Source organism: Melanerpes formicivorus, unplaced genomic scaffold, assembly GCF_026170545.1.
Source record: "Melanerpes formicivorus ecotype bairdi unplaced genomic scaffold, bMelFor1.0.p_v2 SCAF_103, whole genome shotgun sequence".
NCBI lineage: Eukaryota > Metazoa > Chordata > Aves > Piciformes > Picidae > Melanerpes > Melanerpes formicivorus.
This window is the reverse complement of record NW_027142455.1, coordinates 918,764-1,057,450: the sequence shown is the minus strand read 5'-3', so window position 1 is coordinate 1,057,450 and position 138,687 is coordinate 918,764. Positions and strand designations below refer to the sequence as shown.

The 138,687-nt window shown below is 56.7% G+C and overlaps 1 protein-coding gene and 1 long non-coding RNA gene across 4 annotated transcripts; one reads left to right on the top strand and one right to left on the bottom strand.

Moving 5' to 3' along the window:
* Positions 1 to 7,974: 7,974 nt before the first annotated feature.
* LOC137455650 (uncharacterized) lies at positions 7,975 to 9,366 on the top strand. Its single transcript, XR_010990862.1, has 3 exons — positions 7,975 to 8,018; positions 8,620 to 8,713; positions 9,125 to 9,366. It is a non-coding gene; the product is annotated as an uncharacterized lncRNA (long non-coding RNA).
* A 19,696-nt stretch (positions 9,367 to 29,062) lies between these two features.
* Positions 29,063 to 78,113, bottom strand: KMT5B (lysine methyltransferase 5B). Of its 3 annotated transcripts, none has more exons than XM_068166664.1 (10): positions 77,973 to 78,113; positions 65,523 to 65,768; positions 64,627 to 64,774; positions 46,724 to 46,889; positions 44,807 to 44,916; positions 40,842 to 41,008; positions 40,213 to 40,232; positions 39,911 to 40,047; positions 35,860 to 36,056; positions 29,063 to 33,838 (listed from the first exon to the last, which is right to left on the bottom strand). In XM_068166664.1, exons 2-10 carry the CDS (start codon positions 65,680 to 65,682, stop codon positions 32,370 to 32,372), a joined length of 2,574 nt encoding a protein of 857 aa, XP_068022765.1. In that variant the 5' UTR covers positions 65,683 to 65,768; positions 77,973 to 78,113; the 3' UTR covers positions 29,063 to 32,369. The 3 variants fall into 3 exon arrangements, with proteins under 3 accessions (XP_068022765.1, XP_068022764.1, XP_068022766.1); XM_068166663.1 differs by lacking the exon at positions 77,973 to 78,113 and adding an exon at positions 77,219 to 77,891; XM_068166665.1 differs by lacking the exons at positions 64,627 to 64,774; positions 65,523 to 65,768; positions 77,973 to 78,113 and having other exon boundaries at positions 46,789 to 46,875.
* Between the last annotated feature and the right edge of the window lie 60,574 nt (positions 78,114 to 138,687).

Here is a 138,687-nt window from a genome sequence, read left to right as displayed (position 1 = left end):
GTATGTGTGTATGTCTATGTGCCTGAGTGTATGTGTGTGTATGTGTGTTTGGGGGTGTGTATGTGTCTCTGTGTGTATGGATGTGTGTGTGGATATGTATGTTTATGCTTTTGTGTGTGTTTGTATGTGAGTGCGTGTATGTGTGTATGTCTCTTTGTGTGTGTGTATCTGTGTATGTGTGTGTGCATGTGTGTGTATGTGTGTGTGTGTGTGTATGTGTGTTGTTTCCCTGTTATTCCTTCCCCATCTGCATCAGCTTGCAGCAATTAATGAGTATGTGTGTGTATATGTGTGTGTTTGTGTGTGTATCTCTGTGTGTGTGTGTGCATGTATATGTGTGTGTGTGTATATATGTGTGTGTATCTGTGTGTGCGTGTGTTGTTTCCTTGTTATTCCTTCCCTGCCCACATCAGCTTGCAGCAATGAGTATCTGTGTGTATTTATGTGTGTGTGTATCTGTGTGTGCGTGTGTGTTTATGGGTGTGTGGGTTTGTGTGTGTGTATCTGTGTGTATGTGTGAGTGTCTGTGTGTGTATTTGTGTTGTTTCCCTGTTATTACTTCCCCGCCTGCATCAGCTTGCAGCAATGAGTATCTGTGTCTGTATGTGTGTGTTTATGAGTGTTTGTGTATGTGAATATCTGTACGTGCGTGTGTGTGTGTATGTATGTTTGTGTGTGATTATGTGTGTATATGTGTGTGTATCTATGAGTGTGTATGTGTCTGTGTGCGTGTGTTGTTTCCTTGTTATTTCTTTCCCGCCTGCAGCAATGAGTGAGTATCTGTGTGTGTATATGTGTATGTGTGTGTATATGCGTGTGTATCTGTGTGTTTGTGTGTATGTGTGTGTGTGTTTGGATGTGTATGTGTGTGTGTGTGTGTGTGTGTGTTTGGATGTGTGTCACAGTCTCACAGTATAACTAAGGTTGGAAGAGACCTCAAGGATCATCGAGCCCAACCTATCAACACAGACCTCAGGACTAGATCATGGCACCAAGTGCCACATCAAATCCCCTCTTGAACACCTCCAGGGATGGGGACTCCACCACCTCCCCGGGCAGCACATTCCAATGACGAACAACTCACTCGGTGAAGAACTTCCTCCTCACCTTGAGTCTAAACCTCCCCTGGCACAGCTTGAGACTGTGTCCCCTTGTTCTGGTGCTGGTTGCCTGGGAGAACAGGCCAACCCCTTCCTGGCTACAACCACCCTTCAGGTAGTTGTAGAGGGCAATGAGGTACCCCCGGAGCCTCCTCTTCTCCAGGCTAAACAATCCCAGCTCCCTCAGCCTCTCCTCACAGGTCTGTGCTCAAGGCCTCTCCCCAGCCTTGTTGCCCTTCTCTGGACACGTTCAAGTGTCTCGATGTCTTTCTTAAACTGAGGGGCCCAGAACTGGACACAGGAGTCAAGGTGCAGCCTAACCAAAGCAGAGTACAGGGGCACTATGACCTCCCTGCTCCTGCTGGCCACACTATTCCTAATGCAGGCCAGGATGCCACTGGCCTTCTTGGCCAGCTGGGTGCACTGCTGGCTCATGTTTAGGCAGCTGTCGATCAGCACCCCCAGGTCCCTCTCTGTTTGGGAGCTCTCAGCCACTCCGACCCCAGCCTGTAGCTCTGCATGGGATTGCCGTAGCCAAAGTGCAGCACTCGGCACTTGGACTTGCTGAATGCCATCCTGTTGGACTCTGCCCATCTGTCCAGTTGGTCAAGGTCCCTCTGCAGAGCCTTTCTACCCTCTAACTGACTAACATCTGCCCCTAACTTGGTGTCATCTGCAAAATTGCTGATGACTGACTTGACCCCCTCATCCAGATCATCAATGAAGATTATCCTGGTGGCAATAACTGCACACCTGAAGGATGGCCAAGGGCTCAGGTCCAGCCAACATGAATTTAGGAAGGGCAGATCCTGCCTCTACAACCTGATCTCTTTCTATGATCAGGTGACCCGTCTGGTGGATGTGGGGAGGCCTGTGGATGTGGTCTACCTGGGCTTCAGCAAGGCCTTTGACACCGTCCCCCACAGCAAACTGCTGACTAAGCTGTCAGCCCGTGGATTGGACCACTACACTCTGTGCTGGGTTACGAACTGGCTGGAGGGCCGGGCCCAGAGAGTGGTCGTGAATGGTGCCACAGCCAGCTGGAGGCCAGGCACCAGTGGTGTCCCCCAGGGATCAATGCTGGGCCCTGTCCTCTTCAACATATTCATCGATGATCTGGATGAAGGGGTAGAGTCAGTCATCAGCAAGTTTGCAGATGACACCAAGTTAGGGGCAGATGTTAGTCAGTTAGAGGGTAGAAAGGCTCTGCAGAGGGACCTCGACCGACTGGACAGATGGGCAGAGTCCAGTGGGATGGCATTCAACAAGTCCAAGTGCCGAGTGCTGCACTTTGGCTACGGCAATCCCATGCAGAGCTACAGGCTGGGGTCAGAGTGGCTGGAGAGCTCCCAAACAGAGAGGGATCTGGGTGTGCTGATCGACAGCCACCTGAATATGAGCCAGCAGTGTGCCCAGGTGGCCAGGAAGGCCAATGGCATCCTGGCCTGCATCAGGAATAGTGTGGCCAGCAGGAGCAGGGAGGTCATAGTGCCCCTGTGCTCTGCTTTGGTTAGGCCACACCTTGAGTACTGTGTCCAGTTCTGGGCCCCTCAGTTTAAGAAGGACATTGAAACACTTGAGCGTGTCCAGAGAAGGGCAACAAGGCTGGGGAGAGGCCTTGAGCACAGCCCTGTGAGGAGAGGCTGAGGGAGCTGGGATTGTTTAGCCTGGAGAAGAGGAGGCTCAGGGGTGACCTCATTGCTCTCTACAACTACCTGAAGGGTGGTTGTAGCCAGGAAGGGGTTGGCCTCTTCTCCCAGGCAACCAGCACCAGAACAAGAGGACACAATCTCAAGCTGTGCCAGGGGAGGTTTAGACTCGAGGTGAGGAGGAAGTTCTTCACCGAGTGAGTCATTCGTCATTGGAATGTGCTGCCCAGGGAGGTGGTTGAGTCATCGACCCTGGAGGCGTTCAAGAGGGGATTGGACGTAGCACTTGGTGCCATGGTCTAGTCATGGGGTCTGTGTTGATGGGTTGGACTCGATGATCCTTGAGGTCCTTTCCAACCTAAGTTATACTGTGATACTGTGATATGTTAAAGAGGATGGGGCCCAGCACTGATCCCTGGGGGACGCCACTGGTGACTGGCTGCCAGCTGGCTGTGGCACCATTCACCACCACTCTCTGGGCACAGCCTCCAGCCAGTTCCTAACCCAGCACAGAGTGCTGCTGTCCAAGCCAGGGGCTGACAGCTTGGCCAGGAGTTTGCTGTGGGGGATGGTGTCAAAGACCTTGCTGAAGTGCAGGTAGACCACATCCACAGCCTGCCCCACATCCACCAGGCAGTCACCTGATAATAGAAGGAGATCAGGTTGGAGAGGCAGGACCTGCCCTTCCTAAATCCATGTTGGCTGGACCTGAGCCCTTGGCCATCCTTCAGGTGTGCAGTGATTGCCACCAGCATAATCTGCTCCATCACTTTCCCTGGCACTGAGGTCAGGCTGCCAGGCCTGGAGTTTCCAGGTTCCTCCATCCAACCCTTCTTGTGCATGGGGACCACATTGGCCAGTTTCCAGTCATCTGGGATCTCTCCAGTGAGCCAGGACTGGAGGAAAATGATGGAGAGTGGCTTGGCAGCTCACCTGCCAGCTCTCTCAGCACCCTAGGATGGATCCCATCCGGTCCCATGGACTTGTGAGTGTCCAAGTGGCTCAGCAGGTCCCCAACTAATTCCTCATGGATTTCTGGGGCACTACACTGCTCCCCGACCCCATGGCCCAGCTCAGGAGGCCACTCCTCCTGAACTCCTGCCTTGCTGTTAAACAGTGAGGCAAAGAAGGTGTTCAGGACCTCAGCCCTTTCCTCCTCTGCAGTCACCCTGTTCCCCTCCAGGTCCAGTAAGGAGTGCAGGTTCCTCCTGCCCTTCTTTTTAGTCTTGATGTATTTGTAACAATGCTGTTTGTTGTCTCTCACAGAGGTGTTCAGCTTCAGTTCCAGCTGGGCCTTGGCCTCTCTAATTTTATTCCTACATAATCTAACAACTTCCTTGCACATACCTGGAGAAGCCTTCCCCTCCTTCCAAAGGTGATACAGCCTCTTTTTTCCCCTTACATCCTCCAGGAGCTGCTTGCTCATCCAGGCCCAGAGCCTTCCCCTGGCCTCATCTTTGGGCACGTGGGAACTGCCAGTTCCTGTGCCTTCAAGAGCTCCTCTTTGAAGTAGCTCCAACCCTCCTGGACCCCTTGGCTCATGAGGGCTGCTACCCAGGGGACTTTACAAATAAGTTTCTTAAACAGGCTGCAGTTTGCCCTCCTGCAGCCCAAGGTGAAGGTTCTGTTGGTGCTCCTCCCTATCTCCCTGCATATTGAAACCTTCACTATCTTGTGGTCACTGCACCCTAGGCAGCCTCCCACCATCACCTCTCCCACCAGCCCTTCCCTACTGGAGAGCAGCAGGTCAAGCAGAAGAGAAGAGACCATCATCCGCCTCCGCGGTTGTACTCTCTACAACCTCCCTTCAGGGGGTTGGAGAGAGTAATAAGGTCACCCCTGAGCCTCCTCTTCTCCAGGCTAAGCAACCCCAGCTCCCTCAGTCTCTCCTCACAGGGCTGTGCTCCAGACTCCTCACCAACTTTGTTGCCCTTCTCTGGACTCGTTCCAGCAAGTCATCATCATTCCTAAACTGAGGAGCCCAGAACTGGACACAGCACTTGAGGTGTGGCCTAACCAGTGCAGTGTACAGGGGCAGAATGACCTCCCTGCTCCTGCTGGCCACACTGTTCCTGATGCAGGCCAGGATGCCATTGGCCCTCTTGGCTGCCTGGGCACATTGCAGGCTCATGTTCAGCCTACCATCAACCAGCACCCCCAGGTCCCTCTCTGCCTGGCTGCTCTCAGCCACTCTGACCCCAGCCTGTAGCACTGCCTGGGGTTGCTGTGGCCAATGTGCAGAACCTGGCACTTGGATGTGTTCAATCTCCTGCCCTTGGCCTCTGCCCATCTGTCCAGCCTGTCGAGGTCCCTCTGCAGAGCCTCTCCACCCTCTAGCAGATAAACTCCTGCCCCCAGCTTGGTGTTGTCAGCAAATTTACTGATGATCGACTCAATGCCCTCATCCAGATCATCAATGAAGATGTGAAAGGTTATTATTAATTCTCTCGAGCGCTTTGAACTAAAAAATCATGCACGAGAATAGAAATAAAAAAATAGGCATGCCAGAATTCAAATGCTCATTTTGACTCACTCCAGAAGGGAGATCAAGTGGAAAAGGCAATCTGGTGCTAGGCTTTTCCCTTTTGTTTTGATTAGTTTTGATTAATCTCAGAATGGAGCAGTTTGCAGGTGCACAGAGCAGCGTGTGCACATGGGCAAGAGGTAGCCCAGAAATTCTACAGGTGATTGTGAGTCTCTCCAGAAGACAGATCAAGTGGAAAAGGAATTTCATAGTTTCATAGTTTCATAGTTTCATTCAGGGTTGGAAGGGAGCACAAGGATCATCCAGTTCCAACCCCCCTGCCATGGGCAGGGACACCCCACACTAGATCAGCCTGGCCACAGCCTCAGCCAGCCTGGCCTTAAACACCTCCAGGGACAGGGCCTCAACCACCTCCTTGGACAACCCATTCCAGGGTCACACCACTCTCATGGGGAAGAACCTCCTCCTCACATCTAGCCTGAATCTCCCCACCTCCAGCTTCATTCCATTCCCCCTAGTCCTATCACTCCCTCAGATCCTGAGCAGTCCCTCCCCAGCCTTCCTGGAGCCCCCTTCAGATACTGGAAGGCCACAATGAGGTCACCTCGGAGCCTTCTCTTCTCCAGACTGAACAGCCCCAACTCCTTCAGTCTGTCCTCACAGGAGAGGTGCTCCAGCCCTTTGATCATCCTCCTGGCCCTGCTCTGGACACCTTCCAGCACCTCCACATCCCTCTTGTCATAGGGGCTCCAGAACTGGACACAGTACTCCAGGTGGGGTCTCACCAGGGCTGAGTAGAGGGGGAGAATCACCTCCCTTGACCTGCTGGCCACACTTCTCCTGATGCAGCCCAGGCTCTGCTTGGCTTTCTGGGCTGCAAGTGCACACTGAGAGCTCCTGGTGAGCTTTTTGTCCACCAGCACCCCCAAGGCTCTCTCCTCAGGGCTGCTTTCCAGCCAGTCCCTGCCCAGCCTGGATTTGTGCCTGGGATTGCCTCGACCCAGATGCAGGACCCTGCACTTGCTCTTATTGAACTTCATGAGGTTGGCTTGTGCCCACCTCTCCAGCCTGTCCAGGTCCCTCTGGATGGCCTCCCTTCCCTCCAGTGTGTCTGCTGCACCACACAGCTTGGTGCTAGGCTTTTCACTTTTTGTTTTACCTGACCAATGTTTTGATTCTTTTCAATTTGTTTTCAGTATCGAGCACTTTGCAACTGCATAGACCAGCGTGGATCTCAGCACAGGAGAGGGGCAGGCCAGAATTCAAATGCTCATTTGGACTCTCTCCAGAAGGGAGATCAAGTGGAAGAAGCAATCTGGTGCTAGGCTTTTCCCTTTTGTTTTGATTAGTTTTGATTAATCTCAGAATGGAGCAGTTTGCAGGTGCACAGAGCAGCGTGTGCACATGGGCAAGAGGTAGCCCAGGAATTCTACAGGTGATTGTGAGTCTCTCCAGAAGAGAGATCAAATGGAAGAATCAATCTGGTGCTAAGCTTTTCCCCCAACAACATTTTGATCAGCTTCCATTCGTCGCACAACCGAGCAGTGTGGAACTGCAGAGAACAGCATGGATCCCAACACAGGAAAGAGGGAGGGCAGGATTTTGAGGCTCATTTTGAGTCTCTAGATAAAGGAGATCAAATGGAAGAAACAATCTGGTGCTAAGCTTTTCCCCCAACAACATTTTGATCAGCTTCCATTCGTCGCACAATCGAGCAGTGTGGAACTGCAGAGAACAGCATGGATCCCAACACAGGAAAGAGGTAGAGCAGGATTTTGAGGCTCATTTTGAGTCTCTAGATAAAGGAGATCAAATGGAAGAAGCAATCTGGTGCTAAGCTTTTCCCCCAACAACATTTTGATCAGCTTCCATTCGTCGCACAATTGAGCAGTGTGGACCTGCGGAGGACAGCATGGATCCCAACACAGGAAAGAGGGAGGGCAGGATTTTGAGGCTCGTTTTGAGTCTCTCCATAAAGGAGATCAAATGGAAGAAGCAATTTGGTGCTAAAAGCTTTTTCCCTTTAGGTTTTACCCCAGCAATGTTTTCCTTAGTTTTGATTTGCCTCAGGAGGCAGCGGCTTGCAGCTGCATGGAACAGCCTGTGTCTGCTGGGAGGGTCTCGGTAGGGTCCTGAAGCTGCTGGGGGTGCTGGGGGGGTTAGGGGGCTCTGTGGAGTTCCAGCTTCTGAGGTCTCACAGGATTTAGGGAGGTCTCCCTCTGGTTTTCAGTGTCCGTGCAGCCCCCTGCCCCCCCGGCCATGTCTCTCCTGGCATGCAAGGGAGAGCTGGGGGCACCTAAAGGGCTTCATAAGGTGACAAAGGGGCCGGGGGACATGTAAACGGGTCTCGGGGCACCAGGGTGGCACCGCCCTCCCCGCTGCGGCGCCGACCTCTCCAAGATGGTGCCACCCTCCCCGCGACGGCACCCGCCTTCACCAAAATGGCGCCGACCTCTCCAAGATGGCACCACCCTCCCGCGACGGCACCCGCCCTCACCAAAATGGCGCCGACCTCTCCAAGATGGCACCACCCTCCCGCGACGGCACCCGCCCTCACCAAAATGGCGCCGACCTCTCCAAGATGGCGTCACCCTCCCCGCGACGGCACCCGCCCTCACCAAAATGGCGCCGACCTCTCCAAGATGGTGCCACCCCCCCCCGCGACGGCACCCGCCCTCACCAAGTTGGCTCCACCCTCGCCCCGTCGGCTCCGCCCTCAGCAGCACGGCGCCTGCCGGCTGCGGGCGGCAGTTGTTCTGTGGCAGCTGCAGGACTCTGCCGTGGGTCCGTGAGTGGGGGGCAGCGGGCGGGGGGCACCGGTGAATCAGCGGGGGGCGGTGAGGGGCGATCGGGAAGCGGCCGAGGGGGAGCAAACAAGCAGCAGGGGGCGGCGGGGTCCGGCGGCAGCGGCTGGGGTGGGGGTGGTTGTGCAGCGCGCGGCAGGGCTCTGCTCCCAGCCTCACAAAGTGTTCTCCCAATCCCTCCCAGGGCTCCCAGGAACAGTGAGAGACCTCTAACCCCAACCCTCCCACGCCCCCTGCCTTCTCCCTCTCCCTCCTACTGCCTCTCAGTCCGACCCAGCTCCTCCCAGGGTCCCTCCCAATTCCTTCCGATCCCCTCCAGGCTGGGCTGGTGGGCGTGGTCTGTTGGACCGGTGGGCGTGGTCTGTTGGACCGGTGGGCGTGGTTTATGGGCCAACAGTGACCCCGCTAGGGACTGGGCTTGGTGGTTTGGGGGGGGCGGAGGTCGGGGGGGATGGGGGGTGGAGGGGTGGGGTTGGGGGGTGGATGCGGGGGAGGTTCCCCCATCCTCTAAAGGACACTATGGGGACTCCCACCCCAAAATTAACCCCCCCCCCTGCATCACCCCTCCCGACCGTCCCCAGCTGATGTGTGAGCTGGGGAGCTGCAGCCTCAGTGGCGTCTACAGGGCCATGCTGGAGGAGATGGGGAGCAAGAGACCGGCCCCAATTGCTCCCGGTGAGAGACCCACCCCCAAATTAACACCCCCTCCCATGAGTCCCCTTCCCCCCCCCCAAAAAAAACCCTCCTAAATTAAACCCCTAAGAACCAACCCCCCCTCCCAAGAACCTCCTCCAAGCTCCTCAGGACCCCTGCCACCTCTAGACCCCTCCCCAGATTAAAGCCCCCCAAAATTACACCCCCCCAAGACCTCCTCCAAGCCACCCAGGATTCACCCCCAGGACCCCACAAGACCCCCTAGGATCTCCCCAAATTAACCCCTGCCCAAGACCCGTCCAAGATCTCTCAGGACACCTCCCAGTCCCTTCCAATCCTTCCCAGTCCCCTCCCAATACCCTCCCTGTCCCTCTCAATCCCTTCCCAATCCCTTCCCAGTTCCTCTCGGTACCCTCCATGTCCCCCCCCGAGGTGCTGTGTGCTGCAGGCTGACTTCAGTGACCAGCAGAGGGCGTGGCTGAGCACCCTCCAGTCCTGCATCACTTCAGCCTTCACCCAGGGACACCCCCCCGGCCTGGAGGATACCACAAATATTGAACCCCCCTGCTCTGGGCCCCCCAAAACTAGCCCAGGAAGGTGTTTGGAACCCCCGAAATCATCTTGGGGGACCTTTAAATCACCTCGGGGGGAGTGGGAACACCAAAAATCATCTTAGGGACCTCAGGACCATCCTGGAGGGGGTGGGGACCCCCAAATCATCCCGGGGGTGGGGATTTCATCTTTGGGGGGGTGGGGCTTCAAAGAGCCCTTCCTTGCCCCCTTTAAAACCTTCTCTTCCCTGCAGCTCCCTAAACGTCCTTGGTCAGTTTTGGGGTGCAGAGGGTTCTGGGGGGGTGCCTCAGAACTGGAAGTGCTGGAGGTGGTTCTGGGGGTCCCCGGGAACAGGAACTGCTGCGACTGTGCAGCTGCTGCCCCTGCCTGGGCCAGCATCAACCTGGGCATCACTCCGTATCCAGTGCTCTGGTATCTATCGGTGAGGGGAAGGGGGAGGGACCCCAAAAATCCTTGGGGGGGACCCCAAATATTTATTAGAGCACCCCACGCACCCTAACCCTTCAGTATTCTAATGACATCAGAAGGAGCAGAGCTCACTGAGGTTCATGGTTCATGGATCCTGTAGCAGCACCAGGGCTCAGTCCCCTCAGGCAGCAGTTACGGTTCCTTGTTCTGAAGCAGTGATCATGGACGGTGCAACCATCCATCTCACTTGGCAGGTGTAGATGGTTGGTGCCAGATTGGCCTCTTCCCACAGAACTGGCCCCTGGAAAATCCACTGGGGCTGCAGTGAGGCCTCTGCCCCCCAGCTGCGCAGCAGGCACAGAGCTGATGCAGGCAGTAGGTCAGGCAGAGCAATCTATGGCTCAGGCTGGGGGTTAGTGTGAGGATGGGGACTAGGTGCATGCATTAGAGCAAGTATTAGCAGGTCATATCTGCATGGCAGGATACAAGAGAACCTGACCCTGCAGCTGTCTGGTTAACTAGTGTGAGAAATGAACTCACTGCTGAAATTTATAACGAGTTTATCATAAAATAAAGGCAACACAGCGCTGGGCGCAGAGGGAGCTTGCTAGAGGCACCCCAACAACACGAGGTGAACTTATAGTGATGGCAAACAGACATAGTCATATTCAAACAGACATATTCCCCAGCACGCTCCCAGCCCTCTCCATCAGGACAGACAAAACCTGCACTTTTGACCTGGCCAGTCTTTATTCCTGTTGGCGCCTCACCTTTCTCTCCCAATACACAGGAATGAACCCCACACAATACAGACCATACCCAACCAATCAGCCCAAGGATCGAGCCCCACGCTCCCCAGTAATTCCCCTTGCGAAAGCCAAATATTAAAAACAACTTCTCACACTACTGCAACTATTTCATCATGAGCAGCAGCAGCAACCTGGGAAAGGAGCTCCGTGTCAGGATGGGGCTTGGCTAAGCAGCTGATTGTCAGCTGCCCTCTAAAGGAAAGACTCTGTTCAGGATAGGGACTGTGCCAGCTGGCAGGAGGGGAGCTGCGTTTGCTGCTTGTGCCCAGCGCTGCCTCCTGCCCTTCTCTCCTCTTTCTGCAGCCCCACAGCATCCTTCAGGCCCTCTGAGCAGCAGTGCAGCAAGAGGAGCCCCAGAATGCTCCGTGCCCTGGGTCAGAGAGCAGAGCCCTTGAGGATGTGTGGGCAGCCCTGGGGCCAGTGCTGGGGCAGGGGACCCCTTGCAGGCGCTGAGGGGTGCCCGGGGCTGGCTTCTCAGTGCAAAGATGGTGGCCAGGCCCTGGCAGCCTACAGCTCCCATGGTGCACTGCGTGGAGCGGCCGTGGCTGTCTCGCAGAGCAGCCGGCAGCGATCGCGCCTCGTGGGCGGGAGTGGGCGGGGCTCGTATTGCTGAAAAGCCAATGGGAGGCTCTGCTCGACGATTGGCCAATGAGCGCAGGGGGCGTGGTCAGCGGGATTGTTTGAGCCCCTGCCTTGGAAGCAGCGGTGAGCGGCGCTCCAGTGCCCAAAGGGCAAAGACAGAGGGATGGGGACGGCTGCGGGGACAGCGTGCGGGAGCTGCGCGACTGAGGCAGCATGCCGGAGGTGGCGGTGGAAGCGCCCTGGGCAATGTTGGGTTCGGGTCCCGGGGAGCATTATGGGGCTGGGGATCAGGGGTCAGGTTGTAGAGGGGCTCTGGGGACCCGCGGTGGGGGTCGGAGCGTTTGGGTGGTTGTGAGGACCCACAGGGGATGTAGGATCTTTCCGGATGGGGAGAACACATAGGGCTGGGGGGGATTCTAACGGCAGCTCTGGCGGCACTGGCAGCAGTTAGGGCAGGCAGTGCTTGGGAGCAGGCTCCGGGCTCGAGAGGTAAAGAATTACATAGAATTAGAATAAACCAGGTTGGAAGAGACCTTCAAGATCATCACATCCAACCCATCAACCAATCCAACCCACCCAAACAGCTAACCCATGGCACCAAGCACCCCAACAAGTCTCCTCCTGAATACCTCCAATGACGGCGACTCCACCACCTCCCCAGGCAGCCCATTCCAATGGGCAATCACTCTCTCTGTATAGAACTTCTTCCTAACATCCAACCTAAACCTCCCCTGGCACAGCCTGAGACTGTGTCCTCTTGTTCTGGTGCTGGCTGCCTGGGAGAAGAGACCAACCTCTGCCTGGCTACAACCTCCCTTCAGGTAGTTGTAGAGAGTAATAAGGTCACCCCTGAGCCTCCTCTTCTCCAGGCTAAGCAACCCCAGCTCCCTCAGCCTCTCCTCACAGGGCTGTGCTCCAGACCCCTCACCAACTTTGTTGCCCTTCTCTGGACTCGTTCCAGCAAGTCAACCTCCTTCCAAAACTGAGGGGCCCAGAACTGGACACAGGACTCGAGGTGTGGCCTAACCAGTGCAGTGTACAGGGGCAGAATGACCTCCCTGCTCCTGCTGGCCACACTGTTCCTGATGCAGGCCAGGATGCCATTGGCCCTCTTGGCTGCCTGGGCACACTGCAGACTCATGTTCAGCCTGCCATCGACCAGTACCCCCAGGTCCCTCTCTGCCTGGCTGCTCTCAGCCACTCTGCCCCCAGCCTGTAGCACTGCCTGGGGTTGTTGTGGCCAATGTGCAGAACCTGGCACTTGGATGTGTTCAATCTCCTGCCCTTGGCCTCTGCCCATCTGTCCAGCCTGTCGAGGTCCCTCTGCAGAGCCTCTCTACCCTCCAGCAGATCAACTCCTGCCCCCAGCTTGGTGTCGTCAGCAAATTTCCTGATGATGGACTCAGTGCCTTCATCCAGATCATCAATAAAGATGTTAAAGAGCATGGGGCCCAGCACTGATCCCTGGGGCACACCACTGGTGCCTGGCTGCCAGCTGGCTGTGGCACCATTCACCACCACTCTCTGGGCTCAGCCTCCAGCCAGTTCCTAACCCATCGCAGTGTGCTCCCGTCCAAGCCATGGACTGACAGCTTGGCCAGCAGTTTGCTATAGGGGACGGTTTCAAAGGCCTTGCTGAGGTCCAGGTAGACCACATCCACAGCCTGCCCCACATCCACCAGGCAGTCACCTGATCATAGAAGGAGATCAGGTTGGTCAGGCAGGACCTGCCCTTCCTAAATCCATGCTGGCTGGGCCTGATCCCTTGGCCATCCTGTAAGTGCTGTGTGATTGCACTCAGTATGACCTGTTCCATGATCTTGCCTGGCACTGAGGTCAGGCTGACAGGCCTGTAATTCCCTGGCTCATCCAACCGGCCCTTCTTGTGGATGGGCACCACGTTAGCAGCTTCCAGTCCTCTGGGACCTCTCCAGTGAGCTAGGACTGCTGAAAAATGATGGATAGTGGCTTAGCCAGCTCATCTGCCAGCTCTCTCAGCACCCCAGGACGGATCCCATCTGGTCCCATGGACTTGTGGGGATCCAAGCTGCTGAGGAGAGTTCCAACCACCTGCACATGGAACACAGGGAAACTGTGCAGCTCCCTGGCTCCTTCTGCCAGCTCTGCAGGCCAGCTGCCAGGAAGACATTCTGTCCTGCTAGTAAAAATTGAGGCAAAGAAGGTGTTAAGTACCTCTGCCTTTTCCTCATCCTTTGATACAACATTTCCCTCCATGTCAACCAAGGAGTGGAGGTTGTCCTTGCCCTTCCTCTTGCTATTAATGTATTTATAGAAGGACTTTTTGTTGTCCTTCACAGCAGAGACCAGGCTAAGCTCCAAGTGTGCTTTTGCCTCCCTAATTTTCTTCCTGCATGATTTGGCAACATCCTTAAACATTCCCTGGGTTGCCTCCCCTTTCTTCCAAAGATGATACACCCTCTTTTTTTCCCTTAGTTCTATTAAGAGTTCATTGCCCATCCAGGCTGGCCGTCCGCCCCGGCGGCTCATCTCCTGGCACATTGGCACAGCCTGTCCCTGAGCCTTCAACAATTCTTCCTTGAAGCAGGTCCAGCTCTCCTGGACCCCTTTGTTTTTAAGGGCTGTTTCCCAAGGAACCTTCTGAGTTAGTTCCTTGAGTAACCTGAAGTCCACCCTCCAGCAGTCCAGAGTGGAGGTCTTCTTGCTGCCCCTCTTAGCTTGGCTGCATATTGAACACTCAGTTATGTCCTGGTCACTGGCCCCTAAACACCTCTGACCACCACATCCCCACCAGCCCTTCCCTGTTGGTGAAGAGGAGGTCAAGCATAGCCTTGCCCCTGGTAGGCTCTCGCAGCACCTGGGATAAGAAGCTGTCCTCCATGCACTCTAAGAGCCTCCTAGGCTGCCTCCTCTCTGCTGTGTTGAGATCCCAGCAGATGTCAGGCAGGTTGAAGTCGCCCATGAGAACAAGGTCAGGCAATCCTGAGACAGCCTTAAGCTGCCTATAGAAAGCTTCATCAACATCTTCCTCCTGGTTGGGTGGTCTATAACAGACTCTAACCAGGGTGTCTGCCCTGCTGGTCTTCCCTCTAATTCTCACCCACAAGCACTCAACCCAATCATCCCTAATCTCTGTCTCAATGGCATCTAGTGCCTCCCTGATGTACAGGGCCACCCCTCCACCCCTTTTTCCTTGCCTGTCTCTCCTGAAGAGCCTGTAGCCATCAATTGCAGCACTCCAGTCATGTGAGTCGTCCCACCATGTCTCTGTAATGGCAACTACATCATAACTTTCCTGCTGCAGCAAGGCTTCCAGCTCCTCTTGTTTGTTGCCCATGCTTCGTGCATTAGTGTACATGCACTGCAGCTGGGCTGCTGGTTTCACCTCTGACTCTAGTTTATCACCCCCAGACTCCTGCCTGGGGGGACTGGTTCCAGCCCCTTCCCCTTTCTAGACTAGTTTAAAGCCCTGTCGATGAGACCTGCCAATTCCCTTCCCAGGATCTTTTTCTCTTTGGGGGACAGGCCATTCTGGTACACTCTGATCTTACCCTTCCTCTGGGACAGATGTGCTCCAGCTGTTGCCAGCTGGCCTGGTGCAGTAGAAAGCTTTTTAGAAAGGCTTTCTCCAGCCTCAGGCTCCCCCTCCACCACTCCCCCTCCCTGCCTAACCCTTGTTTTCCTTCTCAGAGTGCACTCTCAGGACTTTCGAGCCCAGAGCTGTGTTCTTCGGTGTTCTTCAGCCGGTGCTTTCCTTGGAGCGGTGCTTTCCTTGTTGCGGTGCTGTGCGGACCCTAAGGGCAGTGCCCTTAGCCTTGTGTCATCTTCGTCATCGCCACCATGGCGGTGGTCCCTCCCCCCCAGGAGGGCACCGTGGCCGTCATGGTGCAAGTGCGACCCCCAGCCCCTGGTGAGGGAGCCGCGCAGCACCCGGTGCTGAGGGTGGTTGACCATCACACCCTCGTGTTCGACCCTGGGGAGCCTGCTGGTGCCTCCGGCGGTGTGCTGCCTGCTGGCCATGGCAAGAACCCAGGGAAACATCAGAAGTTCCTCTTCAACCAGGTTTTTGCTGAGCAGGCCACCCAGGAGGAGGTGTTCCAGCACACCACCCGTCTGATGGTCGACACTGTCCTCAACAGCTACAAGTGCTCTGGTTGAACCCTAGCTGCCTGCTCTGGTCCTTGCAGGAGCTCCTGCCCCATCTGCCCCTGCTCTGGGTGGGCTCAGCAGAGCTGTGGATTGGTTCCAGAAGCCCTGAGCGGCTGTGGCAGCAGTGGGGACGCAGCGGCTCTGCAGAAAGAGAAAGCCTTGAACTTGTTCTTGGCACCAAGCTGGGGCCGTGACAAGTGAGGTCAGGACAGGGCCAGTGCTAACCTGGAGATGGCATCTGAGGGCTCTGGGAGCAGGCAGGGACCAGGCCAGCAAGAGGAGAACAGAGACAGCCCCAGACGAGTGTGGAGTCCTGCAGACTCTATAATACCTTATGGAGCCTCTAGAGAGCCACTATAGAGCCCTAAGGAGCCACTATAGAATCCCATGTATCCCTATGGAGCCTCTACTGTGTCCTAAAGAGCCCTGCAGAACCTCTATAGATCCCTAAGGATCCACTTTAGAGCCTCTATAGAGCACTATGGAGCTTCTATAGAGCCCTAAGTAGCCCTGTGGAGCCTGTATAGTGCCCTAAGGAGCCTCTATAGAGCCAGTATAGAGCCCAATGGAGCCTCCATACAGATTCTATAGACCCCTATGGAGCCTCTATAGAGCATCCAGCCCAGAGGGCGGACACAGGAACCAGGTATTTCCTACCATAACTCCCTGCACCACTGTGAGATCCAGCACAGGGTCTGGCACTTCCTCTTTTCTTCCCTCTCCACCACCTGGTAACTTGGGGGAGATGTCTCCCAGCCAGGCCCAAGGCTGGGGGGATAGCAGTCTCAGATCTGGCCAGCTGAGACTAGCCTAGCAGTGGAGAGGGGCGGTGGGGAGGGGAAGAATGAGCCCTGGGGGATCTGGGGTGTACCCTCAGGTGGGGCTGGGATGTTTCTGGGTCTGCTTTGGGCTCTCTTTTGTCGCCGTGCTGCTGGCTCTCTGTACACACTCGCCGCTTTCCATCCCTTTGGCAATCCGTTTGTCAGAGTCGTCGTTTCTGCCCGTGGTGGGGAGGGGGCCTGCCCCAACCCCTCACAGTGTTCCACAAAGTATCAGGACCGCTGAGGAATGAGAACATCTGATTTTGATGAGCATCTATTGCAGGTCTGCTGCCCCAGGGCGCTCTGGGGTTCCCTGCCCCGCTGTGGGCAGTTGCCGGCGTCGGCGCCCAGGCTCCCTTGGGTCAGTGTCAAAGGCTGGTTGTTGTTTCTGGAGTTGTGTACATACTGTTTCAGTTGTTACTCGTTCCTGCTGGGGAGGGATCTGTGCCACCACCCAACATCCCCAACCTGGAAATAGGTTTTACTTAAGATTTTTTGCCCTTTTTTTAATGATTAATACAAATATTGATTTTTTATCAATAGCTCTGCTTATTGAATGTTAAAACAGCCTTTTTGTTGACTCTATCAGAAGGCTGCAGAGAGACTGTGCCCAAAGGCCTGCACGGACAGGCCCAGGGGCAATGGCTTCAAAGCAGAGCAGAGCAGATTGAGATTGGATGTGAGGAACAAGTTCTGCCCCAGGAGGCTGCTGGAACACTGCAGCAGGCTGCCCAGGGAGGTGGCTGAGGCTCCATCCCTGGAGCTGTTCCAGGGGAGGCTGGAGAGGGCTCTGGGCAGCCTGCTCCAGGGGAGGATGTCCCTGCTGGGTGCAGGGCTTGGGCTGGCTGAGCTCTGGAGCTCCCTTCCAGCCCAGAGCACTGTGATTCTGAGGCACCACCAAGAGACCCAGGATGGGTTTGCAAAATCTGATCAGCCTGAGCAGAGCCTCACTGCCTGCCAGCACAAAAGGGCTGCAGGTCTCACTCTTACAGATGGGGCATGGGGTGGGGGAGGACCTGTCCCAACAGATATAAAGGGATGGAGGAAAGTTACTGCTGCCCTACATCTTCTGCAAGCTAGAACAGGAATGAGGTCTTCTAATTATTGTGATGCTCTAACTATAGGAGCTGTGGCCACTGACTAAAGCCTCCAGTGCACCATCAGCATTTGCATAACTGAGAGATGTCCTTGTCCTGAGGAGCTGTCACAGCTTGGATAGGCTGACAGGACCAGCCCTGTCTTGCAGACAGGACCCAGAGCAGGAGCCAGGCCTCAAAAGCCTCAGTGCTGTGTAAGGTGAGTCTGGCTGAGGCAGGTGTGAAGGACACACAGCAGCAAAAGTGATCTCTAGGGTGGGCAAGGCTGAGACTGTAGAAATTCACACCCTCAGCCTGCCCTGAGCCAGGCACTCAGGCTGCTCTTTCGTGGAGCCACAGAATGCTCTGGGCTGGGAGGGAGCTCCAGAGCTCAGCCAGCCCAAGCCCTGCACCCAGCAGGGACAGCCTCCCCTGGAGCAGGCTGCCCAGAGCCCTCTCCAGCCTCCCCTGGAACAGCTCCAGGGATGGAGCCTCAGCCACCTCCCTGGGCAGCCTGCTGCAGTGTTCCAGCAGCCTCCTGGGGCACAACTTGTTCCTCACATCCAATCTCCATCTGCTCTGCTCTGCTCTGAAGCCATTGCCCCTGGGCCTGTCCCTGCAGGCCTTTGGGAGCAGTCTCTCTGCAGCCTTCCCACCTGTGACTGTCCCCTCTGCTGCTGGGGCTGTGGCATGGGATGGCAGCCAGTGCCCTGTGCACAGCCCTGTCCCTCAGCTCTGCTGAGACCATGGCTGCCAGCTGGGTGGCTGAGGTGGGCTGCAGGCTCTCTGCTTGGTCTCCTCCTCCTGGCAGAGGCATTTCTCCTACTAAGTTCTCCCCCAGCTCAGCTCTCAGGGCCCTTACCCAGTGGTATCTGTGGCTACCTCTGCACTGATGAAGAGCATCTACACATGCTTTGGGTTTGGCAGAGTCTCCTCTGCCCTCACCTCCTTTCCTGAGGCTCCATCTGACTTTGTGGAACCTCCAACCCAAGCCAGACACCCAGCACAGAGCAGGTTTGGGAAGTGCTTTACTCTCTCTTGCTGCAGAAGGAAAATGTGGATGCTGGGGCCCAGCTCAAGGGCACACAGACAGCGTTGCACAGCCAGCCAAGCCTTGCTGCAGCTCTGACCACTGTGGCCCCACTGGACAAGCCACTCAGAGCTAGGGAATGCTGGAGGCTGCACAGGCAGCTCAGGGAGGCTTTGCATGAAGGCTTTGCTGTGCCCTCTGAGCAGTGGAGAGCAGACCAGAGCCAATTCCGAGCTCCTCTGCAGCAGCCAGGTCACATTTCTGTGCCCCAGCTCTTTACCACTGTAATCCTGAACTCCTTCCCAGGTCACTGTGAGAGGAGGCAGCTTACTGCTGCATTGTTCCTGGCAGCTCTGGCTCCAAACAAGGCATGGGCAGCAATGGGAGGCCTGAAACTTGAGACCTAAGCTCTGTGGGAGAGCAGCAGGCCAGGGCTGCAGAGCAGAGAGTCACAGAATGGGAGGGCATGGAAGGGATCTCTGGAGTCATCCAGTCCAAGCCCCTGCCAGAGCAGGGCACCCAGGGCAGGGCACACAGAACACATCCAGGCAGGGTTGGAAAGGCTCCAGAGCAGGAGACTCCACAACCTCTCTGGGCAGCCTGCTCCAGGCTCCAGCAGCCTCACAGCGCAGAATTTTCTCCTCATGTTGAGGTGGAACCTCCTGGGTTCCAGTTTGTGTCCACTGCCTCCTGTCCTGTCCCTGGGCACCACTGAGCAGAGCCTGGCCCCTCCCTGCCCCCCACCCCTCAGGGATTTACAGACATTGCTCAGATCCCTCTCAGCCTTCTCCTCTGCAGGCTCTCAGCCCCAGGGCTCAGCCTTCCCTCCTCACACAGCTGCTCCAGGCCCTTCAGCATCCTCACAGCCTCCCTTGGCCTCTCTCCAGCAGTTCCCTGTCCCTCCTGAGCTGCAGAGGCTGGAACTGGACCCAGTGCTCCAGCTGTGGCTTCAGCAGGGCAGAGCAGAGGGAGGGAGGAGCAGGAAGCTCAGGCAGTATTCAGCTGCATCTTTCACTCTCTATTTCTCACAGATTCCATTAAGAATTCCCAGGAATCAACCCCCTGGACCAGCTCAGACACCAAGTGCTTTGCAGTGTGGGGAAGAGCTTGAAGTAAACCAAGCAGGAGAGGTCAGTACTGCAGAGGGAGATAGTGAGTCGGTGGCCAGGACCTTCCTCCTGCTGACAGCGCACAGCAGGGAGCTGCAGGCTCCGAGCAAGCCCTGGTCTGAAAGCCTTGCACAGCCCTGGAGCTGGCAGCAGCCAGCAGCCCTGGAGTGGCTTTTGGGAGCTGTGCGCCCAGCCAGCACCCCCTGCCCCCAGCAGCACAGGCAGCATTCCTCAGGCCACTGCTAATGCTGGATCCTCACCAGGGAAGGATTCCTGCAGGCTCAATGGGATGCTGCCCTGCTTGCCTCCTTCCACTTTTCCCCCTAGCCCCACTCCTCCTGCATGGCTCCAGCTCCCAGCACCTTCCACACGGTGCCAGCAGCACGCAGGCCCTGCCTGCACTTGCGGGGCTGTGCTGGCTGGTGGGCAGAGCAGAAGCACAAGACCCAGGAGGGAATCACTGAGGTTGGAAATGACCTTTAAGGTCATCACTGAGTCCAGCTGTACCCCAGCTCCCATGACCACTCAACTCTATCCTGGAGCACCTACAGCTTCTTGAACACCTCCAGCCATGGGGACTCCACCACCTCCCTGGGCAGCCTCTGCCAGTCCCTGGCCACTCTGCAGCAAAGACATTTTTCTTCCTCTCCAACCTAAGCCTCCCCTGGCACAATTTCAGGCCAGTTCCTCTCATCCTATCACCTAAGACTGGGGAGTAGAGACCATGAGACAGCAGCAGGTCCATGGATAGGGCTGGGGAAGGGGAACCTGCTCCTGAGGCAACGCTAAAGGATAAGAAGGAGCCAGAGCAGGGCTGCATCCAGCACCCAGTTCTTCCCTGACTGCTGGGGCTGTTCCCTGCCTCCAGACCATGCTGGCTGGATTCTGCCCCCAGCTACCACTCAGGGGCACTCCTGGGAGGTCTCTCTGTGAAGAGCAGTAAGTGGCCAACAGCTCCTCAGAGAGCTGCAAGAGGCAGTGGAGAAAGAGCAGCTTGCATGGAGGAGCACAGGAAGGAGAAGATCCAGAAGCCATCTTTGGAGCCAAGCTGCATCAGTGCTGGCCTCTGGAGATCTTTCCTCCTGGCACTCAGCAGCAGCACTCTGTGTCCTGCTGGAGGGCAGATTCTGCCTTGGGAAGGGACAGGTGGGCTGCTGGGAGCAGCTCCTCTGAATCACAGAATTCCAAGTGCCGAGTGCTGCATTTCGGCTACGGCAATCCCAGGCAGAGCTACAGGCTGGGGTCGGAGTGGCTGAGAGCTCCCAAACAGAGAGGGACCTGGGGGTGCTGATCGACAGCCACCTGAATATGAGCCAGCAGTGTGCCCAGGTGGCCAGGAGGGCCAATGGCATCCTGGCCTGCATTAGGAATAGTGTGGCCAGCAGGAGCAGGGAGGTCATAGTGCCCCTGTACTCTGCTTTGGTTAGGCTGCACCTTGACTCCTGTGTCCAGTTCTGGGCCCCTCAGTTTCAGAAGGACATTGAAACACTTGAACATGTCCAGAGAAGGGCAACAAGGCTGGGGAGAGGCCTTGAGCTCAGCCCTGTGAGGAGAGGCTGAGGGAGCTGGGGTTGCTTAGCCTGGAGAAGAGGAGGCTCAGGGGAGACCTCATTGCCCTCTACAACTACCTGAAGGGTGGTGGTAGCCAGGAAGGGGTTGGCCTCTTCTCCCAGGCAACCAGCACCAGAACAAGAAGACACAGTCTCAAGCTGTGCCAGGGGAGGTTCAGACTCGAGGTGAGGAGGAGGTTCTTCACCGAGCGAGTCATTCGGCATTGGGATGTGCTGCCCAGGGAGGTGGTTGAGTCATCGACCCTGGAGGCGTTCAGGGGGAGATTGGATGTGGCACTTGGTGCCATGGTCTAGCCATGGGGTCTGTGTTGATAGGTTGGGCTCGATGATCCTCGAGGTCCTTTCCAACCTAAGTGATACTGTGAGACTGTGATTGTCTGGGTTGGAAACCCCCACTAAGATCATCAAGTCCAACCCTCAACCCACCCTGGCTGCCAAACCATGTCCCACAGTGCCATGGCCACAGGGGTCTTGAACATCTTTAAGGACAGCAGCTTCACCACCTCCCTGGGCAGCCTGTGCCAGGATCACAGCATGGGCTGGGCTGGAAAGGACCTCCAAAGCTCATCCAGCCAACCCCTCTGCACTCAGCAGGGACATCCTCCACTGGAGCAGGTTGCCCAGAGCCCTGTTCAGACCTGTCCAGAGTCTCCCTGGGAGCAAGGGAAGCAGCAGACCTGCATGGTGGAGCTTCTGAAGAAGCTGAAATGGAAGGAGGAAGTTCACAGTCCATGGAAGAAGGGCCTGACCACCTGGGGAGATCACAGGAATGCTGCTGGAGTGTGCAGGGGTGAAAGGAGGAAAGCCAAAGCCTCCTTGGAACTGAACCTGGCCAGGGGTGCCCAGGTCAACAGGAAAGGTTCCTTCAGGTACATTGGAGGCAGAAGGAAAACTGGAGGAGGTGTGAGGCTGCTGAGGAATGAGGAAGGCTCTGTGGGGTGGAGGATGCAGAGAAGGTGGAGTTCCTGAGTGCCTTCTTTATTTCAGGCTTTGCTGCTCAGGTCAGCCCCCAGGAGCTCTCTGGCTTTGGAGAGAGCAGCAACAGCCTGGAGGAAGGAAGATTTCCCCTTGAAGTCAGAGCAGCTCAATAAGCTGGACAGCCACAAGTCCAGGGGTCCTGATGGGGTGCACCCAGGAGTGCTGAGGGAGCTGCCAGGAGCCGTGGCTGGGCTGCTCTCCACAACCCTTGCAAGGTCCTGGAGAAGAGGAGAGCTGCCTGAGGGCTGGAGGAAGCCAATAGCCCTGCACTCTGCAAAGAGGGCAAGAAGGAGGACCCAGGGGCTCCAGAGCAGCCTCACCTCCAGCCCAGGAAGGATGTGGAGCAAGCTTGTCGTGGGTGTCACACCAGCACAGAGAGCAAGAGGTCATCAGAATCAGTCAGCAGGCACTGACCAAGGGGAAGTCAGGGCTGAGTCATCTGACAGCCTCCTGCCAGGGCACAGCTGGGTGGGTGGATGAGGGGAGGGCAGCGCCCTTGGCTTCAGCAGAGCTGGGGACAGCATCTCCCACAGCATCCCCATGGGCAGTGTGGGGACAGGAAGGGACAGGGGGGTTGGAAACCAGGGGGTGGGGAGAGAGAGGGCTCAGAGGATCGTGGTGAGTGGCACACAGTCTGGTTGGAGATCCACAGGAGGTGATGTGCCCCAGAGGTCAGGGCTGGGTACAGTCTGACCCAGCATCTTCATCAGTGGGGAGGAGGAAGGCACAGAGGGGACCCTCAGCAGCTTGCTGGTGGCAGAGCTGGGAGCAGTGGCTGACAGCCCCCAGGCTGTGCTGGCATCCAGCCAGAGCTGGGCAGGCTGAGCTGGGGGAGAGGAACATCCTGAGGTTCACCAAGGGCAAGTGGAGAGCCCTGCTCCTGGGCAGGAACAGCCTCCTGCAGCAGGGCTGGGGAGGGGAACCTGCTGGGGAGCAGCTCTGAGGAGCAGGAGCTGGGAGTGCTGGGGGACAACAGCTCCCCAGGAGCCAGCAGTGTGCTCTGGGGGGCAGGAAGGCCAAGGGGGTCCTGGGGTGCAGGAGGAAGAGTGTGGCCAGCAGGGCAAGGGAGGTTCTCCTCTCCCTCTACTCTGCCCTGGTCAGAGTACACCTCTGGAGCACTGGGTCCAGCTCTGGGCTCCCCAGTCCCAGAGGGACAGAGAACTGCTGGAGAGAGCCCAGGGGAGGCTGCAGAGCTGCTGAGGGGCCTGGAGCAGCTCTGGGAGCAGCAAAGGCTGAGAGCCCTGGGGCTGAGAGCCTGCAGCAGAGCAGCCCCAGAGGGCAGCTGAGCAATGCTCAGCAAGAGCTAAAGGAGCTGTGGGGGGCAAGAGGCTGGGGCCAGGCTCTGCTGAGTGGTGCCCAGGGACAGCACAAGGGACAGCAAGGGGCACAGAGTGGCAGCCAGGAGGTTGGAGCTGAGCAGGAGGAGAAAGTTGTTTGGTGTGAGGGTGCTGGAGGCCTGGAGCAGGCTGCCCAGAGAGGTTGTGGAGTCTCCTGGGGTGGAGAGCTTCCAACCCCCCCTGGGCACTGTGCTGCTGGGCAAGCTGCTGGGGGTGCCCTGCTGGGGCAGGGGCTGGGCTGGGTGAGCTCCAGGGGTCCCTTCCAGCCCCCCCCAGGCTGGGGCTCTGATGATTGGCACCATGGCTCTGAGCTCTCACGCTCCTTTGTCACAGCAGTGTTGCCACTGTGTCCTCACTGCTGACTGCAGCCCAGTGCTGCCAGCTCCCACAGCACCAAGCCCAGCAGTGCTCCACAGCTGTGGCAGAGCTGCACCAGTTGGGTATTGCAGAGCTAGGCATTAGTAGCACCTTTGGGGCACTTTATCTACAAATACCAAGAGCTGGAGCTCCAGGGAGTGAGCTTTTATTTCAGAGAAGCTTCACAGCTGGCACTGGGCTGGGAGGGAGCCTCCAGGGGCATCCTGCCCAAGCCCCTGCAGGCAGCTGGGACACCTCCAGCCACAGCAGGCTGCTCAGGAACACAGCTGAGGGCTTAACTTCAGTCTGTCTTTAGACATCAAAACTCTCCTCAGAACACTTCCAACATCCTTAACCTTTCCCTGTTCCTTCTCCCCCTCACTGCCAGCTGCCTTTTCTTCAGCTGCTGCTCAGTGCTGGTTGTGCCCCCCCCCAGAAGGCCTGAAGCAGACAGAGCTGTGCTCAGTGCCACCAGGAATCACATTTGTCACCCCCTGCTGTAAATGAAAAGCAGCTCAAGCAACAGCTTTGGGCCTTGGGCTGGGAATGTAATCAACCTGAGCAGATTTTCCTTTCCTGACACAACACATTCCCCCAGCTGCCACCCAGCCCCATCAGTCACTAACTGCAGACAGCTGAATCATCTCTGCTGCTCAGTGCAGCCTCAGAATCCAGTTCCTCCAGTTCCTCCAGGCTCCAGCCTTGTGTAATGCAGCACAGAGCAGCAGGGAGTCTCTTGGGGGGGGGGGGGGGTAGGGTGGTGAAACTCTTTCCCCACTTGATTTTACAGCTCTCCATTTCAACAGAGAATCACAGCCCCTGTAGGAGTGAGACCTGCAGCCCTTTTGTGCTGGCAGGCAGTGAGGCTCTGCTCAGGCTGATCAGATTTTGCAAACCCATCCTGGGTCTCCTGGTGGTGTCTCAGAACCACAGAGTGCTCTGGGCTGGAAGGGAGCTCCAGAGCTCAGCCAGCCCAAGCCCTGCACCCAGCAGGGACATCCTCCCCTGGAGCAGGCTGCCCAGAGCCCTCTCCAGCCTCCCCTGGAACAGCTCCAGGGATGGAGCCTCAGCCACCTCCCTGGGCAGCCTGCTGCAGTGTTCCAGCAGCCTCCTGGTGAACAAAAACAACAGAGTTTATCAAGGCAGCTGAGACAGGACAGCAAAGGTGGAAGTCTTCTCTGCCTCAAAGCAAATGTATTCTTCCCTCTCTCCTCCCCAGCAGAAGGCTGCAGATATAAATGGTCTGGACCCTAAGTGACTTCCCTGTGCCAGGACAAGAAGAAAGTTTCAGAAGCATTTAAATCACTGTTGCTGACAGTGGCTGTGGCTCTGGTCTCACTGCTGAAGGTCTCAGCATGGTTTTCCCTTTGCAAGGGTGTCTGCTGCGAGGTCCCACCCCAGGCTGGCTCTCAGAGCTTGCTGCTACCTCTGAGGCTGAGCAGTGCTGCTGGCTGAGGCACTGTGGCTGTGGGCAAGGGACTCCTTCAGGGAGTGCTGCTGTGGGACTGGATGAGCCATACCATGGAGTGCCAGGGGCTGGAAGGGGCCTCCAGAGCTCACCCAGCCCAACCCCTGCCAGAGCAGGGCAGGGCACCCAGAACACATCCAGGGGGGGTTGGAAAGGCTCCAGAGCAGGAGACTCCACAACCTCTCTGGGCAGCCTGCTCCAGGCTCTGGCAGCCTCACAGGGACAAAGGTTTCCCTTCTGTTCCCCTGGCAGCTCCTCTGCTCCAGCTTGCCCCCAGTGCCCCTTGTGCTGTCCTTGGCCATCCCTGAGCAGAGCCTGGCTCCAGCCCTGCACAGCTTTATCCCCAGCACTGAGGGCAGCCCTCAGGCTGCTCTGCTCCCAGCTCCCAGCCCCAGCTCCACAAACCTCAACTCATCTTTGGCTCTTACAACCTTTTGGGCAGGCCTTGCACTTGAGCTACAGGGAGGACTCCATGGCTGGATCTGGAAAGCCTTCCCCTGGCTCCTGGCATGCAGTGTGGGTAGCCCTGATGGTGAATCACCCAGCTGGTGACTGGGCCAGGCCAGTGCTGCCTACAGATGGATGATGCCAACAGGAACAGAGCCATGTCCTGCCCAGCACACCTGCCTGTGATTGTTACTGCCTCAAAACTACCTCTCTGCACCCAATCCTACTGCCAAAGGCTGCACAAAGAGACAGTAACTGGAGCAGAAAAGACCTTCAATGTAATTACCAACGAGAATTGACTTCTGATGAACCTCCTAAAGCAACAGTAGAAAAATCTATGCTCAGCTGCACCCATTGGGAGCTCCACACTTGACTGCAAGTCACTACTTAACCCATAAAACTTTGCTCACTAAGCTCAAGCAGGTCCTGAGCTCAGCCCATACCTGCCTCAGCACCAACAGTCTGTGCCTGCAGCAAGGAGACCTCCAAGGCCATCACCTGAGCTGCTGCTTCCCGGGCAGGAGCAGTGCTCAGCAGGTTCTGGGGAAGGATGAGGCTGAGAAAAATCACACTTAAAAATCATAGATCATGGAATGGCTTGGCTTGGAAGGGAGCTCAGAGCTCAGCCAGCTCCAGCCCCTGCCATGGGCAGGGACACCTCATACCACAGCAGCTTGCTCACAGCCACCTCCAGCCTGGCTGCAAAAACCTCCAGCCAGGAGGCTTCCACCACCTCCCTGGGCAGCCTGGGCCAGGCTCTCACCACCCTCCTGGGCAACAACTTCTTCCTCACAGCCAATCTCAAGCTCCCCACTTCTAGTTCTGCTCCATCCCCCCCAGTCCTATCCCTCCCTGACAGCCTCCAACGTCCCTCCCCAGCTTGCTTGCAGCCCCCTGCAGCTCCTGGAAGGCCACCAGAAGGTCTCCTGGGAGCCTTCTCCTCTCCAGCCTGCACAACCCCAACTCTCTCAGGCTGTCTCTATCAAAGTCTGCCAGTTGTTTCCCCTGGCAGGCCAGAAGGGCTGTGCAAGCCCTGCCTGCCACACCAACTTGGGTGACAGGAGGAGAGGAACTGGCCTGGAATTGTGCCAGGGGAGGCTTAGGTTGGAGAGGAGAAGAAATGTCTTTGGTGGCAGAGTGGTCAGGGCCTGGCAGAGGCTGCCCAGGGAGGTGGTGGAGTCCCCATGGCTGGAGGGGTTCCAGAAGGGTGCAGCCATGGTGGGGTTGGGTTGAAGGTTGGACTCAATCTCAGAGAGCTTTTGCAACCCAAACAACTCTGATCCTGTGAATCTGTGTTGAGAGTGTCTGTAAGCCCAGGAACTGTGCAGCAGGGCTCAGCTGTGGACTCATCTGCTCTGAGAGGACTACGAGGTTTGTTTCAAATCCTCCAAGACAAGAAGGTTGTTCAGTGAACAGAAGCAATGCTGAGTTCCTGCTGCCCATCCACACCAGAGAGAAAGCTCTTCTTAGGGGCTTGGCTGAACCATGGGGCACTACAAACATCAGCTCCAGGAACTCAGACTCTTCCTCCAAGGGCAGCATTCCCTTGCAATTTCTTCACCATCGGCTCCCTGGTCATAGAACCACAGAATGGTTTGGGTTCCACCACCTCCTACTGGACCAGGCTGCTCAAGGCCCCATTCCCCCTGGCCATGAACTCTTGGTGGAGGTTCCAACCCTGCAACCTCTCTGGGCAACCTGTTCCAGCGCCTCACCACCCTCACCTGCCTTCAGAGCATGGTGCTGAGCACGCTGGGCAGCAGGGGCTGCCTGCCCTGGCAAGGGTTGCTGGCTGCATCACCCCTGTGCTGCTCAACTCACACCATCCCAGAGTCCCAGCACAGTGCCAGGTGGAAGGGACCTCTGCAGATCAGCCAGTCCAAACCCCTGCCACAGCAGGGGGTCTGCAATCACATCACCCTTTACTGGACCCACCAAGCCTGCCAGAGGAGCATGCAGCAGGAGTCTGCAAGAGGGGCAGCAGGAGTCTGCAAGAGGGGCAGCAGGCAGAAGGGAGATTCAGCGTGGGAATGCAGTGCCAGGATGAGGGACAATGGCTGTGAGAGGGGAGATTGAGATTGGAGAGGAAGAAATTGTTGAGTGAGGCTAGGGAGACTCTGGCACAGGCTGCCCAGGGAGGCTGTGGCTGCCTCCTGCCTGGAGGCGTTCAGGGCCAGGCTATATGAGGCCCTGAGCAGCCTGTGCTGGTGGGAGGTGTCCCTGCCCATGGCAGGGGGCTGGAGCTGGCTGAGCTCTGAGCTCCCTTCCAGCCCAACCCATTCTGTGATCCCTGGTTTGCTGTGAGCTCCCTGCTGCAAAGCTGCCCTTGGCAGCACAGCCTGCTGCCCTGTGACTCAAGCTCCAGTGCCACAGTGTCATTTGCAGTGCCACCAGACACCCTCCCACAGCAGCCTACTTACCAGAGCTTTTGTGTTGCCTTCTGCCAAGGGGCAGCTCAGGCCTTCCAGGAGAGATAGTGTGTGACAGACAGGCTCCCCATGGGTCCTGCAGCCTGAAACCCAGCACTGTGTCTAACTCCACTCCATCCCCTGCCAAGCTCACAGAAGGAAGTGGAGATGAAGGCAGCTTCTGATCTGCAGTGGGTGCACCATGGAGGCATTTCTGAAGTCCTCGGTCTGTGTGGGGGTCAGAGATGGGCTGAGCCACAGCAGCCCCCAGGCTAACCCACTCCTGCTTCCACCAGCACTCTGCAGCTGGTGCTCAGCTAAACTAAAGCTCCTGCTCTTCTGGGCAGAGAATCACAAAACCACAGAATGCAGGGGCGGGAAGTGACCTCCAGAGATCATCCATCCAACCCCTGCCAGAGCAGGGCACCCAGGGCAGGGCACCCAGAACACATCCAGGTGGGGCTGGAAAGTCTCCAGAGCAGGAGACTCCACAACCTCTCTGGGCAGCCTGCTCCAGGGCTCCAGCAGCCTCACACAGCATCCTCAAGTTGAGGTGGAACCTCCTGGGTTCCAGTTTGTGTCCACTGCCTCTTGCCCTGTCCCTGGGCACCACTGAGCAGAGCCTGGCCCTTCCCTGCCCCCCATCCCTCAGGGATTTACAGACATTGCTCAGATCCCTCTCAGCCTTCTCCTCTGCAGGCTCTCAGCCCCAGGGCTCAGCCTTTCCTCCTCACACAGCTGCTCCAGGCCCTTCAGCATCCTCACAGCCTCCCCTGGGACTCTCCCACAGCTTCCTGTCTCTCTTGGTCTGGGTTCCAGTGCCCATGGTCCTACCACAGGGCACTACTAAGAGACCAGCTGAGCTTGCCATGGGAATGCTCTGCAGCCAGAGCAGATCCAACTCATCCAGCAACACAGCTTGGATGCTTAGACTTTGGTTCCTCCACCCTGCATCCACGAACTCCACCTGGTTGAGTGACCCCAGAGCAGAGGCTTCTGCTGAGGCTTTGGTTCCTACCCCTGCACCCACAGACTCCACCTGACCCCAGAGCAGAGGCTTGTGGCAGCCACGTGCCAGAGGAAGGAGCCGTGAAGGAGGTGACTGAGGGGTGTGAGCAAGTCCATCACGGCCACCAGCTTCCTAACAACCTTTGATTAAAAGCCAGAGAGCCCAGGCTGGCTCTGCCCTGCTCCTCCTGGGCAGAGAGCAGGCTCTGAGAGGCTGACCTGGGTATGAGCAAAGAACTCCAACCGCTGCAGCGCTGACAGCCGGGTTGACAAGTTTCCTGTTTTATTGGCATGGACGTGATTTCTAAACTTAAAAACCCTTCTGGCAAGTTCCCTCAAGTCCTTGTGACAAAAAACAAAAGCAAAACCAAACCCAAACCAAAAAGAAAAGAAGAGGAAAAGATTCTCTCACGACACACAAATATGTACAACATTTACAGGTTCTTTGTTTGCTCCTTTTCTTTTCAGTCTGTTACAACTGCTGCTCGAAAGACAAACAAGGTCTAGGTTACCACAGAACAAAAGCTGTGACTTTAAAGTTGTTTTGTTTGCTTCTTTAATTTCATAAAACTATCATAAGTTAAAGTGAATAGATTCTCTCTCTCTCTCTCTCTCTCTCTCTCTTTAAATTCCTTGTAGCATTTTACAAGTGCAACAGAAAACCAAACCCAAACCAAACCCAAAGCCCCAAACGGTGGCGGTCTGAGGAGCGCTGAAGTCGAGTGGATCGATGCTGCCCTGTGGGAACCACAATCATTTCACAGCAAAGTCTTGAAAAAATAAGCACCAATCATTCTTGCAAAGAACAATTTGTGGGTTTTGTTTTTTTTTTTCCTTTCTTTTGTTTTTTTTATCTAAAAGTATTGAAAAGTGTTAAATACAAGGGGGGGTCATTTACAGCACGAGCAATAAATACACCAGACCCAAAACTCCTCTGCTGCAGCCTGCGACCATCTGTACATACAATGTACCACAGGCAGCAAACTCTCAACACCTTTGCATTATTACTGCTGGGTTTCCGCCTTCTGCTTCATGAAGAAACAAAGTTGGCCTCCAGATGCCAAACCGAGCGGCCGGCCTCCAGAAGAAAAACCGAGCGGCCGGCCTCCAGAAGCCAAACCAAGTTGACTTCCAGAAACTCATCTGGCTTCCAGACACCAAGTTGGCCTCCAGATGCCAAACCGGCCGGCTGGCCTCCGCAAGGCCAAACCGATCAGCTGGCCTCCAGAAAGCCAAACTGCTCAGCCGGCCTCCGGAAAGCCAATCCGCTCGGCCGGCCTCTGGAAAGCTAAACCAAGTTGACTTCCAGAAACTAATCTGGCTTCCAGACACCAAGTTAGCCTCTGGGAAGCCAAACCGAGCAGCCGGCCTCCAGAAGCCAAACCAAGCGGCCGGCCTCCAGAAGCCAAACCGAGTTGACTTCCAGAAACTCATCTGGCTTCCAGACACCAAGTTGGCCTCCAGGAAGCCAAACCGAGCAGCTGGCCTCCGGAAGCCAAACCAAGCGGCCGGCCTCCAGAAGCCAAACCAAGTTGACTTCCAGCAACTAATCTGGCTTCCAGACACCAAGTTGGCCTCCAGAGGCCAAACCACTCAGCTGGCCTCTAGAAGCCAAACCGGCCGGCCTCCGGGAAGCCAATCCGCTCAGCCGGCCTCCGGGAAGCCAATCCGCTCAGCCGGCCTCCAGAAAGCCAAACCAAGTTGACTTCCAGAAACTCATCTGGCTTCCAGACACCAAGTTGGCCTCCGGGAAACCAAACTGATCAGCTGGTCTCCGGAAGCCAAGCCACTTGGCCGCCCTCCAGAAAGCCAAACCGAGCGGCTGGCCTCCAGGAAGCCAAACCAAGTCGGCTTCCAGAAACTAATCTGGCTTCCAGACACCAAGCTGGCCTCTGGAAGCCAAACCAAGCAGCTGGCCTCTGGAAGCCAAACCAAGCAGCTGGCCTCCAGGATGCCAAACCGAGCAGCCGGCCTCCGGAAGCCAAACCAAGTTGACTTCCAGAAACTAATCTGGCTTCCAGACACCAAGTTGGCCTCCAGAGGCCAAACCACTCAGCTGGCCTCTAGAAGCCAAACCGGCCGGCCTCCAGGAAGCCAATCCGATCAGCTGGCCTCTGGAAAGCCAATCCACTCGGCCGGCCTCCGGAAAGCCAAACCAAGTTGACTTCCAGAAACTCATCTGGCTTCCAGACACCAAGTTGGCCTCCGGGAAGCCAATCTGCACGGCCGGCCTCCGGGAAGCCAAACCAAGTTGACTTCCAGAAACTAATCTGGCTTCCAGATACCAAGTTGGCCTCCAGAAAGCCAAACCGAGTGGCTGGCCTCCAGGAAGCCAAACCAAGTCAGCTTCCAGAAACTAATCTGGCTTCCAGATACCAAGTTGGCCTCCAGGAAGCCAAACCGAGCAGCTGGCCTCCAGAGGCCAATCCGATCAGCTGGCCTCTGGAAGCCAAACCACTCAGCTGGCCTCCGGAAGCCAAACCAAGTCAGCTTCCAGAAACTAATCTGGCTTCCAGACATCAAGTTGGCCTCCGGGAAGCCAAACTGATCGGCTGGCCTCTGGAAGCCAAACCAAGTTGACTTCCAGAAACTAATCTGGCTTCCAGACACCAAGTTGGCCTCCGGGAAGCTAATCCGCTCGGCCAGCCTCCGGAAGCCAAACCAAGTTGACTTCCAGAAACTAATCTGGCTTCCAGACACCAAGTTGGCCTCCGGGAAGCCAAACCGCTCGGCCGGCCTCCGGAAGCCAAACCGCTCGGCCGGCCTCCGGAAGCCAATCCGACTTCCAACGAGCCAGCGGTTAGCTACTAGAACAAAGGCCACAAACAGTAGGTGTGGGACAGCTTTTACAGTGTTCAAACTGCCAAAACTCCAGGGAGAGAGGAGGGTGGGGGGGGGGGGATGAAAGAAAGCAAACCCTCTAGAAAAGAAGTGGGGAGGCTGTGGATCATTGCTGGTGATATTCACAGGGAGTAGAAAACCTCAATGCTGCTGCTGTGATCTAGTTGGAATCCCTTGGCCAGCCCTGGGAGGAGCACAGCCAATGCTCCTGGCTGAGCGGAGGAGCACAGGAGGATTCCGTAGCCACACTGCACTTAGTCACTGTCCTGCACGAAACAGATTTGCTGCAACTTCGTCTCTTTGCTCCAGCTTTGTTTTGCCTTTGTTTCCTTTGCAAGAGAGAAGGGGGGGGGGGGGGGGGGCATTTTTTTTTCCTTTTTTTTTTCTTTTTTACCTCTAAACTCCAGAATTGCACATTAGGAAGGGGCTATTAAAAAGTACAATAAAAATCTGCACAAATCAGACTTTTTTGTTTTCAGAAGAATGTCAGAATGCTGTACACTTTCTACAAGGTTACTCCCAAGGGGTGAATAAAACAAACACAACCAAGTGCTGCCAAGGAGGGACTCGGGGGAAGTTCTTGGGCCGAGAGGAATCATCCGACGGAGGTTCTGCAGGGGGGTTCTCTGCTGTGATTGTTTGTCTGCTTCGTTTCATTTCAACCTTTCATTCCTGTTGTTTGCTTTAAAACGACATCCAGGCCGGGGTAGAGGCCTCTGCAGAGGCCTACGCATTGAGCCTTAGAGACTGATCTTCTCTCCTCCTGGAGGAAATGTCGATGTCTATGGAATCCTTGCCGACGATAAGCCTTAGTCTCTTCGCTGGAGGAAGAGGGATAAAGTCATCAAATTCATCATCATAATCATCTTCCTCCTCATCATCCTCCTCTGACGAAGACTCATCTGCCGTTTCCTCTTCGTAGTGACCGTAATCATCCACCTCCATCCTGGACTCCAGAAGGGAGAGGGTTTCGCTGCAGCAGACTCCGTTCTCGTGGAGGTCCTCGGGGTAGGGCCCTCGGTTCTCCTCCTCCCTCTTGAGCTGGATTTTGAGTTTAGTTGAGCTGTTGCCTGATCCTGAGTTGAAGCCGTTGTTTAGCTTTGCTACATATAAATTGTTATCCTTCTCGTGGTCTTTGCTCAGCTTGATGCTTATTTTGGAGGAGCTCATGCCGTCGCCCTCCTGCTCGGTGGCCTTGCTGCTGCTGTCGTGGCGCCGGCGCAGCGTCAGCTTGGGGATGCCGGAGCTGTTCTCCAGGATGAGCTGTGCGTCATACCTGGTGATCCGCCTTTTCTTTTTGCTTTTGGCAGTTCTAAAGCTCTCCTTTGCTTTGAAGCTGTCGGATGTCACCAGGGAGCAGCCCCCGGGGGCAGGGACGCAGTCCTTGTAGCCTGCCACCGGCGCCTCCGCTGCCTGGGTCCTCTCTGCCGGCTCCACGCGGGAGCCGATCAGGTCTGGGACGTCGTCTTTCCCGGGGGGGTTGTGCATAGCGTCAGCCTGCTCTGCCTTTGCAGGGCCCTTCACCAGCTTGCCCGGCCGAGATTTCTTCCTGGACGCGCCTGCCTCGCTTTTCTGGCACCTGCCCTCCCCTTTCTGCGCTGGTCCACGGTCGCCGTCGCTGCTGACGCGAGCCTGCTGCTCCTCGCCGTCTGCCTGTGTCCTGCTCAAGTTGCTCTTGTAGCCATCCAAAGTATTTGGTTCAAGCTTTAGGTCAGAGGTCTCCTTCAAGCTCAGCCTGGTTCTCATTGACCTCCTGGTGATGTATGTGCAGGGAGGGATGTCCCCATGCTCGTGAGCACCTTTCAGAGAGTTCAGTTTGTGTTCTCTCGCCGCGTGCCTCGTCAGGCACCCGCCGGAGGCCGCAGCTCGGACTGGTCCCTCTGCCTCCTTTTCCTTCTTCAGGGGCAGGTTTTTGTACAAAACCACTTTAGGCTCTTTGAGAACCAAGTTTCCCATCTCCAGCTTTCTGGAAGCGCTCTTCTGCTCCGGCCTTTTGCACTGGTTTCTCAACTTGATCTTGGAAAGTAAAGGCTTTGCAGGCTTGCGCAGTCTCTTTGGTACCCTGGAATTGTTTAGGTGAGTTAGTTTAGCTGAGGTAGAATTGGCTGCTGCTGGAATTCTGGCTATCGACTGTCTCGTCGTCAGTGTCCTGCTTTTGCTGTTCTTTTTGATGCCAATTGAAGATTTTCTGTTAGCTGCAAAAGGAACAGGGGGGGTGGGAGGTTACCACACTGCTTTCTCTTCAGCTTCCTCCCCTCCCCAAGGCTGCAGGTACTGCATTTGTTTTAACCACTCCATTGCAACCTCTGCATCCTCTAGGACCTGTTTCTGGCTAACACAAACCTGTCTTGCTCCTGTTGTAAGCTGCTCCTGGGACACAAAAGGATCTGCCAAAGGGGTCAAACAGCACACCCAGTTCCAGGGGCACTTCATTGTCCACCAAAGCACTAACTCTAAAGGTTACTGAATGTCTTCTACAGAGTTCTTCACAGGCCCAGCCCACACCACCCCCAGTTCTCCCTGAGCATGATCCCAGGTGAAGAGCTGCATGCTCTAGAATTAACCCCAGATTTTTTTTTCCTCCTGAGGAATGAAAAAAACCTCTTTACTGCTGTAAACTCTTACCCCCAAACTCTTTATACTGTAAGGGTTTCACCTTTGGGTATCCAGTTTTCTGTCACCTCCTGTGGTAAACAAGGGAGTTTTGTCTGGCCAAGCAAAGCTGCCACTCTGGAGGCCTCCAATGAGAGATCTGCAAAGGGTTTTGAGAAGTGCTTTCCTTCTCTTTAAGCATCACAGCAGCCAGGAGCCAGATGGAGCCATCCTATTTTCCATGGCTCCAAACTCGTCTGCCGCTTAAGTCAAAGTGTTATTTATATTTGCCTTCACTGAGTCTGGCGGGGGTGGGAAGTAAATAAATGATCCTCCCTGCTCCATGAAGAGAAATCTCTCAGGAGCATTACAAAGAAAAAAATAAATCACTTTCAATTTCTTCTGAGATTACTAACTGTGCCCTCTCATCTCAGAGCAGGTACCTGACCAACCAGTCCTGCACGTGGAGAGGGAACAGCTGCCCAACCCAAAGGCTCTCGACAGGAAAGGACTATTTAATGACCTATGCCAAGGGTGTTTTTAAGGAGCTGTTTGCCACTGAATACAGCTGGCTCAGGCTACAGCAGTTTTCCTTCCTAAACCATTGTGGCAGTTTGAGGCTGGTTGCCTTTAAGAAAGCCACAAAGCTGCAGACCTCCAGGAGCTGGAGTGCCCAGGAGATGTACTGCAAAGTGGAATCTCTGTATTTCATTGCCATAAATCCTGCACCCCTATAAATCTGGCTGTAGATTCTTCCCTTTTCCCTCTCCTCACTCTTCCCAGGATGATGTCCAGGCTCCCATCTCTTGTGGAGGAGTGAGGCCTGGTTGTCTGCCTCAGCAATGCTGCCAGTGAGGCTGGGGTAGCTTAACTGGGGCCTGGAGCTGCCAAGCTGAATTTTGTGCTGTGTCACATTGCCTTTGTGGTATGGAGGGAGAGAGCCTTGGTAGGGAGGGGGCTGGAAAGCCTGGGTCGGTTTGTCCTGGTGCAAAGGGAGCTGTGTGTGCAGCTTTGGCTTGGTGAGCTCCTGCATTAAGCCCAGCCCCTGCATTTTTGTGTGCTTTGCTACGCTCACCACTACAGAGCTGCAGAACATGAATTGCTTTTCCATGTAAACTTTCCAATCCCATCCAACCCTTTGTGTGAGCATTATTCTTTTGCCCCTTGGGGAGCACTCATTAAGCCACCACAGCCACACTACTGCATGTGAGATCTTACTGCATTTTGAAATGGCCAGGCTGGGTGAGGCCTTGAGCAATCTGCTCTTGTGGAAGGTGCCCCTGCCCACAGCAGGGGGTTGGAACTGGATGAGCTTTAAGGTCCCATCCAACCCAACCCACCCTATGCAGCTGTGAAATACATAATCACAGAGAGAGCTTCAACTGTCAAGTTTAGAAACCAAACACTGCTTGCTTTTGAGGTGAGCAAAAGAAAAGCACAAGAGGATACCAACTACTGCTCTCTGAGAAAACTCGGCAGCTGCGCTGGAAATCACTTCCAGACCCCAAAGAATTCCAGCTGCTGAGATGCCCTCAGCAGGGCCAGAGGGACTCCTGCAGAGTGCAAGCCTGCCCTGCCTGGCCGAGGGCTCTGCTCCTGCAGCCCAGGCTCTGCCCTCACTTACTTGCATTAGCTTTTTCCTGAGCGGTGTCTGCGTCGGTGTTGGAGCTGACGGACTGGCTGTCCGAGTTCTTGCTGCTGTCACCCAGCTTTTTCAGCCTGTTCAATCTTTTATCTGTTTCTCTCAGTCCATATTTACTGTTAATCACAGGAGTAGGTGCTGGCAATCCCACTCTTGATTTAAAAGCACCAGTTCCACGTCTAGAAACAAAAGGAGGACCCAACAGGTGAGCAGCTCTTAACTCACAACTCTGTCGCCCCGAGAACAGTTTGGAGCCCAGGGAGATGTGGATAAGCAATACCAACAACCACACCATTCCTCAGCATCTGGGAGAGTTTTGTGAAGGTCTCTGCATACTTAGCTCAATCTGGTACTATGGGCAGAAAAGAAAATCTTCCTTTTATTTATTGCCAAAAGAAAAATTACAACACCAAGTCTCCCTGGCACTGAACCTACTTTAGTATCATTTCACAGTCAAATGGAACAGGTGAAAATGAACTAAACCAGCTCAAAGCACTCATGTTATTAGCCTGGAGAACTGACTTTTTTCACATCAGACCAGTAAAAAACAATGCCAATTTCTGTTACAATGTTTGTTACAGCACCAGCAAGAATTGGAATGTAGAGGAGGCCAAGCTGCAGCACTGCCTCCAGTTCTGGTGCCACCAGCACAAGAAGGACCTGGAGGCCACCAAGATGAGCAGAGGGATGGAGAACCTCCCCTGTGGGGCCAGGTTGGGAGAGTCAGGGCTGGGCAGCCTGGAGAAGAGAAGGCTCCAGGGAGACCTCAGAGCAGCCTTGCAGTACCTGAAGGGCTCCAGGAGAGCTGGGGAGGGACTCTGGACAAGGGCTGGGAGTGTCAGGCTGAGGAACAATGGCTTTGAGCTGGGAGAGAGGAGATTGAGAGTGGAGAGGAGGAAGAAATTGTTGAGAGTGAGGCTGGGGAGACTCTGGCACAGGCTGCCCAGGGAGGCTGTGGCTGCCTCCTGCCTGGAGGGGTTCAGGGCCAGGCTGGATGAGGCCTTGAGCAGCCTGTGCTGGTGGGAGGTGTCCCTGCCCATGGCAGGGGCTTGGAGCAGGCTGAGCTCTGAGCTCCCTTCCAAGCCAACCCTGCTGTGAATCTATGAATTTAACTGTGATTATGCTCAGACTCATCCTTCCATAAACATGATGAGAACAGCTCCTGCAGTGGAACCAGGCTGGGTGATGGCATTGGAAGGCTATGAAAATGAACTAACCTTGTCCCACAGCTCTGTGTCCCTGGGAGACCCCAGCATGGCTTCCCCAAGGCCATTCAGTGGCTGACTAAACCTACAATGTAATTTGTAAGCAAGCACAGAAAGGGCTGAAGAGTCAGAATTCCTGTACTTGTACTTCAACCTCCACTACCAGGATGACTTTGACACTCTTCCAACAGCCCTGGAATTGGGGAATTTCTAAGGAGAGCTCCAGTGGTCTCCAGTGTGTTGAGCCAGAAGAAACAGCAACACATCATACCCAAAAGTGCAGCAAGAAAGAGCAGAGCAGGGTGGTGAGGTCCACAGAGTTCATGACTCTGCAGACACAAGACTAATTACCAGGTTAAGCAGTATTCCTTCTGACAGGGAACCACCTTCCAGGAGTCTTTGGAATTCTGCAAATTACAGGCAGCTCCAGGGACTGGCCTGAGCTCAGCACAAGCAACAGAAAGCAACGGTGCTACAAGCAGCAACAAGCCTCCTGCTGTGCCCTCCTTGCTGCCCAGCTAGCTCACTTACCCAGCAGGCCCAGCCACAAAGAGGACAGGCACAGCTGCACAGATGTGCAGATTTCATTGGGGATTGGAAAGAAGAATTGTACAGTGCCAACTTCTCCACAGCTCCCAGCCTGCCTCAGCTCTCAGCATTTACATTTTACCAGCACAAATGAACCCCTTCACAGCATGGACACAACTGGGGCAGTCAGCAGATGCTGGAGCAGGTCCAGAGAGGGGCAAGGAAGCTGGGGAAGGGTCTTGAGGGCTGGGGAGGAGCAACTGAGGGACCTGGGGGTGTTCAGCCTAGAGAAGAGGAGGCTGAAGGAGACCTCATTGCTCCCTGAAAGGAGGCTGGAGCCAGATGGGGTTTGGTCTCTTCTCCACAGTCTCAGGTGTTAGGAGGAGAGGAGGTGGCCTGAAACTGTGCCAGGGGAGGGTTAGGTTGGACATGAAAAGAAACTTCATCACTGGAAGGATTCTGAAAGCCTGGCACAGGCTTCCCAGGGGGCAGGTTGAATGCCCATCCCTGGAGGTGTTTGCAAGAAGCAGAGCTGTGGTGCTGAGGGCCAGGGTTCAGCCCCAGCCCTGGCAGAGTTAGGGAATGGTTGGGCTGCATCCCCAAAGGTCTCTTACAACTGAAGCAACTCTGATTTTTTTGTAGTGTCCAAGCAGCAGCTGCCTCACCAGGCTGGTGAGGACTCATTTGTCCTGGCTCAGCTTCCTTACACATCTGCTTGCAGCCTTGCCATGGAAAAGCAAATCCCTGAAGTTAGGCTTACCCTGAAATGAGCTTTAAAATACAACAGTTTCATGGACTTCACAGACAAACACACCAAGTTACAGGAATGGTCAATGGGTTTGCCCTGAAGGTGTGTCCACATCACATGGAAATCAATGTTCAAAGGAACTTCAGCACAAAGAAACAGCACTGCAGGCAGCAAGGAAGGCAGAATCATCATGCCCAGCGCTGCAGCAGCTCCCAGGGCTGAAGCAGATTTTTCCTGGTGGCTCTCTGGGTGAAATCTGAGACTGCACCCTTCACTTGGAATCACCTACCAACATCAGGGGAGCTTGGAGGGCCACAGGAGGAGGATTGCCCTTGAACTGCCCAGAGCAGCTGGTAAAAGTCAAGGCAGGCATGCTGAAGTATTTCTGTGTAGGTGTACTAAGCTACTTCTCAGCAGGATTGTTTTGTCCTTGATGGGACTTTTCTTTCTACAGTTAGGTCAAAAAGGAGCAGAACTGTTAGAGGTTCTCTGTAGTTCCCCTGGGAACTAGGTGAGGCTCTCACAGGTGATGCTGAGCCTCCAAGCTCACAGTTAGCAGAAGTTTCAAGGTGGCAAGAAACACCTCTGAAACTCTTTCAACTGGCTGGGGCCACACAGGTGAAAAACAAATCCAGCAACCACCTGCCAGCACAGTCCACACCAGGAGAGCTGAACAAATACTCAACCCCCAAGTTCTAATGAGAGAGGGAAAACTATTTTGCCCATTGCCACTGAAGCAAACTTCAGGTCAACATATAAAACATGGCTGAAAATTGCTTTTTCTAGGGTTAAAAAAAGGAACAAAGTCGAGGGTCAGCTGCTAATAGCCTTGCAGAAGCAGAAGTGCTTTTCCTTCCAATCCTGCTGTAGGCTGGACAAATATTTTGAAGAACTGACACTTATAAAGTGTCCAAACCCCTGAGTGCTGGTTAGCAAGCATTCAGAGGAGTGTGGCCAGCAGAGCCAGGGAGGTTCTTCCCCTCTACTCTGCCCTGCTGAGACCTCCCCTGGAATATTGCATCCAGCTCTGGGCTCCCCAGGTCAGGAGGGACAGGGAGCTGCTGGAGAGAGTCCAAGGGAGGGCTGCAAGGATGTTGAAGGGACCTGGAGCCCTGCCTGGGGAGGAGAGGCTGAGAGCCCTGGGGGTGGTTAGTGTGGAGAGGAGAAGGCTGAGATGGATCTGATCAATGGCTATCAATAGCTGAGGGTCAGGAGGAAAGGGACAGGGCCAGGCTCTGCTCACTGTGCCCTGGGACAGGCCAAGGAGCAATGGATGGAAACTGCAGCACAGGAGGCTCCACCTCAGCATGAGGAGGAACTTCTGCACTGTGAGGCTCCCAGAGGCTCCTTCTCTGGAGCCTTCCCAGCCCTGTCTGGATGTGTTCTGTGACCTGCATTAGATTCTGTGCTCCTGCTCTGGCAGGGCTTCGACTGGAAGAGCTCCAGAGGTCCCTTCCAAGCCCTGACATCCTGTGAGCCTGTGGTCAAGTTTCACAATCCACCTCAGGAAGATGCCCAACATCATCTGAAGCCTCTTCCCACCAAGGCCTACCTTTCACAGGTGTAACACTCGCAGTATTCATTATTCTCTCCAAAGAACCCATCTCCATAGTAACAAGAGATCTCTTCTCCAGGCTCAATGTCCCTCAGAGCTTTCACACAGGCTGTGTCTCTGCCCGTCGATACAAACTGGGGAGGGAGGGGACAGGAGAGAACATGAACAAGAAAAATGGAATCATTAAGGTTGAAATTATCTGCCTGAGACAAAGGAAAGCTGGGGAGGAAAAGGTGCAGGGATAAAGGGAAGAAAACAGGAGGGGTGCTTTAGTGATTGAACTTTAATGTCTTGCTTACCTTACAGTTAGGTCTGCAATCTGAAAAAGGTCCAAAAGATAAAGTCAATTAACTGTTGATAAGACCTGAAACATGAATAGTTGTAGATATCTAAAGTAAGGATTCACTCTGACTTCAGCAGCTGTAGAATCTCATCTAAACACTGGGAGTTAGTTAGCACTGCACAGAGCTACGCATCCAAGGGCATCTACTGTGATACACTGAGCTCTTCCCTGTTCCATTGCCCTCCTCCTTAAGGTAACAGGATTCACCTCAAACCCTGCCTGCTTTTGCTTCAGCACAGACATGCAACAGAATCAGTTCAAGTTCTGTGCAAAAGGTGAAAGGAGGTGGAAGAAATTCACATTGCTCTTGACTAAGTTCAAACAATTCCAGGCAACCCACAGCATGCTCCAGCAATTTAGCTGCCAGTTCCACAGTCTCTCTGAAGGAAGCAGGAATCTCTTCCTAGAGCTTTAGGTGAATTTCCCAGCTCACAGCCCACCAACTGGTCTGGGAAAAGCCCAAGAGGATTTTTCCAGCCTGCCAGGTGCAGCCATTTGCTCTAAGCTGCTGTGCTGCTCAGCTCCCAAGGTTTCTGTGGAGAGCTCCCGAGGCCCTTTACCGAGGCTCCCACACCAACTACTCACCGTGATTGATAAAGGCAGCAGGACCAAGCCAGAGCTGGGCACAGTTTTTCCTGGTGGAATACATGACACTGAAGTCATTCTCCCCGTGCCTCAGCAGCATGTTCTCCTCCATTTCTGACAGCTCAGCAATGCAGCCCACCAGTAACTCGATTTTATCGTTCCGCTTCCTTCGGGAGCAGCAGAGAGCAGGACAGAGGCCAAAGAGAGAGAAGTTGTCAGTACCAGGAAGGGCTCTGTAAACCCTTTCTCCAGCCCTGCAAACCTCATCTTGTCACTCAGAGAGAGGGTTAGAGCCTAAACAGATTTGTTATCAGACATAGAATAAATATCTTCAAGCCACTGCACAGAATCCATCACATCAGTTCTGAGAGACATTCACAGCTTAGCTTGGCTTGGAAGGGAGCTCATAGCTCTGCCAGCTCCAAGGCCCTGCCCTGGGCAGGGACACCTCCCACCAGCACAGGCTGCTCAAGGCCTCATCCAGCCTGGCCTTCAACACCCCCAGGCAGGAGGCAGCCACAGCCTCCCTGGGCAGCCTGTGCCAGAGTCTCCCCAGCCTCACTCTCAGCAATTTCTTCCTCACCTCCGGTCTCAAGCTCCTCTCTCCCAGCTCAATGCCATTGTTCCTCATCCTGGCACTACATTGCCAGGCTACATGTCCCTTCTTCCTGTCTCCCTCCTGGCACTGCATTGTCACCATTGTTCCTGTAACTCCCTCTGACTTCAAGCAAGAAATTGCAAGAGCTGACGAGTTCAGCTTCTGCAGCTGTTCACATCAAAAGCAAGATTTCTTCACTTGTGCACACTCCCTTCCCATCTGCATTTCAGTCCCTGTGACTTCCTCCAGCAGGCCACAGAAACACAGCATGCCCAAGGGCTCAGCACTGCAGCCACTTCTGTTTATCATCTTCAGAAGGATCTGGGCACCCTCAGTCAGTTTGCAGAGCACACCAAGCTGGGAGGCAGTGTTGATCTGCTGGACAGTAGGCAGGCTCTGCAGAGGGCCCTGGCCAGGCTGGAGCCATGGCTGAGGCCAAAGGGATGAGGTTCAATAAGGCCAAGGGCTGGGACAAGCACTTGGGTCACAACAACCTCATGAAGGCTCCAGGCTGGGGGCAGAGTGGCTGCAAACTGCCCAGCAAGAAAGGCCCTGGGGGTGCTGGGTGCCAGCAGCTGAAGCTGAGCCAGCAGTGCCCAGGGGGGCAAGAAGGGCAGCAGCAGCCTGGCCTGGAGCAGCAATGCTGTGGGCAGCAGGAGCAGGACAGGGATGGTGCCCCTGGGCTGGGCACTGGGGAGGCACAGCTTGAGGGCTGGGTTCAGTTCTGGGCTCCTCACTCCCAGAAGGACATTGAGGGCTGGAGCAGGGCCAGAGAAGGGCAACCAAGCTGTGGAAGGGTCTGGAGAGCAGGGCTGAGGAGAAGTGGTAGATAAAAATCTAGCAGCTTGGATATTAGAAGCAGCTTCTTCACTGAAAGGGTTCTGAAAGACTGGACCAGGCTGCCCAGGGGGGTGGATAATCCCCACCCCGGAAGTGTTTCAGAGAGGCAGAGAGGTGGTGCTGAGAGACCTGGTTTGGCACCAGCCTTAGCAGGGTTAGAGAATGATCTGAAAGCTCCTCCCCAACCAAATCAATTCTATGGTTCTATGTGCTAGGTGCTCAGAACCCCATGGCTTGTGAGAAAAGGCCTAGTGGTAACTCTAAAGCAGGGCAGAACTCTTAGAAGATGTTTTCCTCTCTCATTCCACAACAGTTCAGAGTCTCTGTGGATTTCCAGATCCTGGTGGGGCTGAGCAGCAGCTCTCCTGTCTTGCTCTCTCTCTCAGGTCAGTCAAGATTTTGAGCATGACATCTGACAGCAAGAAGTCTGTCTGATTTGCATGACATCTGAATACAAAACTTCAGAGTCACAGCAGGGTTGGCTTGGAAGGGAGCTCAAAGCTCAGCCAGCTCCAGCCCCCTGCCATGGGCAGGGACACCTCCCACCAGCACAGGCTGCTCAGGGCCTCATCCAGCCTGGTCCTGAACACCTCCAGGCAGGAGGCAGCCACAGCCTCCCTGGGCAGCCTGTGCCAGAGTCTCCCCAACCCTCACTCTCCATAATTTCTTCCTCCTCTCCTCTCCACTCTCAGTCTCCTCTCTCCCAGCTCAAAGCCATTGTTCCTCAGCCTGGCCCTCCCAGCCTCTGTCCAAAGTCCCTCCCCAGGCTTCCTGCCCAGACACCCTTTCACTTCTCCAGATTTGAAAGGTAATTTTCATGGAATCACAGAATGCTTTAGCTTGGAAGGACCTTCAAGACCAGCCAGTTCCAGCCCTCTGCCACAGGCAGGGACACCTCCCACCAGCTCTGGGAGGAAAAGGAGCCTGTCTACAAGTTCATGATCCTCGTTTTGGACAAAGGGAAAAAACCACCAAACAATTCTGCCATGAACCTGCACTACAGAAAATACACATCCAGCAGAGTGTCAGCTGGAGGGAGAGTTTCTGTGCAAGGACAACACCTCAACAACTTCACTGGCAGCAGGTTTGTCTCCCTGATCTCCTGGATTTTATTGCCAGTGAATTCTGACCAAGTTGCTCTTTCAAAGGTTTGTCACCTACAAACAGTTAACCTCCCTCCCCTCAGCTTTCAGCACTGGGATTTAAGCTTCTGGGCACTTGCTGTGCAGTGCTGAATTCCCAGGCATTCACAGATGGGTTTCTGACAGATGCAGTGTGCTGGGAGGCACTGGGATGGAGGTACTGCACACCCTGGGTAGGAGCAATCATTAGCAGGCATTAGGAAGAAATGCAGGTCTGGCACTGACCTACACCATTCTTATGGTTATAAAAGCACTACTTTTCCTGTGTCCCACAAAGCCACTCACAACACCTCCAGCTCAGAGGGCCAGTAGCAAGTGGGGGTCACAAGGACAGCTGAACTCCTACAGCACACAGCTGCCCAGCAGAGCAGATGCTGGAGTTTGCCTGCAGCAGGAATCACTCCAAGGAAGCTCCTCCTGCTCTCACTCTGGCTGCCTCACAGGGAGCAGTCTGACACAGACCTACAGCATTGCTTTACAGCTGCACTGATGCACTAACAACTCAGTCCCTTGGTCTGCACTCACCCTTCTCCTTGCTGCTTCCACCTGAACAGACATCTTGTGCCTTGGCTTCCCCCTGGGATCTAAGCAGGTGCTGCTGCTCTGCTCCCAGCAGCTAACAGCATCTCCCAAGCCACACTACCCACAGGCTCCACAAGCAGGGCTTCTGGGGAAATGCTGCTTGTCAGCAGGTGGGACTAGGGCAAGACAGGAGTCTTCTTAGACACCTGCGTGGTCCAGCTGCTGACAGCTACAGAAACTCTGCTGGCAGCTGCTTAGCAACTAAGCTACAAAGTGCAGAGGAGGGAGGAAGTAGAAGAGTAGAGACAAGTGACTTACAAGGGCTTGTGGTGCTAGGATGAGAGAGAGTTAAACTGGAAGAGGGGAGACTGAGACTGGAGGTTGGGAAGAGATTCTTTCCAGTGTGTGTGGAGAGAGAGTGGAGCAGGCTGCCCAGGGAGGCTGTGGCTGCCTCCTGCCTGGGGGTGTTGAAGGCCAGGCTGGATGAGGCCTTGAGCAGCCTGTGCTGGTGGGAGGTGTCCCTGCCCATGGCAGGGGCTTGGAATTGGCTGAACTTTGAGGTCCAACCCAACCCATTGTGTGATTGTATGACTTCAGAGGTGGATTGCCTCAAACCTCTTCCTAAAACTGTCACCCAGAAGCTGGCAGGCTTTAGAAGCTCTACAGGCTGGCTCAGGACAGTAAAGGTATCCACAAGTGTACCAATCACCCTGAGGAGCAGCTGCCTTGAGCAGCCTGTGCTGGTGGGAGGTGTCCCTGCCCATGGCAGGGGCTTGGAATTGGATGAACTCTGAGGTCCCTTCCAACCCAACCCATTGTGTGATTCCATGCAGATAACTGCCAGCAGTGAGCTCCTTCCTTACCACTCCTTTGTTGCAACAATCTTGGCCCCGTTCTGCTCCGAGGAGTAGCGGTTGCAGGGCAGGATCTCGAAGCCGCTGTCGGTTGCAAACATCCGCAGGTAAATAAAGACCTGCAGGGGAAGAGAAGAGCACTGCTCTGTTACAGGCCAGACAAAAGCAGCCAGGAACCTCAGGGAAGATGGGAATCAGAGAACTGCACACAAAAAATCAAAATCCCACATCAAGATCACACATGACAGAATCACAGAACCCCAGCTGGGGGGGCTGGAAGGGATCTGGAGATCAGCCAGTCCAACCCCCCTGCTAAAGCAGGGCACTGCTGCAGCTTGCCCAGCAGCACAATTTCCAGGTGGATTCTTTACCATGAGGGTGGTGGAACACTAGGAGAGGTTGTCCAGGGAGGTAGTTGAGGCCCCATGTCTGGGGTCAGGTTTGATGAGGCCTCTAGTGGAGAATATCCCTGCTGATTGCAGGGGGGGGTCAGCCTAGATGATCTCCAGAGGTCCCTTCCAACCCGAACCAAAGTGACTATTGCAAAGGGATGGTGTTTGCTGAAATGCATTGCTGCTGGCCCTTGGAGCTACACACAGCAGATCTTCAGCTGATGTCTTCAGCCTGGCTTGCAGGGATTCTCAGGTGGGCCAGAGCTAAAAGCATTGGAGAGACTTCACCTTGTACAGAAGTGGCCAGCTCAGGAGAAGGAGAATTCCTCCTGAGAAGAGAAACCATCCAATTGCCTTCCAGGAGAAATTTCTCCTTAAAGGCAAAGGGACAGTTCCTCCTTGAAGGCACTGAGCAGTTGGCATTCAACAATTCTCAGCTCTTGAAGTCTCAGAGCTAACCTTCCACAGCACTGAGCTCCATCCCTTCCAGCTCTCACGCAGATGTTGCTGCCGTGACCAAGCCAGCTGCTGGGCAACTCTCTTCTGGTTGAGGTGTGGCTGTGTTACTCCAGACCCCCACACCCTGGGACAGCAGGGTCTGCTGCCTGCTTTATGGGCTTTTTCCTACACTGCTAGATTGGCTGCACTTTAAAGGAGGCCAAATTCCTTTTGGTGTCATCTGAAAACAATGCTCTCATGCCTGGGGTTCTGTTTCCCTGCAAAAACACCACCAGATCCTGGCCACAGCCTTCAGGCTGGATGCAAAATAGATTTAGGGTGTGAGGAGGGGAGGAGAAGGACTTAGCACTCCCACAGGAAGCCCCCAAAAAGGCATTTTGAGGTAGCAAGGCTCCTCCTCCCTTGCCTTTACCTTTCTTTGCCACACATCTGATTAACAATAGCTGTGAATAAAAAATAGTTTTCCAAGGGCACAAAATAAAAAGGAAGGGAAGGGAACTCCTTCCAAAGGATGAAAGAAGTTCTTGGACACAAGGAAGAAGTCCTTTGGACATCAGGAGGGAGTTGTGCCCAGGGAGGCTGGGGAGACACTGGCACAGGCTGCCCAGGGAGGTGGTTGAGGCTCCATCCCTGGAGCCATTCAGGCTCAGCCTGGCTGTGTCCCTGGGCAGCCTGCTCTGGGCTCTGGCTGGAGCTGTCCCTGCTGCCTGCAGGGGGTTGGACAGGATGCCCTTGGAGGCTCCCTCCCAGCCCAATGCAATCTGAATCCTCTCGACTCATCTCCCAGAAGGAGGAACTCTTCTGCTCACGACACAAGCTACCAGGACAAGGGGCAAACGTGTTTTTCTTCCTCCATGTCCTTCAAACAAAAGGCAACGGTAAGCTGCTTAAAAGGCACAGAAAAGGAGGAGGAGGAAGGGGAAGAAAGTTGGGATTTTCCAAAGCAGAGGCAGTTTGTGTAGCCAAGCAATCAACCAGCCCGGCGGAGAGCAGCGCTCCCCTCCTGAGGGGCGCTGACAGCCCTCAGCCTTTCAAGCATCTGAAAAAGAAGCACATTAATTACAAGTCCACCTACATGTTCCTTGAACAACCTTTCCTGCATTTTGTTCTTGTTAAGAAAATAGTGCCGGGCCCAGTCACCTGACGTCAAGGACTTGAAGGCTTTGTCTAAGTGCTCATCTTTCTTAAAGCGTTCGATCACCTCCTTGAGCTCTTCCTGCCGTCCTTTGATGGGCCGGAACCTGCAACACAGAACACAGCTGCTGCCACTCCGCCCCCGGGGCTGGCCGCCCCCGCTGCGAGCTCCCGGCAGGGCTCTGTTCCCAGCCGCCCTGGCCCCTCTGCAGCCAGACCCCGACTGACTCACACACGGCACACAACGCCAGGGGGCTGGAAGGGACCTCCAAAGCTCATCCGGCCCAAGCCCCTGCCAGAGCGGGGTCACCCAGGGCAGGGTCGCCAGGAACACATCCAGGTGGGTCTAGAAAGTCTCCAGAGAGGGAGACTCCACAAGCCCCCTGGGCAGCCTGCTCCAGGCTTCTGGCACCCTCACAGGGAAAAAAATCATCTTCCTGTTTCCATGGAGCTTCCTCTGCCTCAGCTTCCACCCCTGCCCCTTCTGAACACAGAATTGACCAGGATGGAAAAGAGCTTTGAGATCATCCAGTCCAACCCAGCACCATCTGATCAACTGAACCATGGCACCAAGGGCCTCAGCCAGTCCCCTCTTGAACACCTCCAGGGATGGGGACTCCACCACCTCCCTGGGCAGCACATCCCAAGGCCAATCTCTCTTGCTGGGAAGAACTTCTTCCTCACCTCCAGCCTAAACCTCCCCTGGCACAGCTGGAGACTGTGTCCTCTTGTTCTGGTGCTGGGGGCCTGGCAGAAGAGCCCAACCCCCACCTGGCTCCAACCTCCCTTCAGGGAGTTGTAGAGAGCAAGAAGGTCTCCCCTGAGCCTCCTCTTCTCCAGGCTAAGCAACCCCAGCTCCCTCAGCCTCTCCTCACAGGGCTGTGCTCCAGACCCCTCCCCAGCCTTGTTGCCCTTCTCTGGACACCTTCAAGTCTCTCAATGTCCTTCTTAAACTGAGGAGCCCAGAACTGGACACAGGACTCAAGGTGTGGCCTAACCAGTGCAGTGTACAGGCCCAGAATGACTTCCCTGCTCCTGCTGGCCACACTAGTTCTGATACAGGGAAGGATGTCATTGGCTGCCTGGGCACACTGCTGGCTCATGTTCAGGCAGCTGTCAACCAGTAACCCCAGGTGCCTTTCTGGGAACCTTGTGCTGTCCTTGGGCACCCCCCAGCAGAGCCTGGCCCCAGCCTCTGGGCACTCACCCTGCACAGCTTTCTCAACAGCAATGAGGTGACCCTCAGGCTGCTCCTCTCCAAGCTCCAGAGCCCTCAGCCCCCTCAGTCTATCCTCATAAGGAAGATCTTCCACTGCCTGAAGCATCTTTGTGGCTCTGTGCTGGAGTCTCTCTGGTTGCTCCCTGTCCCCTTGAACTGAGGGCACCCCCTGCTGTCCTGAGGGGAAGGGAGAGGTCAAGCCAAGCACTTGGACCATGAACATTCTCCATTTGTTTATAAACCAAAGCTCTGATACCAAAGATTAACCAGCACTGAATATTATTTCACTCTTCTCAACACCTCTCACTTGGAACAGAGCAGCCAGAGAGCTACCACAATATGAAGTGTTCCTGGCCTTCCCTTCCCAACCGATTCACTGTCATCACAAATGCCTGGGCAAACAAAGAATGCAGCCAACAGACCCTGGGGCTGGAAGCTTCCCCTGTGAGCACTGCTCTGGAGGGCTCGGTGGCTCTGCAGCTGGGCTGGGCAGGGTGATCAGAAGCCCTCTGCAATCTCACACACTACACTGCTGGGGAAACCAAATCCAGCTGGGCAACTGCAAAGCCTGGGTGAGGCATCTCAGACCAGAGGAAGCCTGCAACTGTCCTCAGGAGCTGATTCTGAGCCATCTTTTGCTCAACCCAAGCCCTTGCTCTCTTGCCAAATCCACTCTATGGGCTTGTGCAGGTTGCAAACCCAACACCTGCACTCCTGCTTGAGCAGCTCTTGCTGGCTGCTGCACAAGCAGCATGGAGGAATGGTGACACACACAGCACACACTGCATCTGGGGAGGATGGAAGTTCCTCAAGCTAGTGCAATCAGAAGGATTTCCCCCAGGATACTGGCTACAGGAAACAGGGAACTGAAAATCCAGAGTGGACAAAACATGAAATGAACTCCTGGCCCCAAGGAGACAATTTGGCCTCCCTCCCAGGGCTTGAGGCAAAACCACCCCTCCTATCTGCTTATGGAGAAGCTCTCCAGCCCTGCAAGGAGCAGGAGCTGCACTCTCAGCTGCAAACCTGAGCTGGAGATGATCCCAGATCTGTCACATGTCTTGCCCTGAGCACATCCCCCAGAGGCTCTGCTCCGGGGCAGGGCTGGGGGCTGTGCCCCTCCAGCTGTATGACACAGCCTGGGAACTCACAGGATGGGCTGGGCAGGACCTTTCCAGATCATCCACTTCCAACCCCCTGCAATGGACACCTCCCCCCAGCCCAGGCTGCTCAAGGCCTCATCCAAGCTGGCCTTGAGCAGCTCCAGGGAGAGGGCACTGCGGTGCTTCAGGCTGGGTGCCACTGCACAGAGCACAGCCGGGAGGTCCCACGGGGTGGGCCCAGCCCCGGGGTGGTCAGAGGGAAGCAGCCTTCCCTTCCCTTGCTGCCCTGCTCCCCTCCACACCAGCCCGGGGGCTTCGCTTCCCCTTGCCTCCCCTGGGCCTGCCCTGGCCCCAGGCTGGGCTGGGGGGGTCTGGGTGTACCCCCAGGTGGGGATGGGACACTCCTGGGTATGTTCTGGGCTCTCTCTTGTCAGGGTGCCTGTGGTTCTCTGTAGAACTTTCATTGGTGGCTTTTTGTTTCCCCATTAAACTTTCCACCATCCCTGCAGTCCCTTTGTCTGAGTCCTTCTTTCTGCCTGGGGGGGAGAACTGCCCTCCCAAACCACACCAGGCATCCATGACCTCCCTGGGCAGCCTGTGCCAGTCTCCCAACCCTCCTTGGAAAGAATTTCTTCCTCATCTCCAGGCTCAATCTCCACTCTTTCAGCTCAAAGCCACTGTCCCTTGGCCACTCACTACAGGTCTTTCACAGGCTCACAGGATATTAGGACTTGGAAGGGACCTCTGGAGAGCTTTGAGTGCACCCCCCCTGTCAGCAGGAGCACAGAATCCAGCCCAGGTCACACAGAACACATCCAGGGCTGGGAAGGCTCCAGAGCAGGAGACTCCACAACCTCTCTGGGCAGCCTGCTCCAGGGCTCTGGGAGCCTCACAGTGCAGAAGTTCCTCCTCATGCTGAGCTGGAGCCTCCTGTGCTGCAGTTTACATCCATTGCTCCTTGGCCTATCCCAGGGCACAGTGAGCAGAGCCTGGCCCTGTCCCTTCCCTCCTGACCCTCAGCTATTGATAGACATTGATCAGATCCCTCTCAGCCTTCTCCTCTCCAGACTGAACACCCCCAGGGCTCTCAGCCTCTCCTCCCCAGGCAGTGCTGCAGTCCCTTCAGCATCCTTGCAGCCTCCCTTGGACTCTCTCCCAGCAGATCTCTGTCCCTCCTGAGCTGGGCAGCCCAGAGCTGGATGCAGTATTCCAGGGGAGGTCTCAGCAGGGCAGAGCAGAGGGGGAGGAGAACCTCCCTGGCTCTGCTGGACACACTCTGCATGCCCCCCAGGACCCCCTTGGCCTTCTTGGCCCCCAGGGCACATTGCTGTCCCACGCAGACCTTGCTGCCCAGCAGCACTCCCAGGACCTTCCCCCCAGGGCTGCTCTGCAGCAGATCCCCTCCCAGCTGTGCTGCTGCAGTTGATTCTTCCCTCCCAGCTGCAGGACTCTGCTCTCCTCCTTGCTGAGCCTCAGCAGGTTCCTCTCTGCCAGCTCTCAGCCTGCCCAAGTCTCTGAATGGCCTCACAGCCTTCAGGGCTCTCAGCCAAGCCTGCAGTTTGGTATCCTCAGCAAACCTGCTGAGCAGCCTCTGTCTGTCTGTCTGTCCCCTCCTCAATGGCCTTGGTGAAGCTGCTGAGCAGGACTGGAGCCAGCACTGACCCCTGGGGGACTCCACTGGTCACAGCTCCCCAGCTGCACCTGGCACCACTGACCACCACTCTTTGGCCTCCGTTGTCTCAGCAGCTCCTGCTCCCTCTCACTGTCTGCTCTCCCATCCCACACCTCCTGAGCTTGCTCACAAGGATGTTATGGGAGGCAGTGTCCAAAGCCTTACTAAGGTCTGCTCTCCCATGCAGCTCCCCATTCAGTTAGGACATCACAGAAGGCTATCAGCTTAGCCCAGCAGGATCTCCCCTTGGTGAATCCATGCTGACTGCTCCTGATCATCCTCTTCTCTTCCCAGTGCCTAGAGATGAGCTCCAGAAGGAGCTGCTCCATCACTTGCCCAGGGATGGAGGTGAGGCTCACTGCTCTGTAGTGTCCTGGAACCTCTGTCTTGCCCTTTTTGAAGCCTGGAGTGACTTTGGCTTCCCTCCAGCCCTCAGCACCTCTCCTGTCTGCCACAACCTTGCAAAAGTGCTGGAGAGTGGCAGAGTGATGACATCAGGCAGCTCTCTCAGCACCCTTGGGTGCATCTCACCAGGGACCATGGACTCATGCATACTCAGGCTGTGGAACTGATCCTTAACCCAGGCTTCATTGAGTCGTGCAGAGTCTTCCCTCCTCCAGTCATCTTCTCCTTCATGCAGGGTCTGGGTTCACAGGGGAGTGCAGTCTGAAGCACAGAAGGCATTCAGCAGCTCTGCCTCCTCTGCATGCTCAGCTCAGGGCTGCCTCCTCTCTCAGCACTGGGCTCACACCTTCCCTAGCCTTCCCTTCCCTACTGAGAGATTTGAAGCAGCTCTTCTTGTTCTCTCTAACCTCCTTTGCCACTTTCAGTTCCAAGAGGGCTTTGGCCATCCTTGTTGCCTTCCTACATGCCCTGCAGCCCTCCCATGGGACAAGTCCCTTCTTCCATGCAATGCAAGTATCTTTCTTCCATGAGATTTCCTCCAGGAGCTCCTTGCTGATCCATGGAGGTGTCCTGGCACACCCAGCCCATTTTTCACCCAAGGGAACAAACCTATCTTGGGCTTGGAGGAAGTGGCAGTTAAAAGCTGACCAAGGTCCCTCCTCAGCAGCCTGCCAGCCAGCCTTGCCCTGCTCCAGACTTGAAATGTGATTTTCACAGCATGGGTTGGGCTGGAATGGTCCTCAAAGCTCAGCCAGCTCCAACCCACTGCTGTGGGCAGGGACACCTCCCACCAGCCCAGGCTGCTCAGGGCCTCATCCAGCCTGGCCTTCAACACCCCCATGAGGGCAGAACACTGAGTAACTTCTTTTGAGGTGACAATAAGATTTGCTGCTCCTATGCAACTTGTATGAGGGAAATTAAAGACCTGAAATGTTGCAGGCCCCAACTTGATTGCACCTTGCAGAACAGCAAGAGGTTAATCAGAAAGAACCAATGTTGAATCCTTGAGCCAAGGAGTCAGCCTCCTTCAGGGCAAGTAAAATGCTGTCTATACTCCTGCTGGAATCAAGACTCCTAGCAGCAGCACCACTTCCAGCAGCAGTGCAGGTTATCAGTGTTCCAAGCTGCTGCTTTTACACATCTCCACCTGAAAACCTTCTCTGAACCAGAGCAACTACAACCAACCTTTTAGATCCATGGCAAAACCAACCAGCACTAAGCTGTGAGCTTGCAGAAGGTACAGGGAGCCACTCTGAGAAGGTACAGAATGAGAGAGCTGCCAGGGCTGGGAGGGAGCTCAAGGCTCAGCCAGCTCCAACCCCCTGCCATGGGCAGGGACACCTCACACCACAGCAGGTTGCTCACAGCCACCTCCAGCCTGGCTGCAAACACCTCCAGGCAGGAGGCTTCCACCACCTCCCTGGGCAACCTGTGCCAGGCTCTCACCACCCTCCTGGGCAACAACTTCTTCCTCACAGCCAATCTCAAGCTCCCCACTTCTGGTTCTGCTCCATCCCCCCCAGTCCTATCCCTCCCTGACAGCCTCCAAAGTCCCTCCCCAGCTTGCTTGGAGCCCCCTGCAGCTCCTGGAAGGCCACCAGAAGGTCTCCTGGGAGCCTCCTCCTCTCCAGCCTGCACAACCCCAACTCTCTCAGGCTGTGCTCACAGCAGAGCAGCTCCAGCCCTCTGCGCCTCCTCCTGGCCCTGCTCTGGACACCTTCCAGCCCCTCCAGAGCCTTCCTGGCACAGAGGCTCCAGAACTGGCCCCAGAGCTGCAGCTGTGGTCTCAGCAGAGTGGAGCAGAGGGGCAGAATCCCCTCCCTGGCCCTGCTGGCCACACTTCTGCTGCTGCAGCCCAGGCTCTGCTTGGCTCTCTGGGCTGCAAGTGCTCCCTGCTGGCTCCTGCTGAGCTTCTCCTCCCCCAGCACCCCCAAGGCCTTTTCTCCAGGGCTGCTCTGCAGCCAGTCCCTGCCCAGCCTGTAGCAGTGCCTGGGGTTGCCCTGCCCCAGCTGCAGGACCTTGCCCTTGGCCTTGTTGAAGCTCCTGAGGTTGTCCTGGGCCCAGCTCTGCAGCCTGCCCAGGTCCCTCTGGATGGATCCTTCCCTCCAGCTGTCAGCAGCACCACACAGCTTGGTGCTGAGGGAGCCTCAGTGCCACTGCCCAGGGCACCAAAGATGTTCAACAAGCCTGGTCCCAGCACTGATCCCTGAGGGACTCCACTTGGCCATGGAGCACTGACAGCCACTCTTGGAGCTGCTGAGACCTCACCATGGAAGAGCAGAAAACTTCTTTGGCATTCTCACATGCTGGTTATTGGTTTTGTTCTGCAGCACAGCAGAGTCTCCTTCAGCTTGTCAGGCAGATACAAGAAGTACCTCCCTGTTCACCCCTGAACAGAGAGGGTTCTGCCAGAGCTGAGAGTCTAAAGTCACAGAACTTCCTCAGGCAGGAAGGGACATCAAAAGGTTCTGCCCCAGGAGGCTGCTGGAACACTGCAGCAGGCTGCCCAGGGAGGTGGCTGAGGCTCCATCCCTGGAGCTGTTCCAGGGGAGGCTGGAGAGGGCTCTGGGCAGCCTGCTCCAGGGGAGGATGTCCCTGCTGAGTGCAGGGCTTGGGCTGGAGGAGCTCTGGAGCTCCCTTCCAGCCCAGAGCACTCTGTGAATCTATGATCAGTGGTGAAAAACAAAGGTAGAGAAAGGCAGGGCAGATGCTGGGCTTGAAGAGCAGCTCTCAAAGCCTACAGAAGAAGCAGCTACACCCTGCATTTGCTAGCAGTCAGAAGCACATCTCACAGCCCCAGGTCTTCTCAGGGGCTGGCTCCCTGACTACCTTAGCTAGCTCAGAACCTGGCCCAAGCCTTTGGAAGTCATCTGCAGACCTCCACAGAAGACATCCAGCAGATGTTTCTCTGGGTTCTTGCCTTGGGCATTGCACACTGCTGGTGGGAGTCCTCTAAGTGTCCAGCAGTAGCTGATGTTGCATCAGTCCCGAGACACAGGAGAGGTTTAGTGTATGGCCAGCTCCTGAAAAGGGTAAGGAGAAAGCTGGGAGCAGGAAGAGGGTGAAGAGATCATGACAAGGGCAAAACACTGAGAGGTCAGATGAGTGCCACCCCCCTGACACCTCAACCAGGCTCTCCCAGGAACACAGCTCTCAGCACCTAAGGCTTCAAAAAGGAGTAGCAAGGACCTCCTGCAGCACCTCTGCCAAAGCTCTGCACTGACACTGCTGCCATGGTGACAGCACAGGGGCCACAAGACAAGAGGAACCCAACCAAGCAGGAAGTGTCCACAAGGGCATGGAAATCAGCATCACAGAACAGGAGGGGTTGGAAGGGACCTCTGGAGATCATCCAGACCAGGCCCCTGCCAGGGCAGGGCACCCAGCAACACAGGCAGGCTGGATTTGAAACTCTCCAGAGAAGACTCCACAGCCTCTCTGGCAGCCTGCTCCAGGCCTCCAGCACCTTCACACCAAAGAAGTTTCTCCTCATGCTGAGGTGGAGCCTCCTGGATTCCAGCTGCATCCTTTAGTTTTTGTCCTGTCAGCAGGTGCCACTGAACAGAGCCTGGCCCCTGCCTCCTGGCCCCCCAGCCCTCAGCTATTGATAGACACTGATCAGATCCCTCTCAGCCTTCTCCTCTCCAGACTGAACAGCCCCAGGGCTCTCAGCCTTTCTTCACAGGAGAGAGATTCAAATCCCTTGATCATCCTTGCAGCTCTTCACTGGACCCTCTCCAGCAGGTCTCTGTCCTTCTCAAGCTGGGGAGCCCCAAACTGGACAGATGCTGCTGGAAAGCATTTCACTGCAAGGGTCCCAAAGCAGTGAAACACAGGCAGTGAGCCCTTCACAGCTCAGCAGCACATAAGCTGCACTGAGAGCAGGAGAGACTCAGGAGCTAAGCCAGCACCAGAGCCCAGGCTCCCCAGGAAAGCTTCTGCACTTTCTCAGGGCTATCTCCATGTCTGCTCCAAGAGGAACCTCCTGCTCTGAGGCAGGGGAGGAGCCAATGGAGCTAATGTGCTAAGCAAGCCTGGAAGGGGTTAGGTTGGAAGGGACAGCAGAGATCATTTACACCAAGCCCCTGCCATGGGCAGGGACACCTCTCAACTAGAGCTGGTTGCCCAAGGCCTCCTCCAGCCTGGCCTTCAGCACCTCCAGGCAGGAGGCAGCCATGACCTGTGCCAGAGTCTCCCCAGCCTCACTCTGCAGAACTTCTTCCTCAGCCCCACTCTAACCCTGCTCTGCCTCAGCTCCAAACCACTCCCCCTTGGCCTGGCTCCAGACCCCCTCAGCAGAAGTCTCTCTGCAGCCTTCCTGCAGGATCCCTTCAGCTCCTGGCAGCAGCTCTGAGGTGCCCCTGGAGCCTTCTCCAGGCTGAACACCCCCAGCTCCCTCAGCCTGTGCTCATGGCAGAGCCGCCCCAGCCCTTGGATCATCCTTTTGACCCTCATCTGGACTCCAAACCTGTCCTTCTTATGATGGGGTACCAGAAGTGAGGCAGGCTCTCCCCAGACAGGAGCAGAATCACCTTCCTTGCCCTGCCAGCCACCCTCCCTGGGATGCAGCCCTGGACAGGAGTCTGCAGCTAGACACTTGGCTACTCCCAGCAGCATCACAAAGCAGCAGTTCCTTCCTTAGTCTTCTGCAGAACTACCTACCAAAGAGCCTTGAATGTTGCACTGCAAAGGGCCTGGAGCCCATAAATAGAATAGACCAGGCTGGAAGAGACCTTCAAGATCATCCAGTCCAACCCAGCACCCAACACCACCTCATCAACTAAACCAAGCACCCTATCAAGTCTCCTCCTGAACACCTCCAGGGATGGGGACTCCACCACCCCCCTGGGCAGCACATTCCCATAGCCAATCTCTCTTGTGGGAAGAACTTCTTCCTCACCTCCAGCCTAAACCTCCCCTGGCACAGCTTGAGACTGTGCCCTCTTGTTCTGCTGCTGGCTGCCTGGGAGAAGAGCCCAACCCCCACCTGGCTACAACCTCCCTGCAGGGAGTTGGAGAGAGCAAGAAGGTCTCCCCTGAGCCTCCTCTTCTCCAGGCTAAGCAACCCCAGCTCCCTCAGCCTCTCCTCACAGGGCTGTGCTCCAGACCCCTCCCCAGCTTTCTTGCCCTTCTCTGGACACCTTCCAGCAGCTCAACCTCTTTCCTAACCTGAGGAGCCCAGAACTGGACACAGGACTCAAGGTGTGGCCTCAGCAGTGCTGAGCACAGGGCACAATGACCTCCCTGCTCCTGCTGGCCACACTGTTCCTGATGCAGGCCAGGATGCCCTTGGCCTTCTTGGCCCCCTGGGCACACTGCTGGCTCATGTTCAGGCAGCTGTCAATCAGCACCCCCAGGTCCCTCTCTGTTTGGCAGCTCTCAGCCACTCTGACCCCAGCCTGCAGCACTGCCTGGGGGTGCTGTGGCCAAAGTGCAGCCCCTGGCACTTGGATGTGTTAGCCAAATGGGTTTGAGAAGCAACCTTAAGTATTATCACCTTGGGGTCAGAGGGCAACCTCCTGTGCACAGCATTGAAAAAGCTGAGCAAAAAAGCCAAGGTCCACATCTGCTGGAAGAGTCTCCTGAGTGGATCTGAGCACCACCATGAAGGGAGCCTGAAAAGACCCCCCAGCTCAGCTCTGCACCAGCTGAGCCAAAGACACTGGCTGCTGTCACTAAAAGAGGAGACCAGCTCAGACTCACAGCATGGGAGGGAGCTCCAGAGCTCACCCAGCCCAACCCCTGCCAGGGCAGGGCACCCAGGGCAGGGCACCCAGAGCACATCCAGGGGGGTTGGAAAGGCTCCAGAGCAGGAGACTCCACAACCTCTCTGGGCAGCCTGCTCCAGGCTCTGGCAGCCTCACAGGGACAAAGGTTTCCCTTCTGTTCCCCTGGCAGCTCCTCTGCTCCAGCTTGCCCCCAGTGCCCCTTGTGCTGTCCTTGGCCATCCCTGAGCAGAGCCTGGCTCCAGCCTTGCACAGCTTTATCCCCAGCACTGAGGGCAGCCCTCAGAAGAGCAACAGACAGAGCACAAGGAAGCCAACAAACCAAGGAGCCAGCCCAGCCTCTGCACAGAGAGGCAGTTCAAGTCTGGCCTGCTCCTATGAACAGAAGCTTTCTCAGACTGCATCCTGCAAACTGCACCAGACAGCCTGAGCGGGGGATCTGCTCACAGGCACAGACTCCTTCAGCCTCCCTGCCCACAGCTCCAGGGCCAGGCCTCACAGGGCACAGAGTCTGCCCCAAACAATGTCTTGCAGCAAGTTGGCTCAGAACAAAACACTGTGGTGGGACCTTCTCAGGAGTAACAACCACTCTGCTTCCTGACAACCTGCACACCAGGAGCTTGCACACTTGGCTAAGAAATCTTCCTTTGTCCTTAGGCCAGAAGAGCCAAAACAGCTACTGCCACTTCAAAAGGAGCTGGGAGATGACCCTGCCCCAGCCAGGGCGAACTGAGGTGCCCCAACTACAGAAGACAGGAGGGCAGGGCCTGGGCACCAAAGCTCTCTCTCTCTCTCTCAAATTTCTCTTACCTCAGGAACACTTAATCTTGAAACTCCAAGGTATAAAGCCAAAGGTCAGCTTGCCTATAAAGGAAGTTAAAGGAGAGTTTCTGGTAAGTTGAGGAGCACAGGACCTTGGCAGTCTCATCACTGAGAGCAGGGAGTTTGAACAAGAAGACACTGACACTACAGGAGCTCCAGCATGGAGCTCCAGCCAGGGCCCCAGCACGTGGGAAGGAGCCAAGGCTCAACCTATGCCTGACCAAAGGACATCAAGAGGAGAATCACCAAAGCACAGCATCCCAGCAGCCTCTCAGGAACTTGGGACAGTGTCTGTCCTGAAGGGGCAGGGAAAAGACAGCAAGCTGCTGTGGAGCTGACAGCAGAGACTCAGCACAGAAGCAAGGCTGTGGAGCACAGCAGGAGCTGAAAGCCATCTGCTTAGAGTGGAAACAATGGAGATGGGGAGCAGCAGCTTGGCTGCCCCCTGCCCAGCCCCAGAGCAGGAGAATCTCAATTCAAAGCTGCCTGGTACTGTGTTTCCCTGCACTGCTGTTAGCTGGAAGCCCCCAGGATCTTCAAGGGTCAAAGCTCAGCCCAGTGTGTGGAATGAAGGAAGCAATTCCTGCTGCTGGAGCTGAAGCTGCACACACAGCAGCATGGCCAACACTCCAGCCTGGGACTGAGCACAGCCCTGACAGCCACAGCACTGCCCCCCTCTCAGCATGGGCAGAGAATGAATGTTTGCATTAACTAGACAGGGGACTCACAAAGGTCCTCCTCAACACTGCCACTCAGGCCTGCTCTGGCACTCCCCACAGGAAACTCCATCTAGCAGGTACCAAAAGAATGCTCCAGAGAGCCAGCCCAGAGCCAGCTGAGTGCTGAGCTGCAGCCAGAGCAGGGAGAGCAGCAGCACAGGGAGGGGATTCTGCCCCTCTGCTCTGCCCTGCTCAGCCCCCACCTGCAGCACTGCCTCCAGCTCTGAGCCCCCAGCACAAGGAGGACCTGGAGCTGCTGGAGAGGCTCCAGAGGAGGCCACCAAGGTGAGCAGAGGCTGCAGAACCTCCCCTGTGGGGCCAGGCTGGGAGAGCTGGGGCTGTGCAGCCTGCAGAAGAGAAGGCTGCAGGGAGACCTCAGAGCAGCCTTGCAGTGCCTGAAGGGTTCCAGGAGAGCTGGGGAGGGACTCTGGACAAGGGCTGGGAGTGCCAGGCTGAGGAACAATGGCTTTGAGCTGGGAGAGAAGAGACTGAGAGTGGAGAGGAGGAAGAAATTGTTGAGAGTGAGGCTGGGGAGACTCTGGCACAGGCTGCCCAGGGAGGCTGTGGCTGCCTCCTGCCTGGAGGGGTTCAGGGCCAGGCTGGATGAGGCCCTGAGCAGCCTGGCTGGTAGGAGGGGTCCCTGCCATGGCAGGGGGCTGGAGCTGGCTGAGCTCTGAGCTCCCTTCCAAGCCAACCCTGCTGTGACTCTGAATTATCAGAAAAGAGGAAAAAGAAGGAGAAGCCAAAGCTGGAGCAATCAGCCTCCACAGAGAAGGCAAACACAGACCCTGAGGCATGAGGAAGCTTCATTCCTAACCACCATGCCACCAGGTGAGAGCTGCCTACCTCTAAGCCAGTATCTGCACAGTGCTGCAGCACTGCAGCTGAACTGAACAGCCACAGCCACACAACTCCAAAGCCCAACCAAGCTGCCTGTAATTATTCCACTGAAGTGAGCTCCAGAGCACAGAGAAGGCTCAGCACAGAGCCTTGAATGAAGGGATTCATAGCTTCATGGAATGGCTTGGAAGGGAGCTCAGAGCTCAGCCAGCTCCAAGCCCCTGCCATGGGCAGGGACACCTCCCACCAGCACAGGCTGCTCAAGACCTCATCCAGCCTGGTCCTGAACCCCTCCAGGCAGGAGGCAGCCACAGCCTCCCTGGGCAGCCTGTGCCAGAGTCTCCCCAGCCTCACTCTCAACAATTTCTTCCTCCTCTCCACTCTCAGTCTCCTCTCTCCCAGCTCAAAGCCATTGTTCCTCAGCCTGGCACTCCCAGCCCTTGTCCAGAGTCCCTCCCCAGCTCTCCTGGAGCCCTTCAGGCACTGCAAGGCTGTGCTCAGGTCTCCTCACAGCCTTCTCTTCACCAGGCTGACATGGAACTGCTTTGCCTTTTGTGTCCTTAGTGCACACCACAGTGACTCCAAGGGACAAGAGAGGACAACCCCTGTCACACACAGAGGAATGCTCTTGGTGCAGTGCTGACAGAAAGCAGCTCCCCAGACACCTGATGTTTGCTAAGGAAAACACTCTTCCAGCTTGGGCCTTCACTCTCACCTCAGCAGACAAGCCAGCAGTGCACAGCAGTTTGTACCTTCACTGGGAGCCAGGAGCCAGCCTGATTTGCCCAGGCACACTACACTGCATTTGACTTCCTGAAGCACTTGCAGACTTGGAAAGCCACTGAAGTGCTCTCAGAACTCCCTAGGATGCTGCTGGTGCTTTGGGAAGCAGGAAGCAGTGGTGAGTGCTAAAAGCAGCAGTGTGATCAGCAGCCTGGCTCCAGACACAAACCCAACACACTGGTGTGCAGGATGGTGAGGAGGGGCTCAGAGCCTCACCAGCCAGTGCTCAGCCAGGGAGCACCACAGAAACCTAGAGGCACAGAATTGTTAGGGCTGGAAGGGACCCCAAGGATCATCCAGTTCCAACCCCCTGCCATAGGCTGGGACACCTCCCACCAGCACAGCTTGCTCAAGGCCTTGAACACCTCCAGGCAGGAGGCTTCCACCACCTCCCTGGGCAACCTGTGCCAGGCTCTCACCACCCTCCTGGGGAACAACTTCCTCCTCACAGCCAATCTGATGCTACCCATTTCTAGCTTTGTTCCATCCCTCCCAGTCCCATCACTCCCTGACACCCTCAGAAGTCCCTCCCCAGCTTTCCTGTAGCCCCCTTCAGATGCTGGAAGGCCACCAGAAGGTCTCCTGGGAGCTGCAAGTAGGAGGGGAAGTGCTGTTGTACAGATGTCCCAAGCACAGCCTCCAGGACAGGAAGAGCAGCCAGAGCTCACCTGGCTCCTTACAGGGGTCACTGTGCAGCTCTGCTGCCAGGCAGCCTTCAGCCCAGGAAGCAACAGCCTGCAAAATCTGATTTCTTCTGACAAAAAGGCCAGGCATGTGAGACAGTGCATCTCCCAAGCAGAAAGCCTTTGCCACTGAACAAACAAAGGGCTGATAAAACAGGATTTGCACAAGGAGCACCAAAAGCTCTTGGAACTGCTGTGCTTGAGAAGATTGCACTTCCTGACACGAGCTTTGGCCTCTTTCTCAGCTGCCAAGCTGCTGTTCTGTCCAGAGCTATCAAGCAAATGAAGGAATGACCACAGGGCTTGCAGAGCAGGCCAGAAGCTCTGACAATGACTTGCTGCCTCCTGCAAAGCACAGAAGAGGCAAAAAAAAGACATTTCCATAGCTCCATTTCATGGCACCCATCAAAATCTTGGTGACAAGAAGGTACCTCAGAACACTGGGCAGAGACACTGGGGGATTCAGCTGGCATCTTCTGAGAAGCAGCCTTCAGCTCTGCCAGATGTTCCTGACAGGCCAGCTTACAGAGCCAACAGCCCAGCTCCCAAGGCAGAGGGCATTCACAGGCTGCAGGGATTTAGAGTTCTGCCTCCAGGGAAAAGGGAAAGACCAACCCTGTTCCTGTCACCACTCTGCTGCAGGCTCACTCACTCACTCACTCACTCAGAAGACAGCAAACAAGGCTGTTCCACCAAGAATGCAGGCACTTCACTGACTGCCATGAGGATTGGTTTCCTCTCACCAGTACATTCTGGCAACACAAGAGGGCTTTCCAAATCCTTCCCCCAAAGGAAGGAATGCTGCTCAGAAAGGCCTTACACAGAAGACACTCAGGAGAAACAAAACCAGAGACTTGGCCTCTGAAGTTAGGTGAAGCAAAACTGCTTCATCTGCTTGCAGTGGGCTACTGGCTGCAGAGATAAAAACCTCTCCTGTGCTTCCCCCAGCAAAGCAGGATGGGGGCACAGCCACAGCACATCTCCAACCAAACCAGAAGGAACCACAGAAGATACTTGCTTGCACCTCCATGCCCAAACAATGGGACTCTCATCACTTCATGAGGCTGAGGCAGATATGCCAGCACAGGCTGCCAAGCTTTCCCTCCACTCCAGCCATCCACCTGGCTGCTGGCAGCTGCCACTTGGAGTCTTTGCCCATTTGCTGCCCCTGCCCCTCCCCTGAAGGCCAGACAACAGTTACAGATCTCAGGAGCCCTAGAAAATCCACAGCTTAGTAGATGGGAGGAAGATGATCTAAGCATCACAGCCACAGTAAGCAGCAGGTGGCAGCCCTGCAGCCAAAAGGTCAACAAGGACTCTGCTGATGGCTTTGTTTTCATTCACTGCAAGAACAGAAACTCTCTCTCAACAGGATGCTGCTGAAGAGGCCAGGTGATGGTTCTGGTAGAGGCTGAAAGCCTCACCCTAAGTACTTCCCACAGTGCTCCAGGATTCCTAACCACTGAGCTTGAGGGCTGCCTGTAGCAGAGCCCAAGTCTGAGGAGTGCATTAGTCAAAGTGTGGCCAGCAGATCTAGGGAGGTTCTCCTCCCCTCTACTCTGCCCTGCTGAGACCACACCTGCAATACTGTGTCCAGTTTTGGGCTGCCCAGACAGGGAGCTGCTGGATAGAGTCCAAGAGAGGCTATGATGATTAAGGGACTGGAACATCTCTCCTATGAAGAAAGGCTGAGAGCCCTGGGGCTGTTGAGTCTGCAGAAGAGAAGGCTGAGAGGGAAAAAGTGATCAATGTCTATCAATAGCTGAGGACTTGGGGTCAGGAGGAAGGGGCCAGGCTCTTCTCAGTGGCATCCAGTAATAGGACAAGGAGCAGTGGAGGTAAGCTAGAACCCAGGAGGTTCCACTTCAACATGAGGAGAAACTTCTTTGGTGTGAGGCTGCTGGAGGCCTGGAGCAGGCTGCCAGAGAGGTTGTGGAGTCTCTTGCTCTGAAGGGTTTCAAATCCACCCTGGCTGTGTTCCTGGGTGCCCTGCCCTGGGTGCCCTTACTTTGGCAGGGGGTTGGACTGGCTGATCTCTGGAGGTCCCCTCCCACCCCTACTACTGTGGGTAGTATCACCATCGAGACAGAGTTTGTGCAGCCTGCTGGCTCAGCTTAGCAACGAGAAAGGGACTCTGGGTGTTGAAAAGCTATCAGCAGAAAACAACTTTGAAGAAGGTAGCTTCTCTAACCATTAGACAGTGACTCCTAGTTGAAGGCCTAACAACTGACCTGCAGACTCCCATCCATGCAACTCAGACAGCTCAGCATGGAGCTCCAGCTGCATGAACTGCTGGAAACACAAAGCCCAGGAGGGCATCAACCAAGCCACTGTCCTGGGCACAGCCTGATAGTGGAACCAAGGCAGGAGGGCACAGGAAGAACTCAGGCATTCCTCTTAAAGATGGATGTGGCACTCTCCAACAAAACCAACACTCTTTGGGGTGAGGCTTGCAGTTACCCTGCAGCACCTTCCCCTGCACCCCAGGCTGCCAGGTGGTAGCAGCAAGCACTTCTGCTCCACGACACCAGCAGCAGGCGCTGCTGCAGCTGTCACACCACCAGAAGCCTCCTTCACTGATGTGCTGCTCCTGTGCCCATGCTGCACAGGCAGACTCCTCTTCAAAGAGAGCCAGAACAACAGCCTGGAGGGCTGAGCAGCCTGTTTCCCTTGGTGCCCTGCCTGGAAACCCCAGCTCTTACTGCTGCACAGCAAGGTGACCTGCTCAGTGAGGGACAGGATGTGGATGGTGCTTACCTGTGCTTCAGCAAGGCATTCTACACAGCAGCCTCCTGGAACCCCTGGCTGCTCATGGCTTGGATGGGTGGAGGCTTTGCTGAGTTAAGAACTGGCTGATGGCCAGGCCCAGGGAGGGGTGGGGAAGGGAGTTAATTGCAGCTGGAGGCTGGTCACCAGTGGTGCTGCCCGGGGCTCAGGACTGGGCCAGTTCTCTTTAATAATTTGATCAGTGACCTGGATGAGGGGATGGAGGCACCCTCACAAAGTTTGTAGATGACACTAAATCAGGCAGGGTTGCTGATCTGCTGGAGGGTAGGAAGGCTCTGCAAAGGGATCTGGCCAGGCTGAGGTCAGCTGTATGAGGTTCAACAAGGCTAAGTGCTGGGTGCTGCATCTGGGTCACAGCAACCCCTTGAAGGCTGGGGGCAGAGTGGCTGGAAACTGCCTGGGGGTGCTGGTTGACAGCAGCTGAAAGTGAGCCAGGGTGTGCCCAGGTGGACAAGAAGGCCACCAGCAGCTTGGCCTGGAGCAGCAATGGTGTGGGCAGCAGGAGCAGGGCAGGGATGGCAGCCCTGTACCAGGCACTGGTGAGGCCACACCTGGAGTACTGCTTCAGTTTTGGGCTCTTCACTCCCACAAGGACATTGAGGGCTGGAGCAGGGCCGGGGAAAGGTAACAAAGCTGAGGGAGGGTTTGGAGAACAGGGCTGGGGAGGAGCAGCTGAGGGACCTGAGGTTGCTTAGTCTGGAGAACTACATCTTTCTTGTGCTGTCAGAAGGAAGTTAAAAACCAAAGCACCAAGCAGGTGAAAAATCAGCCAAGTCCCCAGCACTACCTTCTGTCTTTGAAGCACTTCAAATGGCTGATGGCTCCAAAGTGATGAGCAGCAGCTCTGGGCTAGGAATGGATCTCTCAACAGGTCTATTGACAACCTGTTCCACAGCACAAGCATGTGCTGGCACCGAGTTCCAGGCACCAGCCTCCTGTGCAGCACCACTCCCAGGCTGGAAGCTACTGACAAATTGCCACTGTCTCAGACTGCTTCCAGGAGGGGGCAGGACCCCCCCAGCCTGCCCTGCTTACATCAGCTCCCAAAGAGGCAGTTACTTTCCAGAAAAAGAAAACCAAGTTACCTAGTATTCATTTTGTGTGTCTGAAAACCTAAATAGGGATCAAGAACCAAGCTAGTTGCTAGGTCATCGTTCTCACAGAGCTCCTTGGCAGACATCCCCGAGGAAGGCACATAGCGACTCTGACCCTCGAAGCCCGAAGCACCGCTACCTGCGAACAAGAGAGCATGGATTAGAGACCCTGGGGGGAGAGCCACAAAGCCCAGCAGGGCTCAGGGGCAGCCAGCCAGCAGCTGGAGGGAAGACACATGCCATCATCTTCCTGATCCACCTGGAGGAGCGGGAGCCCAAGTGAGGCTTCCCTCTGCTGTTCGCTTACGGAGCGGCCAGTGGGGTTCAGAGCACAGTTTGGGGGGGCTCTGAGTGGTTTGGTTTCCTTCTTTCTTCTCCTCCCCAAGAATCTTTAGCACCTCTGCCTCTAAAATTTCTGACCTACAAACATAATGAAGCCAGGCAAATGTCAAACCTGCCTTTCCCAACATTTGCACAAAGGACTCTGGATTCAGTCCTTCATCCCAGGCCGGGAGAGAAGCCCAAGCTCCACCTCCCTTAAATCCATCCCATAGTGACTCCTGATGGATGTGACTCCATCCAGAGCAGGGTCTGCACTCACTACAAGCTGGCTGAGTAATTCTGGTCAGACCTCATCCATGGGCTCTCCTGGGGTACTAACCATGCACTTTCTGCTGGCACCAGCAGAGAACTCCTCTACCCCCAGGTACTCTCACTTTGCTCGTCAACTGATCCGGAGGGATCTGTGCTCCTGAAGTGAGCTCACACATGCAAGACCAACAAGCACACACTAATGCTCCTGCTGAGTGCAGACCTCCTCCTGCCTTGGGAGCAGCCAGCAGCCTGGCCTGCAGCCTGCCAGCTGAGCCACACCCCCCTGTACGTACATCTGCTTGATCTTCTCTCCACTCCGTTTTTGCCAGCCTTGGGGTTCTCCTTCCCCACGTGCTGCAGCTTGCTCTGACTCTGGCCATGGTCATTAGATGACTTGTTTCCACTTCTCCTGCCATTCACCACCATGTTCTTGGATTCTCCCAGCCACTTCATTCCCACAGACAGTCTGACTCAGTTGCATTTAGTCACTTTTCAGAAGGCTTGGAGAAGTGGATGAATAATTTTGGTTCCGATTCCTCCTGGAAGCAAAACAGAAAGGTGATTAGCCCTGACTGGGGAGCTGCTCCTGAGACAGATGAGAGCCACAAGGAGAGAGGAGGAAAGGTGGTGACCTGTAGTTGCCTTGGGAAGAAAGAAAAACAGCTGGTTAGCACTGGCACTGCTGCAAGTGGAGATACCCACAGGTGAAGGGCTGGCCTACAACTCCCAGCTGCATGGGGGAGACCCAGTTCCAAAGGAGACCAACTGCTGGGGAGAGCTCAGCTGTAAAAGCTTAACTGGACCCAGAGCTGCAGAGCCTGGACAGACAGCAGGCCAAACCCACACCCTGCTGTGTGACTCCAAACACACACAGGTAAGACTCTCTCCTCACAAATAAAAGCTGTAACCTATTTGGAACTCTGCAGCAAATACCCCAAACAGTTGGAAAGAGCAAGAAGGAACCACCAGGAAACTGTTGGTGTGGGATGGGGCTGGGGGAAAGATGCCAAATCCTTACTGGAAACTCAAGAGTTCCAAAAGCCCTCAGTGAGGACCCAAAGCACTACTTTTCCTGTGTCCCACAAAGCCACTCACAACACCTCCAGCTCAGAGGGCCAGTAGCAAGTGGGGGTCACAAGGACAGCTGAACTCCTACAGCACACAGCTGCCCAGCAGAGCAGATGCTGGAGTTTGCCTGCAGCAGGAATCACTCTAAGGAAGCTCCTCCTGCTCTCACTCTGGCTGCCTCACAGGGAGCAGTCTGACACTGACCTACAGCATTGCTTTACAGCTGCACTGATGCACTAACAACTCAGTCCCTTGGTCTGCATTCACCCTTCTCCTTGCTGCTTCCTCCTGAACAGACATCTTGTGCCTTGGCTTCCCCCTGGGATCTAAGCAGGTGCTGCTGCTCTGCTCCCAGCAGCTAACAGCATCTCCCAAGCCACACTACCCACAGGCTCCACAAGCAGGGCTTCTGGGGAAATGCTGCTTGTCAGCAGGTGGGACTAGGGCAAGACAGGAGTCTTCTTAGACACCTGTGTGGTCCAGCTGCTGACAGCTACAGAAACTCTGCTGGCAGCTGCTTAGCAACTAAGCTACAAAGTGCAGAGGAGGGAGGAAGTGGAAGAGTAGAGACAAGTGACTTACAAGGGCTTGTGGTGCTAGGATGAGAGAGAGTTAAACTGGAAGAGGGGAGACTGAGACTGGAGGTTGGGAAGAGATTCTTTCCAGTGTGTGTGGAGAGAGAGTGGAGCAGGCTGCCCAGGGAGGCTGTGGCTGCCTCCTGCCTGGAGGTGTTGAAGGCCAGGCTGGATGAGGCCTTGAGCAGCCTGTGCTGGTGGGAGGTGTCCCTGCCCATGGCAGGGGCTTGGAATTGGCTGAACTTTGAGGTCCCTTCCAACCCATTGTGTGATTGTATGACTTCAGAGGTGGATTGCCTCAAACCTCTTCCTAAAACTGTCACCCAGAAGCTGGCAGGCTTTAGAAGCTCTACAGGCTGGCTCAGGACAGTAAAGGTATCCACAAGTGTACCAATCACCCTGAGGAGCAGCTGCCTGAGCTCCTGCCTCACTATAAACAAAACAAATAGAGATCATTTCATTGGGCAAGGACTTTTCTTGCTGTCCATGACAGAAGGGACAGCTTGGACCTCAGGACCACAAAATCTGAAGGTTTAAATGACAATTGTGCTGCACCAGCAAGGGTGGACACAGCCCTCTGAGCTGCAGCCAAGCAGCTGACTGCAAAAGTTGCTCTCTGTGCTGAGTCCTTCAGCAAGTCACCAAACAGAGCATTCAGGGAACAAAGCTCACACTTCAAATTTGCTGGGGGAAACTCCATTTGTGGCCTTTAGCTACCCACAGCAGCAGATATTTTTACACAGTACCTCAAAACCCCCTTGGCAATCTTGCCCAGACAACTCAAGGCCTTTTTTCCCCCTGCCAGAGCTTATCTGCTAACACACATTTAAAAGGAAATGACCAAACAAAGAGCAAAACCCCCAAGGCTCTTTTGTTAAGCATCCCACCTCAACCTCCTTCCCAGCAGCCACCCATCCTACCTGCACTACCCTGCAGAACAGACTTGCTCTTAAACTTCCCTCTTTCAATTCACTTTACACCTCTACACACTCTAACTGACCCCACTCTCTAGTCTGATGACAGGTAACAGAGCATTAGAACCAAAAGCTACCTGAGAAGCCTGCCCTGAACTCAGCCTTTTGGTCTCTGTGAGGCAGGACTGAGCTGCACTTTGGGGTCTGCTGCAGTTCAGAGCAGTGCAGGTACAGGAAGCCCACCTTGAAGTCCAGCTGCTGATGAGCACTGGTCTGCCACAGCTGGAGGGAACTCATTCAATCCATGGGGTCTCTCCCATCTAGCAGGCATGGCAGCTGCACCCTCAGCTCTGCACAAAGGGCAGCTCTGCACAAAGGGAGCTGCTCTTCCCTGACAGCAGTCTGGGGAGGGTGAGGACTACCTGAGCTGACACACACACAGTGAGGGCAGGGGAAGCACAACAGCCAAGCACAGAGGGAATGTGGCCACAGAAGAGCCAAAGAACACCAAGCATTAGGAAAGCTGTTTGCTTCTGCTGCACAATAGATTGACACAGATGCCAACAAAAGTCCTCCTGAGCAAGATTAAATAATGAACAAAATCACTTAGTGCTGAGGATGATGAAGGGACTGGAACCTCTCTCCTACAAGAAAAGTCTGAGAGACCTGAGGCTGCTTAGTCTGGAGAAGAGAGGGCTGAGAGGGGACCTCATCCATGTCCACAAACATCTGAGGGGTGCCTGCCAGGAGGATGCAGCCAGGCTCTTTTCAGCAGCACCCAGTGACAGGCCCATGAGCAACGGATGCAAACTCAACCCCAGGAGGCTCTAGCTCAACAGGACCAAAAGCTTTTTCACTGTGAGGGTGCTGGAGCCCTGGAGCAGGCTGCCCAGAGAGGCTGTGGAGTCTCCTGCTCTGGAGATCTTCAAGACCCCCCTGAACCCCTGACCCTAATCCTGTGTGAGCTGCCTGGGGTGACCCCGCTCCGGCAGGGGGATTGAATCTGGTGATCTCTGGGATGATCTCTGGAGGTCCTTTCCAAACCCTCCCTTCTGTGATTCTATGTCTAGCAAGCACTGTGAAAAATCATTATCTGAGTCTGGCAGCCTAACAAGCAAAGCCTTTGTCTCCACCTACTGCTGCCTTCTATTTCCTAGGAGCAGGCAAACAGCAACCTGAGCTCTGCAAGTGTGCTGCTTCAGCCTCCGCTCCTCCTCCCCAGACATAAACACTGCCTGCAAGAAATGGTGTCAGAGACAAAACCAACAGGCAGGATTCCTTGCCCAGGAAGGATCAGAGCTGCTGATGTGACAGAGAACCCAAGGAGGGTAAGAGCCAGCCTGTGTGATCACTGCCATGTGACCTCTGCTACAGCTTCAGACAGGATTGGCTCTCCGGGCTCTTCCTACACCAGACTCCTGCTCAGGAGTCCTTCAGGAACACAAGGAGCACAGGAAGAGATGACCACATGACCACCATCTCCCTCCCCAGGCAAGGCAAGCTGGGAGTATGCTGACACCTCCACACAAATTCCTGCCACAGGCCTCTGGCACCAAAGGAAAACAGAAGTGGAGTTTCAGTTACCCAAATCTCTCACACCTGTACCCCCTGGCAGCACCAAGCACCAGTGAAGCATACACACCACCAAAGCTGCCACCACAGGGGCCCCCAAGCCAGGGGCAGCACCAGATCTGCTTCACATAAGGGCTAGGAGGCTGGGGAGAGGCCTGGAGCACAGCCCTGGGAGAGGCTGAGGGAGCTGGGGTTGCTTAGCCTGGAGAAGAGGAGGCTCAGGGGAGACCTTCTTGCTCTCTCCAACTCCCTGCAGGGAGGTTGTAGCCGGGTGGGGGTTGGGCTCTTCTCCCAGGCAGCCAGCACCAGAACAAGAGGACACAGTCTCAAGCTGTGTCAGGGGAGGTTTAGGCTGGAGGTGAGGAGAAAGTTCTTCACTGAGAGAGTTGTTAGCCATTGGGATGTGCTGCCCAGGGAGGTGGTGGAGTCCCCATCCCTGGAGGTGTTCCAGAGGGGATTGGATGTGGCACTTGGTGCCATGGTTCAGTCATGAGGTCTGTGGTGCCAGGGTGGATTTGCTGAGCCTTGAGGTCTCTTCCAACCTTGGTGATTCTGTGATAAATACAGAAAGCCTCAGACCTTTCACTGCATTTACTACACTTTGCAGCATGAGGTTGAGTCAAGAAGTTCTGAGGCTGTCCCAATGGATCTCAACAGCTGCTTGAGCCTCCCAGGGTCTGGGCCCTTCCCTGGGAGATCTATCAATTCCTAAAAGCCTTGTTGGCAGGGGGAAGCTGCCCAAAGCCCTAAACTATAACCACACCCCCCAGCAGGCATGAGAAATCCAAGCAGTGTTTTAGTCTCCCAGAGGTTTTTGCATAAAAGGATTTCCAACTTGGCAGACAGGGACAGCTTCTGCTCAGAGGCAGTGGATCCTGTTCCTCCCTCCCCAGGACACAGACACCAGGCCCACCAGCATTCCCCAGAGGTGGGATCCTCCTCTGCTCCCCATAGCCTCCAGCACACAGGCACTCAGAGCCTCCCAGACAGCTGCTTAAGAACCCAATTCCTAAACCATTTTGGCTTGGTTGCTTTTGAAATTCACTCCAGCTGCAAAAAGCCTTCCCCCGAGAGGCAGTGGCCAAAGCAAAGACAGGACACAAGAGACCCAATGACCACAGGCTCAACTTGCCTGGGCAAACCACTGCCAGCAGCAGAAAAGGTCTGTGCTGTGTTACTGCAAGCCCTGGAAAAGAAAGAAGCAACACAGCTCTGAATTTGGGGCTGTCAGGCAGTGACAAACTCCCCAGGAGCCAGCAGTGGTCCCTGGCAGCCCAGAGCCAGCTGAGTGCTGAGCTGCAGCCAGAGCAGGGAGAGCAGCAGCACAGGGAGGGGATTCTGCCCCTCTGCTCTGCTCTGCTCAGCCCCCACCTGCAGCACTGCCTCCAGCTCTGGGCCCCCAGCACAAGGAGGACCTGGAGCTGCTGGAGAGGCTCCAGAGGAGGCCACCAAGGTGAGCAGAGGCTGCAGAACCTCCCCTGTGGGGCCAGGCTGGGAGAGCTGGGGCTGTGCAGCCTGGAGAGGAGAAGGCTGCAGGGAGACCTCAGAGCAGCCTTGCAGTGCCTGAAGGGCTCCAGGAGACCTGGGGAGGGACTCTGGACAATGGCTTTGAGCTGGGAGAGAGGAGATTGAGAGTGGAGAGGAGGAAGAAATTGTTGAGAGTGAGGCTAGGGAGACTCTGGCACAGGCTGCCCAGGGAGGCTGTGGCTGCCTCCTGCCTGGAGGGGTTCAGGGCCAGGCTGGATGAGGCCTTGAGCAGCCTGTGCTGGTGGGAGGTGTCCCTGCCCAGGGCCCTTCCAACCCAACCATGCTGTGACTCATGGATCCAGGGAGCAGAGAACAACTCCACAGCCAGTTTTCCTTGTAGGATCTGCAGGCTGCAAGTGATCTCACTCCAGCCACCCTGCCTGAGCCACAGCCACCACCACTCACCCCTGAAGTGTTCAGGTTTCTAAGAATACTGAAGACTGAGTAAAACCAGAGCTGCATGAACACCTGCACAGCTTTAAGGAGCTACTCAGAGCAGCCCCACATCTGATCTCTGTTTCTGACACCTCAGACAGGAACTTCTCAGCCAGAGAGGAAAGGGAGGCACAGAGTGGCTCACAAGGGGTGTGAAGCCACTGAACTGTCCCTTGGAACAGGAACTCAGTGTGCCATGGGACACTACAAGAGCTTGGCCCCCTCCCCTTGCCCCCCACCCCTCAGATATTGATAGACATTGATCAGATCCCTCTCAGCCTTCTCCTCTCCAGCTGACAAGCAGCAGAGCCAGGGATGGGAGCCTTTGCAGCCACAGAAAGAAGGTATTGGGGAGTTTACTTCCCCACAATTGCTGTAGTCCAAGTTACAACTTAAGGAAGGATTGGATATTCCCACAGGACTTTAAGGACTGGGGAGTGGAGGCTGCAGTTCCTCAGCAGGACAAAAGCCACCCAGGAAGGTCTGCCTCAGTCCCACCCCGGCAGATGCTTCCCAGCCACCTGGGACTTCCTCTTCCCCCTGGGATGAGCTGCTTCAGTAAATTAAAGCAGGGTAAGAAACACCACAAATCAGTGGGGTTCGAGTGCCCAGTACCACAGCACATGAGAGATCATCCTGCCAGAGCAGGGGCCCCCAGGGCAGGTCACCCAGGAACACAGCCTGGTGGGGCTGGAAAGTCTCCAGAGACAGAGACTCCACAACCACCATGGGAGCCTGCTCCAGGCTCTGGCACCCTCACACCAAAGAAGTTTCTCCTCCTGTTGAGCTGAAACCTTCTCCATTCAAGCTTGTAGCTGCTGTTCCTTGTCTCATTACTGTGCACCACCCAAACCAGCTTGGCCCCCTCCCCTTGCCCCCCACCCCTCAGATACTGATAGGCATTGATCAGATCCCTCTCAGCCTTCTCCTCTCCAGGCTGAACAGCCCCAGGGCTCTCAGTCTCTCTTCCCAGGGGAGATGCTCAAGTCTCCTAAGCATCCTCCTGGCTCTCCCTTGGGCTCTCCCCAGCAGGTCTGTGTCTCTCTGGAGCTGGGGAGCCCAGCACTGGGCACAGGATTGCAGCTGTGGTCTGAGCAGGGCAGAGCAGAGGGGCAGCAGAACCTGCCCAGCCCTGCTGGCCACACTTCTCTTGCTGCACCCCAGGACCCCACTGTCTCCCTTGGCCCCCAGGACACATTGCTGTCCCATGCAGAACTTGCTGCCCCCCTGCACTCCAAGGTCCTTCTCCATGGAGCTGCTCTCCATCAGGGCAGCCCCTGGCCTGTGCTGGTCCCTGCTGTTACTCCTCCCCAGATGCTGGACCCTGCACTTGTCCTTATTGACCTTCATGAGGTTTGCCTGCAGCCAGCTCTCAGCCTGTCCAGAGCCTGTTGGGTGGCTGCACAGCCTGGCAGGTGTCACCAGCCCCCCAGCTGTGTCTCCCCAGCCCCCCAGCTGTGTCTCCCCAGCCCCCCAGCTGTGTCTCCCCAGCCCCCCAGCTGTGTCTCCCCAGCCCCCCAGCTGTGTCTCCCCAGCCCAGAATAAGATCAGTGCAGAGCTGGACACAGCCTAAAAGCAGCAGGTGGGAGGCTGCAGGGCTGTGTCAAGACCCTTCACAGGGGCAGCAGAGCTGCAGCACAGGATGCCAGCTGTGGGAGCTCACAGGGATCCAGGCTCCAATTCCCCCCAGCTCTGTCTGTGCCCCCCCACTTTCTCCTGTGCCAGTTGTCCTGCAGTGACTGTACCAGTCAGGCAGAGGAGTGTCCCAGGATATGGGTGGCAGAGAGGGGATACACAGACAGAGGTGCTTCAGCAGCTCCTACCCTTCTCCCCACTCCAGCCCCTGAGCTAGGTGCCTTCTCTGGGTGTAGGGGAATAACCACTGAGCAAAGCACCCTGAAGGCTGCATGACCTCCCCAAGTCACTGCAGCAACTCCTCCCTGCCCAGCACTTTGGCACAGACAAGCCAGAAGTTTGCTGCCAGCTCACACAGTTGTTTTCCCCAACTCTGAGGCTCAGCTGACCTCTGCATCACTCAACTCCAGCTCATTAACCCAGCAAGTGGGGAAGCAGGTGACTGTCCTGCTGGCTGAGGGTGCTGAGCAGGTTCAGCAAAGAGGGGATGCAGGGCTGGAGCAGCAGCACCAAAGAGGGAAGGAGAAGGGCCAGCTTGCAGTGCTGTGTCCAGTTGTGGGCACCCCAGTTCAAGGAGGACAAGTGCAGGGCCACTGAGCTGCAGAGCAGGCTGCTGTGGGGAGAGGCTGAACGAGCTGGGGCTGCTTAGCCTGGAGAGGAGGGGGCTGGGGGGGAACTCAGGAAGACTTACAGATATCTAAGGGGTGGATGTTAGGGAGCTGAGGCCAGACTCTTCTCAGTGGGCCCAAGTGACAGGAACAAGAGGTAATGAGCACAAGCTTGAGCCTGGGAGGTTCCACCTGAACAGGGGAAGATACTGCTGTACCCTGAGGGTGGCAGGGCCCTGGAGCAGCCTGCCCAGAGAGGTTGTGGAGTTTCCTTCTCTGGAGACTTTCCAGACCCACCTGGATGTGTCCCTGTGTGCCCTGCCCTGGCAGGGGCACAGACTCACTTTTCAGAGGTCCCTTCCCACCCCTCCCATCCTGTGACACTGCTGTGGCAGCTCAGCTGAGTAAGGTACAGGCTTCCCAGGCAGCTGAGGGCAGCCCAACCTGGCTGGCACAAAGAGCACCACCGCAGCCCAGTGAAGCCCTCAAACTAGCCTGGCACCAAAGCAGCCCTGCTGCCCCCCCTGCCCTCACCCACCTCCATGCCTCCTCTCTGTGCCAACACAACTGCAGAGCCAAGTGGGGACCAAGTCAGGGGCCCAGCCTGAACCTTGCTGGCTTCAGGCACGCTAGGAGAGGATGCATGGGAGGGCAGGGGTCAGGAGCACTGCAGCTGGGGCTGCTCCCAAACGCTCTGCCCTCTCACACTGCAGCTCTGGCCCCTGCTGGGCACAGCAGTGTGGCACCTGGCACCCACTGTGGGAGCCTGGGCAGCGGTCTGAGGCTGTCTGCAGAGGGAAGGACGCTGGGAGTTGTAGTCCTGCTGGGAGAGAGCAGTGCCAGAGCTCAGGAAGCGCTCAGGAGCCCTGCCTGCCCCTGCCACCGGGCACGGGAGGACACCTCCCCCCTTCAGCAGCACCAACAGGCACGAGGGGAAACCACTTTAAGGAGGTCTCAGTCTTGGTGAGCTCCAAGGGGATAAAGCAGAGATGCTGATGTCTGTGAGGCTCTAATTAAGCAGCACAACTCCCTGTTCTCACTCAGCTAAGCTGTAGTTTCCTCACCCAGTGTCACTCGCAAAGGAGGCTTAGAGAATTCAGGGCAGAAGTTCATGTGGAATGGAAACAGAAAGGACACAGCCCCAGCCATGGGGCTCAGAGGGTGGGAACAGGACCTGGCTCTCTGAGCTTGTTCTGGAGTGCATTGTACCCCCACCGATGGAAGCCTCCCACGGGGCATTTACAGCCACACCACCAAACACTCTGATCAGACTGCCACCTCCTGTGGGCTGCCCAGAGCAACCCCCCAGCAACTACAGCAAGCTACACACCTCAGATCCCCATACTGCCTGGGACACAGCCAGCCCCAGGCACCCTGCCTGCCCCCCCAAACCAAACCCCAGGCACCCTGCCTGCCTGCCCCATCCCAGACCAAACCCCAGGCACCCTGCCTGCCTGCCCCATCCCAGACCAAACCCCAGGCACCCTGCCTGCCCCCCCCCATCCCAGACCAAACCCCAGGCACCCTGCCTGCCCCATCCCAGACCAAACCCCAGGCACCCTGCCTGCCTGCCCCATCCCAGACCAAACCCCAGGCACCCTGCCTGCCCCCCCCCCATCCCAGACCAAACCCCAGGCACCCTGCCTGCCCCCCCCCCATCCCAGACCAAACCCCAGGCACCCTGCCTGCCTGCCCCCCCCCCAGACCAAACCCCAGGCACCCTGCCTGCCTGCCCCCCCCCAGACCAAACCCCAGGCACCCTGCCTGCCTGCCCCATCCCAGACCAAACCCCAGGCGCCCTGCCTGCCCCATCCCAGACCAGACCCCAGGCACCCTGCCTGCCCCCCCAGACCAAACCCCAGGCACCCTGCCTGCCCCATCCCAGACCAGACCCCAGGCACCCTGCCTGCCCCCCCCCATCCCAGACCAAACCCCAGGCACCCTGCCTGCCCCATCCCAGACCAAACCCCAGGCACCCTGCCTGCCCCATCCCAGACCAAACCCCAGGCACCCTGCCTGCCTGCCCCATCCCAGACCAAACCCCAGGCACCCTGCCTGCCTGCCCCATCCCAGACCAAACCCCAGGCACCCTGCCTGCCTGCCCCATCCCAGACCAAACCCCAGGCACCCTGCCTGCCCCCCCAGACCAAACCCCAGGCACCCTGCCTGCCTGCCCCATCCCAGACCAAACCCCAGGCACCCTGCCTGCCCCATCCCAGACCAAACCCCAGGCACCCTGCCTGCCCCATCCCAGACCAAACCCCAGGCACCCTGCCTGCCCCATCCCAGACCAAACCCCAGGCACCCTGCCTGCCCCCCCAGACCAAACCCCAGGCACCCTGCCTGCCTGCCCCATCCCAGACCAAACCCCAGGCACCCTGCCTGCCTGCCCCATCCCAGACCAAACCCCAGGCACCCTGCCTGCCCCCCCAGACCAAACCCCAGGCACCCTGCCTGCCTGCCCCATCCCAGACCAAACCCCAGGCACCCTGCCTGCCCCATCCCAGACCAAACCCCAGGCACCCTGCCTGCCCCATCCCAGACCAAACCCCAGGCACCCTGCCTGCCCCATCCCAGACCAAACCCCAGGCACCCTGCCTGCCCCCCCAGACCAAACCCCAGGCACCCTGCCTGCCTGCCCCATCCCAGACCAAACCCCAGGCACCCTGCCTGCCTGCCCCATCCCAGACCAAACCCCAGGCACCCTGCCTGCCCCCCCAGACCAAACCCCAGGCACCCTGCCTGCCTGCCCCATCCCAGACCAAACCCCAGGCACCCTGCCTGCCCCATCCCAGACCAAACCCCAGGCACCCTGCCTGCCCCATCCCAGACCAAACCCCAGGCACCCTGCCTGCCTGCCTCCCCGATCAAGCCCGGTCAGGTGCGTTACATAACGCGGGTTCACAGCGGCAGGTGCCGCTGCGGGGCCCAGCTGCGCTCTGCGCTCCCTGCAGACGCCTATTTCCCGCTGTAAAGCCGCCCAAGGGCCAGGCAGGAGGCGTTTCACCCGGCGGCCCCGGCCCCGGCCGGGCTCGCACCGAGGATGCCGCCGGGACCGCTGCCCCCCGGCCGCTCCCGCCCCGCCCCCGCGGCCCCCCGCGCGCCCCCGCGGGCACAGCCCCCGCGGGCACAGCCCCAGCGGCCGGCGGAAGGGCCGAGCCGGGCCGAACCCAGCCGAGCTCAGCCGAACCCAGCCGAGCTCAGCCGGGCCGGGCGGAGCTACCTCCCGGCCCAGTGCTGCCCCCTAGGGGTCGCCTGCCGCCGCCGCCCCGGCCCCGGCGCAGCCCCCGGCTCCCCCTGCCGCCTGCAGCCTTCCCCTCTGTCTCCGGGGGGCCGCCGGTGCCCCCCCGGCCCCCGGCGCCGGGCTCCGCTGTCAGCGCCGGCCTCGCCCCGCCCGGAGCGGTGCGGGGAAGCCGGAGGCCCCGGGCACCGCCGGCCCGGCGGGCGACGGAGAGAGAGAGGCTCCGGGCCGAGGCTCCGGGGCAGGCCCCCGGGCACGGCCCCGCGCGTCCCCCCGCAGCCCCGCGGCGCAGCGCCCGGCCGCCCCCGCCCCGCTGACAGGCGGCCCCCGGCGCCTCCCCCGCGCCGCTCCCTGCTCGCGGGGCCCGAGGCGCGCGCCCCGCACTCGCCTCCCGCCTGCCCTCCCCGCACTCACCTCCGGCTGCCCTCCGCGCTGGCTCCACCGCGCTGCCCCAGCCGCCGCCGCTGGAAAATGAATCATCCACGGGAAGGGAGCGAGGAGCAAAGGAAAAACAACGAAGGGAGGAAGACGGCGGAGGGAAAGGAAGCGAAAACTGAGCGAGGAAGGGGCGGAGGAGAAAGAAAAACTAAGGCGGGGGGAAAAAAGCAGCGATAGTCATAAAAAATAATTCCGAGTGGGGGGAGGAAAAAAAATGGCGGATTAAAATCCAAGATGGCGGCGCCGAGGGGCGAGCGGCGCACGGGGGAGGGGACGGCAGAGCCTCCGAGAGATCCCTCCGCCAAGCCCCGCGAGAAAGAGTCCCCCGGGCTCCCTCGCAGAGACCCCGTGGGGCGGCGGCGAGGATCGGCCGCCGCCGCTTTCCCCTCCTTCTCCTTCTTCTCTGCGGGGAGCCCTCTTTCCGCCTGCCTGTCGAGCCAGGCGGGCCGCTGCGCCGGCCGCCGCACTCTGAAGTTTCTTCTCCCTCTTCCCAGCGAAGCCCGCGACCTCCTCGCCCCGTCCGGGAAGACACCGCCTGCCCCTGCGCTGCCGGCGGCGGAGGGACACGGCGGACAGGGGCTGCCTTACGCCCGCCGCCGCGGAAGGATACACCATTCGACGGCAACCTCCGCCCGCCCCCCCCAAACCTGCGCCGCTCCCCGCCTCCTCCCTACCGCCGTTTCACACCGGGCGGCGCAGCGGCAGCCCGCTCGTCCGCCAGCCTCCGCACCTGGTCGGCGGAGGAGAGACAGCGCTGTTCGCAGTTCCCATCGCCGCTCAGCGCGTCGCTTGGCCGCCGCGGAGGGATTTCGCGGAGAGAAAACAAGGTCCCGGCTACAGCACGGCTCGGGATGCCCGGCCGTGTGTCCGGGAAGAAGTTCCGGCCAGCTGGGACGGTGAAGGGATCCCTCCGCTCGGAGCTGCCCTTTAAATGCGAGGCCTCCCCGCCGCGGGGGCGGTCGGCGGTCGCGTCCCGGTCGCGCCCGTGGGCGTACGGTCCGGCGGCCGTGGGGCGGCGGCGGCGGGCCCTGCCCCGCCGGAGGGGACGGGCGCGGCAGCCCTTGATGCTGTGGAGAGCGCCCGGCTTCCGGCACCTGTTTCCCCCGCTGCCGCCCGACAGAGCCATTTAAAAATGGCCCCCGCGGCCCGGAGGGGCTGGGGCGGTGCGGGAGCTGCGCCGGGCCCCTCGCCCAGCCCTGCGCCGGCAGACCCCCACCCGCGCTGGCGGCGGGCGCGGCCGGAGGCGCCGGGCAGCGCTGGGCCCTTCCTGGGCCGCTCCGAACAAAAGGGTCGGGGCGCGGCGGAGGCTGCGGGGCGGGGGCGGCGCCGGGGCAGGCGCGGGGCCGGCTCGGGGCGCCCGGGAGCCGCATCCCTGCCCCTGCTGCCCGAGCCGCATCCCTGCCCCTGCTGCCCGAGCCGCATCCCTGCCCCTGCTGCCCGAGCCGCATCCCTGCCCCTGCTGCCCGAGCCGCATCCCTGCCCCTGCTGCCCGAGCCGCATCCCTGCCCCTGCTGCCCGAGCCGCATCCCTGCCCCTGCTGCCCGAGCCGCATCCCTGCCCCTGCTGCCCGAGCCGCATCCCTGCCCCTGCTGCCCGAGCCGCATCCCTGCCCCTGCTGCCCGAGCCGCATCCCTGCCCCTGCTGCCCGAGCCGCATCCCTGCCCCTGCTGCCCGAGCCGCATCCCTGCCCCTGCTGCCCGAGCCGCATCCCTGCCCCTGCTGCCCGAGCCGCATCCCTGCCCCTGCTGCCGCCGCGGCCCGGGGCCGCTCCTGGCTGTGCGGGAGGGGGAACCGGGGGGCAGACGTCTTTCTGCTGGAAGTTGAGGAGTTCCTTTGTGTGCGGAGTGCCTGTTGTTGGCCTCTGCCGCCTGCCCGCTGTCGTGCCGGGCGCAGGGCAGCCGGCGAGCTGCCCCCGAGCACCGCCTTGGCTCTTGTAACTTTCCCGGAGCCCTGGAGATTGCTCTCGTTTGTTTAAAGGTGTCCATGAAGCCTGGTGGAAGGGGAAGAGGTTTGCCAGGGCTTGTCACGCCCCAGCACTGCCACATCCTGGCTGTCACTCGCAGAAAGGTGCCCAAGGCGTTAAGTGACAGAGGATGGAAGTGGAGTTGTGCTCCAGTCCTGCCCGTGGGATGAGCCCCAGCAAACCAAGCTGCCCCGCGGGTTGTGTCACGGTGCCTGGGTAACAAGAACTTGCCTCTGAAGCTGAGGGGCTGCACACCCTGCGGCTAACCCAGATTCACTCGGAATGGCTCAGGTTGGAAGGGACCTCAGAGATCATCTCCTCCACCCCCCTGCCCTGGCAGGGACACCTCCCACCAGCACAGGCTGCTCAGGGCCTCATCCAGCCTGGCCCTGGACACCTCCAGGCAGGAGGCAGCCACAGCCTCCCTGGGCAGCCTGTGCCAGAGTCTCCCCAGCCTCACACTGCAGAGCTTCTTCCTCAGCTCCACTCTAACCCTGCTCTGCCTCAGCTCCAAACCATTCCCCCTTGGCCTGGCTCCAGACCCCCTCAGCAGAAGTCTCTCTGCAGCCTTCCTGCAGGATCCCTTCAGCTCCTGGCAGCAGCTCTGAGGTGCCCCTGGAGCCTTCTCCTCTGCAGGCTGCACAGCCCCAGCTCCCTCAGCCTGTGCTCCCAGCAGAGCTGCTCCAGCCCTGGCAGCATCCTTGTGGCCTCCTCTGGATTTGCTCCAACATTTTCATGTCCTTGTTATGATGAGGACATCAACTGAAAGGACTTTCACAGCCAACTTGCAGAACTCCAGAAGCTTTACTTCAAAGCCCAATGGCCTCTCAGCAGCATCACAAGCAGTGACACTTGTAATCTTGGTGATGTTTGGATTTTGTTTGACAGATGGGCCAGATTGCTGCAGCCATGTCAGAAGCTTCCATGTTTCAGGTCAAGGAAGGTTCTCACCCCCAGATGTGCCCTGGTGAGGCCATGTCTGAAGCACTGTGTTCAGTGCTGGGCTCCCCAGCTCAGGAGGGACAGGGAACTGCTGGAGAGAGTCCAGGGGAGGCTGTGAGGATGCTGAAGGGCCTGGAGCAGCTGTGTGAGGAGGGAAGGCTGAGCCCTGGGGCTGAGAGCCTGCAGAGGAGAAGGCTGAGAGGGATCTGAGCAATGTCTGTAAATCCCTGAGGGGTGGGGGGCAGGGAGGGGCCAGGCTCTGGGCAGTGCTGTCCTGGGGCAGGGCAAGGGGTACAAGCTTGTGGGGGGTTTAGGCTATGCCTTTAAAATTTAGTTACAGATTTTGAGAAGAGTAGTGGAAAAATACAAACAAATCACTGCTGGGGGTGAAGAGGGAGAGAAAAGGTAAGGCTGAAGAAATCCATTGGATGCATTTCTATAACAAGATGAGCTGCACCATACCAATGCTCTCCTCTTCTTTCCTGATCTCTGCTGTTCTGCTTCCCTCAGGAGAGATTAATCTGCTTCTGGCTGGCCTTGGCTGAGCTGTTTGGTTAGGTCTCACCCACTGCTCTCTCTCTGCTCCTTTCTCTCTTGGGACAGGGGGTTAAGGGGGGGCAGGGGAAAGGCTTCCCCTGGGTTCCCAGGGGGGGTTGTGTTGTTGGCTCATTGTAAATGCCTGTATGATGTTGTACCTCCTGTGTACTCTGTACACATTCAGTGCATCCCATTGGAGTTCCTGCTTGTCAATGCAGCTTCATTTGCTTCCAGCTGAGTTGGTCTGGCAAAGGTAATGCTGGGGGGAGACTTCAACCTACCACAAAGCTGCACCCCAGGAGGTCCCACCTCAACCTGAGGAGAAACCTCTTTAGTGTGAGTGTGCTGGAGCCCTGGATCAGGCTGACACGAGGTGGGGTGGTGGAGTCTCCTTCTCTGGAGACTTTCCAAACCCACCTGGATGTGTTTCTGGGTGACCCTGCTCTGGCAGGGGCTTGGACTGGATGATCTCCAGAGGTCCCTTCCAACCCCTCCCATTCCATGATTCTAAGCTGGAAGTTGCCAGCCTCAGTCCTAACAGGAACAAGAGTTCTCCAGAGCTCCAGCAATGTCTGCTGAGTCCTTCATGTGGTTGAAACAGTGGCCACAGCCCCCCTGTGCTCATCCCCCCCTTGGCAAAAGCCTTGGGCACCTCTGAAGGGATGTGATGGTTTGGGGCTTTCTGCAGGATCTGAAGCTTCTTTCCTCTGCTCTTCTGGTAACAATCATGAAAGTTAAAGGAAAAGCAATCCCTGCTCCCAGTGTCCTCACAGCTGGGGTTGCTGACCCACTGCAGGGCTTTCAGTCACTGCCCTGTAAGAGGGGAAACTGGCGTGAGCAAACAAGGCTGGGGTGCTTCAGGAATCAAGTTAATCAACAGTACATCACTCACTCGATCTGCAGCAACTCTTGAGTGCCTGGGTTTGGTTCTGGAAGCCAGCAGGCACAGGGTGATCGCTCCAGCCAAGTGGCATTTCAGAAGCTTCTTGTCTTTGGTGTTGTGAAGGACTCGGAGGTGGCTTCAACATCAGCTTCCCTTCCTAAGTGAACAGCAGCATGCCAGGCTTGAGCCTCACCAGGAGGGGAAAGGTCTCAGATAGCACAAGTTAGAAATTGTTTTCTGATTAATTAGTAAAGAGTTCTTCAGTCTGGAGAAGACTCTGGGGGGAACCTTAGATCCTGGGCTTGATCCTGGGCTGCAGCCAGAGCAGGGTGGGCAGCAGGGCAGCAGAGGGGATTCTGCCCCTGGGCTCTGCTCTGCTCAGACCTCACCTCCAGTCCTGCCTCCAGCTCTGCTGTCCCCAGCAGCAGAAGGACTCAGAGCTGCTGGAGTCCAGGGGAGGCCACAAAGATGCTGCCAGGGCTGGAGCAGCTCTGCTGGGAGCACAGGCTGAGGGAGCTGGGGCTGTGCAGCCTGCAGAGGAGAAGGCTCCAGGGGCACCTCAGAGCTGCCTGCCAGGAGCTGAAGGGATCCTACAGGAAGGCTGCAGAGAGACTTCTGTTGAGGGGGTCTGGAGCCAGGCCAAGGGGGAATGGTTTGGAGCTGAGGCAGAGCAGGGTTAGAGTGGGGCTGAGGAAGAAGTTCTGCAGTGTGAGGCTGGGAAGGCTCTGGCACAGGCTGCCCAGGGAGGCTGTGGCTGCCTCCTGCCTGGGGGTGTTGAAGGCCAGGCTGGATGAGGCCTTGAGCAGCCTGTGCTGGTGGGAGGTGTCCCTGCCCATGGCAGGGGGGTGGAGGAGATGATCTCTGAGGTCCCTTCCAAGCTGAGCCATTCCTGGTTCTGTGACTGCATTACCTTTTCAAGGTCTCCTTTGGTCTCACCTTGCTCACTGTGCCCATGGTGATTGGAGAATTCTGCAGGAGATTCCTCTTTAAGCTACAAGACTGAAAGGTTCTGAGCACAGCCCAAGTTGTGTTGGGGAGCATTGGCGGGAGAAGGAGGCTGAGAGGAGACCTCTTTGCTCTCTACAAGTCCCTGAAATGAGGCTGTGGCCAGGTGGGGGTTGGGCTCTTCCCCAGGGAGCAAGTGATAGAAGAAATGTGGTGGGTTGGGAGTTTCCCATTCACATTAACCAAGCACAACTAACTCAGCTGGAAGCAAACGAAGCTGCATTTACAGACAAAACCTCCACTCTCCAACGGAAAGCAATGAGTGTGCACAAAACACACAGGACTTGCAATGAGAAAACAGCACAGAGACTCCCCCTGTGCCCCCTCTGGGTTCCCCAGAGAGCAGGGAAGCTGCTCCACTGCCCAACCCCCCCCCCTCCCCTTGTAGCAGAAGAAACAAGGAATCAGAGGAAGGAAGGAATGTTAGTTTAGAGAAGCAATGATAGTGTTCTTATCTCTTTGGTAGTGTTCTTATCTCTTCTCAAGGCCAGCCAGAAGTGATCACTTATCTCTCTGAGTGCAGCAGCACAGCCAAGACCACTGGAGACAAGGAAAGGAATGGGAGTGGAAGTGAAATGTGAAAGATGCTTCTGGGCCAGCTGCCCAAAGGATTTGTTTAGGCTGATCCTTGGTTTGTCTTTTTGCATCCAACAGTGCTTGGTTTGTGTTTTTCTACTTTTCTGCTTGAGATCTGCTGCTAATTTTAAAGGCATAGCCTAAAAGTGCCACAAAGGAAGGAAATGGCCTCAAGTTGTGCCAGGAAAGTTTAGGTTGGACCTCAGGAAAGATTTCTTCCCCGCAAGCGTTGCCAAGCCCTGGCCCAGGCTGCGCAGTGCAGCGATGCGGTCCCCAGCCCTGCGGGGGGTTTCAGAGCCATGGAGGTGCTGAGGGCCGTGGCTCAGCAGTGACTTGGTGCTGTTGGGTTATGATTGCCCCTCCTGATCTTTTCCAGGCTGAATGATTCTGTGGTTCTCTGAAAAGTTATCCAAAGCCAGCAGGTTTTGTAACAGTGGCCAAGAAAGCTTGAGCCTGAGCCCCGAGGTGCCTGGGAAGCTGCTGCTTATTGCAGTGTCTGGGGCTTAGCATTGGTCTCCAGGCCTCTGGCCACAGCTGCAGGGTCAGAATCCAGCCCTCAGCCTACATCTTCCAAGCCAGCCCTGCCACAAAAGCTCTCATTGATGGGAAGCCAACTGCAGCTCAGGCTGCGAGAGACACAGCTGCTGCTGGGCAAAGGGTGTGCCAGTCCTGCTCTGACCTTGGTGCTGTGGCAGGGCCTGGCTGGGAGGCCTACAAACAACCACAGTCACAGAGTCATGAAACCATTTGGGCTGGAAAAGACCTTGGAGATCATCCAGTCCAGCACTGCCAGGGCACCACTGAGCCGTGGCCCTCAGCACCACATCTACACAGCTCTGAAACCCCTCTGGGCATGGGGACTGCAGCACTGGCTGGACAGTGACAATACCTTCAGGGTAGAAGCTTTCCTTGATGTCCAGCACTAACCTTCCCTGGTGTAACTTGGGGCTGTTTCCTCCTGTGCTATCACTTGTTCCTTGGGCCCAACCCCCACCTCACTGCAGCCTCCCCTCAGGGGGCTCTAGAGAGCACTGAAGTCTCCCCTCAGCCTCCTCTGCTCCAGACTGAACACCCCCAGCTCCCTCAGCTGCTCCTCCCCAGAAGAAGGCATTACAAGGAAGGAGCTGAGTAGGCCATCAGGTGTCCCTAGCTTGCTCTTTCAGCCCTGGCAGTGTTTTATCTGTGGGCTGCAGCAGACAGGGGCTCTTTGGCTGTTACTTTGCACAGTGGGGATGAAATGATGTTCTGTAAAGGGGCAGCAGGTTCCACGTTCACAGAGTCACAGCAGGGTTGGCTTGGAAGGGAGCTCAAAGCTCAGCCAGCTCCAAGCCCCTGCCATGGGCAGGGACCCCTCCTACCAGCCAGGCTGCTCAGGGCCTCATCCAGCCTGGCCCTGAACCCCTCCAGGCAGGAGGCAGCCACAGCCTCCCTGGGCAGCCTGTGCCAGAGTCTCCCCAGCCTCACTCTCAACAATTTCTTCCTCCTCTCAGTCTCCTCTCTCCCAGCTCAAAGCCATTGTTCCTCAGCCTGGCACTCCCAGCCCTTGTTCAGAGTCCCTCCCCAGCTCTCCTGGAGTCCTTTCAGGTACTGCAAAGCTGCTCTAAGGTCTCCCTGGAGCCTTCTCTTCTCCAGGCTGCACAGCCCCAGCTCTCCCAGCCTGGCCCCACAGGGGAGGCTCTGCAGCCTCTGCTCACCTTGGTGGCCTCCTCTGGAGCCTCTCCAGCAGCTCCAGGTCCTGCTTGTGCTGGGGGCCCCAGAGCTGGAGGCAGTGCTGCAGGTGGGGGCTGAGCAGAGCAGAGCAGAGGGGCAGAATCCCCTCCCTGTGCTGCTGCTCTCCCTGCTCTGGCTGCAGCTCAGCACTCAGCTGGCTCTGGGCTGTCAGTGACCATTGCTGGCCTGCTATCAGTGTGGGTACCCAGAGAATTTGTCCTCTCTGTGTGCTGAGTGAGGAAACCTCTCCCTGTGACTTCTCTGAGAGGATCAATTCCTTCCATCTGTGCAGGAGCCTGGCCTTCAGCAGCAGGGAGAGTGCTCCAGTAAGCTTGCAGTGAGAGGTACCCTGGCAGTGCATGTGGCATCACCTCTGCCTGCTCTCAGGGGGCAGTTCTCAGGGTCTGTTTCCAACCCAAAGCTGAACATGGCCAATGAAGGTACACAGGCATTAAATTAAAGGCATTTTCTCTGCAAATCCCATGAGTTTATCCCAAATGTAGATATTCCTGGTAACAGATGGCCAATAATAGATGATAGATGGCCTCCTCTGTGTGAATTAATGGCTGTAATTCACTGGAGGGGCTCTGCTGATGTCATAAGCTGCCAGAGTGCAGCTCAAGTGATTTATTAACAGCTGCAGGAATCCTGGGGTGAATTGCATCCTTGTGTTCCCTCAGTGCCTGCAGACTGTGGCTTATCCAGCACAGAGGTCTGCAGCTCTTTGTCACTGCAGGGGGCTTGGCTGCGGCTCTAATACCACAGAGCAGGACACCAAGGGCAGCTACAGGAGGATGGAGACTCCCCTGGGGCAGACAAGGGCTGATGAGGACATTCCCACTGGGCACCTGTTAGTGTGCACCAACACCCCTGCCCTAATCTCCACCAGCAGAGGTTTGAGTGGGGAAAGAGAGAGGCAGGAAATTGCCTTCCCCTTGCCCTGGGGACAGGTGAGAGGAGCCCACTCTTCCCACCAGGGCCGAGGCCTCTCACCAGCATTGCCCAGGGGGGGAGGTGGCTGGGGGTGGGAGCTGTGATTAGCAGAGTGCTTGGTGCCCAGGAGTCACTGGCCCTGCACACACTGCCTGGAAACGCCTTCAATAGAGTGACCAGGAACCGGTCAGCACTCTGACCTCATCCTGTTCATACTCCTCCTCTCACCTTCATCCTGCTCCTGCTCTCTCCTTCATCCTGTTCCTGCTCCTGCTCTCACCATCATCCTGTTCCTGCTCTCACCATCATCCTGTTCCTGCTCTCACCTTCATCCTGCTCCTGCTCTCACCATCATCCTGTTCCTGCTCCTGCTCTCACCTTCATCCTGTTCCTGCTCTCACATTCATCCTGCTCCTGCTCTCACCTTCATCCTCCTCCTGCTCTCACATTCATCCTGCTCCTGCTCTCACCTTCATCCTCCTCCTGCTCTCACCTTCATCCTCCTCCTGCTCTCACCTTCATCCTCCTCCTGATCTCACTTTCATCCTGCTCCTGCTCTCACCTTCATCCTGCTCGTGCTCCTTCTCAGTCCCTCATGCCTCTCCTGCTCCTCCTCTCACCTTCATCCTTTTCATGCTCTTGCTCTCACCTTCATCCTGCTCCTACTCCTGCTCTCACATTCATCCAGCTCCTTCTCTCACCTTCATCCAGCTCCTTCTCTCACCTTCATCCTGCTCCTCCTCCTGTTCCTCCTCCTGCTCTCTCCTTCATCCTGTTCCTGCTCCTGCTCTCACCTACATCCTGCTCCTGCTCCAGATCTCACCTTCATCCTACTCCCGATCTCACCTTCAACTTGTTCCCCCTCCTGCTCTCACCTTCATCCTGCTCCTCCTCTCACCTTACTCCTGTTACTGCTCCTGCTCTCTCCTTCATCCTGCTCCTACTCCTGCTCTCACCTTCATCCTGCTCCTGCTCTCACATTCATCCTGCTCCTGCTCTCACCATCATCCTGCTCCTACTCTCACCATCATCCTGCTCCTACTCCTGCTCTCACCTTCATCCTGCTCCTGCTCCAGATCTCACCTTCATCCTACTCCTGATCTCATCTTCAACCTGTTCCCCCTCCTGCTGTCACCTTCATCCTGCTCCTCCTCTCACCTTACTCCTGTTCCTGCTCCTGCTCTCACCTTCATCCTGCTCCTACTCCTGCTCTCACCTTCATCCTGCTTCTGCTCTCACCATCATTCAGCTCCTGCTCCTGCTCTCACCTTCATCCTGCTCCTGCTCTCACCTTCATCCTCTTCCTGCTCCTGCTCTCACCTTCATCCTGCTCCTCCTCCTGCTCTCTCCTTCATCCTGTTCCTACTCCTTCTGTCACCTTCATCCTGCTCCTGCTCCAGATCTCACCTTCATCCTACTCCTGATCTCACCTTCATGCTGTTCCTCCTCCTGCTCTCTCCTTCATCCTGCTCCTCCTCTCACCTTACTCCTGTTCGTGCTCCTGCTCCTGCTCTCACCTTCATCTTGCTCCTGCTCTTTCCTTCATCCTGCTCCTGCTGTCACCTTCTTGCTTCTCCTCCTGCTCCTCTCACCTTCATCCTGCTCCTGCTCTCACCTTCATTCAGCTCCTACTCCAGATCTGACGTTCATCCTACTCCTGATCTCATCTTCAATCTGCTCCTACTTCTGCTCTCACCTTCATCCTACTCCTGATCTCATCTTCAATCTGCTCCTACTTCTGCTCTCACCTTCATCCTACTCCTGATCTCATCTTCAATCTGCTCCAACTCCTGCTCTCACCTTCATCCTGCTCCTAGTCTCTCCTTTTTCCTCCTCCTGCTCTCACCTTCATCCTGCTCCTGTTCTCTCCTTCATCCTGCTCCTCCTCCTGCTCTCTCCTTCATCCTGTTCCTGCTCCTGCTCTCACCTTCATCCTGCTCCTCCTCCTGCTCTCTCCTTCATCCTGTTCCTGCTCCTGTTCTCACCTTCATCCTGCTCCTCCTCCTGCTCTCTCCTTCATCCTATTCCTGCTCCTGCTCTCACCTTCATCCTGCTCCTACTCTCTCATTTTTCTTCCTCCTGCTCTCACCTTCATCCTGCTCCTGTTCTCATCTTCATCCTGCTCCTACTCCTGCTCTCACCTTCATCCTGCTTCTGCTCTCACCGTCATTCAGCTCCTACTCCAGATCTCACCTTCGTCCTAATCCTGCTCTCACCTTCATCCTCCTCTGGCTCCTGTTCTCCCCTTCATCCTGCTCCTGCTCTGACCTTCATCCTGCTCCTGCTGTCACCTTCTTGCTTCTCCTCCTCCTCCTCTCACTTTCATCCTGCTCCTCCTACTCCTCTCACCTTTTTCCTGCTCCTGCTCTCACTTTCATCCTGCTCCTGCTCTCACCTTCATGTTGTTCCTCCTCCTGCTCTCACCTTCATCCTGTTCCTGCTCCTGCTCTCACCTTCATCCTGTTCCTCCTCCTGCTCTCACTTTCATGCTATTCCTGCTCTGCTCTCACCTTCATTCTGCTCCTTCTCTCACCTTTATCTTCCTCAGTCCCATTCTGCTTGCTCTGGATTTGGGGCTAAATTGGAGCACCCAGCGATGGTTCCTGGCTTCTCCCTGGACCTGCCTGCCCTGGGCTTCTGCTCCCTGCTCTGTGGAGTTTCCCTGCCTGCTGTGAATCTGCAGCTTTCTTGCACTGCTCAGGCAGTGCTGCTCACGAGTTTCTCCTCTCAGCTGCTGTGTCTGGGCACACTTTGGTTCAGGTGGGTCCTGTTCCTTTGGATCCTGCTGCCCTGTCCCCAAATCAGGTTATAAACCCTGCAGTTCGGGAGCCTGGCTCCGACTTGAGACCTCGGGAGCGACACCAGCCCCCTGTCCCGCGCTGGTGAGTGCAGCCTGGCCTGGCCAGCAGCTCCCCCTCAGCTCCTGCCTTGCCTCTGATTGTCAGTGGGGTGAAGCTCTCTTGTGGCTTAGCCTTTTCCATTTTCTGAATTCTCCAAGTTGTACTACAGTTGCCCAGAAGCATCCTGGTAGGATTGGTGACCAGACAGAACCTCTCAATAATCAAATCAGTTTTGTAGCTCATTTTTTGGGGGGGACTGTCAGGAGAAAACAAGATAACTCTCTGTAATTCCCTCCCCATTAATTCAGCCCCTATCAAATCAGCTCCAGAGGAAATGTTCCCCATGAGCACAGCTGGGCACTGGAATCATCTCCCCAGGGCAGCAGTGGATGCCCTGCACTGGGCAGGGTGGAGGCTCAGCCTGGCAGGGGGCTGGGCCAGCTCCTTGCAGCTGCTCCACCACCCAGAGAGGTTGGGGATGAGCCCTGGGGTCCCTTCTGAGCTGGCCCTATCTGATGTGATGCCAATGGCAGGGCATGGGGCAGGAGTGATGAGCACCAGAGCTCAGCTCCCTGCCTGCAGATTTTCTCCTCTAATGCAGATCCAGCACCACTCTTTCTTTCATTTTGGAAGTAAGCTGATTAATATCTGCAGAGGTTTACATAAGTCCTGGTTTGTTCCCCCCCCATCAAATGCAACTAATGTTCAACATCTTCTGATGCCAGAGACTCTGCCACCCAGTGTTGTGGTCACTGCCTCTGTGCACATCAGTCAACATCCAAACCCAAAAGAGAGAAGAGGGCTGGGTGCTGAATAGGAGAAAGTGCTATGGGATCATGGAATCATTAAGGTCAGAAAAGCCCTCTGAGATCATCCAGTCCAACCTTCTACCCAGCACCACAATGGCCACCAAACTATGTCCTCAAGTGCCATGGCCACAGGTTTCTTGAACACCTCCAGGGACAGGGCCTCCCCCAGCTCCCTGGGCAGCCTATTCCACTGCCTGTCTCTTAATGTTCTCTCTTTTAGGTTGGACATGAGGAACAATTTCACCCCCAGAAGGCTTGCCAAGCCCTGCCCAGGCTGCCCAGGGCAGTGCTGGAGTCCCCATGCCCAGAGGGGTTTCAAAGCTGTGTAGATGTGGTGCTGAGGGCCATGGCTCAGTGGTGCCCAGGCTGTGCTGGGTTGCTCCTGGGGACCTTCAAGGTCTTTTCCACCCAAACAGCTCTGTGATTCTAATCCCTGGATTGTCCTGTGTGGGAAGAAGCCAGCAGCTCCAGAAGGGTAGCAAAGGCACCTGGAGCCCCAAAGCCTTTGTGTCCAGGGAAGAGACCTCCCCAGCTCCTGCCACTCTCCCTGTGCAGGGACAGAGCCTTCCCTTGCTCCATCCAGCTCCTGCCTGGTGAAAGGGATCCCAGGCTTATCCCAGCCCTGGAGCACAAGAGCTTGGGGAGGGAAATGGGACCATGGCCAGTGCCAGGCCTTTCCCTTGCCCCCAACACAGGAGGTGCTTAGCATGATTTGCAATCCTGTCCCTCAAGCCAGGCATACATTTCCTAACAGCAATGCAAGCTGCAGTGGGGGAGGAGGAGGGAGGTGAGGATGAGTGCAGCAGAGTTGCAGGGCAGGAAGGAGCAGTCAGTTCCCATTTACAAATAAGCCTGCAGTGGGTTTTGCTGAGCATGCAAAATGTCTGCAGGGCTCTGAGTGAGTTTGGACACCAGCTTGATCCTGGGCTGCCAGAGCAGGGTGGGCAGCAGGGCAGCAGAGGGGATTCTGCCCCTGGGCTCTGCTCTGCTCAGACCTCACCTCCAGTCCTGCCTCCAGCTCTGCTGTCCCCAGCAGCAGAAGGACTCAGAGCTGCTGGAGGGAGGCCAGAGGAGGCCACAAAGATGCTGCCAGGGCTGGAGCAGCTCTGCTGGGAGCACAGGCTGAGGGAGCTGGGGCTGTGCAGCCTGCAGAGGAGAAGGCTCCAGGGGCACCTCAGAGGTGCTGCCAGGAGCTGAAGGGATCCTGCAGGAAGGCTGCAGAGAGACTTCTGCTGAGGGGGTCTGGAGCCAGGCCAAGGGGGAATGGTTTGGAGCTGAGGCAGAGCAGGGTTAGAGTGGGGCTGAGGAAGAAGTTCTGCAGTGTGAGGCTGGGGAGACTCTGGCCCAGGCTGCCCAGGGAGGCTGTGGCTGCCTCCTGCCTGGAGGGGTTCAGGACCAGGCTGGATGAGGCCTTGAGCAGCCTGTGCTGGTGGGAGGTGTCCCTGCCCATGGTGGGGTGCTGGGGTAGATGATTTCTGATTCTGTGACTGATTCCAGTGAAAACCCTCCCACCCTCCCCTCCTCTCCCAGATTAGTTTTGTTTGTTGGCAGTTAGATGTCAGCAGTCCCTGGGCAAGTGCTGCAGTCCCTGTCCTGGGTGAGTGGCACTGCTCCACTGCTGCTTTCCCTCTGTCCTGTGACCTCTCTCTGCCTGAGGTACAAGCAGCAGGAAGGAGATGTTTGTGCAGAAAGCAAGGGTGAGAATGTGCAGAAAACCAGGCTGCAGACATTGCTCCCTGCCTTCAGGCAGGGCCCTTTGAAGTCTTTATGAGTTTACTATTTTCAGGGAGAGCCTTCTTGCTCTTCCAGCATTGTGGACAAAGCCCAGACCCATCAGAAGGCTCCAGTCCTGTTCAACATCTCCATCAGAGGGCTGGATGAGGGCACAGAGGGGACCCTCAGCAGATTTGCTGATGATACCCAACTGGGAGCAGGGGCTGACAGCCCTCAGGCTGTGCTGCCACCCAGTGAGACCTGGGCAGGCTGAGAGCTGGGCAGAGGGAACCTCAGGAAGTTCAAGCAGGGCAAGTGTGGAGTCCTGCTCCTGGGAAAGATCAACCCCCTGGAGCAGTACAGGTGAGAGGATCCTGCTGGAGAGTAGCTCCACAGAGAAGGACCTGGGAGTGCTGGGGGACAAATCCCCACGAGCCAGCAGTGTGTCCTTGTGGCTGATAAGGCCTGGGGTGCATGCTTGAGCACAGCCCTGTGAGGAGAGGCTGAGGGAGCTGGGGTTGCTTAGCCTGGAGAAGAGGAGGCTCAGGGGAGACCTCATTGCCCTCTACAACTACCTGAAAGGTGGTTGTAGCCACGAAGGGGTTGGTCTCTTCTCCCAGGCACCCAGCACCAGAACAAGAGGACACAGTCTCAAGCTGTGCCAGGGGAGGTTTAGGCTGGAGGTGAGGATTGGATGTGGCACTTGGTGCCATGGTCTAGTCATGAGGTCTGTGTTGATAGGTTGGACTCGATGATCCTCGAGGTCCTTTCCAACCTTAGTTACACTGTGAGACTGAGAAGAGTGTGGCCAGCAGGGCAAGCTTGGTTCTCCTCCCCCTCTACTCTTGTTTTGCTGAGGCCACAGCTGGAGCACAGTGCCCAGTTCTGGCTCCCCAGCTCAGGAGGGATGGGGAACTGCTGGAGAGTCCAGGGGGGGCTGTGAGGATGCTGAAGGGCCTGGAGCAGCTGTGTGAGGAGGGAAGGCTGAGCCCTGGGGCTGAGAGCCTGCAGAGGAGAAGGCTGAGAGGGATCTGAGCAATGTCTGTAAATCCCTGAGGGGTGGGGGGCAGGAAGGGGCCAGGCTCTGCTCAGTGGTGCCCAGGGACAGCACAAGAAGCAGTGGACACAAACTGGAACCCAGGAGGTTCCACTCTGCATCTCCATCTTTCAGTTTCCAATCACCACCCCTTGTCCAAGCTCTGCTGAGTGTCCCTCCCCACCCTTCCTGGAGCCCCCCTTTGGCCATGTAAGATCACCTCTGTTGGTTACCTCACACCTGGAGAGATCCTGGCTGTTTCTAAACTGCCTTCAAGAGCAGACAGAGGGCCAAAGGGACCCCAAAGTGCTTGCTTTGTGCTGCCAGCCCTGGCACCGTTCTGCTCCTTACCTGCTCACAGAAGCTAAGCTTCATCTCTTCTCATCACTGCTTTGGGTCACACTGGGGGACAATGTGGCTGTTCACCTTGCTCCCTCTCCTCCCAGAGCCTGGCAGGCCTCTGGCTTTCTCCTGATGGAACTGCAGTGGTTTTCAGGTGCTTTGGGTTTGGCTTTTAATTCCTGGGCTGCTGCTTCTTTCAGCTGTGTCAGCACTGAAGTCACCTGATGGAGAGCACTGCATCCCTGCTGCTCCTTCCTCACACAGCCCCCCAGGGCAAGGGCCCACGAGGGGGACGTGAAATCTGGCCCCCTGTTCTCTCTCCCCTGTGGATACCTCAACCAACCTCCAGCTGCTGCCTCCAGCTGCTGCCTTGCCCCGCCATGGTGTGGAGAGGAGAGGAATCTGTGTGCTTGGATTTGCCATTCCTGTCCCAGGGCTGGCAGAAGAACTTTTACCTCTCATGGGAAAAAAAAATAAAAGAGAAAAAGAAACCAATGAAAAATTAGACAAAGAGAACATTTCACAGCTCCACAGCGTGGTTGGGTTGGAAGGGACCTCGAAGCTCAGCCAGCTCCAGCCCCCTGCCTTGGGCAGGGACACAGTATCACAGCATCACAGAATCACCAAGGTTGGAAGAGACCTCAAACATCATCGAGTCCAAGCTGGCACCACAGACCTCATGACTGAACCATGGCACCAAGTGCCACATCCAATCCCCTCTGGAACACCTCCAGGGATGGGGACTCCACCACCTCCCTGGGCAGCACATCCCAATGGCTAACAACTCTCTCTGGGAAGAACTTTCTCCTCACCTCCAGCCTGAACCTCCCCTGGCACAGCTTGAGACTGTGTCCTCTTGTTCTGGTGCTGGGTGCCTGGGAGAAGAGACCAACCCCCACCTGGCTCCAACCTCCCTTCAGGGAGTTGGAGAGAGCAAGAAGGTCTCCCCTGAGCCTCCTCTTCTCCAGGCTAAGCAACCCCAGCTCCCTCAGCCTCTCCTCACAGGGCTGTGCTCCAGACCCCTCCCCAGCTTTCTTGCCCTTCTCTGGACACCTTCCAGCAGCTCAACCTCTTTCTTGAGCTGAGGGGTCCAGAACTGGACACAGGACTCAAGGTATGGCCTAACCAGTGCAGAGTACAAGGGCAGAATGACCTCCCTGCTCCTGCTGGCCACACTCTTCCTGATGCAGGCCAGGATGCCCTTGGCCTTCTTGGCCCCCTGGGCACACTGCTGGCTCATGTTCAGCCTACTGTCAACCAGTACCACACCAAGGATGTTCTTGTTCCTGCCTGAGGCCTTGGCACCCCTGTGCACCCCACAGCCTGCTCCCCTCTGCTGCCAGAGGTGTCTCAGCATGAGAACTCCTGCTGCTCATCTGAGCTCATCCTCCAGCCTCAGCTCAGCTGCAGAGGCTGAGGCTGAGCAGAGCTGCTCAGAACATGCCTGCAGCAGAGGGGTTGGGGCAAGAGCTGAGAAACCACAGCACAGGATAGACTCCTACAACTGTTTGGGCTGGAGAAGGCCTCTGAGGTCATGGAGTCCATATCTCTGGCCATTGGCCCTCTTGGCCACCTGGGCACACTGCAGGCTCATGTTCAGCCTACCATCGACCAGCACCCCCAGGTCCCTCTCTGCCTGGCTGCTCTCAGCCACTCTGCCCCCAGCCTGTAGCTCTGCCTGGGGTTGTTGTGGCCAATGTGCAGCCCCTGGCACTTGGATGTGTTCAATCTCCTGCCCTTGGCCTCTGCCCATCTGTGCAGCCTGTCCAGGTCCCTCTGCAGAGCCTCTCTGCCCTCCAGCAGATCAACTCCTGCCCCCAGCCTAGTGTCATCTGCAAACTCACTGCTGATGGACTCCATCCCCTCCTCCAGATCATCAATGAAGATATTGATCAGGCTGGGGCCCAACACTGCTCCCTGGGGCACACCACTGGTGCCTGGCTGCCAGCTGGCTGTGGCACCATTCACCACCACTCTCTGGGCTCAGCCTCCAGCCAGTTCCTAACCCAGCTCAGAGAGCTGCTGTCCCAGCCAGGGGCTGACAGCTTGGCCAGGAGCTTGCTGTGGGGGATGGTGCCAAAGGCCTTGCTGAAGTTGTGAGCCCTTAAGAGCCAGGCTTATGGTGACAGGGAGAGGTTGCTCTTCTCTTTGTGCAGCCAGAGGTGGCTGCAGAGCAGCACAAAGTGGATGTTCAGTCTCTAGCTGCTTTGGAAAATGTTAGTCACAATGCCCAGCTGGCTGCTTGGTGTGGGCAGTGCTGGCTTCTGGTAGAGGCTCTGGGGTAGGTAATCACAGAATCACAGAACATTAGGGGATGGAAGGGAGTCCTGGAGCTCACCCAGCACAACCCCTGCCAGAGCAGGGCACCCAGGGCAGGGCACCCAGAGCACATCCAGGGGGGTTGGAAAGGCTCCAGAGCAGGAGACTCCACAACCTCTCTGGGCAGCCTGCTCCAGGCTCTGGCAGCCTCACAGGGACAAAGGTTTCCCTTCTGTTCCCCTGGCAGCTCCTCTGCTCCAGCTTGCCCCCAGTGCCCCTTGTGCTGTCCTTGGCCATCCCTGAGCAGAGCCTGGCTCCAGCCCTGCACAGCTTTATCCCCAGCACTGAGGGCAGCCCTCAGGCTCTGCTGCTGCTGTGGTTGCTCAGAGTGAAAAGAGGAGCAGGTGAGTGTGGCTGTGCCAAGCAGGTTTATCTCAGTGCACTCTGATCATGACAGAAAATGTCTCTGGACTCCAAAGAGCATTGCAATAAATCTCCCTCAGTTATCCAGGAGCTGTCACAGCTGCCCTGCTTCCTTCTGACTCTAACACACTGAAATATGTCTCTGGAAATGGCTTCTCACTCTCAGCTCTGCCTAGGAATGACAATTGGGAAAACTCCTTCTGGGTACTACCACAGACCTGGCCAGAGCTGCCTGGATGTCTCTGTGCTAAGCTCTGGCAAGACTGAGGCTGAGTGGAAGGCAAGAGATGGAGGTTTTGGCTGCATGCACTTTGTGATTCTGCTGGTCTGTCACTTGCCTGCAGGACAGAGTCAGAGAGTCACAGAATCCAGCTGGTTGGCAGAGGCCTCCGAGCTCACCCAGCCCAGCCCCCACCCAGCCCTGCAGGCTCAGCACCAAACCATGGCCCTGAGCACCAGGCCCACAGCTGCTGGAACACCCCCAGGCATGGGGACTCCAGCACTGCCCTGGGCAGCCTCTGCCAAGGGCTCAGATCCCTTCCAGGGCAGAAAGATTTCCTCCTCTCCAGCCTCAGCCTCCCCTGGGGCAGCTTGCAACCATCTCCTCTGCTCCTGTCCCTTGGCACCAAGGAGCAGAGGCTGCCCCCTCCTCACTCCAACCTCCCTGCAGGGAGCTGCAGAGAGCAAGGAGCTCTCCCTCAGCCTCCTCTGCTCCAGCCTCAACCCCCCCAGCTCCCTCAGCCCTCCTCTAGCCCAGGGGCTCCAGGCCCTTCTCCAGCCTGGCTGCCCTGCTCTGGACAGGCTCCAGCCCCTCAGGGTCCTTCCTGCAGGAGGGCCCAGAGCTGAGCACAGCACTGCAGCTGTGTACACCTCTGGCCTGGGCTTTGCCCTGGCACTCAGGGGGTGTTGGCTTGAAAGGGTTTTTCTCCTCCATTATGGGCCCCATCCTGCTTGACTGTGGCCTTTGTGTGCAGCAGCAGCTGTGTGAGGCAGGACCACGAGCTCTGAGCTGGGTGAGTGAAGCATCCTTCTGAGGTCAGAAGGATGAGATCAGACCAAGTGCAGATCTCAGGCTTCACTGTTCCAGGTGTGCCTTTCCCTTCTGCTGGCTCTGCTTTCCTGCACAAAGACCTTCCTGCAGGGGCAGCCTCAGAAGCCCTCTGGCTGCTTTGCCACTCAGCAGCCACATCTTGCTTGCAGCTTACAGAGGAAGCATCTTGAAAGCACAGAATGCTGCTGCTGGAAGTGTTGCCCTCGTGGCTTGGGAATCCTCACTGTGCTGCTAGTTTGGAGTGTGAAACCTCTGGCTAATTCCCTGTCTCCCTCTGTTAGTTCTTTGTCTCCTCTAATCCTCTTTTTTCATACCTACCAGGAAGTGAATGAAATCTACCCTCCAAGGTTTGCTCTGTGGCTCAGAAGTGTTTAACATCTGCACTCCAATGAAGTGCAAGGAGCAGGGCAAGGCCTTAGATTGGGTTTAGATTAGACATGAGGAAGAAATTCTTCCCCATGAGTGTGGTGAGGCACTGGGACAGGTTGTCCAGAGAACTTGTGGAGGCTCCAAGCCTGGAACACTTTCAACACGAAAGTGTTGGAGAGAGTCCAGAGGAGGCCACCAAGAGGAGCAGAGGCTGCAGAACCTCCCCTGTGGGGCCAGGCTGGGAGAGCTGGGGCTGTGCAGCCTGGAGAAGAGAAGGCTCCAGGGAGACCTCAGAGCAGCCTTGCAGTGCCTGAAGGGCTCCAGGAGAGCTGGGGAGGGACTCTGGACAAGGGCTGGGAGTGCCAGGCTGAGGGACAATGGCTTTGAGCTGGGAGAGAGGAGACTGAGAGTGGAGAGGAGGAAGAAATGGTTGAGAGTGAGGCTGGGGAGACTCTGGCACAGGCTGCCCAGGGAGGCTGTGGCTGCCTCCTGCCTGGAGGGGTTCAGGGCCAGGCTGGATGAGGCCCTGAGCAGCCTGTGCTGGTGGGAGGTGTCCCTGCCCATGGCAGGGGCTGGAGCTGGCTGAGCTGTGAGCTCCCTTCCAACCCAACCATGCTGTGACTATGGAAAGGTCCTGCTGAGTTTCAGCCTTTCTCATTCCTCTCCCTTTATTTAAAGGGATAATGAAGTTGCATCCAGCTTCCTAGCTGAGCTGGGAAGGAGTTCCTCAGTGCTGTCAGAGCACAGAAATACAAGAGAATTATTCTTGCTTAGACCATCCAGAAGGCAAAGTGTCAAAGCAATAGCTGCAAATGCAGCTCATCCTCACAGATGTTATCATAGTATCACAGTATCACAGTATCAGTCAGGGTTGGAAGGGACCACAAAGATCATCTAGTTCCAACCCCCCTGCCATGGGCAGGGACACCCCACACTAGATCAGCCTGGCCAGAGCCTCAGCCAGCCTGGCCTTAAACACCTCCAGGGACAGGGCCCCAACTACCTCCCTGGACAACCCATTCCAGGGCTTCACCACTCTCATGGTTTCACCACTCTGATTTGCTGTGACTCTGCTCCTCTCCTGGCACAGCACCCATGCGGCTGGCACTGCAGCTGGGAGGGCTCACAAGGAGGAGAATTTGGGAATTTCACCTTTGCTGAAATCTCTCTGAGTTTGGAAGGTGTGGATCAGGTTCAGAGGAGGGAATGGTTTTTGCAGCAGGACTTGGGGGTGCTGATGGATGACAAACTGGACAGGAGCAGGCAGTGTGAGATGCACCACAGAAGGCCAAGGGCAGCCTGGGCTGCATCCAAAGCAGTGTGCCCAGAGCTGGAGGGAGGATCCTGCCCCTCTGCTCTGCTCTGGGGAGACCTCACCTGCAGGGCTGGGGCCAGCTGTGGGACCCCCAACACAGGAAGGATCTGGACCTGATGGAGAGTGTCCAGAGAAGGCCATGAGAATGCTCAGGGGGTTGGAGCAGCTCTGCTCTGGGGACAGGCTGAGGGAGCTGGGGCTGTGCAGCCTGGAGAGGAGAAGGCTGCAGGCAGACCTCAGAGCAGCCTGCCAGGACCTGAAGGGGCTACAAGAAGGCTGCAGAGAGACTGTGCCCAAAGGCCTGCAGGGACAGGCCCAGGGGCAATGGCTTCAGAGCAGAGCAGAGCAGATGGAGATTGGATGTGAGGAACAAGTTCTGCCCCAGGAGGCTGCTGGAACACTGCAGCAGGCTGCCCAGGGAGGTGGCTGAGGCTCCATCCCTGGAGCTGTTCCAGGGGAGGCTGCAGAGGGCTCTGGGCAGCCTGCTCCAGGGGAGGATGTCCCTGCTGAGTGCAGGGCTTGGGCTGGAGGAGCTCTGGAGCTCCCTTCCAGCCCAGAGCACTCTGTGGTTCTGTGATTTGACAACAGGAGAAACTCTCCTTGGAACAGGAATATTGATGGGGAGCTTCTTTTGCTTTTAAGCAGATCCTGGCCTTTCTAGGCAGTTGGTTTTCACATGGAGAGGAGCTTAGCTGTGTAGCTCTCCTGCTTTCAGAAGTGCATTGTACCACCCTGCAGCAGTCTCCTGCCCTGAGGAAAGCCAGCTAGAGCTAAGCTCATGAATAAGATTTGTCTTTAAGGGCAAAGTAATTGATAGCTACCATTCAAGGAAGCTCTTGAGGTCCAGATCAGCATAACTTCTGGTTTGCTACCTCAGCCCAGGCACAGCTGCACTGCTCTGAAATAACTGAGGCAGAAGAATGTTGACATTTACCTCTGTGAGTGCTGAGCAGGTAGATACAGAACTGCCCTGCCTGGGTGACTGAGACAGTGTGAGGGGGATGATGAGGCACAGAAAGGACATGGAAGAATAGAACCATAGAATCCTCTCTAGCAGCTCCAGGTCCTTCTTGTGCTGGGGGCCCCCAGAGCTGGAGGCAGTGCTGCAGGTGGGGGCTGAGCACAGCAGAGGGGCAGAATCCCCTCCATAGAATTGTTTGGCTTGGAAAAGGCCTCCAAGATCTTCCAGTCCAGCATCAACCCAGCACCTCCATGGCCATCGAACCCTGGCCCCTGTGCCATGGCCACAGGGCTCTGGAACACCTTCAGGCATGGGGATTCCACCACCTCCCTGGGCAGCCTCTGCCAGGCCCTGACTACATAAACCAGCCAGAAATGGGAAGTTCTCTTACTTTTCCCTAGAAATTTTTGTTCTCCAATGATCTTGCATCCTAAAAAAGTAAATCTCTGTCCCAGCTAAAGGGTCTGGGCCAGAAGGGAGCTCCAGAGCTCATCCTGTCCAACCCCCTGCACTCAGCAGGGACATCCTCCAGTAGATCAAATTGCCCAGAGCCCTGTCCAGCCTCACCTTAAACATCCCCAGGGATGTTTGTTTCCCTCAAGGATGACTCCAATCCTTCTGCCTTCCCCTCCCTGCTCACCACTGCCATCCTTCTCCAAACATCTGCAGATCCCTCAGCACTGAGCCCTCACATGGAGGAGCTGCTGGTACTGCTTTCAGAGGGCACAATCAGTATCAGAGCTTTGATTTGAGTGCTTGGAGAGCAGGGCTTTGCCCTTTTCACCCCTCGCATGCCATCCGGGTAGTGCCTTTCATCAGCTTGATGCTGCCTTACATCTTCCCCTAGAGCCACGTGGCAGGATCAATTCCTTCTCCTCAAAATGCAGTTGATGCCCTGCAGAGCTGGAGACAATTTCCAGTGGCAACAGTGGAAAACTGGAGATTAGTTCACAAGGAAATATCTGAGCTCTGGTGCCAGGAGATTGCTTTAGTTTCCTAAGGGCTTCATCTTTTGTGAGTGCCAAAAGCATAAGGGGTTGGTTATTCCTTGTGGCTGGAAGGAACTCTGCCTGGGGTCCTCTTCTTTTTTTCAGTGGATTGTTGACACAGTTGGGGAAAACCCTACTGGAATCCACTCAGGCCCAGATGCATCCCTCATGACGGTCCCCTGGCTCCTGCAGAGCTCTGCTCTGCATTGTTCCTTGTCGTGGTGTGATGAGTGGACAGATTGCTCTATGGCTCCAGAAGGGGCAAGAGGAAAATGCTCACACAAAGGACTGGAGAGGATTGGAAAGTTGAAATGGAGAAGCTGTTGACAGCTGCATACAACAGTACAAAGCAGAGCAAATCATATAAACCACACCAAAATCCACAGGCTGGGCTGAACGCTGTGCCAGGCCAACAAAACCCAGGCATGCTCATACGTTAGGGTTTGAAGGTGGAACCTTTGCCTAATTCCTACCTGCAGGAAGAGGAATAGGAACTTTCTGGACCCCTTTGAGTAAAAAGCTACATAAATCACCACTGGCCACAGGACAGTACCACAGAGAGGTACAGATCTCTCCAGGGGCTGGCTCATGTGCATCAACTCCTCTGTCTCTTCTTGCTTCTTCTCTCTTTGCAGCCTCTGCTTTTGCACTGCTCCCTTTCTTTCCTGACCTCCAGCTGGCTGTGTCTGTGAGGTACTGAGAAGGGAAGGAGACTGGGGGGGTGGGGAGAGGGGAAGCTGTGAGCAGCTCCCCCTGGGCTGTCCAGAGGAGCAATTTGAGGGGGGGTCTTGGGTTGTTCCTGACATGTAAATATCTGCAAATACAGAACTTTTGTACATACCCATTGCATTTGATGTTTCTAGCCCCTCATCCAGGAAGGCTCTGGAGGGGCTGGAAGGTGTCCAGAGCAGGGCCAGGAGGAGGAGCAGAGGGCTGGAGCTGCTCTGCTCTGGAGACAGCCTGAGAGAGTTGGGGTTGTGCAGGCTGGAGAGGAGAAGGCTCCCAGGAGACCTTCTGGTGGCCTTCCAGGATCTGCAGGGGGCTCCAAGCAAGCTGGGGAGGGACTGTGGAGGGTGTCAGGCAGGGATAGGACTGGGGGGATGGAGCAGAACTAGAAGTGGGGAGATTGAGATTGGCTGTGAGGAAGAAGTTGTTGGCCAGGAGGGTGATGAGAGCCTGGCACAGGCTGCTGAGGGACGTGGTGGAAGCCTCCTGCCTGGAGGTGTTTGCAGCCAGGCTGGAGGTGGCTGTGAGTGTGAGGTGTCTGTGGTGGGTTAATGCCCATTCTGAAAACAGGGAGGGAAGGGCTTGCAAGTGCTTTGCCCTCCCTGCAGGGCGTTTTCTTCCTGGGAAACTGCTCCCAGTCTGTTCCACTCCCCCTTCCCTGCCCAGCTAGGGTATAAAAGGGAAAGCATTGGAGTCATTAGCTCTCCTTTTTGGCTCCTGCCTCTCCTGGATGAGAGCTACTGGAGCTGCTTTCCTGCTCCTCTGCCACGTGGTTAGGCCTGATCCTTCTCCCTGCTGCCTCTGCACCTCTTCAGAAAGAGACTGCTTTTGTATTCTTCTTCTTTGTCCCCCTCCCATCCATCCTTGTTCCTTGCCCTTGTGAACCTTTCCTCTTATTGTTATCTATATATATTGTTTAAAGAAAACTCTTTTCCTCTCTACTTCCAAGCCAATTCCAAATTATTGCTTGGTGGATTTGCTCCTTCCCTTTCCCTTTGTTTTCCCCTCTGCTGGGAGGGAGGAGTGGGGAGTGGGGAGAGATTCTCAACCTTGCCCCCATCTGAGCTCTTAACTCCCAGTTAAGGCTCAAACCACTACAGTGTCCCTGCCCATGGCAGGGGGGGTGGAACTGGCTGAGCCTTGAGGTCCCTTCCAGCCCTGACAGTTCTGTGATTCCAGGACAACAGCATCTCTGCCAGGCCACACTCCCACAACAGCCCTGGGAAGCCTTTGGCATGCAAGAGGAGGATGAAGAGCAGGCTCTCCCCAGCAGACCCCATTTGTGCAGACATTGAAGTGCTGTGATGTTCAGGTGCAAGATTTTCATCACCTGGCTCACTCTGCCTTTCCCTGCCAGGAGCCCAGAGAGGCAGGAGGTGGTCTGAGCCCATGCCTGACAGCAACACAGCCTGAGCTTAGACTCCTTCCCCACTGCCAGCTTCTGCTGGAAGTGAGGCAGGGCTAGAGATTGACCACCCTGGGCACCTGTCATAGAATCACAGAGTAGGTTGGGTTGGAAGGGACCTCAGAGATCCTCCAGCTCCGAGCCCCTGGAGGTGTTTGCAGCCAGGCTGGAGGTGGCTGTGAGCAACCTGCTGTGGTGTGAGGTGTCCCTGCCCATGGCAGGGGGTTGGAGCTGGCTGAGCCTTGAGGTCCCCTCCAGCCCTGACAGTTCTGTGATTCTGTGACTTAGTTTGCTTGTAAACAGAGCTTCATTTGCTGCCAAGACCTTCTGAGCTAGTCTGGTGATTTATTTTGGGGGTAATTCTCCAAATTTCTGTTGGAGGGTAAACCCTAAACCCACCACACCTTCCCCTACCAACCTCTCTACCTTCCACACCACTCCATTCAGCACCATGCAGCACGAAATTCAGCTGGGCAGCTCCTGGCCCCAGTTCCAGTCCTAACTAGCAGCATTGCCAAGGCTGACAACCAGGCCTCACTTCTCCACAAGAGGTAAGAGCCTGGACATCATCCTGGGAGGAGAGAGGGGAGGGGAAAGGGAAGAAACTAACTGCAGCCAGATTGATAGGGGTGCAGGATTTGTGGGTATGAATACAGAGATTCCACTTTGCAGTACAGCTCCTGGGCACTCAGCTCCTGGAGGTCTGCAGCTTTGTGACTTCCTTAAAGGCAACCAGCCTCAAACTGCCACACTCCTGATGCCTGAGCTGAGCTGCTGTGCAAAGAGAGGCTGCCCTAGCTGTCTTTGCTCACCACACAGACTTGTGTGGCACACTGTGGCGGTTTGGGGCTGATGCCTAGGAAATACTCCACAGATCTTGAGTGGCAAGTGGTGGAATGTAAGTAAGTTACCATTGGATGTAAAGGGAAAAGAATGTTAAGGTCTAACTAACCCCAGGGGTCTGGTAACTAACACCAAGTTAGTTGTAGAAACTCTTCTGTCTCTTTTGGGGCTCTTTGCTCTGGCTGATACCAGCTGGAGGCCTGTGCTTGGCTGCTGCTGACCTTGGCTGTGTTCCTGTTGTGGCTAAGTAACTAACAACCTACTCTCTCCTCTTTCTTTTCTCTTTCCTCTTTTTTTCCTCTCTCCTCTTTTCTCTTTTTTTCCTCTTTTCTCTCTTCTCTTTTTTTCCTCTTTCCTCTTTTCTCTTTTTTTCCTCTTTTCTCTTTCCTCTTTTCTCTTTTTTCCTCTTTTCTCTTTGCTCTTTTTTTCCTCTTTCCTCTTTCCTCTTTTTTCCCTCTTTCCTCTTTTCTCTTTTTTCCTCTTTCCTCTTTTCTCTTTTTTCCTCTTTTCTCTTTCCTCTTTTTTATCTCTTTTCTCTTTCCTCTTTTTTTCCTCGTTCCTCTTTTCTCTTTTTTCCTCTTTTCTCTTTCCTCTTTTTTTCCTCTTTCCTCTTTTCTCTTTTTTCCTCTTTTCTCTTTCCTCTTTTTTTCCTCTTTCCTCCTTTCTCTTTTTTCCTCTTTTCTCTTTCCTCTTTTTTTCCTCTTTCCTCCTTTCTCTTTTTTCCTCTTTCCTCTTTGCTCTTTTTTCTCTTTCCTCTTTCCTTTTTTTTCCTCTTTTCTCTTTCCTCTTTTTTCCTCTTTTATCTTTTTTCCTCTTTTCTCTTTTCTATTTTCTCTTTTTTCCTCTTTTCTCTTTCCTCTTTTTTTCCTCTTTCCTCTTTCCTCTTTTTTTCCTCTTTCCTATTTTCTCTTTTTTTCCTCTTTTCTCTTTCCTCTTTTTTCCTCTTTTCTCTTTCCTCTTTTTTTCCTCTTTTCTCTTTTCCCTTGTAAAGGGGGGAAGGGGGCAGAGAGGGGGGGGAAGGGGGCAGAAAGGGGGGGAAGGGTGCAGAGAGGAGGAAGCTATTGGTCCCCCCCTGGTTTTGTCCAGGGGGGCCCTTGTGCTGTTTATAAATGGTAACTGTATGTAGCTGTTGTATATTTTGTACCTATCCACTGCATTCCATAGCTCTAGATCTTTGTTTGCCTGTAAACAGAGCTTCATTTCCTTCCATCCCAGTCTGAGCTGCTCTGGCAATTTTATTGTGGGGGTTAGTTCTCCAAATTAATTAGGGAGTTATTTCACCACCACTACCCCCCCCCCCCACACACACACACACAAAGACTTTTGCCACACTTTAGGCTTCAAAATCTTCACCAAAAGGCTTTCCTCAGCTTTTTCTCCCCCACCAGTGTGGCTCCAGCAGCTCATTTAGCAGATAGCAGTGCTGGGGGTCTTGGGCTGCTTTGGTTTGGGTTTTTCTTTTAGCAGCCTCCAATAAACCAAGAGCAAATTGCTGGCTGACCTACTTCCTGGGCCTGCTGAAGCAATCCTCACCACGGCAGGATCATTTGATGCTTCCCCATGCAGGGCAGACAAGTTGCAACTGAAAAGAAGAAATATTGAATGTTACAGAAAACACAAATGGGTAACAGCTTTGCCCCAAGGGTATTCTGTTTCCTGGCTAACTTTCCCCTCCTCGGTTTTATTTGACCCCCTTCATCTGCAGCCTCTTGTAGATGGGTGAGGACCTGGCTCTCTAAAGGAGCTCTGTGAGCTGGAGAGAAAATGAGCAGAGTTCTGCTTTCTGCCTTAACAGGTAGGATGTTTTAAAGGGCTGGTGAAATGCATGCTTGCATCACACCATGGCTTCCTGTGTGCATTCCTCCTGCAGCCCATATCCTGGGATGCAGCAGGAAGAGTGTGGGCTAGCAGGGCAGGAGGGGGAATTCTGCCCCTGGGCTCTGCTCTGCTCAGACCTCACCTCCAGTCCTGCCTCCAGCTCTGCTGTCCCCAGCAGCAGAAGGACTCAGAGCTGCTGGAGAGAGGCCAGAGGAGGCCACAAAGATGCTGCCAGGGCTGGAGCAGCTCTGCTGGGAGCACAGGCTGAGGGAGCTGGGGCTGTGCAGCCTGCAGAGGAGAAGGCTCCAGGGGCACCTCAGAGCTGCTGCCAGGAGCTGAAGGGATCCTGCAGGAAGGCTGCAGAGAGACTTTTTACAGAGTGTCCACTAACACAACCAGGGAAATGGATTGAAAGTGAAGGAGAATAGGTTTAGATTGGAAGAAATTCTTCACTACAAGGCTGGCAAGACTCTGATGTGCATTATCCAGGGAGGCTGTGGCTGCCTCCTGCCTGGAGGTGTTGAAGGCCAGGCTGGATGAGGCCTTGAGCAACATTGGGCTGGTGGGAGGTGTCCCTGCCCATGGCAGGGGCTTGGAGTAGATCTCTGAGGTCTCTTCCAGCCTCAGCCATGCAGTTGCCAGTGCCAGCCCCATTTAAAGAAGTGGTATTTCAGGAGGGGAAAACAATGAGATCCTAAGGTTTATTTTCTTTAAGAGGCAAAGGAAATGGTTCAGCATCAGCAGTCTGGGCAACCATCTCCAGATTTAGCACAGCAGTTTGGTAAATTCTACCTAATAAGCATTTTGGGGTTAGAGATTTATATTTCTAGCTGTGAAACACATCTGGATTGCCATGACTCAAGTCTATATTCAGATTTGTCTCTTTGGGACAATTTCTTTCAGTACTAAAATATGACAGAGAGAAAAGCTGTCCTGTGAAAGCTGGCTGCTGATCCTCCCTGCTAGTTGATACCTTCTTGCTATTCATAGATTCATAGAATGGGTTGGGTTGGAAGGGACCTTAAAGCGCATCCAGTTCCAACCCCCTCACCTCCACTCTCAGGCTCCTCTCTCCCAGCTCAAAGCCATTGTCCCTTGTCCTGGCACTCCCAGCCCTTGTCCAGAGTCCCTCCCCAGGTCTCCTGGAGCCCTTCAGGCACTGCAAGGCTGCTCTGAGGTCTCCCTGCAGCCTTCTCTTCTCCAGGCTGCACAGCCCCAGCTCTCCCAGCCTGGCCCCACAGGGGAGGTTCCGCAGCCCTCTGATCATCTTTGTGGCTTCCTCTGGACCCTCTCCAGGTCCTTCTTGTGCTGGGGGCCCCAGAGCTGGAGGCAGAGCTGCAGGTGGGGGCTGAGCAGAGCAGAGCAGAGGGGCAGAATCCCCTCCCTGTGCTGCTGCTCTCCCTGCTCTGGCTGCAGCTCAGCACTCAGCTGGCTCTGGGCTGCCAGGGACCACTGCTGGCTCCTGGGGAGTTTGTCACTGACTGACAGCCTCAAGGCCTTCTCCTGCAGGCTGCTCTCAGCCACTCCTCACCCAGCCTGGCTCAGAGCTTGCTGATGCTGCCTGGGTCCCTCTGTTCTAAGACATTATTTAGATGTAGTGCACAGCACTGCTTCCCTACAGAACTCAGCAGCAGCTGACTCTGAGCTTCATCTATGATTAAGCTGCAGCTCAAATATTGCCAAGGGTGAATCTCATTTTCATCATTTCTCTGTGGGCAGGCCAGCTCCCAGTGGCCTCTAACTGAGAGACCTTCAAGGTGGTTGTAGCCTTGATGCTTTATAACAGAGTTTGAGCTGCAGTTGCTGGGCATGGCTGGGTGTCAGAGATATCAAAGGCACACCCTGGTTATCACTTCAAATGTGTAACATCATCACAGCTCCATGAACTGGGGGTGTTGAGCCTGGCTGAGAGGGGATCTGATCAGTGTCTATAAATATCTGAGGGGTGGGTGTCAGGAGGATCCAGGCTCTGTTCAGTGGTGCCAAGCCATAGGACAAGGGGCAGCGGATGCAAACTGGAGCCTAGGAGGTTCCCTCTGAGCAGAAGGAGAAACTTCTTTGATGTGAGGGTGCCAGAGCCCTGGAGCTGACTGCTCAGACAGGTTGTGGAGTGTCCTGCTCTGGAGGTTTTCCAGCCCCCCCAGGCTGTGTTCCTGGGTGCTCTGCTCTGGCAGGGGGTTGTGCTGGATGATCTCTGGGGGTTGCTTCCAAACCCTTCCACTCTGTGCTTCTATGAGTAATGAGACTTTTAATTTCCACTTGATAGCTTCAGCAGCCTCTGAGGATCTGGGCCTTGGTGCCTTGGCCCAACACAATGGTGACCTTGACTTGGCCACTGAAGGCTTGCAGAGGATGTGTGGTTACTGGTGAGCTAAGCAGCACTGCAACTTCAGCCCCATGGCAGCCTTTGCTCAGACTGCAGTCTTGTCTTGAGCAAGGAGCAGTTAGAGCCCAGCCAGGAGCTGTCTCTCTCTGGGTTTCTGATCTAACAAGAACAAATGGCAGTCACCTTGAAAGCAGATAATGTCTGATCCAACATGCTTCAGTCTGCCAAAGGGCACCATGGAAGGACACAGAGCTAGGCAGGAAACTAAGAGGAAACAGAAGAGAACCCTTGGAATGGTTTGGAAAATATCTCAGATCTGCTTTAGCAACCTTGAGCAGAGAGCTGGGAGCATCTGGGTTGCGTTGAAGTGCTTGGTGAGCTCAGGGGCTGAGAAGCAAAGGCTAAAAGTCACCCAGTGGCAGTGCTGCTGCCTCTCAGCTGCTGGCTCCAGGCAGCAGCCACATTTGCATTCAAAGAAGACAATGGGGAAGAAGGGCTGGATGAGAAGGACTTGGCTGTGCCACAGAGGGTTGATAACAATCTGGTGGTAGCTGGAAAATGCAAAGAGAAAAGTTGTGTGGCCAGGTTCACTCACAGGATGTCTTGACAGAGGCACAGGAAGAGAGCTTCTCTTGCTTAATTTTAGGGCCTGTGTGCTGCTGTCATGTTGTCTAGGAGACTGCTGAAGGAGCTTATGAAGATAATGATGACAGCTCTGTTGTGAGTCATGGAAGACTGGACTGACAGAGCACCAGAGAATGGTACAGAAGCAGCTGGGTATTGGCCTTCGAGGAGGAGGTCATGGAGTGGCTGTCAGGAGGAGGGAGGCAGGCTCTGCTGGGTGACACCAGTGCCAGCACAAGGGAGGGGACACAGACACAATCACAGGAAGCTCCACCTCAATGTGAGGAGAAACCTCTTTGGTGTGAGGCTGCTGGAGGCCTGGGGCAGGCTGCCCAGAGAGGTTGTGGAGTCTCCTCTGGAGCCTTTCCAGCCCCACCTGGATGTGTTCTGTGTGCCCTGCCCTGGGTGACTCTGCTCTGCCAGGGGCTTGGACTGGATGATCTCTGGAGGTCCCTTCCACCCCTCCCATCCTGCGATTCTGTGGTGATTCAGCAGTCATGATTGTGCCAGTGGAGACCAGGAGAGGAGGCAAGGAGAAAAGTGTGCAGTGCCCAGGGTGCCACTCAGCTGCGCTTGCCCCACCTCTGGCACAGCCTTGCTCCGACCCCTGGCTCAGCAGGAGGGGCAGAACAGAGCTGTTAAATCTGAGTGCCCACACTGGGCAAAGACCAGATGGAAGGTTAAAAGCCAAACCTCCTCTGCCTTAGCAAACCCTTTGGCAGCTCTGTCCAGGCAGTGCAATAATGATCACAGGAAGCTCTTGGTTGGATGCTCTCCTAGTCAGGCTGTGGAGTCTGAGCTGTTGGCATTCTTCCTCTCCTTGTTTGCCTTCAGTGAAACTCCAGGGAGATGCTGGAGCTCACTGCAGAGGAGAAGGTGTAAGTTAGCTGCACGACTCTTCATGCTGCTTGTGCTTTATGACTTTCCACATCTGAGCTATTTTAGTCCTCTGTGCTGTGATGACAGTGGAAACCCATCAGGCTTCAGTCTCCATCTTGCTCCAAGTGAGGTTTTTCCTACCACAGGGCCAGTTTGAACTGGGCTGTTCCCAGCTTTCCTGTGTGTTCAGCACCATGAGGGCCTGGAAAGAGAGAGCAGAAAGCTTTCATTGCCTGTTGCAGCAGAGTGCCTGTAAAGGTGTAGCAGATGTGCCAGCTGAGAAGCGTTCCTTCAGCCTGAGCAGGAGGTTGAAGGAGGAGGGTGAGGAGAGGGTTTTGTCAGCAGGAACGGGAGCAGGGTTTCTGACAACGCCTGCGTGCTGTACTGAGAGAGGTTCCTCCTTCATTTCCATGCCACAGGTCAGCAGATGGGAGATCACAGCTGGGGAAACCTGCTCTGAGACTCTCCTGCGGGTGGTTTGCAAGGGTGTGCCTGTGTGAGCAGGTCCCAGCAAGCGCAGGCTGCGCTGCCGTGCTCGACTGGGCACCCCCGGGAGCCTGCGGCAGCAAGGGAATGCCCTGCCCGAGAGGAAGCAGGCAGAGACCACAGAAACTGCATCCAGAGCTGCTTCAGATCTGTGGAAGAGATAAATGAACGCTCTGGGAAGCAGAGCAGCAATGCTAGGGAGAGGGAAACACAAAAGAAGGAGTCAGGAGAGCATGGAAGTGGCTGGGGTGAGCTGTGGGCTCGCTGTGTCCTGCAGTGCTGCTTCCCATCCTGGGGCATGGAGGCTACCCTTCTACAAGGAGGCAGAGGTGCCCAGGGCTGAGCTGGATGTGAGATGGAACAACAAATGCCAGCATCCTGTGTCCTCCCTTTGGGACACACTGTCCAGCCCCCTGGGCTCTCTATTCCCTGGAGGAATTGATCTCTGCTAGGTCACACCTACAACACCTACAACAATGTGGAAAAGGCAAGGGGGGGATGAGGCCAAATGACTTCTGGGGAGGTTGTGTTTGAACACAGGAGGAACATTTTCCACCATGAGAACACTCAGGCAGTGTGAAAAGCTCCCCAGGGAAGTGGTGAACTCCTCAGCATTGGACACTCTGAGGATTCAGCTGGGCAGGGTGCATCTAACCTCTGCCCAGAAAGGTTGGGTGAGGTGATCTGTAAGGTCCTCCCTGACCTGGTAATCTCTGATGCTGGGATCACATCACACTGTCTGCAACCCCCAGGACACTGTCAGGGACTCAAGCCTCCACTTTCACAGGATCACAGAGCACAGCATGGGAGGGGTTGAAAGGGACCTCTGTGTATCATCCAGTCCAGCCCCTCAGGGTCACCTGGAGAAGGTCACAGAGGAACAGAGCCAGCTGGGTTCTGTGGCTAAAATACAGGCAGCTTGAAAAGTAAAGAGCATTGAGGGAGCATCAGGAGTTGATCTGCTGGAGGGTAGAGAGGCTCTGCAGAGAGACCTCGACAGGCTGGGCAGATGGGCAGAGGCCAAGGGCAGGAGATTGAACACATCCAAGTGCTGGGTGCTGCACATTGGCCACAGCAACCCCAGGCAGTGCTACAGGCTGGGGTCAGAGTGGCTGAGAGCAGCCAGGCAGAGAAGGACCTGGGGGTACTGGTTAATGGTAGGCTGAACATGAGCCAGCAGTGTGCCCAGGCAGCCAGGAGGGCCAATGGCATCCTGGCCTGCATCAGGAACAGTGTGGCCAGCAGGAGCAGGGAGGTCATTCTGCCCCTGGACACTGCACTGGTTAGGCCACACCTTGAGTCCTGTGTCCAGTTCTGGGCTCCTCAGGTTAGGAAGGAGGTTGAGCTGCTGGAAGGTGTCCAGAGAAGGGCAACAAAGCTGGGGAGGGGTCTGGAGCACATCCCTGTGAGGAGAGGCTGAGGGAGCTGGGGTTGCTTAGCCTGCAGAAGAGGAGGCTCAGGGGAGACCTCATTGCTCTCTACAACTACCTTAAGGGAGGTTGTAGCCAGGCAGAGGTTGGTCTCTTCTCCCAGTCAGCCAGTACCAGAACAAGAGGACACAGTCTCAGGCTGCGCCAGGGGAGGTTTAGGTTGGATGTTAGGAAGAAGTTCTACACAGAGAGAGTGATTGCCCATTGGAATGGGCTGCCTGGGGAGGTGGTGGAGTCACCGTCATTGAAGGTGTTCAGGAGGAGACTTGATGGGGTGCTTGGTGCCATGGGTTAGTTGATCAGATGGTGTTGGATGATAGGTTGGACTGGATGATCTTGAGGGTCTCTTCCAACCTGGTCTATTCTATTCTATTCTATTCTATTCTATTCTATTCTATTCTATTCTATTCTACTCTATTCTATTCTAACCTAACCTAACCTAACCTAACCTAACCTAACCTAACCTAACCTAACATTATTCACACTTCTTCCCACCTAGAGGTGGATCTGATGGACACAGGGAATTCTGACAGGGGCTGGGAGTGCCAGGCTGAGGAACAATGGCTTGGAGCTGGGAGAGAGGAGATTGAGAGTGGAGAGGAGGAAGAAATGGTTGAGAGTGAGGCTGGGGAGACTCTGGCACAGGCTGCCCAGGGAGGCTGTGGCTGCCTCCTGCCTGGAGGGGTTCAGGACCAGGCTGGATGAGGCCTTGAGCAGCCTGTGCTGGTGGGAGGTGTCCCTGCCCATGGTGGGGGCTTGGAAGAGATCTCTGAGTCCAAGCCCCTGCCAGAGCAGGGTCACCCAGAGCAGGGCACACAGGAACATATCTGGGGGGAGGGGTGGAAAGGCTCCAGGGCAGGAGAGTCCACAGCCGCTCTGGGCAGCCTGTTCCAGGCTCTGGCAGCCTCACACCAAAGAAGTTTCTCTTCATGTTGAGGTGGAACCTCCTGGGTTCCAGTTCGTGTCCATGGTCTCCTGTCCTGTCACTGGTCACCAGTGAAAGGAGGCTGATACCTTCACCCTGACCCCCACCCCTCAGGTATTGATAGACATTGATCAGATCTCCTCTCAGCCTTCTCTCCAGGCTAACCTGCTCCATCTTTTGGGGCTAAACCAAACTAAGCTTAGTCCATCTTTAGCTTTTCCTTAGAGCTGCTGTGTCCTAGGCTTGGTGAGCCAACTGTGAGAGCAGACAGCTCCTTCTGAGACACTTGCCTTGGACTTGGGAGGGAAGGAAGCCTCCTTTGCTGCTCTGCATTGAATTGTGTGTCTCCTCCTAGGAGCTGGGGGTAGTAGAATAGCAGAGCATAGCATAGCATAGCAGAGCAGAGCAGAGCAGAGCATAGCATAGCAGAGCAGAGCAGAGCAGAGCATAGAATTAGCCAGGGTGAAAAATAACTTTGAGATCATCAAGTCCAACCTATCACCCAGCACCATCTGATCAGCTGAACGATGGCTCCAAGTGCCTCAGCCAGGCTCTTCCTAAACACCTCCAGGGACACTGACCCTACCCCCTCCCTGGGCAGCACACCCCAAGGGCAATCTCTCCGTCTGTGAAGAACTTCTTTATAAGATCAAGCATGAACCTCCCCTGGCACAGCTTGAGACTGTGTCCTCTTGTTCTGGTGCTGGGTGCCTGGCAGAAGAGCCCAACCCCCACCTGGCTCCAACCTCCCTTCAGGGAGTTGGAGAGAGCAAGAAGGTCTCCCCTGAGCCTCCTCTTCTCCAGGCTAAGCAACCCCAGCTCCCTCAGCCTCTCCTCACAGGGCTGTGCTCCAGACCCCTCCCCAGCTTTGTTGCCCTTCTCTGGACACCTTCCAGCAGCTCAACATCTTTCTTGAGTTGAGGGGCCCAGAGCTGGACACAGGACTCAAGGTGTGGCCTCAGCAGTGCTGAGCACAGGGCACAATGACTTCCCTGCTCCTGCTGGCCACACTGCTCCTGATGCAGGCCAGGATGCCCTTGGCCTTCTTGGGAGCTAAGGGAGAGCTGCAGAGCTGGGCAAGCCTGGAGCTTCCCCCAGTGCTCTGCCATTGTGGCCATGGCTGCTGCCTCACGCCAGGGAGCAGGGCAGCAGCAGCCTGTGCCAGGGCAGGAGGCAGTGGCAGTGCAACCAGTCAGGCAGCAGCAGGCAGGACAGGGGCTCAGAGCAGCAGCATTAGTGTGAGCTGGGTGCAGCACCTCGGGAGCTGCAGGGGCCTGCAGGCATTGCTTTGGAGCAGCACTGCTGCTGCCAGCTTGCACAGCAGATGCTGCAGCTAGATGTCAGGGGCAGGATGGCAAAGGCCTGGCCTCCTCACCAGCCCTGCCTGCTAAATTCACTGCTTTCCCCTGAGCCTCCTCAGCTCTGCCCTAAGGAGCCTTTCTCCTCAGCCATCCCTCACTGACACAGCTGTGAGCTTCAGATGGGGACAGTGGAAACCTGTGGAGGGGGAGCTCTGCTGCACTGCTCCTGCAGTGAGAAGAAAGATTTGCACCTTCTGGGGTTGCATCGATGCCAGCAAGCAGTCTGCACCTGCACACGGGCAGGGCTTGCAAGGCAGCACTGAAGATTCAGACCACACCTCAGCTGTGCTGTGTGTAGTCAGGCCAGCCAAGCTGGGGAAGGGTCTGGAGAGCAGGGCTGGGGAGGAGCAGCTGAGGGAGCTGGGGGGGTTCAGCCTGGAGCAGAGGAGGCTGAGGGAGACCTCATTGCTCTCTGCAGCTCCCTGAGAGGAGGCTGCAGGGAGCTGGGGGCTGGGCTCTGCTCCCCAGACCCAGGGGATAGAAGGAGAGGAACTGGCCTGGAATTGTGCCAGGGGAGGCTTGGGTTGGAGAGGAGGAGAAATGTCTTTGGTGTCAGAGTGGTCAGGGCCTGGCAGAGGCTGCCCAGGGAGGTGGTGGAGTCCCCATGGCTGGAGGGGTTCCTGTGGCCATGGCTCCTGGGGCCAGGGTTTGGTGGCCATGGTGGGGCTGGGCTGGTGTTGGACTGGATGAGCTCAGAGGCCTTTTCCAAGCCAAAGGATTCTCTGATTCCCTGGTCACAGTCAATGAGATGAAGCAGGAAGTGGCAGACAGGAGCACTGTGTGGGGACTCTCACTTAGCAGTGGCAATCCTATCACAACACACTGGCAGGGATGCATTCTTGACATGAGTCCTGGGTCTCACTGGGATCTAAACCTGACCTGCAGAGAGTAAGGACTTCCTACACTTTAAAGACACTGAGGCAACTGCAGAGAGCTCAGGTGCTGACCTGCCTCTGCTTGGGACCCCCACTGCCACCTCTCAAGGGGTTCTGTTCTGAGCTTGTAAATGAACCCCTGCCCAGGGTGCAGCATCCTGGCTGGTAAGTCAAGAATGACAGAGCTGGCAGGGCTGGAAGGGAGCTCAAGGCTCAGCCAGCTCCAACCCCCTGCCATGGCCAGGGACACCTCACACCACAGCAGGTTGCTCACAGCCACCTCCAGCCTGGCTGCAAACACCTCCAGGCAGGAGGCTTCCACCACCTCCCTGGGCAGCCTGGGCCAGGCTCTCACCACCCTCCTGGCCAACAGCTTCTTCCTCACAGCCAATCTCCATCTCCCCACTTCTAGTTCTGCTCCATCCCCCCCAGTCCTATCCCTCCCTGACACCCTCCAAAGTCCCTCCCCAGCTTGCTTGGAGCCCCCTGCAGACCCTGGAAGGCCACCAGAAGGTCTCCTGGGAGCCTTCTCCTCTCCAGCCTGCACAACCCCAACTCTCTCAGGCTGTCTGCAGAGCAGAGCAGCTCCAGCCCTCTGCTCCTCCTCCTGGTCCTGCTCTGGACACCTTCCAGCCCCTCCAGAGCCTTCCTGGCACAGAGGCTCCAGGACTGGCCCCAGAGCTGCAGCTGTGGGCTCAGCAGAGTGGAGCAGAGGGGCAGAATCCCCTCCCTGGCCCTGCTGGCTCCTGGGTTTGATGCTGCTCTGTGGCTGTTGAGCAAAGTATCTCATTTTTACTTTCCCTTGCATTGGTGTCTTAGAAGCTGCTTTAGCCTGTTCAGGCTGCTTTGGGTGTCAGGGCCTGGCCACTCTGTGTGACTATGACTGCAGTGCAGCCTGGAGACAAACCTGGGGCAGGGCTGCTGGAGGAGCAGACACTGATGTGCTTCTTAACTGCTGCTCTGCACTGCTTTGCTCTTGCAAGACACAACGCAAAGAATGGCAGAGGTGGAGACCTGACAAGTCACTTTTCCTAACGGCCCAGACAGCTGCCAGCAGGGACAGACCCAGAGTACAGCCCTGCCAAGGCTCAGGGCTGGGCTGGCCAGCAGCTGAGTGCCAGAGGCTCTCCAGGAACCCCTCTGCTTCCCAAAGGGAAGTAGGGAGAGAGCCTGGTGGGCTAGGAAAAGACTGACCCAGCTGGGTTGGGAATGAGAACAACCCAATGACATAGAGACAGAGAGACCCAAACCAGCCTGGGCCCCAAGCCCTGGTGGCAGTGAGGGCACCGTTGGCACCACTGCTGCTGGGGGCAGGCGCTGGGCAAGTCCCAGACTGGACTCAGCAGCAGGTGGGAGCTGGATGCAGGAACTGGATTGAGGAACACAGGGACCAGGCTGGAAGGCAGAAGGGACAGAGTTCTGCTGGGACACTGCCCAGGGAAGAAGAGGCCCTGGGGATCCCTCAGCTTGCTCCTGAAGGTGTCCTCCATGGGCTGCAATCCCTTGGCAGGAACTGTCCCCAGCAGCTTCTGCCTGCTAGGAGCAGCCCCTGGCTGTGCCAAGCTGCCCTGAGCAGTCTCAGTGAGCAGGGAGTGAGCTGGGCAGGGCCAGCGCTGGGCAGGGCCAGCACTGGGCAGGGCTGCTGCTGGGCTGGTGCACACCAGGACAAGCTCCTAGACCCACACTGTGGGTCCTTGGCCTGGGAGGCCTCTGAATGCCCCCAAATCCCATGTGGTCATCCCACAGCAGTGCTCAGGCTTGTGGGTTTGAATGAGTGACCAGGTCTGGTGTAGGAGATGGATAAGGACACTTTGGTCATGATGATGTCATTCAGTGTCCCCTCCCAAACACCTTGGGCACTCCAACAAAGAGCACACAACTCTCCTTGTCCCGTCCTGGCCAGCTCCCCCCTTGCTGACTCACTTTCACAGGGCTGGGGAGGAGCAGCTGAGGGAGCTGGGGGGGTTCAGCCTGGAGCAGAGGAGGCTGAGGGAGACCTCATTGCTCTCTGCAGCTCCCTGAGAGGAGGCTGCAGGGAGCTGGGGGCTGGGCTCTGCTCCCCAGACCCAGGGGATAGAAGGAGAGGAACTGGCCTGGAATTGTGCCAGGGGAGGCTTGGGTTGGAGAGGAGGAGAAATGTCTTTGGTGTCAGAGTGGTCAGGGCCTGGCAGAGGCTGCCCAGGGAGGTGGTGGAGTCCCCATGGCTGGAGGGGTTCCTGTGGCCATGGCTCCTGGGGCCAGGGCTTGGTGGCCAGGGTGGTGCAGGGCTGCTGCTTGGACTGGATGAGCTCAGAGGCCTTTTCCAACCCAAACAATTCCATGATTCTATGAAGTGCTTAGAAAGAGCAACTCAGACATCCAGATCTGGGCATGTGCACGTGGGGTTTAACTTAGGTGTGTCTCTGGCCACCCAGGAAGGAGTTAGAGCAGCTCTCCTCTCCCCGCTGAGGCCCTGCAGGACAACAGAAAGGTTCTCCTGACCCCTCCCGAGCAAGTTCCAGGAGAGGTGCTGGGGACGGCCCCAGCCCAGCACAGCTCTGCAGGGCTATGCAGATCCCAGCTCAGTAGGTCCCAGCTCAGCAAGGCTCACTTTAGCCTGTCCCAGCTTAGCAGATCATAGCTCAGTAGGTCCCAGCTCAGCAAGGCTCACTTTAGCCTGTCCCAGCTTAGTAGATCCCAGCTCAGTAGGTCCCAGCTCAGCAAGGCTCACTTTAGCCTGTCCCAGCTTAGCAGATCCCAGCTTAGTAGGTCCCAGCTCAGCAAGGCTCACTTTAGCCTGTCCCAGCTTAGCAGATCCCAGCTCAGTAGGTCCCAGCTCAGCAAGGCTCACTTTAGCCTGTCCCAGCTTAGTAGATCCCAGCTCAGTAGGTCCCAGCTCAGCAAGGCTCACTTTAGCCTGTCCCAGCTTAGCAGATCCCAGCTCAGTAGGTCCCAGCTCGGCAAGGCTCACTTTAGCCTGTCCCAGCTTAGTAGATCCCAGCTCAGTAGGTCCCAGCTCAGCAAGGCTCACGTTAGCCTGTCCCAGCTCGGCAGGTCCCAGCTCAGTAGGTCCCAGCTCGGCAGGTCCCAGCTCATCGGATGCCACCCAGCGGCAGCAGGACGCTCCTGAGCAGCTCTGGAGGCGCAGCCGGAGCTTTGCTCCCTCCCTGGCAGCGATGGGAGCGGAGGAAAGAGTCAGAGCCTGCCCGCTCCCCGCTGCCGCCCTGCCGAGCCCGGGGCGGTGCCCGGGCTGCCAGAGCAGCTCCCTGGGTGCTGTGCCCGGGCTGCCAGAGCAGCTCCCTGGGTGCTGTGCCCGGGCTGCCAGAGCTGCTCCCTGGGTGCTGTGCCTGGGCTGCCGGATCCGTTCCCTGGGTGCTGTGCCCGGGCTGCCGGATCCACTCCCTGGGTGCTGTGCCCGGGCTGCCGGATCCGCTCCCTGGGTGCTGTGCCCGGGCTGCCAGAGCAGCTCCCTGGGTGCTGTGCCCGGGCTGCCGGATCCATTCCCTGGGTGCTGTGCCCGGGCTGCCAGAGCAGCTCCCTGGGTGCTGTGCCTGGGCTGCCGGATCCGCTCCCTGGGTGCTGTGCCCGGGCTGCCAGAGCAGCTCCCTGGGTGCTGTGCCCGGGCTGCCGGATCCATTCCCTGGGTGCTGTGCCCGGGCTGCCGGATCCATTCCCTGGGTGCTGTGCCCGGGCTGCCAGAGCAGCTCCCTGGGTGCTGTGCCCGGGCTGCCGGATCCGCTCCCTGGGTGCTGTGCCCGGGCTGCCAGATCCGCTCCCTGGGTGCTGTGCCTGGGCTGCCGGATCCGCTCCCTGGGTGCTGTGCCCGGGCTGCCAGATCCGCTCCCTGGGTGCTGTGCCTGGGCTGCCGGATCCGCTCCCTGGGTGCTGTGCCCGGGCTGCCAGAGCAGCTCCCTGGGTGCTGTGCCCTGGCTGCCGGATCGGCTCCCTGGGTGCTGTGCCCGGGCTGCCGGATCCGCTCCCTGGGTGCTGTGCCCGGGCTGCCGGATCCGCTCCCTGGGTGCTGTGCCCGGGCTGCCGGATCCGCTCCCTGGGTGCTGTGCCCGGGCTGCCGGATCCGCTCCCTGGGTGCTGTGCCCGGGCTGCCGGATCGGCTCCCTGGGTGCTGTGCCTGGGCTGCCGGATCCGCTCCCTGGGTGCTGTGCCCGGGCTGCCAGAGCAGCTCCCTGGGTGCTGTGCCCGGGCTGCCAGATCCGCTCCCTGGGTGCTGTGCCCGGGCTGCCAGAGCAGCTCCCTGGGTGCTGTGCCCTGGCTGCCGGATCCGCTCCCTGGGTGCTGTGCCCGGGCTGCCGGATCCGCTCCCTGGGTGCTGTGCCCGGGCTGCCGGATCCGCTCCCTGGGTGCTGTGCCCGGGCTGCCGGATCCATTCCCTGGGTGCTGTGCCCGGGCTGCTGGATCCGCCCCCTGGGTGCCTGGGCACCGCTCCCCCTCGCCCAGGCTCGGGTGCCATCCCTCCCTTCAGAGGAAGCTCAGTTCCCGGGAGGGCTGCGGGGCTGTGCCGTGCTGGCTCTGCTGCCTGGGCACAGCACTGTGGCTGCAGCTCTCTTTGGCTGTTTCAGGGCCAGGAGCTGCTGCTCTCGGGTGTGCAGCAGGGCCGTGCTGATCCTCTGCCCTCACTGGGTTCTGTTCCCACGGAACCCCACGCAGCCCCCAAAGCCCTGCTGAGGCCAGAATGTCCTTCTGCAGGCTGGACACTGCCGACGTGGTGCCTGAGCTCTGAGCAGCCCTGACCTGGTCTGGAGCTCTGGCCTGGGCTGTCCCAGCAGAGCACCAACCTTTCCTGCCTGTGCTGCTTTCTTCGTCAGGGCAGGAGACCCCAGGCCCAGGCTGGGCGTCAGGCAGGTCTTACAGATGTCACTGGATGGCAGTGGCAGTGCTGGGGGATGGGAGGGCAGTGGGTGGCTGGAGAGTTCCCTGGCAGTGCTCAGACTCTGCCAGTGAGCATTTCAGCCCAGGGCCCCCATTCTTTCTCATCCACCATGTTGCCTGCCTGTGTTTCTGGGGCAGTTTGATGCACTTCCCATTGCAGCTGTTCTAGAGGAGCTGGAGCAGGGGTGAGTGTCCCAGGACTGCTACAGGAGGGGGGAGGACACCAGTAAAACAAACTGGAGCCTAACAGGGAATCAGAATTTACAGCCTCTTCAGAGGGCTTCTGCCAGGAAAGAAGGAGAGTTTGCCTCTTGTCATCACTGGTGTGGTGCTGGCTGTCAGGGCTCTCTCCTCCTTCTCCTTTACTGGGGACTATTCACAAGGGGAGAGGCTCTCCCAGGTTGGAGAGAGAACTTCCCCAGCAGCCAGTGTGAAGGCCAGCAGGGGCTTGGCATCTCTGCAAGACTTGACACAGAATCACAGAACATTAGGGACTGGAAGTGGCCTCTGGAGCTCACCCAGCCCAACCCCAGAGCAGGGCACCCAGGGCAGGGCACCCAGAACACATCCAGGGGGGTTTGGAAAGGCTCCAGAGCAGGAGACTCCACAACCTCTCTGGGCAGCCTGCTCCAGGCTCCGGCAGCCTCACAGGGACAAAGGTTTCCCTTCTGTTCCCCTGGCAGCTCCTCTGCTCCAGCTTGCCCCCAGTGCCCCTTGTGCTGTCCTTGGCCATCCCTGAGCAGAGCCTGGCTCCAGCCCTGCACAGCTTTATCCCAGCACTGAGGGCAGCCCTCAGGCTGCTCTGCTCCCAGCTCCCAGCCCCAGCTGCCTCAGCCTGGCCTCACAGGAGAGGTTCCACTGCCTGCAGCAGCTCTGTGCCCCTGGGCTGGACTCTCTCAAGCAGTTCCCTGAGGTCCTTCTGGAACTGAGAGGCCCAGACCTGGGCACAAGATTCCAGCTTTGGCCTCAGCAGGGCAGAGTAGAAGGGGAGAAGAACCCCTCTGGACCTGCTCACTACACCCCTTCAATCCACCCCAGGATGCCCTAGGCCTTCTTGGCCACAAGGGCACATTGCTGGCTCATGGGCATCCTTCTGCCCACCAGGACCCCCAGGTCCCTTTCCCCAGAGCTGCTCTCCAACAGCTCAGTCCCCAACCTCTCCTGGTCCTTGGGGCTGCTCTTTTTTACCAACTCTCCTTTACCCTGACACAGAGCAGTACATACAGGAAGAGAACAAACTCACTTCTTCCCTTCAAAACCCCATGACAGAACCCCCTAGAGCAGAGGCATGGCAGAAGATCCTCTGCTGCACATCCTGAGCAGGAGATGAGGAAGTATTTATCAAGTGCTGGCCATGAATCAGTCTGTTTAATGCACTGCTGGAGGCACTCAGATCCATCAGCAGCCAAGCAAGGCAGAGTCACATTCCATGTGCTCTATAAACCTCCTCACACAGCTGGGCACCCAGCAAGTGTGGGCAGTCAGGAGTCCAGCAGGGATGGGAAAGAGCTGGGAGCTCTGGCTTCTCCGAAACCACAGGGACCTGCAGGCAATGTCAGCACAGTCCTGTGCCTGCCTTACACTCTGCTATGGGAAGGTGTTCAAGGATGCTCAGCCTAGAATTAGGAAGGGGAGGGAAGCATCTTGGCTCCCCCAGTGTGGCCAGGAACCAACTTCCCACTCACTGATTTCATTTGTACAGGTATTTTCTCCTGATGTCTTGTAGAAAGGGACACAGAGGGCAGGAGGATGGCAGGAAAGGGGCACTCAGCTGATCATCCTCTAACCCAGAAGCACCCTCTGAATCCCACAGTCCACAACTTTTCTTGTTGTTCCTTCCTTTTTCTCTACCAGAACTTCCTCCACTGCATCTCTTGTGTGCTTTACCCTTTCCCTCCTCATCCACTGCTTTCCCTCCTCTTTTGCTGCTTTCCCTCCTCTTTCACTGCTTTTCCTCTTCATCCACTGCTTTTCCTCTTCATCCACTGCTTTCCCTCCTCTTCCACTGCTTTCCCTCCCCTTCCACTGCTTTCCCTCCCCTTCCACTGCTTTTCCTCCTCATCCACTGCTTTCCCTCCTCTTCCACTGCTTTCCTTCTGGATGCATAGCCTGGAGCAGAAAGGTTCTGAAGCACTTAGGAGCTTGTACCTGGCCTGCTTCTAAGTGACCAGCTTGCCAAGCAGAACATCACTTCCTTGACTTCATTTATCACAGTAATTTGTCTGTCCACCTTGTGGCATTCCTGTTGAGGTCCTTTGGTTCTGTGACCATTGCAGAGCTTTGCAGAGCTTCTTGTGCATCACTGGCAGCTTGTTTGCCTCTTCCCTTGGGGATCTACTCTGCTGAGAGACCTGAGTCCAGGTCTGGAGCCCTCAAGACAGGAAGGAGATGAAGCTGACAGAGAGGGTCCAGAGAAGGCCACGAGAATGCTCAGGGGGTTGGAGCAGCTCTGCTCTGGGGACAGGCTGAGGGAGCTAGGGGTGTTCAGCCTGGAGAGGAGAAGGCTCCAGGCAGACCTTAGAGCTGCCTGCCGGGACCTGGAGGGGCTACATGAAGGCTGCAGAGAGACTGTGCCCAAAGGCCTACAGGGACAGGCCCAGGGGCAATGGCTTCAGAGCAGAGCAGAGCAGATGGAGATTGGATGTGAGGAACAAGTTCTGCCCCAGGAGGCTGCTGGAACACTGCAGCAGGCTGCCCAGGGAGGTGGCTGAGGCTCCATCCCTGGAGCTGTTCCAGGGGAGGCTGGAGAGGGCTCTGGGCAGCCTGCTCCAGGGGAGGATGTCCCTGCTGGGTGCAGGGCTTGGGCTGGCTGAGCTCTGGAGCTCCCTTCCAGCCCAGAGCACTCTGGGATTCTGTGATCTTTTAGGTCTCTGTGGCATGCCCCCAGCCGCTGCTTTCTTGCAAGCACTGCCAGGCTCAGTGACTGTGCTGCTCTGTGCATTCCTAAACAGCTGCTGCCACTGCTGTCAGCTCTGCCATGAAGATCATTCTGCCATCCCACCACTTCTTTCACAAGCCCTGCTGCTTTCACAGAGCCATCTGATTGCTCCCATGGGGCTAGAGCAGGAAGGCAGAGTCACAAACTCAAAGCAGAAAGGATCACTCTTACTGCCCAGCTCTTTCCTTCCATTCTAACTGAGGGCACAAAGTTTGAAGGCTTGAGCTGGGTGTTATAACTTGTGGCTGAAATAGAGAATGGCCTCCACCAACCAGGAGAGAAGAGCAAAGAGCAAGAGGCTGGATGAGGTCTTGAGCAACCTGATCTAGTGGGGGCAGGGGGTTTGGAACTGGATGATCTTCAAGGTCCTTTCCAACCCAATGAGTGAATTTCTGGAGCAGATCAGCAGTGTGTTTACCCTGGAATCATATTTCCTTTGGTGCTAAAGTAGTTCACACCTTAAAGGTAGGCAGAAGCTGTAGGTGGGGTAGCATTTGGATTGCAGGCTGTTGAGGTGCAGGCTCTGGGCTCTGACATGAGCTGTCTGCTGACAAGGCACAGGGATGGTGCTGCATAAAGATGTCAGCAGAGAAGCTGAGCTGGTGTCCATCCTGCCAGCGTGCACACTGCACTCTCTCCACAACATCTGGGGATGCCTCCTGCCTGGAGGGGTTCAGGGCCAGGCTGGATGAGGCCTTGAGCAGCCTGTGCTGGTGGGAGGTGTCCCTGCCCATGGCAGGGGGTTGGAGCTGGATGAGCTTTGAGGTCCCTTCCAAGCCAACCCTGCTGTGATCCCATGATCTGACTTAAACAGTAACCTCTCACTCTCCTGAAGGTCCCAGTAGGAGGCTTGTGTCCATTTCCATGTCTTAGGTATCTGCACCTGGAACTCCACATTTTCCAGCAGGAAGAGGACTGTTCATGGCAGCCTGAGCTGTGCTGGCCATGTAACACAGGCTTGGCCTCACCTTGGTCTGAATTTAAGCCTGATGGTCTGAGGCTTTATCTGAAGGCTGGAAGAACATCCTTCTGTCCAGAGCCTCGGAGCTGGCTCTGAGCGTGTTCTAAACTCTGCAGATGGCAACAAAATTCACAAAGGGTAAGGGTAGAGCCCTGCTTCTGGGGAGGAGCAGCCCCATCGATCAGGACAGCCTGGGGGCTGACTGCTGGAAAGCAGCTCTGGGGAAAAGAACCTGGGAGTCCTGGCGGACAATAGCTGACCAGGAGCCAGCAGTCTGCCCCTGTGGCTAAGAAACCAGTGGCATCCTGGGCTGCATTTAGAAGAGTGTGGCCAGCAGGTCAAAGGAGGTTTTCCTTCCCCTCTACTCTGGCCTGCTGAGGCCTCATCTGGTGTACTGTGTCCAGTTCTGGGCTCCCCAGAACAAGAAGGACAGAGAACTGCTGGAGAGAGTCCAGCACAGGGCCACTGAGCTGCTGAGGGGACTGAGACAGCTCTCCTGTGAGGAGAGGCTGAGAGAGCTGGGGCTGGGTAGCCTGGAGGAGGGGGGCTGGGGGGGATCTCATCAGGGCTTATGGATATCTAAGGGGTGGGTGCCAGCGAGATGAGGCCAGACTCTTCTCAGTGGTGCCCAGGGACAGGCCAAGAGGTAATGGCATAAACATGAGTACAGACGGCTAAACACAGGAAGAAGCTTCTGTACTGAGAGGATGGCAAAGCCCTGGAGCAGGCTGCCCAGAGAGCTTGTGGAGTTTCCTTCTGTGGAGACTTTCCAGACCCACCTGGATGTGTTCTGTGTGCCCTGCCCTGGCAGGGGGTTTGGGCTGGATGGTCTCCAGAGGTCATAGAATCAGTCAGGGTTGGAAGGGACCACAAGGATCATCCAGTTCCAACCCCCCTGCCATGGGCAGGGACACCCCACACTAGATCAGCCTGGCCACAGCCTCAGCCAGCCTGGCCTTAAACACCTCCAGGGACAGGGCCCCAACCACCTCCCTGCACAACCCATTCCAGGGCTTCACCACTCTCATGGGGAAGAACTTCCTCCTCCCCTCCAGCCTGAATCTCCCCACCTCCAGCTTCATTCCATTCCCCCTAGTCCTGTCACTGCCTGAGATCCTGAGCAGTCCCTCCCCAGCCTTCCTGGAGCCCCCTTCAGATCCTGGAAGGCCACAATGAGGTCACCTGGGAGCCTTCTCTTCTCCAGACTGAACAGCCCCAACTCCTTCAGTCTGTCCTCACAGGAGAGGTGCTCCAGCCCTCTGCTCATCCTCCTGGCCCTGCTCTGGACACCTTCCAGCCCCTCCAGATCCCTCTTGCCATAGGGGCTCCAGAACTGGAGGCAGTACTCCAGGTGGGGTCTCCCCAGAGCTGAGCAGAGGGGGAGAATCACCTCCCTTGCCCTGCTGGCCACACTTCTCCTGCTGCAGCCCAGGCTCTGGTTGGCTTTCTGGGCTGCAAGTGCACACTGAGAGCTCCTGCTGAGCTTCTCCTCCCCCAGCACCCCCAAGGCTCTCTCCTCAGGGCTGCTTTCCAGCCAGTCCCTGCCCAGCCTGCATTTGTGCCTGGGGTTGCCTCCACCCAGCTGCAGGACCCTGCCCTTGCTCTGGTTGAACCTCCTGAGGTTGGCTTGTGCCCACCTCTCCAGCCTGCCCAGCTCCCTCTGGATGGATCCCTTCCCTCCAGCTGTCTGCTGCCCCACACAGCTTGGTGTCATCAGCAACCCTGCTGAGGCTGCACTCAGTGCCACTGTCCCTGGCACCCACAGAGATGTTGAACAAGCCTGGGCCCAGGACTGATCCCTGAGGGACTCTGCTTGTCCCTGGCCTCCCCTGGGCCATGGAGCCATGGACAGCCACTCTTTGGGTGCAGCCCTCAAGCCAGTTCCTTATCCATCCAGTGGTCACCCATCACACCCATGTGTCACCAACCTGGAGCCCAGGATGTGGTGCAGGACAGTGTGGAAGGCTGTGCTCAGCTCCAGGCACACGACATCAGCTGCTCTCCCCTCAGCTATTGATGCTGTCACCTGCTCAGGGAAGGCCACCAGGTTGGTCAGGCAGGATTTGCCCTTGGCAAAGCCATGCTGACTGTTCCAAATCACCTCTTCATTATTCTTCTGAGCCAGCAGTGCCTCCAGGAGGATCTGCTCCATGATCTTTCCAGGCACAGAGGTGAGACTGCCTGGCCTGGAGTTCCCTGTTTCCTCCTTCTTACCCTTTTTGACAATGGGGTAATGTTTCCCCTTTCCCAGTCTGTGGGGACTGCCCCAGACTGCCATGACCTTTGGAATAGACTAGAGAGGGGCTTAGCAACCTCCTCTGCCAGTTCTCTCAGTGCCCCTGGGTGTACCCCGTGGGGTCCCATGGGCTTGAACACTTTCAGGTTCCTCAGGTGATCACCAACCTGATCTTCACTTACCAGGGGCAGTTCTTCCTCCCCATCCCTGCCATTGCCTTCCATGACCCCAGGAGTGTGGCTGGAGGCCCTTGCAGTGAAGCCTGAGGTAAAGAAGTTATTGAGTACCTCAGCCTTTTCCTCATCACTTGTGACCATGTCCCCAGTTTCCTTTCTGAGGGGGCCCACACCTTCCCTAGGCTGCTTCTCCCCATTCATATACCTGTAGAAGTTCTTAGTGTTCCCTTTAACCTCCCTGGCTAGATTCAATTCAAACTCTGCTGTGGCTTTCCTAACCAGGACTCTTGCTGCCTGGGCAGCTTCCTTATCTCCCCCCTGTTCTAGCTGTCCTTCCCTCCACTGCCTGTAGAGTTTCCTTTTAAGTGCCAGTGTGCCCAGCAGCTCCTTGCTCACCCAGGCAGGCCTGCTAGCATTCTTTCCTGCTTGTCTCTTTGTTGGTACACAGAGCTCCTGGACACAGGGGAGGTGGTCCTTGAATACTGCCCAGCTGTTCTGGGTCCCTCTTCCCTCCAGGGCTTTGTCCCAGGACACTTTGGCTGTCAGATCCCTGAAGCCATCAAAGTCTGCACGCCTAAAGTTCAGGGTTGTAAGCTTGGAATACAATATCACAGCATCACAGAATCACCAAGGTTGGAAGAGACCTCAAAGCTCATCAAGTCCAGGCTGTCACCACAGACCTCATGACTGAACCATGGCACCAAGTGCCACATCCAATCCCCTCTTGAACACTTCCAGGGACGGTGACTCCACCACCTCCCTGGGCAGCACATCCCAATGGCTAACAACTCTCTTGGTGAAGAACTTTCTCCTTGAGCCTAAACTTCCCCTGGCACAGCTTGAGACTGTGTCCTCTTGTTCTGGTGCTGGCTGCCTGGGAGAAGAGACCAACCCCCACCTGGCTACAACCTCCCTTCAGGGAGTTGGAGAGAGCAATGAGGTCTCCCCTGAGCCTCCTCTTCTGCAGGCTAAGCAACCCCAGCTCCCTCAGCCTCTCCTCACAGGGCTGTGCTTCAGACCTCTCCCCAGCCTTGTTGCCCTTCTCTGGACACAAGACTTCAGTGGGCTTTGGGTTGAGCTGGGAAGTAGTGCTTCCTCCAGCACTCATTGGGATGCAGCACAGCCTTGCAGCAGCAAGAAGCCGTGGAGGATTGGGAAGTGGCCCCTGGAGAAAGAGCTGCCCATGGCGAGGCAGCCCAGGAGAAAGGAGAATGCTGGTGTGGAGATGCCTGCAAAGGCTGCAGAGCAGGGCAGGTGAAGCTTTGGTGTGAGGCTGCTGGAGCCTGGAGCAGGCTGCCCAGAGAGGTTGTGGAGTCTCCTGCTCTGGAGAGCTTCCAGCCCCCCCTGGATGTGTTCTGTGTGCCCTGCCCTGGGTGCCCTGCTCTGGCTGGGGTTGGACTGGGTGATCCCTGGAGCTCCCTTCCAACCCCTGGTGTTCTGTGATTCATCTGCACAGGTTTCTAAGCAAGAAAGGAAACTTGAGAGGGGCTCTGAGGAGGGGTGGGGGTTGCTGTGGAGCAGAGGTCCCCAGTGTGTGGTCTGAGCAGAGCAGTCTCACTTCCTTGGCTTCCATGACCATGAGCACAGATTCCTACATGTCCTAATTGGGAATACTGCCTCAAATTTAGCAGCATTCTCCAGCAGCTGTGAGCAGTGTGGGCACTGCAGGAGGAGGCACTCTGCCTATAACACCCCCTCAGCTATTTTGGTAGCAATCCCACCCACAGCACTCACAACTGCTGTGCTCCCCTGGGACCCGGCCCAGGGACGAGGAGCTGGCACAGGAGCACCAGGGCAGGAGCTGGGCTCAGCCCACACTGAGCCAGAGATGGGAACCAAGATGGGGAAGGGTCTGGAGAGCAGGGCTGGGGAGGAGCAGCTGAGGGAGCTGGGGGGGTTCAGCCTGGAGCAGAGGAGGCTGAGGGAGACCTCATTGCTCTCTGCAGCTCCCTCAGAGGAGGCTGCAGGGAGCTGGGGGCTGGGCTCTGCTCCCCAGTCCCAGGGGACAGAAGGAGAGGAACTGGCCTGGAATTGTGCCAGGGGAGGCTTGGGTTGGAGAGGAGGAGAAATGTCTTTGGTGTCAGAGTGGTCAGGGCCTGGCAGAGGCTGCCCAGGGAGGTGGTGGAGTCCCCATGGCTGGAGGGGTTCCTGTGGCCATGGCAGCTGGGGCCAGGGCTTGGTGGCCATGGTGGGGCTGGGCTGCTGCTTGGACTGGGTGAGCTCAGAGGCCTTTTCCAAGCCAAAGGATTCTCTGATTCCCTGGTCACAGTCAATGATATGAAGCAGGAAGTGGCAGACAGGAGCACTGTGTGGGGACTCTCACTTAGCAGTGGCAATCCTATCACAACACACTGGCAGGGATGCATTCTTGGCATGAGCCCTGGGTCTCACTGGGATCTAAACCTGACCTGCAGAGAGTAAGGACTTCCTGCACTTTAAAGACACTGAGGCAACTGCAGAGAGCTCAGGTGCTGACCTGCCTCTGCTTGGGACCCCACTGCCACCTCTCAAGGGGTTCTGTTCTGAGCTTGTAAATGAACCCCTGCCCAGGGTGCAGCATCCTGGCTGGTAAGTCAAGAATGACAGAGCTGGCAGGGCTGGAAGGGAGCTCAAGGCTCAGCCAGCTCCAACCCCCTGCCATGGGCAGGGACACCTCACACCACAGCAGGTTGCTCACAGCCACCTCCAGCCTGGCTGCAAACACCTCTAGGCAGGAGGCTTCCACCACCTCCCTGGGCAGCCTGTGCCAGGCTCTCACCACCCTCCTGGGCAACAACTTCTTCCTCACAGCCAATCTCAGTCTCCCCACTTCTAGTTCTGCTCCATCCCCTCCAGTCCTATCCCTCCCTGACACCCTCCAAAGTCCCTCCCCAGCTTGCTTGGAGCCTCCTGCAGACCCTGGGAAGCCACCAGAAGGTCTCCTGGGAGCCTTCTCCTCTCCAGCCTGCACAACCCCAACTCTCTCAGGCTGTCTGCAGAGCAGAGCAGCTCCAGCCCTCTGCTCCTCCTCCTGGCCCTGCTCTGGACACCTTCCAGCCCCTCCAGAGCCTTCCTGGCACAGAGGCTCCAGGACTGGACCCAGAGCTCCTGCTCAGCCCTGTGCCTGCTGCTCAGCCCTGTGTCTGCTGCTCAGCCCTGTGTGGCACACAGGCTCTGCTGGGGCCTGGGGCTCTGCTCACCTGGCAGTTCTGGAGCTGCCTCAGTTGTCTGCCTGAGGACAAGACAAGCTACGAGGAGGAGCTGAGAGAGGTCTGGGGAGCAGGAATCCACAGTGGGCACAAGAAGCATTTTGTGAGTGCTTTGTTGGTGAGCAAGGCTCTGGCCCCAGAGAGGCATGGGTGGAGCTGCAGAGCCCTTCCTGGGCTGGAAGCAGCTTCTGGTCACATCTCCAGCACCCCTTTCCTCCTGCCAGCCAGCCTGGGGACACAGGGGGCTGCCCCTGCAGGCTGGAACAGGCCTTTGTGGGGTGCACCTGCAGTGAGCTCCCCCCAGAAGGGGGCCTCATGCTTGCCCTTGGTGGGGACTTTGTGTGGGCTCAGCAGCAGGGAGCATGCAGCCTGCTCCTGCCCTGCCAGAGCTGCTGGGTGTGTGCCAGCAGGATGAGTTCTCTGCTAAGGGGCACCAGGGCTCCCTGCATCTGTCCCTGCAGCAGCTGCCCCTGGCCTTGGTGGTAAGGACAGTGAGGCCAGGCAGGGCAGGGGCAGGGGAGGTGCTGCTCTTGAGCTTCCAGCCCTACTTCCCCTGCAGGCAGGCTCCAGGAGCTACTGTGCCTTTCTCTCCTGCACCCCTGGAAGGGCAAAGCAGGCTGACAGCAAGCAGTAAATGGCCTGGCACTGAGTCCCCTGGCAGGTCAGCAGGACAGGGAGCAGAAACAAAACAGCAGCTTACAGCTTCAGCTCAGAGCCATTCTCCCTCTGCCCCAGTCAGACAGGAGCCAGCTCCACTCTCCCTGGGGATGAATCACTGCAGGGCTGAGGCAGCAGGGATGAAGGAGCTGTGCTGAGCCCCTGCCACCCAGGACATTAACTGTGGCTGACAACTGCCAATGGCATTTGCCTTCTGCAGGGCTAGGAATAAAGAAGCTGCCTCTGATGAGCTGCTGTGAGTCCTGCTCAGAGGGGACCAGCCAGACCCTGGCATAAGGTAAGGAATAGAATCCCAGGGTGCTCTGGGCTGGAAGGGAGCTCCAGAGCTCAGCCAGCCCAAGCCCTGCCCCCAGCAGGGACATCCTCCCCTGGAGCAGGCTGCCCAGAGCCCTCTGCAGCCTCCCCTGGAACAGCTCCAGGGATGGAGCCTCAGCCACCTCCCTGGGCAGCCTGCTGCAGTGTTCCAGCAGCCTCCTGGGGCAGAACTTGTTCCTCACATCCAGTCTCCATCTGCCCCTGGTCCTGTCCCTGCAGGCCTTTGGGAACAGGATGGAGAGGGATTCCTGATCCCTGGGCAGCTCTTTGCAAGGATGCAGGAAGGAAAGCACTGCACAGAGCTCTGTGTGCCAGGGCCCTGGCAGCTGTCGTGCTGCTGTCCCTCAGCTCTTGGCTGCAGGGGCAGGCAGGGGTAGGACACCAGTGCTCAATTGTCAAGAGCCCTTCTCAGCTCCTCCTGCAGGAGCAGGCATCAACTGAGCTGGAAGTCAAAGCAGTGAGTGCTGCTGGCACAAACCTCACCAGAGGAGCTGGGATCTCTCCCTGGGGTAAGGATGCACTGAAGCAAGGGCTGAGAAGGCTTTTAGCTGTTCCAGGGATGCCTTGGTGGGCAGTGCCTTTTGGAATGGAAGGCTGTGCTGTTCCTTCTCAGTCCCCAAGGAAGGCATTGTTTGTCTCTCCCTGAGGAGGCAGAGCACATGTCCCAGAGCATTCCCAGCCATCACATCTGCTGCAACACTTGGGGTGTCCCTCCTAGGCTGGCACTGGCTACAACTTCCTCACCTAAAGGAACTGGGCTTTAATTCCTTTCCTTCTCATTTGGTACCAGACTCTCCACTTGCAGACAAGAGCTCCAGGTCTCCTTGCCCCCTTGAGGGGCTGCAGAGCCACTTGTTCCCTTGCCAAACCCTTGCATGGGTGTAAGCCATTTGTGCCTTTGCTGTGGCATCAGAGAGGAGGAGACAGGATGAGCTTTCCTGCAGCATCCTTCCTGTCTGCTCAGCCTGACCACAGGCCAGGCCATCTGAGGAGCTGCAGCAGCCATGCAGGCACATTGGCCAAGGGGCAGAAGCTCCTTTAAAACCCACAATCCTGGCAAAGATTTCCATTTCCTTTCAGCAGCTGGGAAGCCCTCAGCCTGCAGCCCACCCTGCCAGAGCAGTGCCCAAGACACCTCCTGCCTGCTACAGGTGCTGCCATCCACGGGCAGCCCTCAGCAGCGTGGCAGATGAGAAGGTTCTTGAGCACAGAAGTGGCTGCAGAGGACACGTCCAACCTGCCTGGGTCCATGACTCAATGCCCAGCAGTGCCTGGGGAGCAGCTGGCTTGTGGTGGAGTCCTTCCCTCACAGAGGCAATGCTTTTGTAGCCATCTCCTTCAGGGAGCAGACAGCAAGGGCTGATGGACTCTGCCCAGGCTATCTCCTCTCAGAGTCCAACAGCTGAAGCAGAGAAGCTCAGGCCCCTGCTTCTTAACATTCTTTGGGTTAGAGACAGGAAGGTTTTGACCAGGTCTGGAAGCATTCAGGATGCTGAGGAGCTGCTGACAGCTCAGCTGCAAAGAGCAGCTGGAGTTTGTTAGCAAGGTCAGAGCTTGGGAGCAACAGCTGAGGGAGCTGGGGTTGCTCAGCCTGGAGAAAAGGAGGCTGAGGGGAGACCTTCTGGCTCCCTACAGCTCCCTGACAGGAGATTGGAGTGGGGGGGAGGGGAGCTGGGGGGTTGGGCTCTGCTCCCAAGGAACAAGGGATAGGAGCCTTCTGCCCTGGAAGGGATCTGAGCCCTTGGCAGAGGCTGCCCAGGGCAGTGCTGGAGTCCCCATGCCTGGGGGTGTTCCAGCAGCTGTGGGCATGGTGCTCAGGGCCATGGTTTGGTGCTGAGCCTGCAGGGCTGGGTGGGGGCTGGGCTGGGTGAGCTTGGAGGCCTCTGCCAACCAAAGATATTCTGTGAGTCTGTGACAAGAGGAAATGGCCTCAAGGTTGGGCATCAGGAGCAATTTCTCTCCCAGAAGAGTTTCAAGGCCTGGCCCAGGCTGCCCAGGGCAGTGGTGGAGTCCCCATCCCCAGAGGGGGTTAAGAGCTGTGTAGATGTGGTGCTGAGGGGCATGGCTCAGTGCTGGACTTGGCAGCATGAGGTCAATGACTCAATGGCCTTAAAGGTTCCCAAGCTCAATGTTTCTCTGCTGCTGTGGTTGCTGAGGTTTGAAGTTGCCCAGGAGCTCAGCAGGTTGTCAAAGCTATGGCATCATTGGGGGCCAGGAAAGTTCTGTTCCTAGCACCTCCTCTGGCCAAACCTGCTTCCTTTTCTGGGAGTTTCACTCCTGCTGATCAGGGTGGTGCTGCTTCAGGTACCCTGCTGTCCTCCTGTGTCTCCCCTGCCCTGCCCCAGCACCATGGCACTTCCTGATGTCCCCTCAGCTGTGTCCAGTGTCCCATCCTGTCACACAGAGGGCAGCTGTGCCACTGCCCCAAGTAAAGCCTTGTGCTGGCCTTCCCCAGGGGCTGTGAGCTCACTTGGGTGGCCAGGACTTTTTCTAGCCCTTGAGCCCAGGCCTATCTTTGGTAGCATCAGCACTGCCATGGCAACAAGCTGTGGTGTCACAGACATGGTCTGGGTTGGTTCTGTGGGGAGAGCAGCAGGAAGCAGTGAACTCTTCAGAGGCAGAGATCCAATTTCCATGCAAATGCCTCTCCTAATGTCTGCCCCCACTGCTCTCTGTGCTTCCATCCTAATGGTCTCCCTGCTACCTTGCTGTGCCCCATCTGCCATCCCACCTCTGCCATGGTCACTGCTTGGGTGCTGCACTGTGTGCTTGGAATGGCAGAAACACTGAAGGCTTTGGCTTGGAAAAGGCCTCTGAGCTCATCCAGTCCAACCTCAGCCCAGCCCCACCATGGCCACCAAGCCCTGGCCCCAGGAGCCATGGCCACAGGAACCCCTCCAGCCATGGGGACTCCACCACCTCCCTGGGCAGCCTCTGCCAGGCCCTGACCACTCTGACACCAAAGACATTTCTCCTCCTCTCCAACCCAAGCCTCCCCTGGCACAATTCCAGGCCAGTTCCTCTCCTTCTAGCCCCTGGGACTGGGGAGCAGAGCCCAGCCCCCAGCTCCCTGCAGCCTCCTCTCAGGGAGCTGCAGAGAGCAATGAGCTCTCCCTCAGCCTCCTCTGCTCCAGGCTCAACACCCCCAGCTCCCTCAGCTGCTCCTCCCCAGCCCTGCTCTCCAGACCCTTCCCCAGCTCTGTTGCCCTTCTCTGGCCCTGCTCCAGCCCTCAATTCCTTTCTGGGAGTGAGGAGCCCAGAACTGAACCCAGCCCTCAAGCTGTGGCCTCCCCAGTGCCCAGCCCAGGGGCACCATCCCTGCCCTGCTCCTGCTGCCCACAGCATTGCTGCTCCAGGCCAGGAGATCAGATGGATAGGATGGCAGGACCAGGGGGGATGGAGCACAACTAGAAGTGGGGAGAGTGAGATTGGATGTCAGGAAGAAATTGTTCCCCAGGAGGGTGGTGAGAGCCTGGCCCAGGTTGCCCAGGGAGGTGGTGGAAGCCTCCTGCCTGGAGGTGTTTGCAGCCAGGCTGGAGGTGGCTGTGAGCAACCTGCTGTGGTGTGAGGTGTCCCTGCCCATGGCAGGGGGTTGGAGCTGGCTGAGCCTTGAGCTCCCTTCCAGCCCTGACAGCTCTGTGGTGCTATGAGACAGACACTGTCTCCAGGGAAGGAAGCCAGGTAGCCCCTCAAGGGCTTTAGCAAATGAAATACCTGCCAGCGCTCCAGCAGCCATCACCAGAGCTCAACCATCTTGGCCTCACCCACTGCAGATGTCCTTCAGGGCAGCAGCACCAACAGGAGCCCCTGTACCCTCCTCTCTCTAGGTCTGGCATTTCAGTGCTAGCAGCAGCATTAGGAAGGGGATTCTCTTCCTCTCCTCAGTGTGATTTCATCCCTTCCCATCACAGCACTCTGATTTATCACCTGTGTACACAACCTGTCCTGTTTTGCCCTTCCAGCTGGAATGAAATCTTGGCAGTGTTCTGCATCTGTGCCCAGCACTGGGGACAAGGAGAGAGTCCTGGAAGTAACCCAGAGCTGTGCAGAGCTACCTGCCCCTGCTTTGGGGTCACACTGGGGTGCTGTACCTGCTCTCCAGCCTCACTTCCTGCACAGAGCTTTCTGAGCAGCAGTGCCAGGGCTTGGCTGAGGGCTGGACATGAACTTCAGAGGACTAACTCTTGGCAGTGACAGAAAAGGGGGAAATCACCTGATGATTTGTAAGCCTAGACAAGAAATGTTGAGATTCAAAATGGTTCAGCTTCATTTAGCAATGATCTGGGTGAGGGCACTGAGGCAGCCCCAGGGAGCCTGCAGGTGGCACCAGGCTGGGAGGCTGAGTCCAGCTGCTAGAGCCTAGGGAAGCTTCACAGCAGGCTCTGGGCAGGTCACAGCCATGGCCAAGGCTCCTTGGGTGAAGTTCAACAAGACCAAGGGCCAGGGCCTGCCCCTGGCTCCCAAGCACCCCATGGGGAGCTCCAGAGCTGGGGAGGGGTGGTTGGAAAGCTGCAGCTGGGAGAGGGACCTGGGGGGGTTGGTTGGCAGGCACTGAGCAGGAGCCAGCAGTGCCCAGGGGGCCAAGAAAGCCAAAGGCAGCCTGGCTTGGGTCAGAAGCAGGGTGGGCAGCAGGGCCAGGAGGGGATCATCCCCCTGTGCTCAGCACTGGGATTTGAGGCCACAGCTGCAGTGCTGTGCTCAGCTCTGGGCCCTCCTGCAGGAAGGCCATTGAGGGGCTGGAGCCTGTCCAGAGCAGGGCAGCCAGGCTGGAGAAGGGCCTGGAGCCCCTGGGCTAGAGGAGGGCTGAGGGAGCTGGGGGGGTTGAGGCTGGAGCAGAGGAGGCTGAGGGAGAGCTCCTTGCTCTCTGCAGCTCCCTGCAGGGAGGTTGGAGTGAGGAGGGGGCAGCCTCTGCTCCTTGGTGCCAAGGGACAGGAGCAGAGGAGATGGTTGCAAGCTGCCCCAGGGGAGGCTGAGGCTGGAGAGGAGGAAATCTTTCTGCCCTGGAAGGGATCTGAGCCCTTGGCAGAGGCTGCCCAGGGCAGTGCTGGAGTCCCCATGCCTGGGGGTGTCCCAGCAGCTGTGGGCCTGGTGCTCAGGGCCATGGTTTGGTGCTGAGCCTGCAGGGCTGGGTGGGGGCTGGGTGAGCTTGGGGAGCTCTGCCAACCAGACCTAGTCTGTGATTCATAGCAGATCCTGAACAAGAACCACCCTGGTGCCCAACCTCCTGCCCACATCATGCCAGAGGTATCCTGGGGGATGGCAGCAGGACCTGCATCTGGCTGGGCTGGAGCTGGTGGCTGGTGCCAGCCACACACAGCCCTGGCCCCATCCCTCTGCTGGCATTTTCTCAGCAACATTTTATTCCCTTAGCTACTCCAGTGACAGTCCCAGGGCTCATTGGTGCTCAAGGTAAAGGCTCAGAGTGAAGTCCCAGTCCTGAAGCTGTGTAAGTCTGGAGACAGCAAGTGGGGAAAAGCTTTGATTTGGGGAAATTCTCCTCCTGAGAGCTTCTCCTACCCTCTGCACAGAGGCCACAGCTCCTGCTGCTGCCAGGCTGCAGATCAAGGTCTTGGATCTTTGAGGCCTCTTCCAGCAGGATGGATTCTGTGAGTCTGTGACCCTGGGCTACAGGAACAGGGCTGGAGGAGCCCAGGGGGCTGCTAGGGGAGCCCAGGGGGAGCTGCCTGGAGCTGCCACCACTTGTTCTGCCAAGCTGGCAGTGAGAAGTGGCTCTGCAAGCATTTGGTGTCCCTGGCATCACCTTCTCTCCTGGGCCTCTGCCTGAAGGCCTGCAGAAAGCAGAGCTCAGACTCCAGCTCCCTGCCCTGCCCCTTGGAAATGCTCAGGCCTTGGCTGATGGCTGTCCCAGAGAAGCAGGGGAACATCTGTCCCCATCTGCCACCTGCATCTGGAGGGACACTGCCTGTGTGGGGTGGGACTGACATGGTGCTGTGCCCTCTTGATCCTGCACCCCCAGCTCCTGCTCCTCAGAGCTGCTCCCCAGCAGCTTCCCCTCCCCAGCCCTGCTGCAGGAGGCTGTTCCTGCTCAGGAGCAGGGCTCTACACTTGCCCTTGGTGAACCTCAGGAGGTTCCTCTGCCCCAGCTCCCAGCCTGCCCACCTCTCACTGGGTGCCAGCATAGCCACTGCTCCCAGTTTGGTGCCATCAGCACACTGGCAGAGGCTCCACCCTGTGCCCTCAGCCAGGTCAGTGATGGAGATGTTGAATAAGGCTGGACCCAGTCCTGAGCCCTGGGGAACACCACTGGCCACAGGTCTCCAACCAGCCCCTGCCCCATGGTCACAACCCTCTGAGCTCCACCATTCAGCCAGTTCCCAACCCACCTCACTGCCTTCTCCTCCAACCTGCACCTCCTAAGCTCCCCTCTGGGGTGTGATGGGAGACACAAACCCCTCCAGTTTAGGCTTAGCCCAGGTCGACCTACTACCTGACCATGGTCTTATCCTGCCCTCTCAGCATGAGTAGCACTGGGGGTGGCAGGTTCTGGGGGTGGGTTTCTTCCACCCTCACTCTAACAATCCAGGGAGGAAGGGAAATGGCACTGCAGTGGTGAGTGCTGGGAGACAGATCACAGAGGGGAGCTGGCAGTGCAGCCTGAGGAGCAGGGCAGGCAGCCAGGAGGGCTGGAGATGTGGAGCACCTCTGGGGGCTGCATGGGTGTGTGGAAAGCATGAACTCATGGACTGAAAAAGATCACCTAGGAGCACTGAATGAGGCCTCCACCTCCATGCTACCCATCTGTAGCATCCAACCCTTCTGCTGGGAGTGGGGCCAGGGAAGGAACCTCGGTGGCCCCTGCTGAAGAAGCTTAGGAAGGTCTCTCCTCAGCAGCACTCCTTGGCCTATGGCTGCTCTGCAGCAGCTGGGACAAGCCTGGCTTCCATCCCTTGCTTGTGCCAGGGGCCCTTTAGGGTAAAGATATTGCTTCAGTCCAGTTCTGGTGCCCCAGCATAAGGACCTGGAGCTGCTGGAGAGGCTCCAGAGGAGGCCACCAAGAGGAGCAGAGGCTGCAGAACCTCCCCTGTGGGGCCAGGCTGGGAGAGCTGGGGCTGTGCAGCCTGGAGAAGAGAAGGCTGCAGGGAGACCTCAGAGCAGCCTTGCAGTGCCTGAAGGGCTCCAGGAGAGCTGGGGAGGGACTCTGGCCAAGGGCTGGGAGTGCCAGGCTGAGGAACAATGGCTTTGAGCTGGGAGAGGGGAGATTCAGAGTGGAGAGGAGGAAGAAATGGTTGAGAGTGAGGCTGGGGAGACTCTGGCACAGGCTGCCCAGGGAGGCTGTGGCTGCCTCCTGCCTGGAGGGGTTCAGGGCCAGGCTGGATGAGGCCCTGAGCAGCCTGTGCTGGTGGGAGGTGTCCCTGCCCATGGCAGGGGCTGGAGCTGGCTGAGCTGTGAGCTCCCTTCCAGCCCAACCCATTCTGTCACTCTACGTTTTTCCCCACCCCCTCCACATCTCTCTGGGGGAAGAGGGGAGGAATCTGCCAGCCCCCATCCACATGGCTGGGTGAAGGGAGGCATGAGACTGTTTGTTAAGGACCACTGAATGTGAAGGAAAAACTTGGAGGAAATCTCTTGCAGCTCCTTCTGCTCACTCACTGCTTCTGGGTAAGCTCTTTTCCTCTTCAGGGCAGAAGGGGGCTGGGCACTTTCCTCAGAGCCCTGCCACAGCAAGCCCAAGGCAGGAGGCTATTTCCCAGCCCCATCTCCCTGTCTCACAGCTGAATTCAGGGCAGGTCCCCTGCTTCCCTCAGGCACTGAGGATGTGGCAGGCTGCCTGCAGAGCAGGCTGGGCTCGGTAAGGCACAGCCTCAGGCTGGCTGTGTCTGCTCCAAGCCCTGCAGAGCTGCTCCCATCCCTCCTGCAGACTTTGGAGCCAGCAGCTCCAATTGGCAGATTGGGAATGACTCAAGTTCTCTTCATCAGCAGATGTTGAGCCTTCCCCTCTCACTTCCCAGGGAGGGGGAAGAGGCTGATTTATCCACTCTGCTGGGGTGGCAGAGGGCAGGAGCAAAGTGCCAAGGAGCAGCATATTCCCTGCCATGCCTGCAGCCCTCACAGCTTGCAGGCTGCCCTTGCAGGAGCTCAGCCCTCTCCTGAGTGAGCCTTTCCTCTGCATCCCATCACCACTAAGGGCTGCACCATTCCACTTTCCAGGGGAGCTCTGGAAGCTGGCAGCTCAGCTGCTCCTTGTGGCATGCTGCAGCTCCAGCAGCTGTGTGCTCAGGCTGCCCAGCCTGCTCCCATGGTCCGTGCTGCAGGCTGCTTGGGCAGAGGTTTGGTTTGCTGAAGCAGTGATAGGAGGGGCAAGGAGAGAGGGGGAAGTCCATTCTCTGAGAGGGACATCCTGCAAGCTTCCCCCACTGTGGTGCTGGAGGCAGAGAACCACAGAATTGGGTCGGTTGAAGAGACCTCCAAGATCATTGAGTCCAACTGCCAGCCCCACCCTGGCCCCCAAACCCTGGCCCCAGGAGCCATGGCCACAGGAACCCCTCCAGCCATGGGGACTCCACCACCTCCCTGGGCAGCCTCTGCCAGGCCCTGACCACTCTGACACCAAAGACATTTCTCCTCCTCTCCAGCCCAAGCCTCCCCTGGCACAAAGTCCTGAGTTACTTGTGTTCCTATCTTCCCTTTCATGGCCATGATGATTAGAGACAGCAACACTTGCACAGTAAATTGCCTCTCCCTGCACCTCAGATTGCCAAGGAACTCACAACAGTGCTGCCAGCAAACCTAAACCCAGCCAGGGCCTGGGAATGTATCATCTGGGCAGAGATCACTGATCACTGATCACTGATCACCTGCCCCTCACAGGATCAAGCCCTGACTCACTCCCCAGGCACTGACTGCTTTTTCCTTTAAAGAATTGCAGCAGCAATGCTGTGGGCAGCAGGAGCAGGGCAGGGATGGTGCCCCTGGGCTGGGCACTGGGGAGGCCACAGCTGCAGGGCTGGGCTCAGTTCTGGGCTCCTCACTCCCAGAAGGACATTGAGGGCTGGAGCAGGGCCAGAGAAGGGCAACAGAGCTGGGGAAGGGTCTGGAGAGCAGGGCTGGGGAGGAGCAGCTGAGGGAGCTGGGGGTGTTCAGCCTGGAGCAGAGGAGGCTGAGGGAGACCTCATTGCTCTCTGCAGCTCCCTCAGAGGAGGCTGCAGGGAGCTGGGGGCTGGGCTCTGCTCCCCAGTCCCAGGGGACAGAAGGAGAGGAACTGGCCTGGAATTGTGCCAGGGGAGGCTTGGGCTGGAGAGGAGGAGAAATGTCTTTGGTGCCAGAGTGGTCAGGGCCTGGCAGAGGCTGCCCAGGGAGGTGGTGGAGTCCCCATGGCTGGAGGGGTTCCTGTGGCCATGGCTCCTGGGGCTGGGATTTGGTGGTGCAGGGCTGCTGGTTGGGCTGGATGAGCCTGGAGACCTTTTCCAGCTGAAGCAACTCCACACTCCTGTGACTCTAAGAGAGCAAACCCAGGCCTACCCTTGGCTCAGGATCCTGTGGGATCTGCTGCCCCTGGGACTCTTAGCAGGGAGCACAGCCTGGCCTCCAGAAGCCTCTCAGCAAATGGCATCCTGCAGCCTGCATCCCTGGGTTCATCTCTCTGGCCAGAGCTGTGTCCTGCCAGCTCTGCCTTTTTAAGCCCTTTCCCAAGCCAGTCCCAGGGAGGTGCTCTCAGAGCCCTTCCTTCACCACTGCTAAGATATTTTTAAAATCCTTTCCCATTTCTTGCCTC

Coding starts and splice junctions, on each gene's coding strand:
- KMT5B (XM_068166664.1), bottom strand. CDS start 65,682: ATGAAGTGGCTGGGAGAATCCAAGAACATGGTGGTGAATGGCAGGAGA. Junction 64,775..65,522: donor GGAGAGAAGATCAAGCAGAT/GTACGTACAGGG, acceptor TCTTGTTCGCAG/GTAGCGGTGCTTCGGGCTTC. Junction 44,917..46,723: donor AAAGGTTGTTCAAGGAACAT/GTAGGTGGACTT, acceptor CTTCCCCTGCAG/GTCTTTATTTACCTGCGGAT.